General features: G+C 43.5%; 7 protein-coding genes across 8 annotated transcripts; 5 read left to right on the top strand and 2 right to left on the bottom strand.

Moving 5' to 3' along the window:
• Nucleotides 1-10,746: 10,746 nt before the first annotated feature.
• On the top strand, nucleotides 10,747-13,861 carry LOC118780399 (adenosine receptor A1-like). The gene is made up of 3 exons (XM_036532855.1): nucleotides 10,747-11,105; nucleotides 12,749-13,415; nucleotides 13,847-13,861. Exons 1-3 carry the CDS (start codon nucleotides 10,747-10,749, stop codon nucleotides 13,859-13,861), a joined length of 1,041 nt encoding a protein of 346 aa, XP_036388748.1.
• A 9,296-nt stretch (nucleotides 13,862-23,157) lies between these two features.
• Nucleotides 23,158-108,770, top strand: LOC118780397 (leucine-rich repeat-containing G-protein coupled receptor 6). The gene is made up of 20 exons (XM_036532852.1): nucleotides 23,158-23,408; nucleotides 23,692-23,848; nucleotides 28,614-28,795; nucleotides 62,950-63,021; nucleotides 80,452-80,523; nucleotides 83,428-83,499; nucleotides 90,143-90,358; nucleotides 91,161-91,232; nucleotides 95,338-95,406; nucleotides 95,958-96,029; nucleotides 96,314-96,385; nucleotides 97,219-97,287; nucleotides 98,850-98,921; nucleotides 99,680-99,745; nucleotides 100,081-100,152; nucleotides 101,155-101,226; nucleotides 101,724-101,849; nucleotides 103,401-103,555; nucleotides 106,120-106,200; nucleotides 106,305-108,770. The coding sequence occupies exons 1-20, from the start codon at nucleotides 23,158-23,160 to the stop codon at nucleotides 107,528-107,530; spliced, it is 3,246 nt and encodes a 1,081-aa protein (XP_036388745.1). The 3' UTR covers nucleotides 107,531-108,770.
• Nucleotides 108,771-110,395: 1,625 nt separating this feature from the next.
• Nucleotides 110,396-113,244, bottom strand: ube2t (ubiquitin-conjugating enzyme E2T (putative)). Its single transcript, XM_036532844.1, has 6 exons — nucleotides 113,136-113,244; nucleotides 112,923-112,992; nucleotides 112,540-112,645; nucleotides 112,265-112,363; nucleotides 111,542-111,625; nucleotides 110,396-110,521 (listed from the first exon to the last, which is right to left on the bottom strand). The coding sequence occupies exons 1-6, from the start codon at nucleotides 113,242-113,244 to the stop codon at nucleotides 110,396-110,398; spliced, it is 594 nt and encodes a 197-aa protein (XP_036388737.1).
• Nucleotides 113,245-114,144: 900 nt separating this feature from the next.
• zgc:194242 (uncharacterized protein LOC100005854 homolog) lies at nucleotides 114,145-116,277 on the bottom strand. Its single transcript, XM_036534325.1, has 3 exons — nucleotides 116,148-116,277; nucleotides 115,120-115,572; nucleotides 114,145-114,663 (listed from the first exon to the last, which is right to left on the bottom strand). Exons 2-3 carry the CDS (start codon nucleotides 115,553-115,555, stop codon nucleotides 114,467-114,469), a joined length of 633 nt encoding a protein of 210 aa, XP_036390218.1. The 5' UTR covers nucleotides 115,556-115,572; nucleotides 116,148-116,277; the 3' UTR covers nucleotides 114,145-114,466.
• Nucleotides 116,278-120,039: 3,762 nt separating this feature from the next.
• Nucleotides 120,040-129,838, top strand: etv7 (ETS variant transcription factor 7). 2 transcript variants are annotated; one of them, XM_036534149.1, is made up of 9 exons: nucleotides 120,040-120,380; nucleotides 121,086-121,206; nucleotides 121,606-121,770; nucleotides 123,171-123,296; nucleotides 126,448-126,603; nucleotides 126,835-127,050; nucleotides 128,124-128,266; nucleotides 128,618-128,718; nucleotides 129,429-129,838. In XM_036534149.1, exons 1-9 carry the CDS (start codon nucleotides 120,345-120,347, stop codon nucleotides 129,610-129,612), a joined length of 1,248 nt encoding a protein of 415 aa, XP_036390042.1. In that variant the 5' UTR covers nucleotides 120,040-120,344; the 3' UTR covers nucleotides 129,613-129,838. The 2 variants fall into 2 exon arrangements, with proteins under 2 accessions (XP_036390042.1, XP_036390041.1); XM_036534148.1 differs by having other exon boundaries at nucleotides 121,083-121,206.
• A 2,853-nt stretch (nucleotides 129,839-132,691) lies between these two features.
• Nucleotides 132,692-134,431, top strand: LOC118781007 (60S acidic ribosomal protein P2-like). The gene is made up of 5 exons (XM_036533839.1): nucleotides 132,692-132,750; nucleotides 133,548-133,671; nucleotides 133,820-133,868; nucleotides 134,024-134,119; nucleotides 134,312-134,431. The coding sequence occupies exons 2-5, from the start codon at nucleotides 133,549-133,551 to the stop codon at nucleotides 134,386-134,388; spliced, it is 345 nt and encodes a 114-aa protein (XP_036389732.1). The 5' UTR covers nucleotides 132,692-132,750; nucleotide 133,548; the 3' UTR covers nucleotides 134,389-134,431.
• Nucleotides 134,432-136,263: 1,832 nt separating this feature from the next.
• On the top strand, nucleotides 136,264-143,459 carry LOC118780393 (1-acylglycerol-3-phosphate O-acyltransferase Pnpla3). The gene is made up of 9 exons (XM_036532843.1): nucleotides 136,264-136,474; nucleotides 136,714-136,946; nucleotides 137,603-137,668; nucleotides 137,935-138,144; nucleotides 140,694-140,772; nucleotides 141,129-141,365; nucleotides 142,045-142,177; nucleotides 142,557-142,679; nucleotides 143,060-143,459. The coding sequence occupies exons 1-9, from the start codon at nucleotides 136,264-136,266 to the stop codon at nucleotides 143,439-143,441; spliced, it is 1,674 nt and encodes a 557-aa protein (XP_036388736.1). The 3' UTR covers nucleotides 143,442-143,459.
• Nucleotides 143,460-143,827: the final 368 nt, after the last annotated feature.

The raw sequence follows: 143,827 nt of genomic DNA, 5'->3' as shown, positions 1-143,827 counted from the left end.
GCTGAAACAATGGTGTTTTTACTGTCTGAGCCAGCAGGGAACCCGGGAGTGAGGTCTAATATTAGCTCAGGGTTGCTTCTTCTTCAGTTTGAATTGACAGACAGACATGTAATCAGTAATTTGTTCCTCATCCTCTGCTTATATATAAGCAATGTTAATTGTTATAATGCAGTGTTATAGTTTAAATCAAGTGAGACCCAAAGAAAAATGGCCTCACCCCATTTACAGTGTATTTGGGATTACAATCTCTTGGGAATAAATAGGTGCTTCTGGATTGTTTGTGCTGTGTCTGTGCAGACCGACTTGAGAGTTTCAGATATCTGGCAAGGTGCCAGAATCACTGGTAATTAAAAGCTTGTCATAAATGACAATACAGTTACCAGTGCAAAGCCCGATGGCAGCTGGGACAATATTACTCAGTGATTTGAACTACTGTCGCTGATAAGACACCATCTGGAACATGGTACAGTTTATCACTGCTCTGTACAAAGCCTGCCCTTCTACACTCACCCCCCAACAGGTTTGCTTATCAAACAGTCAGCATATCAGCAATTGTTTTCTCGATAAATATGCTTCTATCTATTCTTATAAAGAGCCATTCTTTTTCTTTTTTTTTTTGATGAGCGACCCGATGTTGTCATCCCAGGACACCAGTTCTGTGACAGCGTAAATAAAACTTCCCTGAAAACGCTGCAGAGGCTTCTGTGAATTCTCACCGGCTCCCGTGACCCTGCTTTGACTATCCGCAGAGCTTCCATTGTTCTTGTCACGCTCACAGAAAGGTAGAGCGTGTATGCTGAGGTGATGTCCCTCAATCAAAAAGCACGTTGTACCTTTGTATGTTTTTTTTTAATGATTAACCATTTATTTATTTATTTATTATTTATTTCTGAGAGTTTTTTAATCTTAGTTTGCATACTGCTATTGTACTGTCCTGTTTTTCTTGTTTTTTAATTTTTAATTTTTTTTTTATTTCCAGAGCTATGGCTTTGAATGCCGTGTGGAACACTGCCGTTGTGCCTCGGAGGTTAGCATCCCGGGAGTGGCTCTGCTGTTGTGCCCTCGTGGGTATTTGGTGATTTACAGGCTGGGAAGGACATTACCGTTGTGCCCTTCAGCCAGTTGGCTCAACTGAACCGATTCAGTGAATATCCTGATGCTTAATGGCTGATGAGTAAGATGTGTACTTTGTGTGTGCTGTATTAAAGTATCTGCTATGCAAATCATTGCAAATAGTTCAATTTTTTGACAGAAACTAACCTTACATAAATAAATAAACAAATAAACACCACTTTAGCAAAGATTCATTATCACTATGAAAGCAATGAAGCCTGTGCGCATTAACCTGTCTCCTAAGTTCACCTGTTGAATATGTGAAGGCATTTTTGTCACTCATCTAGGTGATACATGCCGTTGTTGTAGCTAGCAACAGTTGCTATCCAGTCAGTCACTGTGATGATTTTCAATAAAAGATTAGTGTTTTCAGACAAAAGCCCCATAGGACTGTCGCTGTGCATTTAATGGCCCTGTGCCAGTAAAGCAAGCCCCCAGGCATAACCGTTCCTCCATAATCACTGCCTGATGACTGGATTTGGCATCTGCTTGCTGAACATATTGAAGTGAACAGTATTGTCTGACAGGCTTAAAATCTACATGGTATCACAGAAAAAAGCACTTACATTGCATTCCTTTTGGCAAATGTCTATCCTTTCCTTAAAAATTAAATAAAAGAAAAAAGATCTCACTGATAACTGAAACCAGCTTGGTATTGTGCCTCTCCAATCCATGTCATCACCATTCGTATTAAAGTGTTTCATTTTTGGAAGACATTCTTGTTCAAGTGATTCTTATTGTAATGTGACTATTAAAACATGTTTGAAATTGCTTGTAAAGGAAACAGTTCTTTGTTGATTGTTTTGACAGTTTTTAGAGTCTCTCTTGGAAAAGGACTGGACTAACTTGTTTGGAAAAACCCAGCAATACTGCATTTAAAATTCTGGCAGTTTGCATTCCAGTTAACTGCACCTGTGGTGCCTGATACAGGAGAGGGACAGATTTCATCACAGAGATAGATCAGATAAAAGCAGGACCTGATAAATTGGCTTCGACAAGCCTGCGGAAATAGATTATTCATGAAAACCTTAACACATGCCATATTGTTTCCTCCTATCATGCCTTTATATGATCCGGTTATCCATCACAAGAATTACAAATATCACATGACATGGGTACACTTGAAAGGGTTTTCAGATGGATTTATTGATGGTTAATGATGATATCAGTCACAATTTCAAGTGAACAATCCTGGCCATGGTGTTGCCATGTGTTCTTCCCCATATCTCCTTGCTGATTTTTTTGTTTGACTTTTTTTGCAGATTGTGATGACAATCATAATTTGGAATCGCCACGCACAGCACCCTTCGTGCGGCCTTTGACACTGATGGAAGCATAGAGGAAAACCGGAATTTTCAGGCTCTGGGGGGCTGGCGTAGCTCTGTGTATGGTCATATGACCGCCCCCCTGCCCAGGTGTGAGGGTTTTACAGTTTGAAGGAATCCCCCCTTGTTCAATGAACACTGACCACAAGCAAATTAGATAAACACAGGGATCGAGAAAGGGGATTCCCCGAGCCCTGTGAAACACAATGGCAAATTCACCAGCGGACTGCGAGGCCACTGGCAAACAGGTCAATCAACCTTAATCCCATACTTATTATTTTATGGAGGGTGTTTTTGGATTTAGATTTTATCGAATGCAGATACGGTCACACTCCATTGTGTAGGACGAATGCTTACGGGAAGAGGGATATTGGAGGAAGAGGCTGGGACTACTGCTATATTCAAGATGACATTCATGCCAAGCCACATTTATGAAATTATAAGCATGTTGCCATCAATTCAATGGAGCTTTTAAAGAAACCATCCCAGAGGCATTCTGTGACTGCTGCTATTGTTACAGAGGGCTAATTAGCATGCTAGAACAGAATACTGGTGCCGTTTCAGTATTGAGATGTTTGGGATATAATTTATCAATTTCTTATCAGTGAAACAGCACCAGAGTAGTGTATTTGAAGCGTTTATGAAAAAAGAGTAACTTCAATGTGCTCAGGTGTCTCAGATCGATGTCTTCGTATTATAAGGTGACCCACAGAATATACAGCATTTGCTTTTGCTTTTAAGGAAAAATGCATAAGGAAAAAAGAAAGAAAGAAAGAAAAAAGGATGTTTCTGGAAAACAGAGTATATAAGACTGGAAATGGGTGTTTAGTTTAAAGTTAATGAAACTTTAATTCCTTTAATGAAAGACTAGTGAAGAGACAGCTTTCCCTTGGTGATGATTAAAATTGTTAAATGCTGTGCTCCAAAAACTGTTCATGTATGTTTTAACCGGTTTGCATTTTTAAATGTCTGTGTTAAAGAAGGATCCTTTTTTAAAGACCAATTCAACAACAATGTCCAATAACAGATCTGATCTCACCAGTCTCATACTTGAAACAGGTTAATTGCAATTGAATTTGTTTAATTATAAGTGTGTGTGTGTGTAAATTGTCTAAGCCAGCTGGTTCATTGGCCCCACCTGCCTAGTTAAAAACAGGTGTGTAACTGCTGTTGGAGGGTTACCCTTTTGAGAGAAGTTAGTGTGACTGTGTGCTCTGCCTGGCTCATATGTTTTCTAACATTTCTATCCTTTTTTCTATGAGAAGCATCAGCCAGCTCCTTTGCAAGTCTCCAGTACAACTTTTAAATGCATGCCTTATGTTAAAAAGGTTTAAAACAATGAATTATTTTCTACAGTATTCTTTCAGAAAAGCATGCTTTTTGGAGGCCTCACCAGGCCTCGGAGCTTTCGAGAGGGAAGTTCTCCAGAGAGCTGGAAAGATGCACACTTGTCTTATTGTTCTTTTTGCACGGCCCATGGAAAACCACCTCAATGGGCTTTGACCTCCTGAGCAGAGGAGGAGTCCAGCATAAAAAACAAACACATCCTATGAGAAAGCAGACCACACAGGGTGTCCTGTGATATTGGCTAAGCTGTTCTGAGGTGATGTGAAATTTAGGCACTTTTTCCAATTAAACTGTATGTACTCTCTGTAGTTATATTTGAAGGCATTTTTTTCCAAAAAAGATCATTGCCATTTCCATTTGCACAATATCCCCTTTGTGAATATTTGTTAAAGTGCATGATTCACAAAAGGAAGGAGCCACCCTTCAGTGATTTTCTGTATCTTGAATCCTAACATCTCGCATTTAGTTGTTCGGGCTGTTGTTAATACAACCTCTCAGTGAGGCTTTGTAATGATTTCCTTGCAGATCCCCATCGATCCAGCTCATTCGGAGCTGGCCGCTGTTAATTGGTAGCGCTTTCACCCTTACAAGCCTGACAGCCGGAATAGAGACATCCGGATCATTACACAGCATGAAACCGATAACCGCTGTGATGTACGTGGCTTCTCCAAGTTAAATACTCCTGCTCCCCGGGAAGCCTTCTTGCTGCCCTGTTAAACCTGCTGTTTGCAACTGCTCTGAGAGCCAGATATTCAGTGGAAGGCATGCCCACTTTCCAGAGCAGGGAGGCTCCTCCATGATCCTTGGTTGGGGGCATGATTCCAGGAAACTGGTGTGCGACCAGAGCAAACAAATCTATTTAGCCAAAGAAAAGATTGGGTGACGTTTTTGCAAAGCGGGGGATCGCGACAGTGCACACTCTGAGAGCCGTTACTGATATAACAACATGCCCAAATTCTCAAGAGCCTGGACGCTGCTGCAGACTCAGTAGAAACCCGGCACAGGGTGAAATAACTGCCAGATGTCATAGTGTAACTGACAGTCAGGGGGGTCGATTCAGAGATGTCCATCCACTTTGTTTACAACATATCCGGGCTTTGTGCCATAGGAGTGAGGAGGCAAGGCAATTTTTCCATGAAATTTTCAACCTCTGTGTCAGTTCCCATTCTTCCACTTGTTTGTATTTTACATCTGCGGTCCGGGACAGCTCCTCTGGCGAATGGTTGGGCTTTAAGGACCCGGTTAATTGATTTATAATCCATGGCCCATAAAGTGACGAGCTCTGGGAATGGCGTAGATAAAAATCCCAGAAGGAAAACTCCAGTAAAATTTGTGTCCCACGGGACCAGTGCGTTCGTCAACGTACATGGGTCCATAAACGTCTTTTTGGGCAAACAAATGTTTTATCTCCCTCACATAAAACTGAATACGTACATAAATCATTTGTTTTCCCTGCAAAAGGAGATAAGATGCAAAAAGCCCCCAAATTAGGAGCATATTCTGCATAGGACTGTTTTTCATTTATATGGGGAGCTTGCAAACATGAGTCACGGCATTTTAACCATGGAATTGTAACCACTGGCTTGGCTTTGTCATGGAGGGCGATGTATTTTTCTTTTCTTTTCTTTGGAGGGTCACTCCTTCCTTGTGCAGCTGTTTTGTTGAGGTCAGGGAGTTATACACAAAGCCTCATTCTTAATAAGCCACCCACACATTGGTCATCACAGTACAGCTCGTATATGTTTTAGATGCTGAGCTCAGCGAACACTTAACATTCTCTCAATATGACAGTCACAAAGTCATAATGATGTGATGTGCTGGACTGGGCCATTGTCCTTGGTATTAAAACAAGGTGTTAATGTGCAGGTAGGTGTGCACTCCATCACACTTTTGAAGAAGTTGTGCTTAGAAGTGGGTGGATATGACACGTAAATAATTCAGCTAGTGACCATAACACCAAATGACCAAACAAGTATTTCCACATATGAGCATTTTGTATCCCTATAGCTGAGCTCAATCACAGTGAAAAATAATCAAGCAAGACAATCTTTGGAAAAACAGCTGTTGCTTAGATATTTACAGATTTCACTTTGGGAGCATGCGTGGGCACAAGGTCACATGTGGAAATTACCTTAGTATGGCAAGCAGTCAAGTATTTACTAAAGGAACACATAGATTACTTTCTCCATGGAGACTTTTGCACAGTAAAATAATACCTGGATTTGCAAAAGGTCAATACCCAGGGTAGCACCTGACCCTTGTGATGTCACAGGGGGATGAACAACTGCAGTAGTGGGTGGTTATACCACTGATGCACCTGCAGACAATCAGCACTCGCCAAATGGATTCCTAACCCCTCAAGCATGCCTGTGTGTTTATACATGATACTCAAAAAGCATTGCAAGTCAACCATAAAGTACTACAATTTTCACAGGTCTAAAACATTTTGTTTTAAAATGTTCAAAACAAATGCTCATTTTTTATTATGCAATACTGTAAGCTTATGTGTTTGATCTTAAAAGTGCTTAAAATGTCTGAGCACAGTGTAATCACTGACTAGCCTTAAATGATCTTGTTCGATAGAAGATTTTATAGCATACACACCTTAAAATTTGAGAGAAATTTAAATAATGGGTTTTAAATGACAAGTGAAAAAAGCAAATTACTTTCCCTAAGTTTTGGTGAAATTTAACAACAAGTTTATTTGAAAAGTGAAAAAAAACAAACAAACATACAAGAGAAAAGATCCTGTGAAACAAGAGCTGTCTTTGCTAGTGAATCTTGCAGTAGCGGCAGTGGCAGCCATACTGTTCTTTTCTTTACCCACAAAAGGAACGGTCTCTCCTGTCCTGGTTGCTCTTTGTTTAAGCATGAGAGAAGAAACCTGAGGAAGATTCTCCCTGTTTGAGCATATTGCCTGCCTGCAAGGTGCAAACGGTGCATCCCCTCTCTCTCTCAGAGCACTGCCAGCTCTCACAATAGCAGCAGAGGAGTGCCTCCGGTGGTGATACTTCAGGAAATATTCAGTTACGCTGGCATGGCAACGTGAGAGGTGTCCCATTTGCACTGCCTGGAAGCAGAGTCAAAAACTGGAGGGAGCACGGTATCAATGAGGGCCACTCTTCCTTCCACGCCAGACCTGTGAAAAACGTTACTTTACCATCACTCCTGTTTCCCACTTGTCTTCCTCTTCCCCGACTCCAGCATTTGGTGAACAAGCTGTTTAGAATCTGTCTTCCAGGAAGTCTTTCAAGAAAAAAGTCGTCTCTTTGAGGATGCTGCAGTATATTTGTTCATTAGTTCGCTAGGACTGAGTGTGACAGTCATGGCCTAACTTGGCATTTTTTCACAATATCCTATTACAAAACCCACCCCAGAACAGCAGCCTCTGATAAACCACTGGGGATGTGTGTCTTAGGCCACTTCTGCTTCCTATAAATAAGTTAAAAATGGAGCAAAGAGTTTTGCTCTCCATTGTTTTGTAAACAGATCCCAAAGAAGAAATGCATTTATGATTCATCCACCATATTTCTTCATTTTACGTTTCATAGTATACTGTGACGCTGTGCCATCCTTGGCTACAGATGCCAGTGGTAATGACAGAATAACACCATATTAAATGCTGCCATAAAGTATGTTTGATTTTTAAGTTCACAATGGATTGTTCTGTTGGGAGGTATTTCATGTTGCCTGTTACTGCGAATGTATCAGAGGCATACTCAAAGGTGATCTAATAACTAACTTCCTTAAGAACTGTAAGTGATTTTGTGCTTGTTTTTACAGGCATGCTGAAATCCTTGCTGTGCAAATACAAATACAAATACCATAAATACCATCTATTGTCCAAATCATGAAAAACACAGTCTATCATCTTCTTGTCTTTAGCTACCAGTATGTAGCTTTTGTTTGTCACTAACTTGTTTATCCTAACATGTGGGTGACTGAAAAAAATGTGATAACCCACACAAGACAGATAAAGATGAAGTGAGTCTTGTTCACAATTGGTTTCACAGTTTCAGCTCTTGACATGTGCTAAATGTTATTAATCAAAAATAAAAAACTATCATTGACTGAATAATTTGAAATTGCACAGTGTCTCATTTTAAAGACGGTCCTCAGCCATGTAACCATTGTAGTCAGTGTGTAACCAGTGAGACTCCATCCACTGGCCTTAGAAACAATATGCAGCATAGTCCATCCATGCCTGTACCCTCAGACCAAAAAATGGATTCCAGTTCTGGTTATGCCTTGCTATTTCAACAGCCATTTATGAACAGAGGATGAGTCAAAATTCATGTTTAATACAACATGGTGTCTTCACCATGGTGATTTCAGATGGATGAGCACTGTTGTGAATTTCAGGGTATTTGGATGTCACACATGGCTGCAGCTTTGCTGTACCACATGGCAGTGGAGAGAGACACCTAATAGCACACCTACACTAAGTCAATTCATGACTCATCAACTTCCAAAGAAAGAAGGTGGAAAATAAAACGGCTTTTCTTATATTTATGGCCAAAGACTGAAATGCTCTCTGTTCCCATTATGGAATGGAGAGTATAACTGGCATTGCTGCATGAATGCATCCTTTGCTGTTGCAAAAGTGAAGGAATTAGAAGAGGAAGAACAGACACTTTAAGGGAAGTGAGAGGATTCTGGTCAGATTTTGCAACATTGAGCCCTCTGTTACAAAGACAAAGAGTTGTAGTGTGACTCTTGTCATCACGGTTGTGGAAAGTTGTGGAGTGGAACATCAACAACCTTATCTCCCCGTTCACAAAACTCCCTGTTAGAAACATATTGCTTTGGAAATGTCTTTCCGAACAGATTGTTTAATTAATTAGTGCTTCTAATAAAACTCAGAAAAGTATCTTGCTAGATCGGTCATTTTCATTTGATTGGTGTGTTAGATCTAGATTTTGTCAGAATTGCATTATTTCCTTGTGTTTATTTCCATATACGCAGCTAAAACTGACTAGTTAATCCCCAGTGCTACAGCTCAAAGGAAAATTTTCAACGAGGGCCAGAAAAATCACAACATCGTCTGTGTCGCAATTTCAATCAGTTTGTTTCCCTTTTCCTGCCATTTCAACACCACTGTATTTTGCCCGTTCCTCAATCAAACAAAAAGTGTCTATTTATCTTTTTTTTTGGTCATTTTTGTAGTGTGATACAACATGCTCAAGTGCTCATCAGTCAAACAGCTGCACTGCAGTGTGAGAGCCCAACAGCTATTCTGGAGCGGCACTATACAGTCCCAAGGTGTTGTACTGTATGACATTTACATTTACGTTTATTCATTTAGCAGACGCTTTTAACCAAGGCAACTTACAAGTGAGGTAGAGTACTACACTAGGCTTTCAGCACCTCCTGACCCTTGTCAAAGACCTATATGTCATTCCAATCATCCTCTGCCAAGGTGCTGACGTCCTCGGGGATATCTAAGGAAGCCATCATCTGACTATTCTTATTCACTTGAGCATGCCCAGGTACCACAAGACTCGCCTCCGTCACATTATCGCCCACATAACTTCCCTGTTTTCAAGGGTGAGCCACCAAAGACGGAAATTTGGCGGCAATCGACAGTGCGGCTCACCAACTGCACAGCAGCTCTCCAAACCAACCATGTGAAGTGTCTGTCACTCCCTCAACATGTGACAAGGGGCACGAGTCTTTTTTTATGACAGTTTGACCATGAGGCTGAGAACTGCTGGAATTAGGAAGCTGAGAAAGCACCTCTTTTTCTCCCTGAATGAGATCAGAGGAGCACACTCGTGGCTGGAGTGGTGCTCTGTACTCTCCTGGAAGCATGAGTTTAGCAATAACTAAAATGTTCACCAACTGCCACCAGCTGGCTAATAGCAAATGCTACTATCTTTTGGATTGCACCATACTCAGAATTCCATCTTGTCACAAAACGAAGAGCCACCTTGAATCAGCCACTATCTTCATAGCCATTGGGGGTCTGCAGGCTTTGTCACAACTGGCAGCAAACTGACTTCCATACAATTTGCATGATGCCTCTGGAGGCCAGCTGTTCCCTCCGAATTTGCACAACTCTGTAAGGATATTCACTGCCATGGGCTCCGCTATGAAGCAATAGAATCTAGCCAAATTTGCAGGCAGAAGAGAGAGACAGCTAGCTATTTCATAACAACAATTTATAGAGCACAAACTGGGCCGAGTCAACATGAAACCACATCAGCTCTCCTAACGCCAGTACTCTGCACCGCTGCTTGAAGACCGCATATTGTCAGATAACTCATTCACCACACAGATTGAAATCATGTTGCTAACAGTTGCTTCCTGCTGTCACATGAAATGTGCTGATGTACAAACATGTACAACTATCTCTTTACATACATGAGCAGGAAAAGCCTTTGAAAATTTCTTTCAAAAGCTACCTAACCACAATCATGCAGTCTTGCTGTGCTTTTTGATGTCAGAAAAGACCTAATTCAAATCAAATAATTATTTTGATCATGTGAAAATATATTATGGAAATATTCCTGAACGTATGTTGAGATTAATTCAATCTAGGGAATAAACTGACACCAAGGTACCTCTCAAAGCTACTAAACCTACTAGACCTGACCACTTCAGTCTTGGTAATGACAATCAGATTGTGAACCTTTCTCAGATTGTGAAGCCCTTTCCCTTCTCCTGCTGAGAACCAGCGAAGGCACCGGAGGAGGGGGTTCAGATGGATCAGGACTCTAATTGGTGTGTTTGCAGTAATCTGGGGCGGTGGGGGCACCACGGGGAGCTCAGTGACTCAGTGTGATCACAACAGAGGGAGGGAGACTGAGGGTCTGAGGGAGACTGAGGGAGGGAGAGGGAGATGCAGAGGGAAGGAGGAGAGGAGGGGAGAGGATGGAGTAAGAGAGAGGAAAAGGAGGTTTAAAGCTGAGAGTGGGCCAGGGGGAGGGTGGATCTCAGGACTGACCAAGGGCCTCTCCAAATGCCACCTGTGCCGTGGACGCTCGTGGCCCGGGCACACATGGATGCGGTGTACGTCTCGGTGGAGGTGGTCATCGGGCTGGCCTCGGTGCTGGGCAATGTCCCGGTGGTGCTGCTGCTTGCCTTCAACCGGGCCTGGCGGGAGACCACCTTCTGCTTCGTGGCTTCGCTGGCGCTGGCCGACGTCGCCGTGGGGACGCTCGTCATCCCGCTGAGCGTGCTGGTCAACCTGGGCGTGAGGACGCCGTTCCACGCCTGCCTCTTCCTCTCCTGCCTGCTCCTCGTCATCACTCAGAGCTCCATCCTCTCACTGCTGGCCATCGCCGTCGACCGCTACCTGCGGGTCAAGGTCCCCACCAGGTGAGTCCGGGCTCGGGTTGGGTTGGCACCTCCACTGCTGCCTCTATGTTATCACTCCTATTGGCTTTACTTTGTCATGCCCCCTGATCGAAAATTCAAAAGCCCCTCAATACTTCCTTCCATAGCATTGTGGTCACATAAGCTGTACTCAAGAAATCATCAGTACAAATCTAACGTCATTTTCAATCAGTGGGATTCCAAGGGAAGCAGTTTTAGATGGAGGTGGAGCAAAGTGGTTATTTGTGCTCTGATAAAAACTATGATCTTTGATGTAAATAATCATTCCTCAATTTATTTCTCATTTATTCTCATTTCCCTCTTTTTCAGTGTTTTTTCATGAATTTTGAATTCATATTTCATTAATTGTACTTATTTTCCTATCCTAAAAATTCATGCAGTGGTCAAAATATGCCAGTGGTGTCAGCCCAGTTAGCACTGCTGCTCCCCTCCACTGCTGTTTCTCTTTGTCCACCTGCTGGAGAACAGTGCAGTCTGACTCATTTTAATGCAAATCAACGGGCTGGACAGCCAAGCAAATTAAAATGATGAGAAAGTTTGTGTACGTTACACTGAGTCATTTTTGGTGTTTCAAGTTAGTTGTTAAGAATTAATGAGAGGGAAACGTCAATGTCTCATTTACTTTCAGTGTCAGTTCAGCTGGACTTCAGACAGAAAGAGTCATGACTGTATAATGCAACAATTCATGGCTTTCTGACAAACACCAATGAAAACATTTCACAAGATGCGCTCATTTCTGTATGGATTCTCCACTGTGTATCCAGGTGCAAGTCATATTAGATTTTTTTGCTTATGTCAGCCCTTACAGAGCTACTTCCAGTTATACTGAAATATCTAATGAAAGTCTGCTAACTGAAACCATGGGTTTATTCAGCTTCATGAGAGTCATGCTGGGAAAAGAAAAGATTACATTTGCATACATACATGACAAATGACTGTCACAGTACCTCAGCTGTCAAACTTATTACATACAATTCAAACAAGACTGACATTTTCGTCAAAGACGTCCGCGGACATATGATCTGTTCACACAAATATTTCCTTTCTGTAATGTTTTCAGGTCAGACTCTGTTGTTGGCCTTCAAAAACAGCTGCACAACCAAGACAGCAGACAAATTTGTACAAGTTCTTACACTTGAAAGGATTTTTCTGACAAAACAAAAAAATCTGACTGACAAAAAAATCAAGCACATATGCTGCTCTAAAAGATCTCGGGGTTATGTTCAAATTTTCAATCAATTCAGCAACAAACTTTCTAATCCATCAGTTCCTTTCTTCTCTGTTTATTTCATGTAAATATGGAAACTGGCTGGTTAAAAACAGAAACAAGTGAACCGAGACCCAATTATGGTGCAGACTGACTCACATTTTGGTGAAGTTTGTTTGCAGAGAAACACTGCATTTTTGAACACGGTTGTGGATTGTCCATACATATTGTAAAATATCTGGAGAGATTTCTGAGATTTTTTCTTTTTTTTTCAGTTCTTAATAAAATCAAATTTAAAATGAAAGTCTTCACCAGTTCAGCTAATACCAGTATAATCCCTATGAACAACACAGAGGAAATGGTTTAAGAGTACCCCAGTTTACATACTCTGTCTTGCCTACTTTCACCTGTCCCTCAGGTACGGTGTCATCATGACACAACAGCGGGCGTGGGCGGTGGTGTGTGTGTGCTGGCTGCTCTCCATCCTCACCGGCATGGTGCCCATGCTAGGCTGGCATGGTCAGGACCCGCAAGGCAACCTCAGTGCGGGCAGCATTGTGTGTGAGTTCTCGGCTGTCATGCGACTGGACTTCATGGTCTACTTCAACTTCTTCGGCTGCGTGGTGGCGCCGCTCGCCGTCATGATCAGTTTGTACACCGAGATCTTCCGCGTCATCCGCTGCCGCCTCGGCCGGCGCGCCAAGACCGCCGGCGATGCCGGGAAGTACTACCGCCGGGAGCTGAGGCTGGCGAAGTCGCTAGCCCTGGTGGTGCTCCTCTTTGCCCTCTGCTGGCTGCCCCTGCACATTACGAACTGCGTCATCCTCTTCTGTCCTGGGTGCGAGGTGCCCAAGAGGGCCAGGTATGTTGGCATTTTCATGTCGCACGTCAACTCTGCCGTCAACCCCCTGGTGTATGCCTTCCGCATCGAACGCGTCCGCGCCATGCTCGCCCAGACACTGCGCCAGTTCTGGGGGAGACCGAAGAGCGCCCGCCCGACCGCCCACCTCGCCCTGAGCACCCCGGGCGGAAAGCAGCATGTTTATTTCCTTAATATCATCAACGGCCTCAAACAAGTGCAACCGGTATGTTCTGGACAGTTATCAAACCAGCAACCACATGGTGTATGCCCCCACTAAAAACACAACCAGCTGATGCATATGCCCAGTGTTCCACCACACTGAACACTGATCGACTTAGTGTAACTCTATTGCGGGATGTCAGCCTCTGCAGGAGAGTCACACACTCAGAACCATGGTACTAATTCTCAGCATCATCACCAGCTGGTACCAGGACCTGACAGGTTGAATGTGCTATAATCATCCGTACTAAATCACTGAGGCCTGTTAGCCTTGGAGGGGCACTAAAAACAACACTTTGCTGAAGCGTGCGCTCAAGTCAGTCACCGCACATGTGGTTATGTTACATTGCCCCCTACATCACACTTTGGGTAGAGACCAACACTGACCAAGACAAGTGTAACCCACAAACCCATGTCTCATGTTCATGTCTCCAGCAAGATAAATTTTGATGGCGCCTTTGTAATTGAAATATGGAAAAACACAGCAAAATTTTGTTGCTTGTTTCTGAAACTTCCCCTTCGTACAGTCACTGCAGCATGATCACTGTGACCCTTGTTCAGAATGTTCTAGTTGACCAAATAGTTTACAGTGAATTGGTCATGTATTATATTTATCACAACATTCATAGATTTGACCCTTACTCTAGCAATGGAGGTAATAAAATATGGAGGGTAAACTATATGTACTGGTCACAAATCAAAAACAAGTGATAAATCACATATACTGTCATTGATGCTTGGAATGCTTGATTCCATTGATTGATTGGTGTACTGACACAAAGGAGAGATAGCATGGATTAGCACGGATGCACACAATTGTAAAAGTCATTCATTAGACAAAACTGGAGACAGGCCTGCTGGGCTGCTCAATGAAGCCTCTAAAACTGGAAAATATGGATCGGTTTTATTTGTATCTATTCTGTCCCCATTTCTCTCATCTGCAAACTGTCAATCCTTGGATTCATGCACACTTTTAGCAGCCTGTTAAAAACTTTCCTCTGGCATGCAATTCATCTCATCAACCACCATATTGTCTGTAATCTACACATTAATGGTGTAGAAGAGGGGGTTGGAGGACACATCCTCCATACACAACCACACACTTTTTGCAAACAGGGCTCAATATCAGATGGCACGGCAGCGCCGTTCTCAGGGTTATTTTTATCAATTTGCAGCATTCTGCTTTCCCATGGGTGTAATGACTAATTTAGTCTGACTTTAAAAGTACACATCACTTCCTTTTGGATAGAGTGTGGCCCGCAGCACACTGAGGCGATGTGTACCTTTACAATCAGCCTAAATTGGTCAGCAAACCCACGGGAATGAAAATTTGTGCGCAATGGATAAAAATAACTTCGAGAACAGTGTTGCAGCACAATCCAAAGTCAAAGTGTACTTTATTGTCATTCCAACCATACAACAAGTAATGTACAGCAGAACGAAATTGTGTTTCTCCGAGCCCAATGCTCAATGTGCAAGGTAAGTACAGGCACAAGTAAGACAACAACATAAAGCTGGTACTAGCAGGACAACATCGGGTGGACATAATATACACCACAGACAGACAAGATAACATATCAGCATGTAAGACAATCTAAGCTAAATATACACAAAAACTATACAAGAACTGTACAAAAACTATACAAAAAAATGCACATAGTTTTCACAATTGCACTAAGTTTCCACAGTGGGTATATTGCACATACTTTACACTGTGAGTGTATTGCTCAATGTAACATTGATGTAAACAGGCACCAGTGGATGGTTAAAGAGTGCTCAGTGGTGAAGGCACTGAATTGTTGCTCAAAAATAGCAGCATAGGGAATAAGGGCATATGTGATTCAGTCAGTCTGTGCGCATGTATGGGCAGTCCAACAGCCAGCATGTCTGTGTATTGTTAATGTGAGTTGAGTATTCTGATGGCCTGTGGGAAGAAGCTATTTCTGAGTCTGGCAGTCTTGCACCGCATGCTACGGTAGCATTTGCCAGAGGGCAGAAAGGTGAACAGTCAATGGGCGGGGTGGGTGGAGTCTCTGATTATTTTGGTGGCTCTGCTAAGGCAGCATGACAGATGTAGTTCCTGTATAGACGGGAGGGAGGTCCTGATGATTTTCTCTGCTGTCTTCACCACTCTCTGGAGGGACTTCTGGTCTGCGGCCGTGCAGCTGCTATACCAGACTGAGAGGCTGCTGGTCAGAATGCTCTCGATTATGCCTCTGTAGAAAGTTGTGAGGACGGGGGGGGGTTTGCTCTCCTCATCTGCCTTAGGAAGTGCAGGCGCTGCTGAGCCCTCTTGACCAGGGAGGTGGCATTAGTGGTCCATGAAAAGTCCTCAGTAATGTGCACCCCCAGACTCCACAGTGCTGCCATTGATTATGAGTGGGTTATGAACCATATGCTTCCTCCTGAAGTGATCTCTTTAGTCTTGTTGACATTCAGTGACAGGCTGTTGTTGTCACACCAGACGATGAGCTGGTTAACTTCCTCTCTGTAGGCCGATTCGTCATTGATGAGGCCCACCACTGTTGTCGTGGGTCATCAGGGTGAACAACAGCGGGCTCACGACACAGCCACAGGGACCCCAGTGTTCAGGACGATGGTCTCAGAGGTTTTGTTCCCGACTCGTACTGTCTGGGGTTTGTCAGTGAGGAAGTCCAATATCCAGTTGCACAGTGGGGTGTTGATGCCTAGTGGGCCAAGTTTTCTCAACAAGTGCTGGGGGATGACTGTGTTAAAGGCGGAGCTGAAGTCAATGAAGAGCATCCTCACATAACTGTTCTTGTTCTCCAAATGTGCCAGGCTCAGGTGAAGTGCTGCTTCTATGGTGTCATCAGTGGAGCAGTTAGGGTGGTATGTAAACTGGAGTGGGTCGAGTGCTGCTGGGATTCTGGATGTGATGTGGTCCTTGACCAGCCTTTCAAAGCACTTCATCATGATGGGAGTGAGTACTATCAGGCAGTAGTTATTGAGTGTTGATGCTGGTGACTTCTTTGGCAGTGGTGTGATAGTAGTGGCCTTGAAGCACGGGGGTACTATGGCTTGGCTCAGGGAGATGTTATAGATGTCCGTGAGGACATCTGTCAGTTAGTCCGCACATTCCCTGAGTACACACCCTGGTATGTTGTCAGGACCTGCAGCTTTCCGTGGGTTGACCCTATGTAGGGTCCTCTGGACATCAGCTGGGTCAAGGCAGAGTACTGCATCATCCGGGCTGGGGGAAGGGGTTTCATTGTTGTTGTGTTGTTCTTTTCCTCAAACCGGCTGAAGTAGGTGTTAATTGTATTGAGGGTGACAACACCGACTTGTTAAGTGTATTGAGGAAGTCGGTGTTGTCTGTAGCAGGCACGTAGCAGGCTATATAAATGTAAACCACTTCTACGTTTTTAAGAAAGATTATGATTAAACTGAGATTTCTTCCATATGAGCTAGCCAGGTAGCATTAGTGCTTTTATATTAACAGGACAGATCGTTGCTGTTAACACGACAGTTCCTTGCTCACTAGACTTACTATCGATTTTAAACAAAAAAAAGGCAAGTCCTGATGGTTAAAATGCGAGCGAGTTCATTTTGACTGCCTAGCAAGGGTACATTACAATGCGTTATTCTCATTTAGCAGACACTCTTACCCAGAGCGATGTACACAGTGGAGCTAATAAAGTGGTGCGAAAAGTTGCACAAACAGGCTACCACTAACCGGACATGAACAAGTGTCAGGGCCAAACATGGTGGTGAGGTCACAAATGTGTGCCTAGATTGGCATGTAAGTGCAGAGCAATATGTATATTATACATATATATACTTATATATAATATATATATACTTATACTATACACTTATATATAATATATAATATATAAATATTTAAGGACCATACCATTCAAAATATGACCCAAATGCATAGCACGCATGCAAGTAAACCTCCACATATCCAATTACATAAAACTCTGAAGTGCACTTCCAAATAGATCATTGCACATAAGAGGGTCAAAATATAAAATACAAATGAGGTACGGCAGAATTGCTGTGGCACTCAAAATCTGAACCTGCAACTTAACGTCACATATCCATTCCCCTCCCCACTATGCCCCATTACTGTACTACTCAGCCAGACTAGCTGAGTTAAAGAAGTGAGACTAGTGCCATGAGATCGATAACTCAGTCACTCAAGGTAACCTCTTGTAGCATCAAAATAAAAGCTACTTTCTTTACTCTATTCAATTTAGGTTGCAATCACGTGACCTGTCTCAAATTGATAGCTTTAACATTAGGATTACATTGCACTCATATTTCTTCGCTAGGCATATTCTCTTATCCAGAGCAACTTACAAAAAGTGCATTCGTTGGCTTTGGCTTGCAGCCATATAAGTACTGCATCATACTGTAATATGTAGTGCTATTGTGGCAAGCATTGCCACAATTTGCACTGTCATTACATACATACATATACAGTACTATTATTGTCATTTTCAGTCATCAAGCTTGTATCACCACAAGCTCCAGCTGCCATAAACAAACACTAAAAGTAACACTGACATGGCAAATAGTGCATGACTTCAGTTAATTTGGCGTTCAGATTCAGTTTTATTGCTCCCTTGTTATTTGAATGTTCCTTCCTACTGGACGTATTGATGGCACCACCAAGTGGCCAAATGATACACTAGCAGCATTGCAGTGATTATTGAATCCAGTATTTCTCATACAGTGATCCCACGTACTGCACAGGACTTGGTTTGATTTACGCTTTGAGTAACTGCCATCATCATAGAAATGAAGAACATGCAGGTGGCAAATATCCTTAACCAGCATTTTGGCATTTGGAATGCTCAATGCTTTTCCCCCATTTTATCCCACTTTGGAATGCCAGATTTGTTTAGTAACTGCCACCTTGCTGCATTTTGAAGGAGAGCTCCGAGTTACACATGCTCTCCCCAAAAAAGTGTGATGTCACTGCCCCACATGCTGAAATCCCAATGCCAAGCTCCTGCTTCAGACACAGCTCCACCAAGGCAAGCCTGTGAGCCCCTAATTTACCAGCGGGGGGTCACTGAAGAGCAACAGGATGGACAAGACCCTGGCCAGCCTAGTCACCCCTATGTCCTTAGCAGAACAAAGCCAGTTGGTTCTGTACCTGTGGGCTCCTGGTCATCATTGACTGACGACAAGACTGGGATTGAGCCACTCAGGAGTCATGTTAATCTTTGCAAAGTCATTGTAGTCATCATATACAACAAAGGTATTCTCATTGTTTATGTGTCTGGTCGAGTGTAAAGATTTGATTCTTCATTTTACTACTTACGTTAAAGTACTTAAAATACAGCTTCTACGTCAAACCATGCACTTATTTTTCTAAAAAGCTATATTACCTTCATTTGAATTGATTTATATCATAGACCTCCACAATTGCTAAAAACTGACCATCTGCTATATCAAGTGGTTTGATAACTGCCTCTACTATTTCGCCATGTCTTGAGATGGATTTCTATGTTGTCACCTCTTCAAAATAGACCACAGTAATACTAACCTCTTTTAGGAGTGACAAGACTACCTCCCAGTCTCTCTAAATCATGTCAGTGTGTACTGGCCTGAAAATCTATTGTGGTTTTAGAAATATATCTCAGATTCAAAGTTATTTGCTAGTGTCATAAAGGAATATACACCTGCTGCCAGAATATTTAGTGATGCAATGGAAGACATTTGCCAATATAAACTTGGATTGGTATGTTGCCAGTGTCGATGTAGTTCATCCTTGCGATGGCTTACATGAGCATCTCTGCTAGTACTACTGAATGGAGCTGTAAATGTAATGGACCCATGTAACACTTAGTTTTGCAGTCAGTCAGTGTATGTAGTTTCTTGATTTGTTTAGTTTCTTCATTATCTCCAGGCTCGACATTCAGTGGGTAAACCAACCCATTACCTGTACTCTGTCACCTAACTAATGAGGGGACACAGTGCTCATGCAACAGTCAGATTCACTCAAGTGTACCTTTGGCAGTATTGAATGATCAGTTTATATATACATTTACATAAATCATATAATTTATTCAATTAAAATCCACAATGGTTTCTTTTCAGAAAAGACAGCTGCACCAAAAATAGATTTCCTTTGGTGCTTTATGTGAGCCACCTGTCAACTATTTTACATCTGCATTGTTTAGTGGATATTTGTATTTATTTACTGAGGTTACATACATGCATACATACATACATAATTCTAACTTACATACATTGTCCAAGAGCACAACAGAGGTGCCCCAGCAGGGAATACATCCAGCAACCTCTGGGTTTCAAGCCCTCCTCCTTAACGCTACACCACATTGCTGCACCACTTGTGGGGTGGCAGTTTAAGACATTCTGGCTGAACGCAGAGACTGAAATCATTAAAGCACACAGAATACCAACACTTGAATATACAACACACTAAATGTACAATTAAATTGCAAAGAGTTTCTTTAAGTTTGCACCAATTAAACTGAAAATGGGAACTGGGTTTGAACAACATCTCATTAAGATGTTACACAAGTTAGTATATATATTTTGCTTGCAATTACAACATGCTCTTAGGCTGTATTACTGTGTGACTGTTTCGTTTTGTAATCAGAAGTCTAGGGTGCTTCGGTATGGAGTAAATATAGGACCTCTCTTCCTTCCTTGGGCGTTGTGTCGGGGAACTAATTCTCTTAACAGGGACGGGATATTGAAGAAGCACCTGGAATTTCAGGCAGCATCCACATCCAGAGTCATTTCAGCGGAAAAATGCACCATAATCATCACCCTTTGGGTTTAAATGTTCCTGGAACGCTTCAGGAGGTCAGTGAACACGTGGCGTCAGGACAACCGACCAAGCTGGTCTGTATCAGCCAAAGATCCGTGTGTTTGTAGGGCCTGCAGCCTTTTACATTCTCCAGCTACACAGAGAGAAAAACGATAAAAAGTTGGGGGTACAAACAGCTACTTGTTTGCAGTAAAGCACAAGCTGTCTGTTATTTTGCCAAATGAACACTGTACAGGGCAGGGGTCAGAACTGGAGAGTTCTCCGCTGTAATGGGCCTGCAGTGTTGATTGACTGAGCCATTTAGCTTATATGTAAATATTTGGTTTGAGGTCAGAACCACTTCCCTCTGACTTCAGGTCTGTGGTTGAGTAAGTGTGACACATTGATTTGCGTTGCTCGTTCCGCTTGACTGGATCTCATTTTTTGGCTTAATTGTGACTTCTACCACAAGTGGAATGCACTGGAAATATATCAGATTTGATTGCTCAAGAGGGCACTTTAGGGTAATTGGAGTGATACTTGGAAGGCAAATATATTTGTTATGGAGAAGAAACTGTTGAATGAAGCCCCTGAGTGGAGTGTAAAGGTCAAAGAAGGTCAACGGGGTCAAAAACATGTAGATGGGCCCAGTTTCATATGAAAAAGAATTGATAGTCTTCATTTTATCAGGTGACATACTGAAGACCATTTGGATTTTTAAACTGAAAGCATAATTGCCGTTAGCTTTAGGATTTACGATGAAAATATCTGGCTCACGGTTCAGTCATACCACATAGTGTTTGGTTTGCTTAAGGATTTCATTTTAAATTACTATGTACCTTAAATTACTTTAAAATGAAAAAAGTAGCATTTCCAAGTATCACTCCAATTACCCTAAGGTGCCCTCTTGAGCAATCAAATCTGATATATTTAGGTACTGCTACTCAAACCAAGGTGCAAAGAGCAATGCTGTAGGTAGGACAGACTCATTAAATATCTGTTTTTGTGACCTGAGGTCACGTGCAAGAAAGGAAAGACACAGATCTATCTCTCGCACAAACTTTGGGGGGCCATACCTGCAGAAGGGCACCCAAACAAGCCGGGGGTCCACTGCCTGCTCAATCCCCGGGTGGCATCTCGACCCTGGGAGCTGGCGTGTGTGCTCTGCCACGGAGGACATGTCTGGATAATCTCTGCATTACACACTGCCAGACCGCCGCAAGCCGAGGGCAAATACTTCCAGGGGTCTGGTGCTGCTGAAGCCCCAGTCATGGCGTGGCAGACCGGGCCCTCATTAATAAAAAGAGGCAGCTCCCATGACAGCAGCCACAATACCAGAGAAACACAGCCCAGTGACTTCCATTGGCAGTATGGACACAGGCTGGAGAGAGACAATGTGAAAGCACCATCTTAATTCACGGCTAATTCTGTGCTGTTTGCCACCGTTCCAGGGGTTCACCTCAGTCATCTTTTATGTAATAAAGACAACCACTAGAGGGTGATGTTGTGTCTGTTTTGTAAAGGGTGTTGTAAAATATTAAACTTGTGATGCCAATTTATTTATTACAGTCAGTTTAAATGTCATATTTTTTAGTTAGTTTGTTTTTCCCCATCTTAGAGGAATAAAGCATGGGGACACCATTAATTTATCAGACATAACTGTTTGTGTTTGCCATAGTCCTGTCAGCATATCACACAACCAAGGGAAAGCAGGAAAAAAAATTGTATAGCACAGGACTGCTATTGTTTATACAAATCTGATGAACTGATGAACTTGGGTGTTACTGATAAATTGGTTTGTGTTTTGTGCCTCTGAAAGGTAATGGCCATTTTCACATCAAGAATAGTATTTTCCTTTTCATGTCATCTCTGCGTTTACATCTTTCTACATACATAACATGATGTCATGATGTGGGATACTGGTAGGTCTGAAAAAAATCATTTCTGTGTTCCCTGGAAATAACAAAATCGCAGTTTGTTTTAATGGAACACCATGTTTTCACAATAACAGATAAGATTATTTTTTTGTCCAAGGAGGATAAGCCTATGAGGAGCGGTGCTGACAAAGGCCTCAGGACTACCTTTCTAAAAACCCCTATGAAAGACAAATAAATAAAGCTGAAAATTGAGACCGCCAACACGGCAGTGCTTGTAATTGAGGCAAAAAAAAGGTTGGGTTTCAAAGCAACAGACTGAAACCCAAACTTTTTTTTTTCCGCTCAGACAATGGCGGCTGCCGGGGTGAAGTCTTTTCACCGTAGCTGTCGGTGTTGATAAAATCCTGGCAGCCCGTCTTCTGTTTTCCAGGTCAATCATTTATCAGGGGGTTCTGGTCGACTGAGCAAAAAAGGAGACAGTAAAATATTATCGGCCCCGTGTTAACATTCCACCTGAGTTCTAATCAAGGTTTGCATGCAAGATGCAATCGCGATCCACCTAACTGTTGCGCCCGGGTCCCTGACTACAAAGGCACGCTCGGAGATTCCCAGAGTGCAGTGCTGATTTTGCACTGAGACGTACACAGGGAAAAGGTTCAGAGATGTGAGTTCACCTCTGGGGGAAAACTGATTTTTTTTTCTAGCTCTCTTTCTCTTTCCAAAACACTTTTTCTGTCATGCCATGTTTACCTTTCTTAAAAACCGACCCTGGTATTCAAGTTGATTCCCGTGTCTCTCTCTCAGACACACACACACACACACACGCGCACACGCACACGCACACACACACACACACACACACGCGCACACACACAGACACACACAGACACACGCACTCACACACATGATTCTGTCTCCTGAGCAGTGAAAGGGAATCTGATTCCAGGTAATTGACATCTTATCTTCTTTATTTACAACGCTGTCATTTATCCACTTTTCTCTGCATAATTGGAGCACCCTCGGCAAGGCCCAAAATAGAAGCGGGGAGCGGAGGCATCCTCTCTGCCCCCCCAACTGGTGCCCACAGGCGTGAACTTGTGTGTGCGGTCGTTGGCATGAACATCAGCACTGTCAGGCTCTTCTCAGAACGGAGGGAACGGGAGTGCTCCGCAGAGGAAGAGGGACAAACGCGGTTGTGCGAGACTGCTGCGCACAGCCGGTTTGAGGCCTCCCTCGTATCTCGTTGGGTTCCCATTGAAACTTCGCCCCCACACCACGCCCCGCACCACCCCACCCCCGCTTTCTCGTGCCCCTTTCCACTTTCCATTCAGGCCCCAGCTGGAGGCCTGGAGGGGGAGAAGGGGCCGTAATGACAGCTTGCAGAAAAAAGGCTTTGTTGGCTTTAGGGTGGCTTGACTTGAAAAACACCTATGTGGTTCTAAGCAGGTACTTATTGCTGCTAAATAGCCCTGAGCCCCTTGCACACACCCAGCGGGGTCTCGGCGATTGTTTACCCCGCGCCGGGCTCTGTCGGAGGAAGCCACGGGGTCTTTCTTCCTTTCTCTCTGAGCCCGCCTGAATGGAAGGAGCTCAAATAGCCGGCGGTGTATTGAGTCAGGTGAGTCTCAGGTCTCTTTTGTGTCTTTAAGACTGCCGTTTGCTCGGGCGGTGTGTGCAGTGAGGGCGGGGCACCGGTGGAAGGGGCCGCGCTTTGATCTTGCGCCTCAGAGCCGTCTTTTCATCCCGGAACCTTGTAGCCACGCCGGAGCTGGAAACCCAACACTGGAAAGGATGGCCGCTGAGCAGGTGCCCAGGTTAGTCAATGTGTTTGGTAACAGCGTTCAAGTCCACCTTTGTTCTGGTGCGGCCTTCACATCCTCCGCGGCTCAACCAACCCCCCCAAACCCCCCCAACCCCCCCGGTGCCCTCCCTGACCTGGCCTGGGCCGTTTGGCATGGAGAGTAGCACTCATTCACTCGCTTCCTTTTTCCTCCTCCTCTTTCTCATTCTTTTTTTGAAGAGAAGAGACTGGGCATGCTTCTCATTTAGACTTGTTTTTAGGGGGATCCTGGGGCGAGACAATTTGCGCACAGCACAAATATATAAGCACCCAATTACCATGGGCACCATGCATTGGCTGTGCTCCAGACAGCATATGATTGCTGTGGGGGAGTGGTTTTGTGTGGGGGAACACAACAATGGCTCTACAGAGAGGGACAGGAATTTTAATTAATTAATGAGATACACTGTAGCCCAAGGAGTGGGAAGCCTGCTGAATGGGCAGTCTATCTGAAGCGTGTATGTGTGCTGTACTGTACTGCACGTGGTCCGCATTCTGCCAACTGCACTTGGAGATACACTACTGTACAGTGCACACCACATCTGCCTACAATCACATCTGCAGTCTACAGTCTAAGATAAGGGTGAACCCAGTGCTGACAGTCACAGATAGGCTCTGCAGAAAAACAACACGAGAAGATGAAGATTTAGTGCATCAACATGCCCTTAAATACATGTACAATGTTACGCAAAGAAAGCTGTGATGAATAAAAGTGTAAGCAAAAGAACAAAAAAAAACAAGAGTAGTGGCATCACTGTGGAGTTTGACAGCTATCAGAGTATTAGTTTGCTAATAAATCAGCAATGGTGCCATGCACGATGAGAGTTTTGTGTTGTAAAAATGCTTGAGTTCTATCACTGACACATTGGGGAATTACAGAGTGCAGCACACAGTCTTATATTTCCACTTGTCTTCTTGTTCCTGTAGGGGTAAGACTGAAATCTGGTGAATGTGTGGAGGAGAATGCATTCACATGAGAGACTCGGCAATGAAACGTGCCACTGCTGGTCTCCACAGAGGAGGACTGAGAGGAAAGAGCGAAAGACATAAGAGATGGAGGAGATTAGTGCGTTAGTAGTGGATGTTCCTCAAGGATGGGTGAAATAATGGCCTGCAGATAACAGAAGGCAACGCAGCAACAGGGAACTGAGCATGGGGGAATGGTTAGGGAAGCAGGGAAGGCAGAGAGCAGCTCTGCTGAAAAATATCATGGAAAAAAATCCCTTATTAAATGAGTTCGGTGTGCCCTTGTGTAAAGTTAGATATTAACACTAACAGAATAGCAAAGAGACAAAACACATCACATTTTTTGACGTAAATTTGACTCAGATATGAGTATAGCTTTGATTACTGGTGATGTGCTCTGGAGGTGTGCTGAAAATGCCCTTCCCTGCTTTGTTTCGATGGGCTTAATGCTTACTGTATAGCAACTGAATTGGGATGAAGCCAGCAAAAGCAATACCAGCCTGCTGGGTAGCTAAAATGAGCAGTAAACTGTAGTGATAGCCAATGGAGCGTGTGCACATTCCGCAGACAGCTTTGCCATGTTGCCCACAGGTGGAGGTAAACTATTGGCCAGCCTGGACATGGTGGGAAGGCGCGGCTGCTTACAGTACCTAAGGGCGCACGCAGGTTTGGTAATGGCTCTGCAGCTGAACCAGGATGACTGGGATGAGATGCCTGGTGTCAGTTCCTCAGAGCGGCAGTAGAGACACCCCCGGTTCTGGCTTAATTGAACCCTAACTGTAGCTTCAGCACAATCATCACCCCTTCTCACAGACAGACCCTGTACCCCATTACATTATATAAGTCATGTGCCTCTCAGATGGCATTATCCAGCGCTGCTTAGCTCATGCCATACATTGGCACAGCTGGTTATTTACAGTTAATTTGGGTAGTAATAACAGTATGAGAACAGCAACCCTCCTGGAACTCAAACGTTGGGGTGCAAGACCTGCTGCTTACTACTACAATCCACCACAGTGTGGTATACCTGATCCGTACACACATATATACACCCATGTTATACTGGCGACACTTGTATTTATGCACATGAATGATCAATGAACACATTTCCAGTGAGTCCCCATCCCGACCTCCACCTCCCCCTTCCATTTCCCAAAAAGTGTAATTGTAGTTTCCCTCTACAACTTTCACCTTAAACGATTCATGTCACAAGAAAGTTGTGTCCTCTAGTCAGATGTAATGTACCAAAGAAAAGCATTCACTCTCTGTGCAGCTGCAGAAACTCTAGAGTCTTCTCTAGGCAGGCGTGCCTACAGGAACATGCATCTACAGCGCCCTGTGCTTTAGTATGTACAGAAATATAGGAGGGCATTATGAACTGGCCATTTATGACTGAAGCAAGGGATTTGTGAGGGCAAATGAGGCTTTCCCACAAGCTATATCTTGATTTGAGAGAATGCAGAGTGACATATAATGATGGCCATTATTATGGTGTTGCTGTGGTATTTGGTAACATTTATCACAGTCAGCCCTAGAACAGCACTGTTATAATCATCCCAACTGTATCATCATGACAGCTGCCTACACAGAACATGGCTGCACACATCCTGTGTGGAGACACCACAGTAATTGCTCTCCCTGAATGTGCTGTGATGTGTGGTAAAGTGGCGATCAATGAGTCTAAAGAAAAACATCTCGGAAACTTTGAACTGTCATTTACACCTTCAGTAGTAACTAACTACTGACTGTTCTGATCTTTTATGAGGTTTTTAAATCAACCTATGAAAACTGACTGTTCCAGTGTCGTGAAATGAAGCATGGAAATAAAACACCACAGATGAAGTTCAAAGCAAAAAGGACTTTATAAAAACAAGAACGCTCAAAAACTCATTCATTCACAAAGAACTAGCTGCTCTGCATTGTCAACTGTACATGGCAGGACTGCAGGCGATGCTAATTTATTTTTGTTTTTGAGAGTAAAAATCTTCTGTAATCCATCTACTGTTTCCAGTTTTTTTTTTTTTCTTCTGTCATGAATTTTTACTTTGTGTTCCCAGTTGGTTATCTCCAGCCCTCAGGAGGACACCAGGTCATCTTTCAGCATGCCAAAAATGCTCAAAAATGTTTTAATATGCAAGAGCTTCCACTGGGACAGTCAATAACAGTATGCATCAGTAAGCGGTAGGACCTACATACCTAATATCTTATGAAAGACTTTGTAATCCTCAAAATGAAGTAAAAATCATGTAGGGCCACATAGGTTTCTGAAACAAAACACTTCCCTACATACTGTGAAAATTACAGTAATAAATCTATCGGCAGGGTATCCTTGAGAATCTAAGGCTTGCAACAGAGCAACATGTACTGCCTACTTCATTAAAGGATTCTCAAGTCAGTGCTCCGAAATGCCATTCGAAATGAGACACTTCCAAGAAAAACTTTTTTTGAGAAACCTAATTCAGACACAGCTAATTAAACGTTATTTGTACAAGGTTGAGAACATACACACACTTTTTCTTTCTTCATCAACTTGTCATTAAAGCTGAGATTGTCAGAGAGAGCTGTTTACACTCAGATCCCAGCGCTGAAGAGAGAGGGCTTTAGCTTGCGCGTGTGTGTGGCCACACAATCACGCCGGACTCATTCCCTTCTGTGTTTTTCTAAACTGGAGCTTTGTGGATCCATGTGTACACTGATTTCCAGTTAACCACTGTTGTGGTTAAGGTGTAATGTATTTGTTTGACCAGGGGGTCAAGGTAATCTTCTGGGGAACTCTGGAGGCTGTCACTAGATAATTACCACATGTATTTGGGGCATGACACACAATCAGGCGCAGAAAAAGCAAATAATGAGGACATGCGGAAAGCCGTCAGCTGACTATCAGCTGTGGTGGAGGTGAAGCTCACTTCCCTCCGCGGACGGGGAGTATGTATTGAATTTGTTACTCTCTCTGACAGCAGTAACTGACACCCTGTTTTCCATAGCTTCTCTCCAGGTCAAAATCAAAAGCAACCCTTTCACTGACGAGTGAGAAACAGAATCCCAAGCCTTCGGTCAAGAGAGGAAAGATTCGACTTTACATAAAAACAGAAAAAAAGTAAAGAAAAGAAAAGGAAGAAAGAGAAAGTTTTCTGTAGGCAACCTGTATGGTGTGGTTTGTGAGACAGCAGGGGGGTTGGGGGGGGGGGGGGGTAGTAGGAGGTTTGCGGCGGCTCGCGGCAGGCAAAAGCACCCCACGCTGCTGTGCAACTCCACTGGGGCTTGCCAGAGCTTCTCATCTCTCCGAAATGTGTGCCTCTTCCCCTCTCTGACTGATCACTCCTGCTCCCTGGGGAGAAGCTGGCTCCTCCTACCCCCGCGGATGCGCCGGCCCATCCCTGGCCCAGCCCGGCCAATGGGAGGCCTCCCTCCTCCGGCACACGGGGCTCCCACTGCTATAGGTAAATGCCTCCAAAGTGAGAGGGGGAGAGACAGACTGACAGAGGGAGGGCAAAGAAAGGAGGCTGGTGTGAGAAGGAACGCTTGAAACCCCCCTGACTGACTGACTTGGCTCATGGGAGCTCCCAACTGATAGAGAGATACAGAGAGAGAGAGAGAGAGAGAGAGGCAGAAAGAGAGAGAGAGAGAGAGGGAGAGAGAGAGAGAAACCCATACACACAACACGCGCACTTACTCACTCACTCACTCATTCAACCCGACTCTGTTCCATCTGAGACTGAACTCCAGGGAAGCAGCATGCTTCTGGTAGCGTGTTTGGTGCTCCAGTTTGCCGGCAGCGCCCGGGGGCGCGGGTTGCAGGAGCGTGCCCCCGCACCCCCCGCGGCCCCCACCGCCCTGTGCCCCTCGCCGTGCCAGTGCGAGGAGGACGGCATCCTGCTGCTTGTGGATTGCTCGGAGCTCGGACTGTCGGCGGTGCCCAGCAACCTGAGTCCCCTCACCTCATACCTGTGAGTACAGTGGTCTTCCTTCCCTCCTCTTTCTGCTCTTGCACCTCAGTGGGGGGGTAACACTGATAGGCTTTGAACCTCTAGATTGATGACTGCCTCTCGCTCGGCATTTCACCTGCTCACAAGGGGCTCTCGTGACTTTCCTGATGTTGTGTGTCGTGGAGAAATCTGGGGAAAAAAGATCAATGGACTTTTTTTTTAAAAAAAGTTGTTATAGAGGTGACTATAGTTCATGGCTGTTTACTTTTTCATCTTACATGCTGATTGCTAGTGGGAGCAACCTGTGAGCAATACTAGAAGTGCATGTGACCTGATGAGTTCTTTGATTTCTGTGAATGTGAAATTGAGCATGCCTGAAAAACCCACACAAATTTATACAGAGGGAATGGATGTTAGGATAGTTTGAACATGCATCGGGACTTTTGTATTCAATTTGTATTCAAAACAACTTACTGCATCTGAAAAAAATCCATGATTTAAAAAAAAAAAACAAATAGCAAAACTTTCTATTGTGAGGAGAACTGGCCTCAATCAGTCACAAATGCAAATATGTTCAGAACAGCATTGCCTCAAAGTGACACGTTTATGAACCTCAAAGGAGTAAGTGAGGGGAGCTGTATGCATCATAATGCATCTATGTAATTCCTGCAGTATACCATTCCCAAAACCTAAAGTCAGCTCACAGACCGTTCAGTTTGAATCTGAGATCATTTCTCAGACAAACCAAAGAGTTTAGCAGACACTTTGTTCACACAATGTAGATACTCTTTTGTACAAGCTACTACAGTGTGGCCAGCACTTGCATCACACAGTTTATATACGCTATTAAATGATTGCTGGTGTGAGTCAACTAATGCATCACTATAGTAATGCTGGCTGTAGAATTTGAAGACAGTTGACATTCTGTCTTTCTGTAAACCAAAGTCCAAAAAAGCATAAAATGAGGAAGTGTATTTCTCTTCTTGAATATGAGCAGCACAGCTTCCTCCAACTGATATGAGACATGTACTATACACACATTATTATTATTCTCATTTTTATGGTTCAAATCCATGTAAGGCTACATGAAAGACTCACAAATCATATGTCAGACAAAATTAATAAGCTGAAGGGTATTCAATTACTGTAGAAGCATAAACACTCTTTCACTGAAGATGGTTAAGAATTATTCACCTTCACCTTATATCACCTATAAGGTGATGTTGTGCACAGTAAACCAGTGACACATCTTACAGTACAGCTCCTCCAAACAGCAGCATTTCTCGCTCAGCCCCAGGCAAGCTTACAGCACATTTTCATGCATAAACAAGCTTGGCTGTTATGAACTGACAACTCGGATGAATAGACACTTTTTTCATCACATTGTATGTTCACAGCACTCTATATAGTTGCATAATGGTTTTGCGGTTAGAGCTGGCTGCACCGCTGGGTTTGGCCATTGGTATGCTTTTTTATTTCGTTCATGCCTTTGGAGCATTATATTCTTGCTCCTGTGTCTGGGTTATGTACACAGGTTTGCAATAGTAAGTCCGTGAAAAACTCAAGAGAGGCTACTTAGCCACCATGCCACTGCCAGCAGACCACTGTTGCATTGGGCTGTTGACCAATGCAGCCAGTGCTTGAGTGCAGGGGGCTGAAAAAGGAATGTCCTTGGTGGACTGGAATGAGCAAGGGATCTGATTGGCTGATCACTCAAGGTACCGTGGTGAGTTTGGCTGCTGTCGGGGCATCAGTGCGAAAAGGTGTATTTCACACCGGTGCGCCACTGCTGCCGACAAAAAGCCCCAGGAAGCGTCCGGTTCCCAGCAGACTTGAAGTGTTGGTGTGATGCTGTTCTGGGGTCTGACAGACCGGGGCAGTTTTTATATTCAGGAGGGTTAGCAAGACCGCTCTGGCACCCGGGTGCCATTTTCAGGACCTTGTTGTCAGTGTAGATGTGGTTGGTGCTGGACGTAGCTCACGACAGACATCTCGTAGGTCAGAATGGGGATAAGAGATTCACAGCTTTGAGGTTCTGCATTTAGCTGCAGACATACGTGTAGAGGTACACTATGGAGAGAAGTGAACATGAAGGTCATTCTGCTATATTGGAGAACTGAGCTTCAGTGTGATGGAGCACTGTCTGCATTTTTTAGATATATCATTGACCCATGTCAACTGTTAGACATGCATTTTCAACACCAATAAACAATCAATTTTTCGTGTCAGAAAGTAGCAATTTCCCTGCAGTGTAATGAAAGAAATTAAATGTTTAATTATATATACACATTCTTGGAAGATTCAAACTACTTTTTTAGATAACAGCAACAGATTTCTCAGTGAACAATTGGTTGAATCAAAGTGAGCTTGGAATTTTGGTTCCCCCTGGTTCCAGCTGAATGGTCCTATCATGGCAAACCAAACCTACCCATGGATGCAAAAACTAAGAGTTGCCTTTTGATTTCATTTTTTCATTATTCTTTTAATTTCACATATAAATCCAGAGTGTTGCCTCTTGGATGACATTCATTTAATCGTTGCTTATGCAATGTCACTTTATATCATATTTAAGATTAGTCACTACTGAGCCACGCCTGAGACTGGAATGCATCCATGTCTCTCTACCCGAATGAAATCATCTTATCTTCCTTAAGGTTTGGTCCATTTTAAAAGGTTTTAAAAGGAAAAAATGAAGGAGAGATTCATGCATGGCAGTACAGCAATTTGGAGACAGAACTCACACAGACAGCTCTGAGGAATACAGTGGGAGGTGGCTGTGTGACAGACGATGAAACACTGCCAAAGCGTGGAGCAAGCATCTCTCAGTGACAGGAGGCTGGCAGTTGCAAAACGCTGACACAGGAACGTGAAATTAGCTAATTGAAATTACATGGCTCTCAAACCCAAAGTCTGCCTGCGACAATTAGTTAATGGTACCCGCAGTTTTGTGGGCTGGTCCATGGAGCTGCTGGTCGAACCAAATAAAACAAAGCTGAGCGATCGTGTTGCAGGGAGGAAGGCATCTGATAGTAGTGAGGGCAGGAAGACACCATTGGCTATAATGGAATGCAGCTTTTTTTTTTTTTTTTTTTTTTTTTTGTTAATACAGCAAAAGCGGCCTATTGCTGAAAAGTCCCTGTTGCATAGAATGGGATGGGATTTTTAAAAATGCTTTGTATTTTCCACATTCTGATAGCCAGCATATGCATTGAATAAGTGCATTTTTTTCAAGTACACCTGGGGCTAGTTGTACTGTTTTGTTCCAGTACTACCTGTACTGGAACAAAAACTTTACCTGTACTGTGTCAAAAATGCCTCAATTTTATGGCGATGTGGTAATGTGGTCTTGTGTTATATTACCATTTACCAGAACTGAAATAACATTGAATGCTCAAAGCTAGAAATTCAATAGTTGACTTTATGAAGAGGCATTATACTTTTATCTTTGAACAGCAAGTTGAGTGTGGTTTTGTAATGCTTGTGCAATAAAATACAATGTCATATAGTAAAGGTGAATGAAAACCTGGTGCATATTTTAAGAATTTTTGTTTATTGCCTAAAAGGTTAAGACTGAAAGAATATAGCCCTTTAAACAGCAAGTTAATTGTGGTTCTGTAATGCTTGCGCAATAAAATACAATGTCACCTAGTAAAGGTGAATGAAAACCTGGTGCATATTTTAAGAAATATTTTGCTTATTGCCTAAAAAGTTGAGACTGAAAGTATTTAGCCCTCATGGAAACTACAGCTCTCACGTCACGTGAAAGATTCATCCAGTCAACAGCTGCTTAATTTAGCTACTTTGATTTTGTGGAAGGCGATAAACCGAGCAGAAAGCAAAACAAAATCAGGTGGGAACGCTCCTGCACCGAAAGACCCCCAGCATGTTCCGTACGCCTTTAAAGAGACGCATTCCTCGCTCCTTCAAACGCGCCGACCCCCTCAGCTGACATATGCGCGATCGGCAGATACTCGCAGCGAACCGGTGCGCCGCAGCAGAGCGCCATGTCTTATCTCCCGGGTCCCCCGGGCGCAGAGCCGGTGGGTTGCGACACACATCAGAGAGAGGCGAATTATTGCTGCGATGACAGATTGGGAAAACATGAATAAATATAAGTTTACCGCGGTGCGGCTGACGGTTGCCACGATCTGAGATATTCTCCCCTTTGTGAAGCCAGCCTCTGAGGTATAAAATTAAGCTTGAGTGAGACAGATTAAAATGAGGGGAAAAAAATGAAGTGTGTGTACAGTATGTTGAATGGATTCCTTTTGGCTTGATGTTACGAAGAGATAACAGTATATAACTAGGTGAGGTCATCACTCCTCTCGTCAGGTGTTGGAGCTGTGAAGAGAACAGCGAGAGGCATGGAAAGCCTTAAGGAAAAATGGAACTTCAGAACCCCTGGAATAAGCTGGAATTTGGAACTAATGTAATTCTTGTTGGTGTTCACATGCGATGTAGCTTTAGTGAATAAACAGTCTTTACAGAGTGCTAAACTATACTGGAGATCACCCAGTGGTTGAGATTAGCAATTCAAATGGCACTGTGGGATTGCTTGGATCGGAGGGTTTGTTTTTCCATGTGGCTTCGCTCAGAGTTTTTGGGAGCTGTTTCAATTAAAAGTGACAATATCAGGCCTTGCGGAGAAATGGTTAGAGGGGGTTTGGAGCTGTGGGTTTCAGCTGGGTTAGCCTCACTGCTATTGTATTGTTGTGCAAGGTACTTTGCACGGACCCAGTAAACACCCGATTGTATTGTGGGGCGATACAAGACCAGTATGTCGCCTTGTATGAGGGCCACATATTGATTATGTAAGCAGGGTCTCGGCAAAACCACCAACAAAAACAATCACAGCACTGCATCATAACTCACTCATGGCAGAAAATGCATCCAGTCTCAGACTTTACTAACAGGCACATTATGAAAGGATTCATCTGAGAGACACAGTAAGCTAGATATCAGGGGCAGTCTGTAAATACATTAGCTTGCAGGAGACGCAAAAACTATACATGAGTACACACTAGTTCAAAGAGTTGCCGACTAGAGTGTGGAGACTGTGTGTTAAACAGCTGTGCTGTTAGGTGGAGCTGTTTTGCCATGTATTGCATATTATGGGGAGCGAAACCTGCATGAGAAGGGTGATGTTATCAGACACTTCAGTAGAAGTGTGTTCAGACTGGATGTCTACAAATCACTTCAAGAGAGTGTCAGCCTGCAAACCTGTCCTCCTACTCTCTGCTGTTGTTTCAAAGGCCATTTTCTCCTCACGCCAATTCAGGCCTGCTTTGTCTGGGAATATGACCGCGAAAGCAACATTTTCCACTTTGAGGTAATGGGTTTTTATTATTTCATCTGAGAAAATGACAGAGGCTACCTCATTGTTCCTAATAACACTCACAAAAAAGATACTCTACACTTTGAATTGCTGTCAACTGACTGCTTTTCACTGGAACATGAACAGCCTTTCAATAGCAGTAATTTGGAAGTAAAATAAGCCAATGTGTCGCATGCCTGCTTTTTTCATAACATAATCAAAATTTAATAAAATTTTGGTAGCAAATCTGTTTCTGATCATGTCCTCGAATCCAAGGAAAACATGCATAAATACAAATACGTTAAATAAACGACTGAGAAAAATGACATAGCGCTTCCATGAAAGGAACTCGAAACTTAACACTCCAAATCTGCCCTAATCAAAGCCTTCCCGTAGAAGTGAGATGTAATATTGCCGGATTCCTAGCGCGTGACGGCATTGCTTGAAGAGCCCAGCGCATTAAACAGCGCAATATTAGAGACTGATTATGTCATGTGACAACACACCTGAGAGTGGAAACGCTGTCAGAGCCAAGAATAACATCTCGCTTTCACCTCTGGACGGCCCGGGGTGGGTGAGGGAGGGCCGGATAAGGGGGTGGGGCGGGGGGGGCACCTCGGTTCTGGGGGGATCAGAGCGACTTCCTGTGCTGGCTGTCAGTGCGTCCTCCACAATGGGAACCGGCTGAGCGGGCTTTCGCACCGTCCACAGCCTGGCACCTCCTCTCCTTTTCCCATCTCTCATGCAGCCGAGGAATCAGGGGGCCATTCCGTTTCAACTTCAGAGACCCGAGATGCGGGTTTCCCAAAGATTCCCAGATTCCTAAACGGCTCTTGAAAACAGGGTCACGGTTTTCATGCGGTGTCGAAGGCATGCCTGCACATTCATGACAACATGGGGCGGGAGCCGCGCCTGTGTGATGGAAACATTTATTGTCAGATACCTCTAATTAACAGGCGTCATACCTCTGTGGCTGTGGTAGCCGGGCTCATACCTTAACTGTGACTGAGGCAGACTCCGCACAGCTCAGAGGCATTAATGTAACGGGGACCTCGGGCTCTTGGCTCCTGGGGGAGTGCAGTAATTTTCTAAATAAACACAAATGAACGTTGAGTTAGCGTGTGAATTGCAGGCACATGTTTTTGGTTGCTTTACAGACCCTAGTTCCGCCGCCCGGGGCCAGGAACCTGTTATCGGGGGTTCTTGGAGAGACGCCCATACCTTGTTTTTGAAGATTTTTTTGGTCAGTTGTGTTATCTACTAGAGGAAGGTCATAAATTTAGGCACGGGCCTCACAATCACACAGTTCTGTGCCTCTGGGCATTGGATGGAATATCTTGCCACGATGGACAAACATTCAGTTATCAAGAAATGTTATTAAGGACGATTCTGTGTTTTCCTGGTGTGTCCCTGCTGATTGCACCGGTCATGCCAAGAATTTCATTATGTGTCCATGTGATGAAAACATGTGACTGCTGTGATGTCATAGATATCATCTTGCTGAGAGTTCATGAGAATTTCTTTTTTTTCCCTTGGTTTGCTCTTTGGTTTGGTTCTACCCCCCGTTTTAATAAACACTCACTTTTGTATGCAAAAATATTCATCAGAAAAAAAACCCCACACAAACCAGAAAATGAGTACATGTAGGAAATGAGGAAAAATGAAGAATGCTGTGCCAAAAAATAAATAAAACAGTTGAAAGCAAGAATAAATAAAGTACATCATTCACTCTCATTCTGAATTCTCTTGATAAATCCCAACTTCACTCATCTCTTGTACCTCTTCCTTCATACATTAGCATGATGAAGATGATCTCTGATCATCTTGCTTGAAGTCCTGTGCGCGGGGCTGCTAAAACAGTTGCAACATAACGTGATAAACGATAAAGTTTCTATGCAGTACTGCTCATTTAAGGCTGGACTGACTAACAGGCTATGACTTTTCTTGACTGCGGTGTGCGCTGTCAGCTGGCCCCAAAAACTCCCACCGCCTTTTTCTTAAAGAATCTGAACAACATTAAAAAATAGAGTGATAATGGTTTTATTGATCTTGGCAGAGGGGAACACTTTGAAAGTTTTAAAATATTTTGGAACACTGAGTAAGCTCCCTGTGGGAGTGCTTTTTGGAGAACCATGGCGAATATTGTCGGCGGACTTCAGCTGTTGAGATTTACAGTGGCACTGAAAAATATACACAGCAGGTTGTATAACCAAAAGTGATGGAAAAACATACATTACAGCTGACGTGTTTTACAGAAATTATTACCGGTCTCTGGTTACTCAGTCAGCTGTCCATTACAAAAGACCTGAAATCGCCAAAAAACAATACAAGAAGTTAACAAATATATGAAACATATGTACATATTTGGCAGATACTCGCTTCCTGACCACTACTGGAAAAAAAAAGCACCAAAAATGAGATTCCAAATGTCAATGGGGTATCTGGCACGGTGAGTTTAATAAAATTTTCAGCTGAAACGCTTGACAGTTTATAGAGATAAGCCTGTTTGGTGGGCCAGGGCTTCATTTTAGGTCCTTTACCAAACTAGAAACAGGTGAACATAATGAATCACGTATGCTGGAAAGGGAGCCTGCAAAAACTCTGACACGACAATTAACAGCAACCACAGTTCCCACTCTTCCTGCTCTGGTTTGGTGGCGACGGACAGTTTATCTCATAATGAAGAGATATTCAGATGAATCTGTGTAATCTTCAAATAAGCGTTCACCAGTAGGCTATTTTTTTCAGCATTACTGAATTATGAAAAAAAAAATGTTTGTTCTATTTATCTTCTTGGGATAGGTTCAGTCAACTTCTGTGTCTTTTTTCTTAATTCCCTGAAGAGACAGTTTTTTTTTTTTTTTTTTTTTTAGTGCAGCTTTTATCTTAAGGGAAGTGAAGATCGCAGGTTTTGCGAAACTGGCCGAAAGGTTCCAGATTCCAAAAGTGGTTCAGGAATTCAGCACGCATGTGTGCAATGTGGTATTCGAGTGAAGGAGGAGAGGGAAGACCTCTGATCTACACACACACACACACACACACACACATATATACATATATATATATATATATATATATATATATATATATGTAGCATGTACTTTTAAACAGTTTATGGTGGACCAGGTAATCTAACACTCGTGTATACAGATACGTATACATGAAATATCGTTAACTACAGCTCATTTCATACCAGATATACCAGAAATAACCAAATCAAGCATTGACATATAACTCTTTTGACAAGAGCTGTTTCCTTTACCTCAAGTGGACTTTGAAAACACTGCTTGCAATATTGTGTTATTGCCATTCAACTAATGCAAAAGCACTCATTGAAACAACTGAAAAAATGTTCCATTTTAATTGTTCACATCTACAGATAGGAGCATGTCAGCAAGGGACAGTATTTATACTTGCAATTTTGACGTACATGTGCACAGACACAGACACACACGCGCACATGCACACACACACAGACACACACACACACACACACACACACACACACAAACCTCAGTGCCAAACAAATATAGGAGTAATTGGCCATTTCCTCCTGTTACCTAACAGTGAAACAGGACCAATTAGTGCCTTGAAAAGCCAGATTTAAAATAGTTTGAGTTACTCTAGGATAAATAAACTCCTAGACCTACCGCACACTCCCTCAATTGGGACATCTTTAAATAGGCACAGGGAACAGAGAGGAGACCCTGTGAACAGGCAGTGTTCCCCACGCACTCAGATACAAGGCTGCTGTGCTCCACAAAAATGAACCTTAACACCCCTCCATTTCACCCACAATGCCTTCAACCATTCTGTCGGCGTGGTTCCTGGGTCATTTTTTGGCCTTTGTGTGTGCGTAAAGAAGTCGTTGAATTATTGCTGTTTTTTGTGATATGGACATACGGATATTAATTCAGACTTGCTTTAATGCTGTCAAAAGGTTACTGGCTAAGTCTGGGCACTGCTGAAAATATCTGGAAAGGCCAGCACACAGGAAGGGCTGTGAAGCGCTCCACCCCAAAACGTAGCCATCAGAATCAAAGATTGCCCGTGCCCCTCTCTTTGGTGAAGCTTTGTGTCTCCCTGGACGTATTATGAGTGAGATATCACTGCGGGGGGAGAAGAGCAAGGATCAGTCCCATCCTTGGGAGGACTGACAGCCCATAATTCAGTCCCGGGGCACTTTGACAGTTCATCATGTTTGACTTTGGGGGGGGGGTGGGGGTTCGCATGTGGACCCTTAACCTATGATTAAGTCATTGACTGTATTTCTCTCCCAGGCCTTTGAACATGACAGACTCTGTCAGCCGTATGAAAGGACGCCACACACATACCCCTTTTTAGATATACAGGCCCTGGAGGAGGGGAAAGAGAGGGATCTAAGGGTTTCATTTATCAAGCAATAAATGATTACTATGGAGCAGCCATCGAGCCGCCAATACATTTATTATTGCTTTTTTTGTTCAGACTCACATTTTTTACAGATTTCCCATGATTCCATCACACCACAAGGGCATCATAGCTGAAGTATTACTTTCAGATAACAAAACTGTATGGACTATTTGCAATTACTGTGCATTTCTCCTATTGTATTTTATTTTGCCAAAATAGGTAAAATATGTCTCTTTGGACAAAGCCCTTTCATTGCAGGTTCCTAAATCTCCCTTCCTAGCTAATATTTCTTGTAGCCCTGTCAGCTTTAGTGCCTCAGACCTGAAACAATTCTGTCTACTCTCAAAACATGGAGAGGATATATGAGTCTTGGCAGAAGGGGAAATTATCCACGCCACCGCCTAACTCTGTGGAGAAAAAGAGGGATCGTGTAATGGGGGAGCAGACGAGAGGTCTCAGTTTGACTTTGTCCAGGCCCACAGAGTCCGCCGGGGCTGACCACACCCCTGCAACCCTTGCTGCGGCTGCATAGCTCAGGGGGTCGAACGACCTTGAGCACGAGACCAAACAGAAGCAAAAGCAGCCGATAAGGCTGGGGATTGTCCTGGCTGTCATTGGTCTCGTGTCCCTCCGCTCCACGATGGAGCAGGAAACTGAGGTGGGCTCACCACCGTCTCCGTAATCCCGCCCTCTAGTTTGTATCTCAGCTTCTTGTTGTTGACTGAAGACCGTCTTTTGCGTGCAAGGGTCTCCCTCCACCCGCTCACAGAGGTCAACCGCAGTTACAGTTCAGGGGTCCCGCGCTCCAGAAAGGACCCAAGGCCCAAAGGCCTTTTCACGAGGTGGGTGCTCGAATGTGTGGAATCAGCATTGCGTGAAATGGAGGCAACAGTCCCAAAAGCAGCTGCTCACCACTAAAGTTATGTTGTCTTCGTCAAGCTTTGCATCAACTTGCTGTGAGTCTTCAGGCAGAGGAAGGAACAGAGTTGCTTGTTCCTCTGGAGCTCCAAAGTGCTCTAAACAGTCATTACTAGGTCAGTGATGTGTGAGAGCAGAGAAGAATAAGTACTGCATTGACCCATGAGGCCCAACCAAAGCTCACCCGGCAGAATTCACTTTCAGTCAAGATTTCAAATGCTTATATAGGATGAAATATACCACCACCCCCCTATCCCCTCCAAAAAAAAGCATGAATGGGTATGAATGGGAACCTGTGCTGTTTCCCAAATGTGCTTCCCAGTTCCAAGCCTCCATAAGTTTACAGAAAACACCCTGTGGCTTGTTGGGATGGCTCCACTCCACAGAGTTGGTTGAGTCTTGTCGAGGGAGATCAGAGCGTCCTTGTTGAACAAGCAAACCATAGGAGACATGAGAGGCGGATGCATCTTCAGGCTCACCACAACATCCTCCATCTGCTGAGGAATGAGCAATCCAAACAACCCAGGACACACTCTTATGGCTCCAGTTCCTTCCCATGCCTTCTATATTTACTATATTTACTATATAGTGTATATATACTGTAAAAACCCTCTCGATGTGTGTATAGAACAGTATTCCATGACATTAATAGCTATACATTTAAAATGCAGGGGCATTTTTACATTGGGACATTTTATAAACCTTCACCAAAGAAACAGGTGATATCTATTTGTTTTGATTGTCTAATTTGTTGCAATAGCCAGTTTTTGCTTTTTCACAACACATACAAACACAATACAGTTCCACTTTCCTCCATGAGTTGGTAAACACAACGAGTAAAAGTCGTTACAAATTCTTGCCTGTTCAAACAGCCAAAACCTCACCGACTGTCAGCAAAATGCTTTGCAGATGATTTGTGGCATGTGTCCGTAAACACTCTTTGGCAAACATGCTTTTTTACAGCCCACCTACGCATGTACGCTCAGGCGGGGTGAGTCGCAGAAACCCATCGCGAGATAGCGCAACAGAGACGAAACATGTTACAGATGATGGAAAACAAATTTGGCACTATGTGTATAAAATATAGATGAAGGATGGCATGCATAACCACATCATACATGTGCTGAATTTACTAACTTTTATCAGCTCCAGAAATCGAGGAGGATCGTGTCTTCCACTGATGTGGGACGGTGGAGCAGAAAACCTGTTGAGTGATCAGGCGAAGAAAACATGCAGATAAAAGATCAGTATTTCAGCTGCAGCACAACAAACAAGCCTGGGACCCTCCCCACAGTACCGTGCTGCTGGTGTGGGAGGCTCTTAGTGAGGCACTTTGCACCTTTTTGTGCAGAGGGAAGGGTATTGCCAAACTTTGGTAAAACCTGTTGCTTTTTATTGCCGTTCCCCACTGGGGACGCGTCAGAATTTATTGCAATAATCTTTACTCTAGGCAACACATTAAATAGCTCTTGTCCTTTGAAAAGCTTTAAGAGACATTCCCTTTGATACTTGATTAGAGAGGAGATAGGGAGGAGGCTGGAATTCTCAGCTCACGGCGTGTGTGTGGATGTCAACAATCTTTTTTTTTCTTTTTTCTTTCATCGAGCTCTTTTAGACAAGCACATTGCAGGGGAGTAATCTCTCTTTCCCTGTGAGTGGGAGGCAAGGGGACCTGCTAACTGTTGTGCTTGATTTCGTATCACATGTATATCTCGTTGCCAGGGAGCTGATGGAAACCTAAAGAGAGAAAAGTAACAGGTTTCTTTTGCTTCCTACACCTGATTATCCATCCATTAACATGTCTCTGTTATGAGACCATATAATTTTGCAGCTATACATCAGGGATACTAGACATTCAAGTGAAGGACACATCTGGGTGTTGGCTGTATCAGTTTCACAATTAAGGGATCTCACGCTTAAGTCCATAGGTGTGTTTGAATACACTTATCAGTGTTGCTTACCATCTTCTGGAAATGGGACCATAGTTGGAACATGTTTTTTGGCGCAAATGTTAAGACCAAAAAGCTGCCATTGACAGGGGAATAAAGAAGGTCAAGTTGGGTGTAATGAGGGTAATTAACCAAGGTGGTGCACCTGTTAAAAATACACTCACCCTTTGCAGCGAAAAGGGAGCTGAATAGACACATAGCCATAGGTTACATTTATAACAGAATGGTATGTCTGTCCATGCACAGCACCACCTGCAGTTTACAAACCTAAAGGCACATGCCTCTTATTCCACTGTGTCAGGGGGCGAGGTGGACGATGAGGGCGGGACTCCAGGAGGCTGTCAATCCCTGTCCGCTCGCATTTTTTACAGAAAAGTGTCGGCAGCTCTCACAGCAAGTTACAGAAAGCAAATGTGTTTATTCAGCAGCAGCTTGTTTAGGGGCAGTTATTTAAAACACATTTACAAAATGGCAGAACTAAACAACAGTTTCATGTGCTGTGTCTCAAGGGGGTCAGTTTGTTTAGGAAACATGCTGAGCAAAAGCAGACACAGATCACGATTAACCTAACACACGTTAGTGCATTGCTAATGTATATCTCATGCGCTAAAGGCCGCCTCTGAGATTACTAAGCACTGAACTTGTGATTTCTCTCCATATCTTTTCATCAGAGCTTTCAAAAAAAAATTTCCTCAGCCTGTTGCTACCTTAGTTTAGCACTGAACACTACAAAACTTACTTTCTTTATTACTTATCTGTGCCTACACTTTGCAATGCTTCCATGCAATCCAGCCTGCACATGTGGTATCCACTCAAAATGGAAACACACTGAACCACTGCAGACATTATCCAGGATGTTCAACAGTAGTTGAGAAAACGCACATGCGCCTGCACTTCTGCACGCGAACGCATTTGAGAAGCTCTTTGGAAGAGAGCAGAATGGAAATCTCCAGCTCGGCTCACGCTGCCATTCAGCTGCTCTTGCTGGCAAGCCGGGCAGGTAGGGCCCATGCCGCCAGCTTTGAAAACCCCAGCGGATGGGGAGATTCCCCAGCGCGATGTGTCTCCTCAGCCGAATTTGGCAGGCAGGGACCGGGCCGGAGGGTGGGGTGGGGATTCGGAGCGAACGGGAATCATCACTCCATACCCTGTCAGCTTTCCACGGGGGTTCAAAGGGCGGCCACAGCACGCTCGGCGAGGTCATCCGCCATTACGGAGAGCCCGCGCTTACCGTCCCTCTCCGGCTGTCACCGCACTTCTGAGGCCTGTGGCCCCGTCTGTCATCCCAGGGACGGAGGAGTCAGGAGTCCCCTTGGTGAGATAGCCCCCCTCAGGTCCCCCTGACGAAAGCTGGCTTGTTTATTATTCAAGACCTTCAAGGCACGGAGGATCCCCCTTCAACGATCTGAAGGAAGAAGTTTCCAAATGCTGATTGGGTGATTATTTTTTCTTTTTTGGTGGGGGCATTCTTTGTGTGTGCACCATATCACCCTATTTTCAGACCTCTGTGGTCTGAAAGAGTAGAGCAGAGTCTAATCTGAGTAGGATTTAGCTTCTGGAAAGCTCACCCGAAAAAAACACTCTTTTGTTTCTTGTTAAGCGGGCTTCATGTGGTAACCGGTGAGAATGCAGTCCCGCAGTCCTGAAACACTGGGAGAGTGAGACTCAACAGTGAACAGCTTTACTGCTTTACGATATACTCTCAGGATGCTCTCAGGCAAGCTGCAGCTGTTAAAAATCTGTGCTCCATATTTTCCTCAAGGTATGGCTAATGAACACATTTAAATATGAATGAGAGGTCGACAGTCACCTGACATATGAGACCCCTAACCACCACTGCAATAACTTTCTCAGAAAACTCAACACACTGCAACATTTAACAGTTATATTAGAAAAACAAAACAGAGGCCTCTTAATCTGTGTTTATACATATTCCATTTTCACTTCCAAGAAAATATCATGGCAAAAGTATTATTATGGTATTAGCTGACACTGTAACTTCCTGGACCATCAAGGCACAATTATTTCCAAAAGCAGTTTTTTTTCTCCTTTCCCACCTACTTGCCTGATATTAACAGGCTACATTATGTGCAACCTGTAGAAATTATATATGTTAGCTCCATCACCCCCCCCCCCCCCCCCCCCCCCCCCCCCCCCCAACCCCCCTGCCTCAGTCCAGGCCTGTTTCAATTTGAGTCCAGTGATCTGGAGCTTGCGGTTAGAAGAAAGGAATCTTAATTATGCCTTAAACCTTCTGGACCTTTCTTTTTCAAATGAGTGCATTGTGTGGTAATTTTTACCATTCGCCAAAACCCCTTATTAAGACCCCCTCCGTTTTGTTTCTTTGTACGTGAGGATTACGCTGGATGGGTGTAATTGCCTCTTCTGGTGTGATCAAACCCCTCTTTCCGCTCGCCACAAGTGTAAGGAAAAAGCACTTCTCCTCACAAGGACAGGGCTCTAAGGGAGAGTCATCTTCAAATGGATGAATAGAAGGCCCGGCTAGGCTGCCATTGACAAAACCCCGCTGTGTTGGTGGGATTTGAAACAGTAGCACTTGTTGTCGCAGGCAGAGGAAGTGCCGTTGACTCGCGGGACGCCCACACTGATGAGGGCTCCAGCGGAGTCTGCCGCCAACTGGCTGGAGGAGGCGGTTTGAACCTGTCTGTGGAGCTGTCGTCCTGTTCTCCCAGACTCCCTCCCCTTCGCTGTAACTGTGGGTGCCTCGTTCCGCCGATCTATCTCTTTGATTTAGCCCACAGGACATCCTCAATCTCACTTCCCTATATGTTGTCGAATGGAAGTGTTCTCAGTCAAGCCTCTGACGTATTTATTTCTACCAGTTGAGCACGGTATGTTCTGGGTCTTCAATCTCCGCAAACTGCGGTGGGACAGCTGTGAAATGTGAATGAGCTGTGACGCTCGCTTGATGTAGAGCCCTGCACTCATATATCAGGTTGAGGCACATTCTAAAAGGACAATTTCTAGAGGCAGGAGAGGTTCGCGATCTCATGCAGGTCCCTCCAGTGGCAAACCCCTCTATTTCCACAGACCCAGTGCTCTTCAGATCCAGATCTGTTCCGATCCAGACCCCCCATTAATTTTTTTTTCTTCAGATAATTATTCTATTGTCAGGCCTCTGGGTCTGCTTTTCCCATAAAGGCAGAGCCCTGGCTTGGAAACCGCAAACTGCTGTCATTACGTGACGCACCACAGTGGTGACGGCTAACAACAGTCGGGCCAGGGGGAAAAAACCGCGACAAGCGAATTAGGAGCTAGGAAAATGAGTGCCTGACTGGCCCACGGACCACCCACCAATTCTCGATCGGAGAGAGAGACCGCAGGCTAAGCCCCTCTGTGCCCCAGCCCAGGAGAGACTGGCTTTTATTTTCAGGCAGAGCTCATGGCACCGACTGTGTGCGGAGCTTAGCGCACTGACGCATCGCTCGTTCAACTCGTTTGCCCTCGCAGTCCGCCGTTCTTCACGTCTCCCCCCGCATCAAAGGGGCCGCCCTGCTGGTTTCGGCGCTACCGTACAAAGCAGAGTAAATAAACGTCTTTTAATTGGTCTCGGTTCCAGTTGGTACCTCTGGTAAGCTCTCGCTGACGCACAGCGTTTGAGCCTGACGGAGCCGTCTGGGTAGTCCCTCAAATATCCTTCAGACGCTTCCCCCTTCTGTAGTGTCTGTCCATGATACGACTGCACGCGCGTCTTTACAGTGTCTCTCCTGGTTTCGGCCTGGGGACACGTGTTTAGATGAAATCGTGCGGAACTTTTTCAAAGTGACCCAACGTCTGTGCTGAGCCATAATTTTTTTCAGTCCGGAAAGCGCCTACATCTTAACTCCTCAAAGCAATCCTGGTCCCTCTGCGTGTCTTTCCTCAATGTCTCGGTGGTTTGTCTGTTATGTCAGCGTGGCGATGGTTATCAGCGATGACCTGAGCCAGGACACATCACAAACACGTCTGGGTCTGGTCCTGGGAATAATCTCTGAGCAGCGTGTATATGTGCATGCATGTGTGTGCGTGGGTGTGTGTGTGTGTGTGTGTGTATGTGTGTGTGCGTGTGTGTGTCTGTGTGTCTGTGAGTGTGTGTGTGTGTGTGTGTATGTGTGTGTGTGTGGGTGTACATGTATGTGTGTGTATGTTTGCATGTTTTGTGACTGGAGTTCTGTATCAGTCGTGTCATCGGGCTCCAGGCTCCAGACTTCTACCCCCCGGCAGCCCCTCTGTCTCTTGTAAGACCCTCTCCAAGGAAAGCGGGGGTGGGGGCTGCTGAAATCAGGCACCCTGCACACAAAGGCCAGCCCTGCAATCTGAGCGACATGCATCCCCTTTAACTCCCGCCAACCCAGAGTCACCTTAATCAATCACAAACACATTCAATGTTGGATGTGATTACTGTGGCTTGCAGCGGGAGGGGTCGAGCCGGGGCAGAGCGCACTGAGAGAAAGGCGTGCACTGAAATCACCTGGACGCCAGGGCTGGAGGAGACGCACACTTTGCGACCCAATGAGCAGCCCTTTTTCTGATTGAAGCAGGCTGCTATTCATAGCAGCTCATCAGCCTCTGGAGGCCGGCCAGGAATCTGTTGTCAGAGATCGGGGCTGAGTGAAAGATACCTGTAATTACCCGTGAGCCAGCTCAGTAGGCTGTCCCAGTCTATCAGGGCAGAGTGAGGCCGGCTCTCTCCCAGGCTCCACGTGAAGGGCCGTATGCAGCGGGGGGCTCCAGGATACCGAAGCCCCTGCCAGTGCTCTATCTCTGTCTCTCTCCCTAATCACCACAGAATTCAACTGAAACACAATATTAATAGAACGCTATTGATATGCCCCAGGGCTTTGGAATCAAGCTGAATGTTTTTTTTTGTGTTTGTTTTTATGATCAAATTGTTAATCTGTGTTGACTGGGTTTTTTTAAAATTTTTCTGATGTGATGAGATCAATCTATTTTCATGTCACACCATCTCATTTAAACCTCAGGAAAACCGTAATTTCAATTTAAATTAGGCTGGAAAATCCTGTTATACTACGCTGTCTACATTAATCATCCCTAAGTCTGCCATGATATGCTGCTTCCAAATCCAGTTTATCTAAGGCCTCTCTTTATTGGCTAAACAGTATGTCTTTGAGCGGGCTAAATCCAAACCATAAGCCGGTGGTTGTAACTTAGAAGCTATTTGAATTCTAATATGAATATCCATAAATGACAAATAGACTAATAAAAAATTGTTCTCTGAGACGTTAAATGCTATAAAAATATGGACAAGCTGACGTCCCGTCACCAGAACCCTTTCATCACGGCTGCTGGCGCATCTTAAGTCACTGATGGCACCCATTTAATATGACACAGTAATAGCAGGACTTGGACTCCAGAAGCTGTTTTGACACGGACCGCCACCATACATCAGTCTACTGTGTAACATTAGCCATGTACCCCTGGTGGAGAAGCAGAACTGAATTAGAACTGAAAGGCTTGTTCCACAGAGGTGTCCAAGCAGCGCAGTGTGGTTCCAAGGATGACAACAGGCACTGCCGCTGGAGGGGCAAACCAACGCATGGCATTGGCTCTACCTGCTCTGCCAGCAGTCAGACGGCAACAGAATTAACTGCACCAGTGATCAGATCACTCACTTCACCAAGCACCAGAAAAAAGTACTTTCAATTATTACATCCCATCCTGCCAGCCTGACTGGCACTTCTGTGGCAGTTCCATCTAAATGTTTGTCTCCCCTTCTAGAGGTCACTATAAACAATTACATTCTGTTCTGAGTATGTATGTGTCAAGAAGCCAGTATCATAGCGTGGTGTTAGACAGATTAAAGTTTTGAGGTTTCCCAGCCAATATCTTCCCTGCATGAAACCACACAACACTGCCTCTCTCTTGCTCTCTGTCCAGATTGTACTCACAGAATGAAGGGAGTTAGCTTATTATTATTTTATTTTACAATAATAGTTATGCATAATACATTCAGACATAGACCTGAATGGGCAGATATCTAACATTGTTCTCTCTATTCCACGGAAGATAGATTAAAGCAGTAACTGTATATTTAATGACACTTAATTAAATGCTACAGACTGTTCCTTATTGGGGAGGGGGGGGGGTTGTATTTAAAAATTGGCAATTCTACTGTATGGCAAATACATACTTTCAAAATACTACAGTAATGACAATGCATACCCTGCTATTCCAAAATGCCCTGGCTTTCAGGTTCTCTTTGCAGCAGGCTCCTTCATGAAAGCTATACCCTAAAAAAAAATAGTTTGAAACACACATCCGTGCAACTTATGAATACATTTGAAAATATTGAGAGAGATACTTTAACTTTTAAAACACAGCATGTATATTCAGAGCCCCTTCTATGTCACATCCACGATGGACTGCATTTTTAAGGGAACATGTTTCAGAGGCTGAATTGGGAAGTAGAAATTCAAGACTGGAGTTCCGTTCACCGCCCCAAACCCCCCCCCCACCACCACCACCACCACCACCACCACCCCTCCCATTTTGTTTTGTTCAATTCTCTTCAATGTCTCCTATGCCGAGGCTAACATTGAAAGGCAATCCACTGCCTTTGTACTGGTGCTTCAATGAGTCACTTGGCAGTTGGGAGGGGATGCAACAGGAGAGACTACCTCTCTTTGCACAATTCCTCTCAGCCGCCCCATCCCCACCCCTCACCCCTGAATAGATAAGTTAACATAAGTTGTTTCCACAAGGGAGTAATAATGGCATATTCATCCTAGGAGGGGAGTTGTGGGATGTCTCGCACCACGCCCCTCTGCCAAAAACGCGACGCTCCGGGACAGACGCTTGGTAGCGGCGGGTATAGAGCTAACAATAACATTACCCGGGGACGGGGTGGGAAAACAAAGGGGGCAGTGTGCAGCCGAGCGGTGAGGAGCAGCGATACTTCCTGCGGCTGTCACAGGGGAAGAATGGGAACGCCGAGATCAATGTCACGCACTGCGCGGTACACCGCAGCGGTTCAGGTGCTTGTCCCTGTCAGGATCCCAGGGGCCAAATGATGGGAATGAAGCGATTATTATCTGTCTGGGCACGGCCCTGGACGTGTCCGGTCTGCGCTCGCGCGGGTGAGCAGGCTGCGGTTGACCCCTCGGGGCGGATTGTCCTTACGCAAGAGCCTCTCTGCTTTGTGTGCAAATTGTTACTCGGAGCAAGAATCGCTGTTCCACAGCCAAAGCTGTTTCTGAACCTCCTCCACAGCTAAGTCCACAGCACAGGCCTCATCTGTGAAAATGGTACCTTCTTTGACGGAATGTGGGGCAAAAGATGCTAAAGACACCTGTATCCGAGACATTTTGCTGCACAGTTACTGTATCACATTTGACTCTTACTAACTTTTTTCCTGCAGGGGGTGGCCCAAAATTGCTGTGTATTAAATGTTATGTGCACTAGAAAAATTACATTGCATTATTGTCAGTTAGCAATCTTAGCCAGTGCGATTTACATAGATTACAATTTTTACATGTTGTCCATTTATAGAGCTGGACATTTACTGAAGTAATTCTGGGTAAAGTACCTTGACCAAGGGTACAGCAGTAGTGCCCCAGAGGGGAATTGAACCAGTAGCCTTTTGGTCATAAGCCCTGTGCCTTACCACTATGCCACACTGCTGGCCCAATGAATGGATTTAAATTGTTTCATCTGTTCGGAGCACAAGCTTCACATTAGCAAATGCTGAGATTCAGACACATCCAGAGACGGTGAAGGCCATGTGACATGCCAGCAGGGGAGGCACCAGTTGGTGGGGTGACCAGGTTCCACTTTGTGTGAGAGGGGGGCAGCGCGTTGGGGGACGCCTCTGGGTCGAGGGATGCATGTGCGCATTGCACAGATTCCTCGTCGTCCCTGGGAATCCAAGGCCCCAGCCGGCCAGCGTCCCCTCCTCTCCCAGGAACGCCACAATGGGGGCATTGTGCACACGCGGCCGTGCCAAATTGTCTTCAAACAAATCGTGTTTGGCAAAGTGAGTCCCATTAGTACAGCGGGATTAGCAGGAAGATGAGGGCCAAGCCCGTTTTCCTTTCGCCGCGGACGAAGGGTTAACGACAGAGTAATTGCAGTGGCGGACAGCCGACAATGTCGCTACCTCGGGAACCCTCTCACGGGGCCCTTGGGAAATATTCGGATTTCCACTGAATAAAGGGGGGGGCATGCATCACACAGACACTGACCTGCCACTCCAGTCTGGGACTGGGTGGAGCTCAATGTTCAGCACGGGTCTGACATTAGACAGGGAGGCCAAAGATTACCCAGAGAGAGGAGGCCCACACCGGTGTTTCACAGATTCTCAGACACTGAGGTTTGAGAAGCTCTCCTGCTTGCTTAGCGTGAAATCCCACTGCTTTGTTTGAGATTGTAGAGGGTTTATCCTCCTCTGAGCCATCAAAAGGTATTAGTCAATAAGATCGCATCTGGGCACGTTGGGAAGAACAGCCCTCTGCTCAGATTGTTTGAACTTCGGCAGAAATCTTTCCATTGCATTCTTCACAAAACGTTTTTCCCCACAGACAGAGCTTGCAATCCAGCAAGCAGAAAAGGCATGCGCTTAATGCTTCAAATAGGTGCTGCTGACAATCCTTTCTACCTTAGGCACTGATGTTAGAACATCGCTGCTTTGAATACCGGCTTCTGTTGGATACTTTATTCATGATAATGTGGTCTAGTTTCAAGTTGTCTACTTAGCTGAGCACCACAGGCCAAACTATTGACTTGGAGTGATTAGCCTCATGAAAGCACATTAAGAAAAATCAAATAAGTTGAATAGAAAATTGCTCAGTCAGACTGTAATTATCATTGGCAGAGAGAGCGATGTTTGATTAAAGACAAATACTGTCCACATGCATGCTCTTCAGTCTATTTTTATACCTTTCATCCAACTTTTACCTAAGCTTTTATCTAAAAACGGTAACTTGCATCGTGAATTACAACTTTGCACCTGTGTAATTATTGCCTAGTACCTTTTGAAACTCTTCCCTCTAACATTATAACATATACCTTAGCATTTTTTTTTAGTGGTGCAAGTGTTTGTGTCTCCCTAAAAGCAAATAGAATGTTTCATTTGTACAGAATAGCCCTCTTATTCAGCCAGCTCTGACTGAGCGGGATACCATGCCACGTGTACCCCATTTTTTGGGGGGGGGTTGCATTTATAGGTACGGCGAAAGTGTGCCAAAAGGGGTCATCGAGCGTGGTTAGCATCGGGCGCTGAGCGGGTCTCCCTGGTCCGCCGTCAGCCTCAGATCTCCAGCCAAGCGTGGCATATAGAGCTGTCTAATGTGCTGCCTGGCAGTGCACAAGCTCCCCTGGCAGGCAGGTGATAAATAGCTGCGCGTTAATGATACTTAATGCCTCCTCGAAATCCCTGCAGTAGCATCAAAGACGTTAAAGAGCCCGGCGATAATGGCGCTCTGTGGAGGGATTAGGTGGCAGAGAAAGGAGTTTGGATGGGATGCAGAGAGCGGGGATCAGCCAGTGATCACAGCGACACTTAGCGCTGACAAAGGGGCAGGACGTGGAGGAATGCGCTCGCGGGGGAGGGGGGGGGGGAGGTCTAGCCCCCCAAATAGACTCATTAATCTAGACAGATAACTTCCATCTCTCCACCCCCCCCCCCCCCCCCCCCCCCCCCCATGCACTTGCTGTGCTTCAGAGGGGAGTAATGGTCTGAATCGGTCTGGATCCACAGTCAATCCAACATTTGATGTTACACTCGGACTGAGGCACAGCTCCTCAGCCCTTCTATGTCCAGGAAACAGAGACTGTCATCATAGAGGAAAAGGAGAATCAGAAAGTTCTGGGGCCATATGCAGCGCAGACGTATCCAGCAACAGTGGAAGCAAAAATCTGGAATTTTTTACAAGGATGGCACGTTGCCACGGAACGCTCCTTGTAGATCAGTAATTGAAGTTTAAACCCCCGGAATCGAATGGCAGGAAATATGTTTTGTGTATCATTCTAAAACATAAATCCAGATGACAAGGACACCGATAGCCACAGTCTGCGTTGTTTGTGAGGTCTGTCAACTAAACACAAAATCCTTGATGATGGGAATACCGTACCATCAGGCATCAGTTTGGATTTCAGGTATCTCGCGTCTTGAGTTGCGCCAGTTCCGTAATGCATCTGAACTTCCATCGTTATATGGCTCCCTGTCCTGCCATAACCCGATCAAATCGCCTTCGAGTGAACACTGAGGCGGATATTGACAGACACAGTAGTAACTCACTTTTCCTTGGGCGAAGCCCTTGATTTAGGGCAGAGTCGCACAGGAGCAGCAAGCACATATGACTCTATTACTGCTCGGAAAAAAGTCAACGGAGCAGCTATGATTCCGCTGATTTACTCATAACAGTTTCTGCCAGAAGGTTTTAGATCTAAAAAAAGTCTCTCAGACCCGGAGACAGAAAGATTACATGGAGCCCTGTGTATAATTAACACTCCGGTAAGCCTCGGGATATCTCCAGTATAGTTTGGGCTGCCTTGAAGACTGTTATGCTATCAACAAAGCAAGGTCATTACTGATGATTTCACACAGTGACTGGCATTGTTAATCCAGTTTCATTTTTGTTGGCACAATTTGACTTTTCCAAAGAGCAACCATAATATATAAATGACTTACGGTAAATCATTCTGCGCAGTGGCACATTACTGCTGCGGAAGCTAAGGCTTAGAGGTGAGACTTTCACAACTCTCAAGACTCCATTTTCCCATCACCTTCAGTGTGTGACTATGTATAGTAATCATATTTCTTATCATCCCAAAGTGTATGTGTGAATGCACTGTTCATTAAACCTTTTTGTTTTTGTAACTTCTGAGCTGTTTGAACAACTTGGTAACTGACCCTTTATCATACAGATTATTTCATATTTGGTTATGGACTGTAAATCTGAATGTCATCAACAAGTTAAGATTTGACATTCTGTTGAACATGTGGATATGTACGTGTCTAAATGTCTTCCCACCCATGCCAGGAGACTGTGCATTGTACAGCTACTGAGTGAACTGTGATTCCTCTATGGCCACATGGTCTTGTCAGAGAAGCACAAAGCACTGCAGAATGACACAGAGAGAAGGGCTCCCTGGCTCCTGGCTATGTCCCGCTCCACTTCCTGTGTGGACTGTCAAAGTGTATGACCTCTGACCCCTTTCCCCTAGTCCCCACCATGGCGTCTTTGTCCCTGACTTGATTGAGGCTGGCAGGGGGGACAATGGCCATTTTCTGGGAGGGGGAGGTTGGTCTCTGGGACAGGGGCATAAAGCCGGCCCTTGTGGCAGTCCACCCCACCTCTGAACTGAGCGAGTGGGTGACTCATTCACCTCACAGGCCTAAACGGCGGGCCGACCATGGCTTGTGTGTGGGTTGGTTTCCACCAGCCACACACAGCTGTCTCCACTGGAATTTGCATACCTCCATCCTGGGACATTGAGTTCCCTCGGATGATTACGTATGTGTGCGCCCCCCGAGCTGCATTTCCTCACGGCTCGTATTTACATTCCACACCAAGACGTGCGCTCCGCTCAACACGCGTGCTGCTCAGCAGCCCAGTGTGGCGCGGAAAGGATCAACAGCTACATGCCACCCCCTCAGCCAGGCCCAGTCAAGGAACACAGGTGCTGACCGCTTCCTCGGAAGGGGGAAGACCTGAGAAACCGATGACGATCATGCTTTGGCCCAACAATCACATCAGAACGTCTCATGATGTCTTTTTTGTGTGAAGGAATTCAACTGAAATTCAGGAAATGCGTCAAGTGCAAATCTGGATGTAGGCCAGAGCTCCCGTCTCTTCAGATGCTTTAGCGGACACACCTGATCACCTGATCATGGGGCCATTATACTGAGGAGCCCCAGATATGTGACCTCTCCGGTACGGATGGAAAGTCAAACGATATCTCTTCAACACCCAGAGTGAAAGCGCTTTCCCATACAGCAACCGCAGATGAAACACTTAATTTGCCGGGCCAGACATTCAGCCTGCCTCTTCTTTCTTTCAGAAGCCATTATACAAGGAGCACAATAAAAAGGAGGCAAAACAAAATGCAGGCAACTCAGGTCTTTCCTGTCTTTTCTGGGAGGTTTTTTTCTTCAGGTGAAAGAGTGTTCCGTCCTCTTTGTAAGCCAAAGAAAAGGGGGCCACTTTGGGCCACAAAGGCGTAATATCAGGCTCAGGAAGTTTGACAGTACGTAAAAGAAAAACATGTCTTTTTAAAAAAGAGGAGAGGAAAAGGAGCATTGTGTCCTCCTTCCTGTGTCATTGTGTGCCTGTGTGAGGCGAATGCTAAACCAGACGGTCTTTTCAGAAGTGGCAGAACAGCAAACATTCTTTCTTTTTTTTTTTTGACTTAATATTTAAAACGTAGCTTTTTCTGGGCCTTCTGATTCACATTTAAACTGCCAGGATACATCTCCTTTCAAGACGGCATTAACTCTTCCCCTGATCAAAAGCTTACAGCGTGCTCTCATCTTTTTCCAATTAGCTTTGAACTATGGATGGCAAAATGCACAATATTTGCAGAATTATTTTCATAGTATGTATCGTCTTTTGTTAGTGCTGATCTTGTCAGAAAGTCAGTTTAAAAGGTTCTTTACCTTCAAATGTCTCTCAAATTCTATGGCATGAAATACATCAGGAAAAACTGAAAAGGAAGAAAAAAAGTTTTTGAAATGTCTTATATAATATCTCCAAAAGGGCCTTCCGTCTGTTTTAGTCATGTCTCTTCTATGAATCTGAGGTATTTATTTTCCCCTTTTTGCCTGTAGATTAGCTTGCTTCCTTTCCAAAATGAAGATGTCTCCTTTACTGAAGCATCTCCCTTGGTAATTTGCTGGCCTGTCCGTTCAGAGGAAGAACTCGGGCTACTGACAGAGGAAGATATTTATCCTTCAATAACGTGCTCTATGAGGCAAAACCACAAAAGTCAAATATAGAATAGGCAAAAAAGAAGTAGAGCATAAAATATTTAATATTTTTGTTGTTTGACCGGCATTCCTTTCAGTAACTGTAAAGGATATGGATGATGCATAGGTAGATTGGGGGGGGGCTAGTCATTAAATGAGTGTACACCAATAGAAAATGACAGAAACAGAGAAAGAGAGACAGATAGAAAGTGAGAAAGAATGGGCGATAGAAAGAGAAAAAGCCCTGTTTTCCTTTCTAAATTTCTGGGTGAATCGAATCTTTTCGTTGTGACTGAGAGACTACAGAGGACGGGGATGGGCGGGGTGCTGTTGGGCGGGGTGCTGTTGGGGGGGTGGGATGCATGGCAGTCGGTTGTAATCTCAGGACCCTGAAATGATTCCTGCACTTTGAAGATGATGGCAGCACCTGAGGACAATCAGCTTGTCTTGTGGCTTTTGGCAGTGGCTCAGGATTCACAACCCCGTGTAATGTTTATCCAAACATGTCAGGTTTAAAGGTCTGGAGAGTGATGGAGGGGAGAGAAGGGGGGGGGGGGGCACGGGCCCTGAACTCCTCTCTCTAGCCTGCTGGTTCTTGGAGGACGACCAGCTGAATGGGACCGCTGATCCGGCAGATGACCGCGGGTCAGGGGGAGAGAGAGACAGAGCGAGAGAGAGAAAGAGAGAGCAGTCGCCCCAGAGTGTTTCTTGGGAAACAGTACAGTTGGGTCGGGCTTTCTTTTTAAGAGTCCGCTCTGAGCACCGTGAGAGGTTCCGAGCCCCCCTCCCCACGATTCATCTTGGCCCTCCGGTTCAAATGGAGCGGCAACAGCTCCAGCACGTGTGCTGACATGTTTCGGGTCATAAAACAACAGGGACGAAACCTTTTTATATTAACATATCAAACAAAGCCCTCAGCGACTTTCTGGCTGTAGCTTTACACATCCCTTGATTGTGATTTATGCCCTTTTACATAAATATATTTGAAAGATTAAAATAAGCTGGAGAGCTTTACTACATTGAGACTAAGCAGTACTTGTTGTTGCTCTATTTTATCAGTATGTCTATGCTTAACCAATCAATATCAATATTTATTTTGACAATATTTATGTGTCAGGAATGCAAACTCTTCCCTCCTTTTTAAATCTTTTTTTTTGGTATTCATCTTTTCCTTTGTTGGAGTGGCAGACACACTCAGCCATTCTCTTCGTTCTCCAAGGTGGTCTTCCCCCTCTTTGAAGAACACCCTCTTCATGTCCCCCTGACCTCCTGTGAGCTGTGTGTGTGTACCCACCGCAGAGAACAGGAAGTGGGGTGACACAAGTGTCAAAGCTGTGAATGTGCGCTTGTGGCATTTCATCTTCGAACCTTGACCTCCCCTTCCCAAGACTGTATAATGTGGGAGGTACAAAATATTTCAATAAATCTGTTTTTTTTCCCGCCAGTTACATCCATGGCAACCAGGATATCAAGAGAAACAGCAACAAAGTGTGTTGATGCAGTCTGATCTCCTATTAGACTATTCATGTTTTAAATGCACTGGAATGGATGAGAGGGGCAGAAGAATGGATGTTGTAATGGAAAGCAGGGTTCTCAGTGATAAGAAACTGCTGCTTCCTTTGTGGCACACACACCATTAAGTCTGCTCCGAGAGGATGATGAATTACAAAACAAAGCTGAAGCTGGCCACCCAACTCTCATTCAATCAAAACCTTGGGTCCCTCACCACAGAAACCAGACCAGCCCCTCAAAACAGGATCCTAATCTCCACGGCTTCACCCCACAAACAGTTTCGCTGTCTTTGTTCTCCCCCAGGACTTGTTTGCCTTTGAGCGTGATTTAGCATTGTAGGAATCTGTTATGCGGTCGCAAAACAAACACCTTCCTTTGAGGGCCGTGGTTTCCTGTTACAGTAAATGTTATGGAGCTATCACCCAAGTCAGGATCCAAAACAGCTGTCCGTTGTGATTTTGGTTGAGTGAAATCAGGGAAGAAATCCATGCTCAATTCTGTGCTTAGCCACAGGGTATGCAAATCAGGTTGGGAAATTCAGCCAGCACTTCCATTATTTTTACCCCAGCTCAATCATCACTGGAAGGACCTGTGCATAAACCCCATGGTAATTAATATTTCTCAGAAATCCATTTCAATTCCAACCTGTTCTGTCCCTGGATGTCTCCCACGCTGTTATTGATTAAAGTTAGCTTTGAGTCATTTTAATGGAGTTTGGCGCGTTTCCTTGAGCTATGAATATCTCCCTGAAGCATGTGAGGAAACCACCAGTAGTCCTCAAAGCGTACAGGGCCTTGTTTGCTTCATTAGATCCGTGTAAAAGTGCTTGCTCTAAGCTCCATAAACGGGGCCAGACCAACGTGAGGGCCTGTGAGATCAGCCACAGCTCTGTGTTGGGTTGCGCGGGCGAACTGTGCCATATTCTTTGTGTTATCACATTGTTCCTCGGCCGCACTGGTTAGAGCATTCTCCTGAGTTCAATTTGAGGGTATTTTTATGTCCTCTGTTGTTTACTAATTCAGATGACAGTGTACCGCCTGTAACAATCTGCTTATAGTTAAATATAAAAAAAAGAAAATACTTTTAAAAATCTGGGAAACAGAGGAAAGGGTATATGCGAAATGGCACTTAACATGTTCCTCGATCCATTTTAAACGGAACAGTAATTCTATGGTATTAGCCATCGAAATGTGCAGCAGGCAGTTTCGTGACATGGCTTCTGAGAGCGACCACTGCATTGCTCAACGATATTTCACGAAGACCACGGAACTAATATGCATTCAGTATTGTATGGGTCTTTTTAGCATGAATGCAAGCCCTGGGCGAAGCTCGTCTTCAGGCCAGTGCTTCATGGGGACGTTGTTGACCACAGCAGAGCCGGGCTCTCATGTGTGACTAATGGAGGGAAATCGTGAGCAGTGTCATAGTAAATCAGATACCTCAGTACAGATCCCAGCAATAAACATACAGTCGTATCATGATTTTAAAACTTACACACTTACATCTGGGACCTGGAAAGAGTAAACTAACACTGTATCTGATGGCACTGTGTATCTACAACTAAATGTTGGAACATGAGGACTTTTAACCCTGTTTTGAGTGATACATTAGAGCTGCCTGTAAAAGAAAAAGTTGCAGAAATGTAATGGAGTCATCATTGATTTTTAAAACTGGCTTCCATGGATTCTGTACCAGACTTGCTTGTTTTGCAAGCTTTTTATGCATGAGTTTGGTGAGATTGGCTGAGATCTAGAGGATAGGTTGTTGTGTCAAACAAAACAATAATGTATGTATGGATATGGTAATATGACAAATAATTAATGATGTGTTAACATTTAGGACCTGGATTTAGGATGCATATTGCAAGTGTCACTCAGCAAGCATGCAAAGGGCATATTATTACCGATCAAACTAGGGTAAACACTCGGTGTGATGCCTTTCTGCATATCATATTCACCACAGGAGGCCTGACATTTGTTTACGCCACCCTCCTCCTTCTCCTCTCTGCCCTGTATGATATCCGTCTTGCTAATGGTTTCTGGCACAAGCCTTCCACGTGTTCCCACCCAATTTCAAACCCAGGCCCCCAGAGGCTATGAGTTTTTTCCTTTCTCTCTTTCTTTCGAGAGGTGGGGTGGGGGGGGGGGGGGGGTTGAGGTTCCAGCTTTGATGATGAAACAGCAGCAGGAGATTAAAGCATACCTTTGCCGGGAATCATCGGAAGGACGAGGCCCTTGACATCCACTTCAAAGATTTCAACGTTGCGCGGCCTCCACTGTGCCCTTGCCTCAACTTGAACAGCAGAGGAGTCTGGTCACGTCGCTCTCCCTGGATCTCCTCAGTATGGATCTTGCACTTTTGTCTTTGTGCCATGTTTAGTTCCCCCCCAACTGAATTATGAGCAACACAGTTACTAAAGATGTTTGCTTAAGGATGAGTCAGAATCAAACTGGATTTAATCACTTACTTACATCTTTTTTTTTTTCCTGTCGTGTCTGATGGGCAAAGGCCCGGACCCGTCACAGCAAAATCAACGTAATCATTTATTGCCAGCGACCTAGAAAACTACTTCAGTTGTTTTATTTAGAAATAGCTCTACCAACTAATTTAAGTAAACAATAAGGATTTTGCATGGTTTTTGTGTTACGCCAATGCTTTAGCAGATGTACGTACAATAGAATTTTTCACAGATGTTTCCATTGATGTCATCCAGGGGCTTAAGGGGCTGAGATCAATAAAATATCCCTCATGACCGGTAATCATTGTGTGCATGCTACACAGCCATGGGTCGTTCTGATGTATAGGGTGTCCTCTTTCATAGCTGACCACATTGCTCAGCTTGAGGTGAGAGGGATCCACTGCTACTTGTTGCTTAATGCCACTGGAGCAGACCAACAAACAGGTGCTGATACATACTGCACAAGCGACATTTGGTGAAAAACCAGCTATAACAGTTAGCCCAAGTATCATAAAGTCTACTAAACCTACACTTGCCCCTCATGACCAAGGAGATGTTTTTTCAATGACTTCACCCTGGGTTATGCAATTCTTCTCCCCTGACAATGTCTGTCTTCACTATTGCTGTTGACCAGATATGCACTCTATTTGGCAGGTTGCAGATGTTGCAAGCATGAGTCACAAAAAAACACACGATGTCGAAGGACACGTGTCCATGACGACATCACACCCGCCCCAAGATAATCCTTTGAAGGCAGTTATCACCACACACGTGGGAACCGAGAGGAAAGGTTGCACAGCCTTGCCTGCGTTTTGGACACAGAGGCGAAACAGCTGGGGCGGATTGCGAACATTTCCCCGGCACATGTGAATGATCTCTTCTTCCATGTCACCGGACAGTTCCCCACAAATGTTGTTTACTAAAACATCGCAGAGGGATCGGAAAAGAAGAGTCACTGAGTCACTGACCATACCAGAGGGAGGGGTATGATTCACAGGGGTCGAGGGGTGCTCCTTTCTCGTTTGACAATTGTCACTGCCGCAGACACTGGGAGACTCCAAGACTTTGAATGAGGAAGAGGCAATTCGCAGAATAAAATGTCAAAACCGCAGACCCTGGTTATTGCCAGCAATACCAGCCTCATAGCCAGACATTCCCATGGTCTTAAAGCTAAACGTAACTTGCACATTTGATCGAGAGTCAAATGTAAAGGAAAGTCTCCACATCTGCCCTCTGTTTAACTAGAATACAATCAAATAGCTGATTATCTTAATGGCAGAACAAAGCAGTCAGAAGACAGCACACATGCCACATAGCAAATAAAGGCATTATATATAGTCACTTTTATGAAGACATGGCCTGTTTTCCCACTATAACCATTAAGAAGCACTGCAACCCCCCCTACACCACATCACAGAAACTGGGTCCTGTGACACACTACTTCACTGCTTTCTTTTTATTTTATAACACAAAATACTGGATGTCATCATACAGCATCGCCATGCAAATGTGGCTTTCATTAATCATAATTACTCTCCTGCAGAAAACCAGCATGTTACTGAGGGGGAAAAAACAACTTTAATTCCATATTTCATCTGAAGGGCTGTCAACAAAATGTTCAAAATTACTATAATGAACACCCAAATTGAGCTCAAAAACATTTTAGAAAAGAACCAATACCGGTTAATTATTACAGCCCAGCACTGAACTCTCAGCCTTCCGGTTCACAATGATTCACTTGCATGCAATGTTTCTTGTGCAGTATGTCCCAGGTCACTCCATCATATTTTCATTTAGTCATACACAAAGCCAGCATACCACATGGCACTTCTTCAAGTTCCGCTTCCACAGTGAACATACCTCAGAATCCTAAACTAATAATCAGCCCCATCAGCTTTTTTTTTCTTTTATTGGTTGCCGCTCGTATTTTGGTACGCAGGCGGGGCCAAAGGGACACAGATGCAGGTGCAAAGTCTGGCCTTGACTTGCTGTGACTCACTACTGAGAACTGGGTCAGGGCTGCGCCCCAAAACTGACAGCGCTGTGGTGGGCTGCACTCCACGCGTAGAGCTGCGCTCCAGGATAAGTGAGAAGCTCGGTGGATGGCGAGCAGGGAGAGTCCTGTTGAGTTTCAGGTGAATTACCCTTAACAGCTCACCCGTAGGCTGGGAAACCTCACCTCCATAATATTGACACACAGAGCTTCCCGGAGCTGTGAGAGCTTTCATTAGCTACGACTTCTACCGCAGACTCCGCTATGCATGAGATATGCCATTACAGAAACAGTATGCCGCAGCAGACATCCGCTGAGGGTTACTGAGCCCATTCTGTGCGAGGCCAAGAAGAACCTCATTCTTTCAGAGGGCAAATAAATTCAATACCCGTACCTGTTTTGTTTAATTTGGTCGGTGAGCATTCTTAAAATAATCTCTGCAGTTCAGAAGTTTGTGTCCTCTAAGCTCCCTGCCGCTGGGGCAGGGAAAACAGCACAGGTCAGATCAATTCATTCCTGTGTCTCCTCACCATAAAGTTTTCCATTGCTCCACCACAGCAAATTAGCATTCAGCCCGTCATGTTAGACAGCCTGACAAAACAAATAAATAGCAACGCGTCAAAGTCCGAGTCGCTGCTCTCACAAGTGAATATTTTCCAAGATTTCCGTTTACTTTTTCGAGCCTGGTGGTCTTATTTTATGAGCAATTACCCTCTTGTCTGGAACGTGGCTTCAGTGAATGCAACAGGAAGATAAATGAAATAATTTTGCATTTCCATTTTGTTTACGAGGGACAATGACCTTAAAATCTCCAGCAGCCGTGACATCTGAATCAAAGCAGACTCTGGTTCGGTTTCTTTTTTTCTTTTCCTTTTCAGAGGAGAAAGCTGCATTAATCTGATGTTTTTCTAATCTGTTTGAATGTTTTTACAGTTGTCACAGCCATCATGTAACTGAATTAGCGTTCAAAGAGAGGCTCTATTCAGGGAATGGCTTTCACCTGGCCTCTTGATCTTGGAACACTGTAAGATAGGTTCCATTGATTTAGGACAACCACACTTTCAATCAAGCCTTTTTCTAGTAGTCGACGTGCAGGCACACACATGCACTCATTGCAAAGGACATTTTTCACTTAGTACTCTAGTTTTTTGGAATGAAGCTCTACTGTACATAGAGAATCCTTATTTGAACAGGGAATGCTTGGTAGATAGTATGTTTGCACATTTCTGAAAATCTTAATCCCAGTTTCAACATCAGGTGTACGGTTATTAGAGGTGTCCAGTAAGATATGGGAGGGTGGTGTGCGGTGTTAGGATTTCCTGCCTAAAATTTCAAATAAACTGTACAATATATGGACACACATGGTCCACACTTCTTGAATGAGGCAATATGAATGATAAAAAAAGACTCAACTATATCAAAACATTATAATGTTTTGTTGGGAACCGATCCCTCTTTCCCAACGGCTATCAGCTCCAAAAATATTGATATGCTTTCAAAATTACACATTCATAGACTAAACCAACTTTATCCATTGGAGAAAAATGCACACTCAAACTATGGCACTAAAAGCTGGAAATGACATTGGTATTGAGCCATGATAGCGAGGAAAATCTGTAGAAATCCAGGCTGCAAGAGGCGAGCATCACTTTCTTATCCCTCGAAAGAGGCAAACAAAGTACGTTTGGGGAAACGGAAGGAGAAATCATGAGGGCGTTTAGGAAAACATCTGGAGTGGAGGCCCCTCAGAAGAGAGGGAACCAGGAGGAAATTACAGCTGCCGCACAATGATTCAGTGCGGAAAGTCTTCTCTCGGTTCCTCTCTGATGGATGGTAAAAAATGCAGGTGTGGAGTGTCTTTGATATCAGAAACCACATGTTTCATTTAAAGAGGTCTTGGATTGTCAACGAGGAGACCTGCTTTATATAGCGGCGGTTCCGATCGGGAGGCGCAGGGATCGCACGGATTGCAGCGCGTGGATTGGAGCAGTGCTTGCCAGCTGCTTTAATCAGGCCGGCGATGACGCTGGCGCGGGAGATAGCGCAGGGCTGCAACCTCTCAGGGTGTCGGCCCTCGTCACTGCAGAACACCCAACAACGAGGAGGCACAGAGGGCCTCTCCAGCAGCCCCCTTCCTCCTTGGTTTCCCTAATTTCACCCCATCTCCGCCTCCCCCTTCCCTGTGCCGAGCCTTAATTAAAAGGGAAATAAAACAGTGATAAAAAGGCAATGCCACGTTGGGATACATTAATTATACCAGCATTCCTCGGCTCTGGGCTTTAGCCGGATGGCTTGCACCGCTGTGATTCCGGTTGAAATGTGAGAATTTCTGCATGAATGGCATATAATTACTGTATAAATATAATTAATATTGTGATTTTTGTTTTGTAAAAAATGTACCAAAAAAAACCTTCTGCCCGCCACCCAGAGAATGTGTGCACAGTTCAGATGTTTCTCAGTCCTATTCCATGTGTTATTAACCAGGAGTTGGGCAAGCTCAAGTGCTTCAGTTCCTGCTTCCAGAAGTTTCCCTGATGTTTGCCTTACAAATCACTGGGCCCAGGGGTGAAGACTATCAGACTCCTCACCTCTGCACCGCATCATTCCAGGGGGGTCCTGCTCCCTTTCTTCAGCCTAGCTGAGCAGGACACGTTTGACAGTGCTGTCACTTCCGGTTATCACTGAACTTTACCTTCTTTCTGTCTTCTTCACAGGGACCTCAGCATGAACAACATCAGCGAGCTCCAGCCCAGTGCCTTTCACAACCTTCACTTCCTGGGAGAGCTGTGAGTACAATACAACAAACTGCACACAAAAAGAGAATACAAAAACAAAATGTAGCTTCAATGTGTATTTGTTAAAAAACAAAAGAAATAATGATGAAAATACAAGATAATAATAATAATAGTAATAATAATAAAAAAAAAATAATAATAATAATATAATAAATATCATCGTCATCATCATCATCATCATGAATATTGTTTCAGTAACATCTTAGTTTTCTTGAAGTGCCTTTTAAATGGCATTAAACAGCGCTACAGATTGCAGGTGCTGTGATGCACCCCATAAGAATCATAGGAACTGTGTGTGGGTGCTTGGGGTCACCTTGTGAACAGAGGGTCTGGGGAAATGCGCAGTCTTTCCCGTTGGACCTGCTGCTCTGCACTGTGCTGGTCCCGGGCAACGGCACGTGCCCGTTCATGGCTGAGTTTGACAGCGGTCCCCCTGTGAGCCTTATCGCAGCAAGCTTTGTCTAAGCGGTGGTGCGGGAGCAGGGGCTGCTTGGCAGAGAGACACTGGCGTCCAAATCAGAGCTGGAGCTGACAAGAGGAGTGGCTCTGCAGAAACTCGTATACAGCATGGTGCTATTTATAGCGGGCGGTGGAGGGGTTACCAGAGCCCGTTTCTTGTACCAACCAAAGAGTAGAAACAATGGAAAGAGCAGAGGGTCCAAAACCCATGCCCAGACCACCAGACATAATTTCACTCTGCTTTAGTAGGATGGAAAAGTGGAAGCTTTGTCCCTATTGTGCCAATTAGAAATATACGGCACACACCTGCTTTTCAGACTTCAGCTTTCACTCCCCAGGGTGATGCGTCATCCCTCAGGGGAAGGAAATGAATGAACGCTCTAGAAATGCTGAAACACAACCTGAGGTTAAATCCAAGCAAAGCGACTTTACATTCATCCAACCAGGCAGGTCAGCGGAGAACAGGTCCTCTTTCACAGCAGCAACTTGATACGCGAAATAAAGAAGTTGAGCGTTAGACTATCAAATCAAAACAGAGCAAAAGAGGTGCTAATCCAGGTAATATCAGGGCACCAGGAGTGAAACGGCAAAATGCTGACTGCAAGAAGGGTGAGGTAGAGTTTTTTGTTTTTTTTTGGGGGGGGGGCGGGGGGGGACTCCCAGTAAAAGGATGAAGAATGAAGGCGATCAAAGACGTTCTCGCTGACTCTGACACTTTTAACAGCAGAGTGAGGGTGTGAAGTGAAACAGCCACGTCAACCGAGTCGGCCCACACAAGGTGCCTGATTCCTAATTTTGAGGGAGACTAAGGTGACGCGCTGTCTGTACGGCGGTCTCAGGTTATGCACGTGTGTGTGTGTGTGTGTGTGTGTGTGTGTGTGTGTCTGTGTAAAGGACCTGGCAGTGAAGGGGGTTCCAATCTCGCCTGGCCTCTGGGGTTCCCCAAAGGGGCAATTTGTTCAGGTGAAACCCAGCTTAACTTGGCCGAAGGGAGCGCGCGGAGTATCGAGTGTTAAATTGAAAGCACCTGGACGCCAGCGTTCTCTGAGTGACAGGAATACTACGGAACAGATGGGACTCGCGTTGCGGAAAAAAAGAGGACGAGGACGAATATTTCAAACGGCTCGCGGATTTGAAAGACCTTGGCACTGTCACTGGGGGCTGTGAATCCAGCACACATGTGAGCCATAGTCGGCCAAGGCCAAGGCGAAGGGGAAATGTAATATTCTCTGAGAATCAATATTTATTGTACCTTTGACAAGGGAAACTGCTTTGTCTTTTGTTCTAATCAAAACAACTTCCCCATACACCTCTACCCTTCCTCTGTTCCTGTCAGCACCAGCAAAGCACTATATTTAAGCACAAGGCACTTATGCTCACTTTATTGCTTTGAAAAGAATGTAGGTGCAATGAAGCACCTTTGGAAATACGCGCTCAGAACCAAAATGCCAGAACGCTAGAACCGGGATGCTTAGAACACACTAATCTCGCCCTTCTGATGGGTGGGATCAGAATGCAACCAAATTGAGGTCCAATCCGAAAGTCATGTGATTGACATCATATTCAACAAAAAAAAAAAAAAAAAGGCGCAGAGAAAAAAAAAATTTCCATTACCCACACTGATTGTTTCATGGATGATGAATGGCTCTATTACTCTTTTCTGTCAATTTGGCCAGGTACTGGAGTCAGGACATACGCAATATATTCCATGATGATTTCCTGGCCAGGGGAGCACTCTCAAACCATGATTTAGAAAATTCCAAAGACAATATTTTGATACACCCCAAAGCTTCACGCAGTGAGCAGCATAACTGCAGGATGCAGGATTGTCTGAATCAATAATTGTCATTACAGTTGTTTAGCAGACGCTGTTGTCCGGAGTGAATAACAAAGCTTATTATTTTTTATATATTATCCATTTACTCATCTGGATATTTACTGAGGCAAGTCAGGTTAAGTACCCTCCCCAAGAGTCCAGCAGCAGTACTGAGAAAGTAAACCTGCAATCTCTGGGCCCTGTCCCTTACCCCTATACCAGAGTTTAAATTTTAAGCAATTTATGTAGAATGTCCAGCCAATCAATCATGTTTTCAAGATGACAATGGTGATCCATTAAGCATCTACTTAGTCTTGGAAATAAAAATTCAATTTTAAACTACTTGAATGACTTGCTATAAAATTTAGAATGATGTATGTTCAGATCCTTTTATTGCATTTTTGGGCTTTTTGCAGACCTTTTTGCAGTTGTCTTATTCCTCCATCTGAACATTGACAATTTGGAGGGTGAATTCCTACGGAAAGACTGGGAACCAATATGTATTTCCAGAAATATGCAGAAGAATAAAAAATTACAATAACAGGCACTGATAAGAGCATAAGGAGAGAAGAGGGAAAGTATTCTGTTTGGTGGAATGAAAAACTCATTAAAACTTCCAAGAAAAAGTGCCTTTGAAAATACACATTAAGGAAATATAAACCCCCCGTTTTTAACTTTGGAGTGAGAAATAGGACAGGCATGCCACTAGGACATTTCTCTACAAAGTTGAGAAAATAAAGCTTGGAACTGTTATTGAAGAGAATAAGCCATGTCTTTTCCAGTAACAACCTGACTGACTGGATTACCAGAAGTCCAGAAGGAATACAAAGCATTGGTGTGTCCTGAGGCTAGAACCCAGATCCTCCTTTCTTGCCTCTGGTTGCACTGTCTTGACCTCTGGGAAAACCTGAATTTACTGTGTCCCAGTGGCGTCATTAGGTCCGATCATGCGGGGCTATAGCCCTGAATATTTTAAACCTAGCCCCGAATATTTTTGCCCTGAAAAAGGAGGTGTTTATAGCAAAACAACAGACTGTGTAACGGAGTAGAACTTGACTTGCAGCGTCCGAAGTTGTGATAATATTTATTTTGAAGGGATGCCGATCTCCCTTCAAAAAAAAAAAAAAAGACAAGCCCCAGGCAAACTTGACTTAGCCCCTGATCTTTTCAATAGCTAGAAACACCCCTTTTCTGAGAAAAATAGGTGGAATGGAAGGTGAAATCATAATCTTTTTTGTAAATTATTAAATAATTGTTAATGAGAATGCCCTCTAGTTCTCTGAAACGGATCCTTATGGAGCAGGTCCAAACTTGAAACCATTTTAACCAGAGCGGATGAGGAGAAGAAAAGATGCTTTATGAAAGCACACCTGATATAATTAACTAAATAGGACATGAAAGCCAAAAAAGCTTTTTTTTTCACTAGTATCTGCTCTCTCCTCGGTATATTGTCAGACTCCACATCAATTACAGCATTTGCCATTTCCCCCTATATATTGATACGTACAGTAGTGTATAGTGCTTTGATTTTGCGTACTTTGGATTTGACTTTATAAACTGTTATTTTTTATTTTTGCTTTACTTTCTATTGGCAGTATTGCTTAATCTGATTAGGGAGTTAAAGGATTTGGTGTGCTGTGTGTCTGATTTCATAACACGTTCATGACGAATAACGAACTTCAGCATGCCGTTTCTACAGCATAAACTTTGTGTGGAAAAATTAATGGACTGCCCATCGCTAGGCCATTTGCGTGCTCTATCCATCAGACTGATAGACTGGAAACCTGGAGACCTGGGAAAAGACTCATGTGATACATTTCATCCGAAGGCGCTGTGAGTAATTAGCCTGGGATCGTTTATTAGTAACGCTCACGGAATCTGGAAAACGGGGAGATGCTGTGCTTCCAGGTCCTGGACAAGCCCCCAGGCTAAGCTGCTAGTCCTCCATGAAACAACACACTTTGCTGTTGGCGATATGAGGCTTCGCTTGGCCCCAGAGCACTATGAAACAAATATTTTTATTTTATTCATGGTATGTTACTCTATTGAAGAATGTCAAAAGTGTAGTTCCTGTCTTCCTTTCTTTTGAAAAGGAATGTGGATTGCACAGGTAACGCAATCGGAGCAGATGGTGAGATGACTGGGAGGAGTTTCAGGGGAACGCTATCGAGTGACCTGGGGCTCGTCCTCTAGAGAGGCACCGGCACCGCTCAGCCACCCAAGTTCTGAATGGAGCCCTTGGGTAACATCCAGGAACCTTCCCAGCTCCCTTGTGTGGATTTCAATAAACCCCTCATGCAAGGGAAAGTTATGAAGTGCAGGCAGTTTGTCTGTGGGGCAGTACAAAGAAAACACCAAGGAATAACGGCTAAGCAAATCACCCGTTATCTGGAAAAACCTCTCGATAACTCAGCACCTCGACCGGCTTTCATCTGGCAGTTCTGCCTTTGTCCTGGACTTGTAAATTTCCATTTTCACTGGGGTTACCGATCCGCATCTACTGTGCGCACTCCACAACTCTTCGGACAGAAGATAAAGCGTGCTGCACGCTGGCAGTGTACAGTATGCACGTGGGTAAACGTGGCAGCTCTGGCTCCACACGTTTCTGCTGTTGCGCTATGCGCCACTGGCTTTCGCTTGCTGCTCCCAGCGCGTACGGCACGGTCAGCGGAAGACGGACGTCCTCTAAACGATACGCGCTGTCTAACGGTGAGATATGCCGTCCGCAGAGGCAGGAGGCTGATGGGGAGAATGCTAATAGCTCTCAGCTGGAATCACAGCGCGTTGGGCCCTCCATGATAAGATAAACAGAAGCAGCTGAGATCTCCCCCTGTTGATTTATTGTTCCAAGCCGATGTTCGGGCTATTAGGGGGGCTGAGGGTGCCGCTTTTTCGGCGGGCCCTCGGACACAGCGGTAATCGCCGATGGGAGTTAATGGGCAGTGCATTGCCCCATTTGAGAATGCTTACCTCCGCGGTTTCGAAGGCCATTAATCAGCCCGCCATGACAGCTGCGGACCCGCTCCAGCTCGAGTTTCGTCGTTTCACATGAATTACGGGGCCTTGTTTGTTTTGCTAATAGTGATTCTCGCTGCGTGGGAACGGCTTGCACATTCTCGCACACGGCATAGGGGCCTAATTGAAGGCAATGGCTTTTTGCTCTCGCCCTAGATGCGGCCAGCTATCTCTGTGTCCTCGTCTGCCTCGACGTAACCCTCAGCTATGCTAGGAGTCAGCAGGATCTATATAGGTCAGTGACTGGGCTATTCCAGTGGAGAGGCCATGCAGTTGTATGCATCTGAAGGACTCCAGTCGACAGAATCTGTGCGGTTGCAGACGTTCTATGTAGCATGTTTGGAGTGAAAGGTCAGAGCATGGGACTGAAACTTCAGGCAGTGGGACATTATTTGTCTTGCACATCACTTACCTCATGACAGATATGACGTCAAAAAGTCCTTCCCAGGAAAAAAGAAACAGGCCTAAAGAAAACCCTCACGAACCGCCGCCGCTGGTTTGTGATCTTTTCAGCCTGAATCTCAGCGAAATGACCGAGCTGCGCATCCGCTGACTCGTGATTAATAAAAGCTTTGAGACCCGAGCAAAGCTGTGTGTTCAGTAAAACCCCTCCGTTTGCTGTTTTCACAGCAGATGCCTGAGGAAAGAAAAAAAAGTGTGATTTCTTCTTTTCTTTTTAGGCCGGTTGATAGCAGGGATGAAAGAGGCTAGAACGTCAGATGAGGAAAAGGGCCCAGCTGCGTTTTAATGTCTGCTCTGGGCCACTTCAAGCATACCGGTTTATTATTATCGTCCAAAAACAAAACGCAGCACTCAGGTCTCCTGTGAATCCCGCCTTGGATAAGAAAGGAGATTTTTTTTTTTTAACTAGCTCCACTGCACACTTTCATATTGTAACATTTTATGTACAGTATTTGTTTCTTTGTAACATCTCCAAAAAGGATATGACTGCCATAAAGAGGGTTTTATGGTACAGCGACTTTCACCATTTTGAAAGGAAAAAAAAAACAAGACTCGTTCCAAAAGGGAAAAATAAAATCCTAAATCTCTATACCTTTTGCTAGCCTTCTGATCCACTATATATTTCCAGCTCGTAAAGTCGACCCATGTGCTTTGTCTGATTTGGTTGTTTAAATCACGTACGTGTGATTATGAGCACTAGTGAACCTGACACCTCTGTTGACACATCAGTGCGTATGGGCTTTTAAAGACTTGCATTTGTCAAATGCATCCTTCCCAAATGAATCATACATTTTCTTTTTTTTCTTCGGGGGAGTAGAGAAATCGGGCCATAAACAAAATGAAAATAAAAAACTCCCTGCAGATTCCCCTCATTTCAGCTCCAGCTTCCAGTTAAAAGTAAATAAGAAAGGAGTATAACAAATTAGTGCGATCTTCGGCGAGTTTACAAAAACAAACCACCGTGAAGCAACACAAACCAAGGCACCGTTGGCCATGTGTGGAAATCAGGTCTGTTTCAAAGTTTAGGTGTAAATCACATTTGTGTATTTCAACTAAATTCACGTTTACATTTTCACCATGCAAAAAAACATAAGTGGCAAGAAACCATTAGAAATGCATGGATAACAATTTCAACAACTGGATGGGTGCTGTTGCCAGTGATATAATTCTACGCAGGCATATGCCGCTAAAATAAACGCCAAAAAAGAAATTTTGCCAGTCTTTATTCAATGTTCAATATTGTATCCTATACTGCATATAGACACATAAACATACAACATAAACATACAATATAATAGTGTTTTTCATCAAACACCAGTAAAACACTTCCATAAGCTGCCACCAATAAATAAAGTGATTATGATTGACGAATCTTGTGCGCAGCGCTATACATTGAATGAGAACGACCTCCATTCATGTATCACTGACTGCAATATCATTGTGAAGCTGGATTTAGGCAAACACACTTCTGGCTGAGAAGTCCTGTTGATTTCCTGGTCTGCTGCTTCCCCAGGTCTGACTTTTGCTTTATTTTTGTTTCCTTTTACCCCTAATTATGCAATGTAGTGTTTATTTGGCTACGGGAAGACCTTAAATCCTCCCATTTCACCTCCTCCTGGGGGAAGGGGGGGAGGGCCTGGCAGACAGAAGCCTTTCAATCACACCAGTCGTTTCACTGGGTACTCGTTGTGTAAACACAGCCCGGGTCCCAGGAGCGGGAAAAAAAGCAGAAAAAATGTCAATATGTCCCGTATTCTTCAACACAGCGTTAGGCTGTAGACACAGCGGGACGGTGCCAAGGTTGTCTGGGGGAAAACAGACTCATACAGAAAATGTTGATGGCGTTTAAATTTCCACATTCGACTCTGGTACACGACCAAACAGACCATGTGTGACAAAGTCATCTCTGCTGCAGGACCACAACGTCCTTACGGCGCCTCGCCGCCACGGAGGCCAGCTCCATTGGTTAAGATAAATGCATTGATGAACGAACCAGCTAATGCGTGACTTAACAGCACAGCATGCAAAACATGTTTATGATTTAAACAACAACCAGCAAACAAAGCTGGATGAATACAATTGTGCGCAGACACACTATGTACATGGATGAGTGAGAGGACGTGCTGTAATGGTACACTGCAGAACAGCTGCCGTGACGAATGAGAATGAGCAGGAGGTGGTCCGGAGGTGCCTCTGTCTGCATTCAGACCAGGGCAGGTGGGCAGTCCTGACCTACCACAGTGCCATGAGAGCGGAGCTCTGCTGAATGTTGCCGTTAAAGAAGGAGCCCTGTTGTGGTGTAACAGCGCGGGGCGTATGGAATGAATTAGGCCGCCAAGGCTGCTGTTGCCATTAGCTACGCAGGCCCCTGCTTGGTAATTTGTAACATGTCGTGTTTCATGAGATGGTCCTTAGATCAGCTGTGGAACCACACGGCACATATAACAGGGACAACGGGAGAAAAGGCAGGCTACATGGCGAGGAGCTGATTTAAAACCTGTCAATTACGAGTCGAGGCTTCAGTGGGGAAGCTATTGAGTGTTTTTTTTTTAAGTGACAGGAAAACGATCAGTCATCCGGAGTGTAAATATCTCAATGAGCCAGAGCGACACCAAACCAGTCTATTGTAACTTAAAATTTACAAGAGGGATGGGTCGCGCTAGTGCTCTTTCTTCTTTCCACATTGACTGTCTGATCCTTGGTGCTGATGCACAGCATTACGCTGTGAAAATTTAATATGAGTGTTCACACAGCAAATACAAGCAAACATTTTGCACATCATTCGCTGATTCTCTCAAATAGGATATCAGTGACTTACTGTGACAGACCAGACAAGTATATTTATATGTCATGTGAATAGTACACACACTTTCATTTGTGACTTGTTTATTAACTTGAATCAATTTTCACCACAAAAGGAAAGGACGTCATTCAGTTTACTGCATCTTTAACGAAGGTGGACAACTGTTATAATGGCCTGCTTCCAGCATTAGCATGTGAATGTCTTCCATGATGAGGGTGAGGAAGGGGGAGTTTCAGTGTGAAAATGCCTGGGTTTATCTCCACTGGAAATATAAAATAGCATGTGACATTGGACTATAAACATGAGAAAAAGGAAGAGAGAATTCCTTAATGCACAGTGACAGGATAACACACAGCAGCAAGTAGGAGAAAAAACAAAAACCCGTGCGAGAACAGCATGATCCCTTGCATACCATTCAGAACAGAGTGGGGGGGGGGCGGGAATAAAGCTCAAAGTGGATAAGGTGCAGCGCTCTGATCTAATGTCTTAGAGGGATTCCTAACGACTCCCCGATTCCCCGGGCGCTGCCGGGATGACACAGTGCATGCTGGATGATTTCATCTCTGAGAAAATTCTTGGCTGTGAACGACTCTCCCCCCCTCCCCGATCTGGTTATCTGTGGTCGCACTATTTGCGTCAGTCATTCCGGCGTACTGCGGGCGATAAGGGGGTGCCAGGATGCCTGCGCCCATGCTGGGCTTGGGTCGGGATCATGAGAACTCCGCCGCTGCGCTTTGTAAGGCCTCCCTGTGGGCCCAGGAAGATTTACACCAAGGGCCGGCGTGTTCCTCAGTGCGGCGTGTCTGTAAATCGGAGAATTCCAGTTGTGGCGTCCAACAGATAACGTGAAAGATGCTCCACGAGCACAAGAAGCGTGTGCATTAAAATCATTGCACATCCGCTCAATGGAGACAAGATTTCTAAAGCCGTGTGCGAAAAAAAAACCCTCCTGCGATGTAGAAACAACTGGATGTGGTTTGGTCGTGACGAGCCGCGCCGTTTGGATGAACCACATCACTCGCGTTCTGTCATTGGGGCCTGCAGAGGGTACGTCAGTCTGTAAGCATCTGCGCTAATCATGATTAATCGGTGTGTCCTCCGCGATGCAAGTGAATCGTGGAGGGCCGTTGCTTTTCAAAAGCACATCAAACACAACATGACATCGAAAAATAATAACAGTGCGTGTTTGTGCAAGAGCACCAACCAGAGGGACGAAGCACGCTTTGGCAGCATGATAAAGAGTTACAGGTTTGGCTCTTGCCAAGCGCAGCCCGCTAACATCGAAATCCCACGTTTATATCATGTCCTGCATGTTTGTTCCCACCCCCCAACTCCCCTCCCATGAGATGTTCCACACCACATCACACACACGGAGCAACTCGCATGTCTCGGCATTAATCACGCCGGGGCAACAGACTGCGCCTCCTCCACTTTTCCACAAACCCGTCTCCTCTGAGCGACCCATTACTGGAGAGCAGAGTTAAGACCACCTCCAGGAGACAGTGCTCCAAGCGGCGTTTTCATTTCGGACTTACAGCTGGTTACCTTTGATGTGTGGTCCAAGCGGACCGCTGCGACGGCACTGCCTTCAGCTAAGCATTGTGGGCCAGGCTCTGTCCGCTTTCACAACAATACATGCTGAGTCTTTCAGTGGGCCTCACAGGCCTTTGGACAAGAAAAACGCAGTGGAAACCGCACTTGTGTAACCCATTAATTATATTGGCAGTGTCAGGATGCACACCCGCACAATCACCCCTAAATCATCAAAGATCCACGCAAATCTATGCATGCCGCCTCGCCTTCCCCCCGAGGAGGTTCCTGCTCTCGTGTTCGCATCAGAACGGTGTCAATATCTTGCCGTGTCATGCCTCGGATCACAGAGATCTCAGCCGATAAATCTGCCGGACCCGGACCCACGGCAGGCACGCAGAAGGGCTCTGACGACCTTTAATTAAACAGCTCTTTAATGGCACTAAACATTGTAATGTATCTTGATAACGGAGGCTGAGGTAGGCTGGGCTGTCTTACCTGTCCGGATGTGGCACTGATGAAAGTCAATCCTACATAAGGTCTCTGAGCTGTACGAGGCAGCCTGCTAAACTAGCACCCATTTCAAAGGTATCACTAATTTCTTAGCTCTCTGTATTAAAGCCTGAATCCAGTTTCAACTAGGAGTTAAAAAAACAACCTGTGCCATTAATGTCTTGCTCTTGGCCAGCTCTAACATCACAGACAAAGTTCAAAAGGAATAACTGAAAATGTAGCATTTTGAAAAGACCTGAAAGACTTGAAAGATCTGTTTCTTACTTTTACATGACAGAAAACTCCATTAAAATAATTAAGATCATTTGAAATTTAAATCCACCTTAAATGTGAATTAAAATTTAAAAATCCTAGCTAAAACAAAACTACTATGAAATGTTTCATCTGAATCATTTTCATATGTATCATATATTAGACTAGATTAGATAGATTAGAGTCACTTGTAAAAGAGTCACTTGTATTAGAGTCACTTATAAAAGCAGACGAATCACTGCTTCATGTGTACCTTTTATGGATCCATTCGCAAAGCTGAAAGTTGGCATGAAAATAAAATAAAAAAAAATTTAATACCAGTTTTTCTAAGCATGATGTTGTTGGGGACCTCAGAGCTCCAGTGCTGTAGCTTTATGTTCAGAAGTGAAGGATTCCTTAGGTAATTGTACAGCACTTGTTTTTGCAAAGCAGAAATAAAGATTGGGCTTACTTCTACAGCAAAGCAGGATGGAGAAGAAAGAATGCATTGTATACTTTATTTAAATCAGGGAGTTCTGGAACTTACAAACTAAATGCTCCATGCGGATTAAATTAGCCCTTAGAAAGTAATACCTGGCCTTTGGCATGTTGCTACAGACTCCTGTACCTTTGCTTGGTAATTCAGCACAGCCTATTTTCAGAAACAGGATATTCACATTGTTTCAATATCTGAGTCACCTTCACTATGGATCTGAAAGTATGACAGTGAGTCAGTATGGCGGAGGAGTGAATTGTCAGTTTAGACTGAGTGCTGATAGTATAGGACTATAATAGGACTAACAGTACAGTACAGTGCTTCACAATAGTGCATATTTTGTTATGATTATTAATAAAGCAGTGCTTCACGGTAGCGTTTACTTTGCATTTTGGCTGAACAGACTTTAACAGATGTCTCTCAAGTCCCGCACAACTGTTCTGAAGAGGAGACAGCAACCAAGCCCGCATCAATAGTTATCTGGTGACCTCCACCCTGCCCCTCACTCCCCACCCGCACCCACACCCGCATTTGATGACTATAAATTACCCCGTGCCTTCGCAGTGGGGTTAATGCAAAGCAACGTCGAGCCAAATGGAAATCTGAAGTATGACACCGGCGTGACAGAAGTGTGGGTTTATTGGCAGCGGGAGGAGTGCGAACCATTGGCCGTGCATGCGAAGGAATCCCCGCCTCGCGGTTACCGATAGGGGCCGACACGAAATCCACACCTGCCTGTGCTCCACAGATAACTCTTACTTCTGAGGTTGCTTTCATCATGGCAACCATCTCAGATAAATGCCCGGCCTGGCTTTTCGGGATGAGAGGGCCGGCGGTGGAAGACACAGTGGGTCAACAGTACCCGCCCCCCTGCCCCCTCGCACCCCTGTTTGATTTTATCCACCACATTGTTGATCCTCTCTTTTTTCGCTAAGAGAAAACATGTGTTGCAATCAGCCGCTGTTTACTCACCTTGTTTTACCCCCCCCCGGACACTTGCCTATTGCCACTGAGGTCTGCTATCCTTACCTAGACTCCAACCTATTGTCCCCACATTTGCACCATGTCCCCTATCCCCTCCCCACCAACCCCCTCAACCTTTACACCTATTTCCAACACACTGATCCACACTGTTTTTGTGTGTGTGTGTGTGTGTGTGTGTGTGTGTGTGTGTGTGTGTGTGTGTGTGTGTGCGTGCGTGTTCCACTGCTCTGAACACATTTTTTTTCCCTCAGTGCAAAATGCAATGAGGTCTATTAAGTAACTGGACATAGTGCTGGAAAAAGAAAGCGAGATTGGAATTATTCAAAATATTTATTTCACGCAGATCCAGAAACAAGTGAGTCGGAATCCGAAGCCTGGAAAATGATCAATTTAATAAATTGCCAAGGTCAGTCCTTTCCAAAATAGTACAATTAAAGGTTAGGTGGGGGGTCACAGATAAACAGAACTATTCAAGGGAAAGACTTCTCTTTCTTTCTCTGGCGGTTCCATGGAGAAGCATGATATTCATGTGCGCACTGGAAACGTGTGACATTCAGGCCAGGGTGAGAGACGTGACATATAGTCTGGTGGTGCATTTTTTCTTTATTCTTTTTTTTCTTAAGTCAAACTTAATTTCAATGATAAATGTGGACCTTGAAAAGCAAGTGCCATTAGACCAGCCTAATAGGACCCCTAGTTTCTCCACAAGGGTAAGCACAATTTAAACTTGTCATTAAAGCTATTTTCTGCAGCAGGTCAATCTGCTGGGTCACAGATGACCTAAAAGTATCCATCCAGATGTCTTCTCTTGTTAGTGTAAGCACACAATGGATTTCAAAGTTCAATCACGCAATTTTACTTGCAATCCTACTGTATTACATTTTGTCTGACCTTAAAGTGGCTGATCACGTAGTTCGTTTAAATATTTGCCAACTTATTATTGAGTACTGGAAACTATTCATATCTGTCTTCTCATTCCTGGTTTGCTTTAACACATCTGATTATTCTTAGAACTGCATATGATTGCCTTCCAGAAGTACCATGCCAGTCTGTAATCATGACTGGCATTTTATTTATTTATTTAAAAAAAAAACTTCTATTCTATTCCATCATAACACAGAGGCAGTTATTCTTAGAGAAGTAATGGATTTTGGGACAGTATATTTAAACTGTTATAACAGGGTTTATGCTTTAACTGTATAAACCACTTTCAGATCATGAAATGCACCAGATTAAAGAACAAATTGCATGAGAAAGAATATGACATTACATTAATAATAAGACATCTATTTGGGCCTGCATGCATTAAAATGAATATGGGGAGGGAAAATAAAAAAACTCTCATGCTGCCGAGTGTTCTCTGCTCTGCAGATAAACAGATAAAGTGGGGAATTATAGGGATTGTACAAGCTGCTCACAAGCCATGCCTGTAAAGGACGCTTTATTTTTCTTTCCTCCCTGTGCTGTTCTCCTCTGATACAGCTCTAATTATTCTCCACAAACAAACTCAGATTAAAAAAAAATGTATGATTAAAATGTACGGTATGTTGGCTCCCAATGATGCAGTTAATAAAACAAAGATGGCTGGAGCAGCAGGTCTTAATGCTAACCAGCCCTGGTCTTTTGATGCATGAACACGAGCAGCCTGGTTCCCGGTACCCCTCCCGAAAGAGAGAGAGATGGCTTGACGGACAGCCCACAGAGGTGCCTCTGAACCCCCCTCTGGGGGAAGGCCTAATTCGGGAACCTGGATCTGTGCAGGTCCGACCAGTATTCACGGCACAGTAAGGATGATGTGGAGGTACCCAGCTTTCAACAGCACTGATAAACACAAGCTCATTTCAGGAATGTGAAAGTGTGTAAATGTTAGTAATAATGGTCACGCATTTCCCACTGCAATCGCGATCCAGCCGAGTGAGTGACTGAGTGAGTGATGGGAGCATGCAGACAAGGAGTAGCCCTCCATAGGATTTTTTGGGTCAAGTGAGCCCCAGTATCGATGAGTGACATCTTGCTAAGGAGCCAGAGCAGACAGAGGCCATCACGATGGGTTGCCATAACACTTCATAAATGCTCACTTCTGATCCTGTGAGACGTCACTATCCATTAGATAACTGAAATGCTTCTGAAAGAAATGATTCTGAACATATTCTCATCCAGTTTTTATCATAATATCTACATCTGCTACAAATATGTCTTTCCTTTCATAAATGCACCAAAAGGCATTTAAAACAATTTTGCTCATAACACAAATTTTGTATTTGGCACAGACACAGCTTCCTTCAACACACCTTCAAAATTGAGACCAATTAATGTGTCAGTTTTAAGAAGCAACAATTGCTGTATGCAGGGAAGCATTTGTTATAAGTCACTTCAAACAATCCTGTGGAATTTGTGCTTTTGATAAAATATTCTGGAAAATCAAATCCATCAAGCTGTTCCTTTTCTTCAACCGCCAAAATGATGTATTTTGTGCTTTGAAATGGATGCCATTGGTTCTACAGTGTTCTAATTCCTAAAATTCACTGTTCAGACCATTTAAAGACCATCAAATGAAATTACAGCATTTTGAAAAGTGGGCAAAGGAAAAGAAAATAGAATTTGAAGTGGAAATTACAATTGCTAATATAAAGTCTTTCAAGCCAACATGGGTTGCAAAACAAATGGTTTGAGATACCTCCTTTTAAGATTCACATCCACGCAAGTCACTTTTATTAATGTCAAGTCTCCTGAAATCTCTGAAAATTATATTCAAATGTGCCCTGGCCACAATTTGTTTGCATATGCCTGTAATAGAAATAGGCATTTATGAGTAATACTGAAGGCATGCATTTTGTTTTATTTGACCATACATGTTCAATACTACACTGAGTTGAGTGCAAACAGCTTATTTAAGGAGTTGCACAGATAATGCCAGTGTCTATATCTGTATAGTGGAATGTGTGATCTAGACACAGCAGTACTGACATTGCATGCACTGTGAAACATTGGACATCTTGTACAAATAGGAGGATGTTCAATGTGTCATGTAACCTTGCTAAAACTGATAGCCAAGTAAAAATGCTAATGCATACAAGGGGATACTGAGGGTGAGATGATATTTAAATTGCAATTTAAAGTAAACACCTTTATAGAGGAGGGAATCTCCAGAAAAATCCCAAGAGAAATAAGGGTTTATGTCATTTGGGCATCAAGTTGCTCATCTAGTTTCCATTTCAGGCACCCAGTTGCTAGAAATATGACTAAATCTTTGAAAAAGGCAGTTGCCACACAAGGGCTGGGACACAGTCCAATGACCTCCCTGTGCGATTTATTTGATACCCATGTCAAAGTGTCACGCTATTATTTTTGTGGGGTGAACCGCTAAAGCACCACGGCCTCCAAATTTCACACCTCCGAAAAACCTTTTTCCCCCCTTTCCTTCTTTCTTTTTTCACAAAACAAAAAGTTAACAACAGCCAGGGCCCACGCTGTTCTGTCAGACACATAGTCTATGAATTGTGGTCTGGCATGCTCTGGGAGTGTCGTGCGCTTCAACTCCTTACTTCATGCCCGCTCCTAGCTCCACGCTAGAGCACCACTGGCTCTTCTGAGCGGTCGTCACTGCATTGCCTGATGAGCCAGGCACATTTCACCGGTGCTGTGTGCCTCTTTGTGACAAGGTTGGTTTACTTTGGCCAGAGATGTCATATCCATCACTTCACCCCCCCCCCCCCCCCCCCCCCCCCCAACATGACGACAGACCTAAATAAAAGGCCTCAATATACAAACCTTCCTGTTTTCACAGAGGAATTGTATGGCAAATGTGAATTACGTGCTCACATGCAAAAGTGGTGACTTCAAGAGAAATGTGCTCATTGTGTGTGAAATATGGGTGGTCCTCACTGGGAGAGGCCATATTTGTGTTTAGACTGCTATTCCAGAACATCGGCCAAAGAGGTGTTTGGACAGCGCCAGCCCTACAAATAGATACAAATGGTTATTAGGCGATTTGTTTGATAAACAAATTGATTAGCGAAAATGGGTGATTTAACAGCTGCTAGATATTTGGTTTCTCTCTCTCCTCCAAAAATGGCCGCCTCAGAAGTTTGCTGCCAGAGGTGCTCAGAGAGATGCAAGGCTTGGCTGCCATGCAAAACTTTTGAACAATTCCTAAACAGTTTTATTACAACAGGGCAACAGTGTTAACCACAATGCACTGGCTTTGGTTTTTGCACTCTATCAAAAATCCTGGGTCTCACGTCCATTCCTAGAACCTGAAAAAAGATAAGAAAGGATCCTGTGGTCTTGACAATTAGAGGTGAACTGTGCCAGTAACATGCCTGTAGCCTGCTGTCAATCTAAATTTTTTGTCGATTCCGGCTTGCATGCGACTGTTCTGTTCTAGGGTGTGTGGGTATGTGCAAAGCTGGGAAAGTTTTGTTTTTCCTCCAGGGATAAAAGTATAGGCTTAGTGCATCTCAGGGGTTTCACCAGCAACCAAAAAATGAGAAACCCTGGAAAACAAAAGATGTAAATGAACATTCATCGGTTCTCTAAAGGAGTTATCTGTCATCGCCTTCTGACCGAGCAACAAGCAGGACAGAATATAAACTGATTCATAACTACTCACACCAGCTGGATCGTCAGATCAGACTCACGCTGTTTGAGCTTAATCCTAAAAACTGAACATTTTTAATACTCTGGCCAATTTATTTATTTTTTCCAATTACTCATTTAATGGTTGAAAATAAAGAAAACAACCCACCCTATTAGACATCTTTTACAGGGTCCCACATGGCCCTACTGTCAGCAGAACATATTTGGCTGCAGGGTAACAGCAGACATGGCCGCACACCAATGTGGTCACAGGGAATGGGGCAGACTGACTTTGAGGGCGGGGGTCGGGGGGGGGAGGGCGTGGAAAGAGAGAGAGAGAGAGAAAGCTAAAACTCCAGCTGCAAAAGAGCTTGAGCCAGCAGACTTCTCCAGGTCCCCGCAGAGACACGGAGCGTTCCCACCTCGGCTTTTCAAAAGCGCGGGCCCGCATGAATCTGCCAGAGGGACCCTCTGCAGAAGCCATCAGGAGAGAGTCAACCTGACTGTGTGTCTCTCTTTCTCTCTCTCCTACAGGCGGCTATCTGGCAACCACCTGCGAGACATCCCTGGGCAGGTCTTCACAGGCCTCTACAACCTCAAAGTCCTGTAAGTAAGCCGTCTTCCGCTCTCCACGCATGGGACATCAACTGTTGCTTCAGAGCAGGTCGTTCATGTACACCCTTAGCTTCAGGCTGGGTGCATCCACGCAGATGGCCTACATTAGTCCACATGAACTGTGGTGCTTTTGTAAATACATGGTTGCCATGCCTCATTGAAATGATTACCCCCCCCCACACACACACACACACACACACACACACTCTCCTCCTCCCTCCAGCCCCCAAAAAAGTATAACTATCCAATTTTCCACATATGGACCTACTGTGTGTAATTTATACCTGTAGCCTTAAACTAATGAAAGAAACCACTGTTTTTTTAGTGTTATTATGTGCTTATGAGTGAAAGAGACAGAGGCAGGGCAGTGTCTTCACATGATTCATAAGCCAGTATGTGGCACAGGAGTTTCCTCTCCCGCTTTAAGGAAAGCCCTATAATACAGCCCTGCTGGAGTGCTGTCAGAGCCTGCTGGAGCTCAGCCAATTGGGAACGGTGGGAGGGTGGGGTTTCAAATACAAGGCTTCCCAGGTGAACTCCAAACAAATACTTCCTCTAAAAAAAACCAACTGGATAAAAAATCCTTCCCTTTGTTTGAAGTTGACAAAATACGTCTTGTTTAAAAAGCGGAGTCCAACGGTAGCGCCGTGCAGGAGAGGGTGTATCAGGTGCGCCCCTGCCTGTCTCCTGTACTGCGCCTGGACGTGGGGACACCCGATCCCTGCTATCTCTCCCCTCAGACTCCAGGGGAAAGGGGTGGCAGGACTCCATTACCCTCTCTCTACTCACTTCGCTGAGCCTGTTAGTTGACCCACACGGGGGGAATCACAGTCACAAACAGGTGAAAGATCACTTCATTACCCCAAAGCCTGCCTTAAACAAAACTGCAACAAACTTAAAGAAAGCAGGGTAACTCCCTGCAGCCCTGATAGCTGTTAACTGGCCAAAACACAGAAAGCAAGGGTCATTTCTCAGGATGGAGCCGGTTCATAGCAGTAATATGCAAGGATGACATGTTAAGGAGAGCAGGTCTGTGTTCATACTGTGGGGACAAATGTAGCCATTAATGACTTCCACACCAAACAAGTGTCAACCGTCTTCACTTAGTTTGTACTGTGCTTCTTCTCCCGCAATGTTGCAGTGGTTTAACTGCATGATTCAATCCCCATCAGCTGTTTATTCTGCAATAAACTTTCACTGCTGAACTTTCACTGTTGCTAAAAGCAAAAGAGATGGCAGGTCAGGAAAGGGTGGGGGGGGGGGGTTGGGGGGTAAAACAGTTTGTTTCTCAAATCACCGTCATTCCCTCTGTGGAATGCTTTAACGTTTTAAATCTAATTTTCTTCCTGGTATAATGTATTCTTCATCGTTGTCAAAGAATCAAATCAACTTCTGGCCTTGTTTGGGGTTACCGCAAGGTCCCAGGCGCACTGTCAGGCTGCAGTTTGACGCAGTAATGGGGGGATGATTAAAAGGCACCCCTCTGCTAACAGCCATCTCAGCCTTTAATCTTCGATTCTAAACGAAAAAACAACATCAGACTTTTCAACAAACTTTGAAAATCCTGACCTTTTTTTTTGCCCGGCAAAAAAAGTGGTCCCCTGATATTTTCATCTCAGAAATCTAATTTAGGAAGCAACACTGGACTGCTTAGTATTTCTGTTATGCTGCGTCTTAAAGTACCAATGTTTGCTGGGCTTGGTTTTCAGAGACCTTTGTCGTGAAGTTCAAGTTCGCCATGCCTGCAGTGGCACCATGATTCCCTGATAAAGACGCTCCCGCCACAACGGCATGCTTAAACTGACAAAATGCTGCAGACTTCCCTCTGAGCGCTCAAATTTCAGGGGTTTCAGTTTTGATTGGCCTGCGATAAAGCTGTCTGCCGTGCAAATTGGACCCCGTCATCTATGACTGCGACGTCTCACGTTGTAATTATTTGCATTGTTCAGAAAAAGCCAGGCTTTATTGTGTACACTCCCCCTCCCAACCCCTTCCGTCTCTGCAGGCATGACATCACCGGCCCACCCAAGGAGCTCCTCTCCCTCTGTCTCATTCTCTCCATCCATTTCCTTCATGCGCATATTTCCTTCCCTTCATCTTTGTCTGCCCTGTGAGGCCAAGTCCACACGCTGGACACAAAACGATAACTCTTGGCCTGATTGAAGTCGAGGACAAACAGAAAAAAAAGTTTATTAGGCTTTCATTCCCGCTATGTAAACAACAAGTGTCTCCAAGATTGTTCCATCAAATGAGGCACATAGGAGCCTGCCTTGCCCACATTCCTTGCGCGCAGGCGCGTCAATTTTTTAATTAATGCTCTGTTGGAATCGGTGTGGAGTGCGCTGCGTTGTGGGAGGAAACTGCTCCCCTGGCGAAACGTATTTGGAGCCCCAAGCAACGTGTGCGGATCAGAAATAGTCCGGGAAGAGAGGGTGCTAATTGCGCAATGGCAGGGATCAGTCTCTGTCAGCTGAACAGCCGTAGAGGAGGGCCGAGCAAGTCTGGAATTCTACTGCTCCCTCTCCAAGCATTCCTGATATGCTTGCCTTTCCACTAGGACTTTTCCATGACGTTATTGGTCATGTCTTTTTTCATTCATCAAGGATGATTTGCACCTAAAATGAATGCGATCAGTGGAGATCAGAAGACACACGGGCAGCACTTGTTCCTCTGCCTCGTTTCTTCCCGCTAACGTTTGGACTGGCCGGTTCATCTTCAGATCCTCAATGGAGCAGCACTAAGCTGCTCTTAAAAATATTAAACTGGTTGACCTTCACCTAACTAACCCCTAGAATTAACAGCACAGCCACATCTGCAGCAACTAATTGCATTGGTAGTTTGAGAGTTGGCATAAATTGATGTAACGGCCATGCCATTGTGATTTCTCTCTTTCAGGATGCTGCAGAACAACCAGATTGAGCGCTTGCCTAGTGAGGCCCCGTGGGACTTGCCAAACCTGCTCTCGCTGTGAGTAAAAACTGTCGCCATGCACTTGTGCACTGATCTCGACTCAGTTGTGTCCTCGTGCAGAAGCTTGCCCAGTAAAGCTCCATGGGACTTCTACTGGTACTATGAGTAACAACTGAGGCAGAACACTCATACACTGATTCCAGTTCAGCTGTGTCCTTACATAGACCCCAAGCCGGGCTGTGCAAGCCTATATCTGAGAGCACATACTGACACAGGATGTTTTCCCAATCCGACAGAGCATGGTAGTTTGAAGCATGGGTTATGTTACAGAGCTGACCATAGCAAAATAAGCGTAAAAACACAAATGAACATTGAGAGTCGTCTCTATATAGTAACCCAGTCATAAGAGACTGGCTGCAGATGGACAGGAAGAAAGCTGAGACTAATTTCATACCAACAGTTGCACTGTGGGAAAACTGAGCGACCATTCAGTTTTAGGTGGGGTGAGTTTGCTTTCAAAGGAAGAGAGTTGTGGGTTTCATTATTCATTATTCACCAACAACACTAAAGACAAAATAAAAACAATCTTGAGCCACACACCTTACATCTGATGATTCAGCAAGCCAACTGCTTTAATCTGCTCACTGGAGAAAGAAGTGAGAGACAGAGAGTGAGAGAGATCTGGTGTAAATGAACTGTTGTATGCACAGCTTGCTTAAAAAAAAAAAAAACATATACAACACAATGGACGACCAAAAAAACAAGCCCACAACCATGAAAGTGAGCTGCGAATACACAATAACTGAGTAACACAATCACAGCTGAGTAACACAATAACTTGTTTAGCACTCCGATATCAAATCTAATAATACAGGGGATGGATAGGATTGCCTATTACTGTAATCCGCCAATGAGGTAACTCTTGGCAGACCTCTTCGACAAAGCCGGGACAGGAAAGCCGGGTTATTTATACGCCTATCAGGGCCATTAAGACCTTTATTAACCTGCTTCCACAGGGGAGGATCGGGTTCAGGATTTATGGTGCGGCGGGCCATAGTAAAACAGGTGTTACATGACCACGCGAGTGCCAAGCGCACCGTCTGGTTGAGATCTCTGCTCTCTGCACAGAGGCTTCCAGCTGAAGCTTCTGCAGCACCCCAGATGTTCTGAGCCGCAGACGGAGGATCGGAAAGCTGCTGCGACCCTCCAAAATCCACACCGTCACCGTCATTCCCTAATAGCAATGAGACAGCAACATCCTAAATTCAGTCTGCTCAGTCTGCCGTACCGCGACACCTCCCTCCTCCCAGCACCCATCTGTTCCAAACATGAGAGGCAGTCAGACAATCAACAGGCAGCCGTTCCAACTTTCCCCTTTTATAAGGGAAGTCGGACTTTTTTTTCCTTTTCCTTTATTTGTTGTTCAAAGTTCTTACAAGGAAAAAGCTTTGCTGCCTTTAATATTGATTACTGAACTTTGCGGTTCAAGCGCCTCTACATATCTGAGGGTGGTGCTGGGCTGAGGAAAGGGTGGAAAGACTGCATCTGGAAGCCATGAAGCGGATAAGAGATGCTGTGGTCCTGAGAGCGCGGCCTTCCTCAATGAGCTGTGAAAGGACCAATTTTCCGTCCGTTTGTCTTATGTCTTCCAGCACCCCCCACTCTTACTCTTGGTCATTCCACAATCTGTCCACTGCCACTTCTCAGCTGTTTTCCCTGTGAAAGGTCAAGGGACTGAACGCCGTTGGTTTGTCTCTGGCCTGCTCATACATCACACGGTCAGGGTCTCCACTCAGCTCAAGTCTTCCAGATTACTCCAGTCTTCTCTGCCTACTACTAGCATTAATACCAACACTACAGCCTCATTCTCCATACACAGCAGCCCAGTGTAAATCTGTCCAGTCATTTCCTTTACCTCCTTGAGGATGTTTTCATTACATTTAGGGTGTACAGATTTAATTTGTTTGCCACCAACATAGTTTTCCAGACAAAATAAAACCTGTTACACCCACAGACCCTGCCACTCTCTGTAGCCAGACCTGCCGAACTGGCCGCAAGCCATCCAAGTTATGCTCCTTTTCAAAGCAGTGAAACTAAGATGGTGATTCAGCTAGATGTTTTATGGCTCCTTTTAATGCAAGAGTTAAAGGCGTTCGAGAATCACAAAAACATACAATTTGATCTAATGATAAACTGAAGACACATAAATTACCTCAGCGCTTCAGAAAGCCTCAAGTCTCCTGGCGCCTGATATCACACACGAAAAAGCAGAGGTGGAAACAGACACTTTAACTGCGCTGGCAGATGGGTAAGGGACTATCAGCCAATGACAGAGCAGCAGATACAGGGTGGAATTGGCCAAATCTTGTGGTGACCTGTAGGTTGAGTCGAAAGTGACCTTCAGACTCTTCATGCCACTCCCAGCATGCATTTCAGCAGACAATGCCTCTTTGAGCCTGCATTCAGTTCATTTCCTCCAATGGTTTTGTTGGAGGGAGGATGCGTGGCAAACTGTCAGTTATGTACAGACTAGACAGCTGATGTTTTGCAGTCTTATATAACTGCAGAGTTATAGAACTGGCCCTGATATGTTGCCCCACAATCTTTTTATTGGGGAGAGAGAACATCCGACAGGTTTGGACATTAAAATGACTCTTGCCAAGGATTCATCATTAATCATAATTGTGACTTTAAGAATCTAAGGCTGAGTTTCAGGAGCTGTCTATTTTCAGAGAAAAGATTTAAATTGTAAGGCTCTTAACAAACAAGCACAGTACTGAGCATACTGTTGGTTCTTACACAACTTTATTCTGGAGGAATGAATATGAAGCCAGATCATTAAACGTGTGGGCATATATACACAGTTAAAATAAAGTGAGTATTCAGTGTTTATTCCATATATATGGATAGGACATAAAATAGGATTTGAGAGTTTGGTTTGGGAATAGAGTCTTAAAAACTCAGCAGATTCTTAAGAACTGCTGATGTACGTACTTAAAAAATTGTATTAAAGGAATAGAATTTTTTACCGGACACGGAGCCTTTGATGTGAGCGAGGAAATAGCTTTTTTATTGGATTCCCTGGAACACATACCTTCTATGTGTACAAGAAGCCTGGCGGATTAACCCAAAGGCATGATATTTCTTCTCCAGCACACGCAATACAAACCCCAACCGGGGTGATGTGCGCGTCTTTGATCCGGCTGTGTTTTTGAAGAAGTGAAAGATACTGTCACGGGATGGCTGAGGCAAGGCTGGAGACAGCACTCTGGCAGGTAGCGAGAGGGTGTACTTAATCACGGCTCTTCTGAAGGGCAAGGATGGGACAAAATACATTTTTTCCACAGCGCTAATGAGGATGGATGCGCACCCTGTGCAGGGCCATGCACAAACATCCCTTTCACATATGTTCACAATGAAATCTCATAACCTCTCTTCACCCACCAGGCTTATCAATTGATCAGTGTCTGTGCTGATCTTATAAAGGACTGCAAGCTCGGTCCAGGTGCTTGATTAAAATAGCCTGATAATCGGGTGGACATTGGTTGGAAAGAGAAAAAATGACTCAAGTGGGACAAAAACCTGTCCTTACCAGGTCTATTATAAACCTCCTTTGAAGGACGTTTTCAAGTAATCAAACCTTTATGGTGTGTTTTAAGTGCAAGGTACGCATAGCACGGCTGATATTCTGTCGATGTTCAGTGGTCTTGACGGATACAGTGATATTAATCTCATTTGAGTTTAATGAACAAAGACGTTCTCTCACAAAGGCCTGTGTGGCCTAGCGGAAGGAAACACTAACTTAACAAGTCAAAATCAGAGCGCTCCTGAATACCTGACAAAACCTGGGAATCAGATACAGCGCTCTGAGAGGAAGATCTTTTTTCTTCTTCACTGAACTGTAATTACGATACACAGCGGTGATACCAGAGGGGGCTAAAAGCCATGCCTGATTATTCTCCACCAGTGTTTATTTTCCCAAGCAGAGATTGTTTATGCTGGAGGACCTCCGTTGCTCGAGATTAGTGTGCGAAATCTGTTAGTATCTCTATTGTGTTTTAACAGTTTAAAGGTGGCAGAGTGGGATCTGGTGTTGTTAATATGGAATTGAATAGGTTCATGTTCCCTCATTGCCCACACAAGCCCATAGTTAAGAAGAAACATGTGTTATTATGAAAGAGTTTGCCTGGATACTTCTGTCCTTTTTCTTTAGGCTTTTTTTGTCATTGGAAAAAGCCATAACAAGTTGTGAGTGCACACTATTGCTGTTATGTGAGGGCAAAACATGGTTTTAGTTTATCCAGGCTCTGAATCACACTGCAAGGAGAGGCCAGTAGAGAGACCACAATGTATATCAAAAATTTATTACTGAGTAAAACCTCTTCACTTTCAACAATATTCAAAGTGAAGAAAGGTTAAACCTCCTTCAACAGGACCTAATAGCTTACGAGATTAAAAGGTATATACAGGCCAATGGGTGGTGAACTATGGTAGCAGGAACACCAAATAAAACTGAGCAGGTGAATGGTTATTCTGGCCAACAGCTGCAGCCTGGGTCTGTTTGTCATGAATAAAAATAAAACAGGAAAATATGCTCGGTAATAGGAACATTATCATGGATTTGATGTCCACAGCTTCAAAAGAGACACACTTAATATACAGGCGGATAACTTATGAAACCAAGACCATATCCTTTCCAAACTTCCCAGCTCATCCAAGTGGATGCCGTACAACATTGAAGAAATGGAAGCGCCACGTGCTGTTGGAGCAAAGCTTGCACAACAAGCCCTCCTCGCTCCTCTGTCTTTTTAATGTGCGAGCCCCCCCACAAGCTGCAAATAACAAATTACCGAGGGGTTAAAGTTAGAATTCCACCGAAATCTGAGGTTTTTTACACTTTTGTCCGTCGTGACACGTTCATCCATTACTCCGGGCGCAGGGGCTGAAGGGGCATCTGAGAGAGGGGCCGCCTGAGAGAGAAGGAGTGAGAAAGGCCAACGGGAGGAGGGCAGGGAGGAAGTGGTCGCGGCCTCTTCCCAAACGCCCAAGTGCTATCGTACATCACGGTGGGAGGAAGGTCGGCGGGGTCTCGGAGGCGCGCGCCTCAGCTCGGAGGGACACGTTTACGAGATCAGAGACTCTGCTTGTTGACATTAGCGGAACATATATCTCGGTCGTGGAAATGTCAAGGTCTGTTAACAGTGAGCTAAGAGAGAGGAAGGGGGGGGCTCTGCTCTGACCAAAGATTTGTGAGAGAAATCCCTCTTCCTGCTCTTTCAATTATTTCCAGACGCTGCTGATCACCTCGTCCCTTCTTTTATCTTTCTTTTCAGATTTTTTTTTTCCCCGATGGTCAAAAAAAAAGAGCCTGCTGAACTTATTTTTCTTTTTGTTTTTGAAGTCTTTTAAAGATTTCCACTCCACACACATGACTCTCAGCATTCCTTCACTTGCTCATTCTCTGGACCGCATTAAACACGGTTTAAAAAAAAAACAGTAATCCATTAAAACTAAAACCATGAAATTGCCTATCAGCGCAACATTATACAAAATCACAGGAGTGGGTGGCGATGCAACAAGCAGATTGACAAAAAAAGGCCTACATTCTCCACTGGGCCTTAATGTGGCCAGGGCCATTGTGTAGGTCTATAAATATCAAGTGTGGTACTTGCCAACAGTTTGGGGGGGGGGGTAAGGAGGTGGGGCTGGCTCATTCAAAGTTGATTATATCCTTAAAAATATCTTCCCTGAGTCGGCTGTAATTAAAATTCCCTTTCTTGCCGGCACCTTTACATGGCAGAGGGCAGGAAGGCAGAGCAGAACACCTGCAGATATACAAGTGCGGTTTATCTGAAGATCCTCCTCGGAACGCATGCCACCACCCGCCTGCAACATGCCTGATCGGCGCTGCTAAAGATAGTTTAATTAGCACAGGTATAAATCACCCGTGTGCAGGGTTTAGGAAAGTCTGACTGCTCCGAGTATCACAAAGAGGAGAGAAAAAAGTGTGTGTGTGTGTGTGTGTGTGTGTGTGTGGCTGTGTGTGAGTCTGTGTGTGTCTGTGTGTGTGTGGCTAGGGAGAGAGAAGATGCTTAATTGATATAATTACCACGGCACTAATGCCAACATATTTAATCAGCTCACCACAACAGAGGTTCTGTGAAGAATGGGACTTCTCTCCAGTGGTTGCCCTCTTTTCATCCTGTTTTCGTTTTCTCTAATAAGGAATTTCATGCTTGTAAAGGAAAAAAGCAATCCTGTGGCTGTGATGGGGGCCGGCGCTCGCTTCCAGCACTCAAGCTGCTAACGCGTTGGTGGGCCTGCCGCCAAATTTGTTCCAGGACAAAAGGAGAGGGGTGGGGTAGGGGGTCTAGAGGTCTGGGAGAGGTGCAGGGAGCGACAAGTTCACCACTTTCTTTTTTTTTTTTTTTATTTTTGCGATCATTGGTGAACTTCTTCCAGTTGGCTTGGGTCCACTTACAAGTTCTTGCACTTCGACTGTTCTCAAAACTGCAACTAAATTGGAACCTTTGAACCTCGCTGGTGTCGTTCGCCCTGGAGGTTTTCGAGTTTATTGCCATTCATCGGTTCTTAGAAACTGTGAGGCACACCGAGAGGCTCAGGGCCACATGCGGGAAGCGCCAGCGGGAACGACGAGCACCTGCTAATCGCGCCCGTGGGCCGCTCTGCCTCCCTCCAGACGCCTGGACGCCAACCTGATATCCGAGGTCCCCGAGCAGACATTCTCGGGCCTGCACTCGTTGAGGCACCTGTGGCTGGACGACAATGCCCTGACGGAGATCCCTGTGCATGCCCTCAACAACCTGCCCGCCCTGCAGGCCATGACCCTGGCCCTCAACCGCATCAGGCACATCCCCGACGCCGCCTTCCGCAACCTCTCAAGCCTGGTGGTGCTGTGAGTATCACCAGTTGTCATATTTATTTAATGACTTATATTGTTTTATATTATTTATAAATGAAACTACAGATTTTAAGTTCCCAATTATTGCATATAAGCAGTTTGGGACGTTACAGGTCAGTAGATTCACTGATGACAAACTTACATTTACATTTAGTCACTTAACAAATGTTCTTATCCAGGGTAAGTTACAAAGTAAGATTACAAACATTCATTCATAATGAAGCTACAACAGCAATGGTACACACAGACCACTGATGTACATGTATCTGAGCACATATCAATCTATCACACAGTGTTGTAGTAACTACTTCATCTGTAAATACTTAAGCTGTCTACACGTAAGTTGAGGTGGATCCTTAGAAAGTGTTATTTTGCCAAGATAAAGCTTGTGAAATGCCTACATGATTCATAATATCTGATATGCACATTCATAAACATTCTTAACCTTATTACAACTATTCATGACAACCAGCATTACACATTATGACAGATAGCACTTATGTACGGAGTCAGACAGTTTTCATAAGACATTAACATGCTTCAATGATTATGAAATTTAAAATATGATCTAGGCTTGATGGAGGGTGCATTCTGCTTTAAACCAATAAACTTCAAGTAAGGAGTAATACAACAGCCTTTAAAGGTATGATAACTAATTAGGTTGTGATAAAGCTTTTGATTTTACATATCTTACTTTTTTAAGGTTTGTGTATTTATTCATCTCGAGCAGTGAATCAAGGCTGAAAAATGGTCAGCTCCATAATCATATGCTGACGTTATCTTTTTTCACGTCTAGCCATCTTCATAACAACATGATCCAGACGCTGGGGCAGAACTGCTTTGAGGGACTGCAGAGTTTAGAGACCCTGTGAGTATGGCCGCTCTTTGAGGCATCTGAAAATCCTCAAGACTCACGGCGCCTGAGGCTGAAAAGGCTACAGACGTAAAGCGATACTCACTTTGTAGTACGGCCCACACATTACATGCGATTTAAAATATGAGTTACAAATAGGATTTGAGCGGACACACACACACACACACACACACACACACATTTTGCCAGATGAGTACCATGGGTACTGAGACAACATGTGTGTGAAGGTTTGGCCATGTTCAGTACAAGAAAATCAACCATTTCCTCATGCTCCATTCACAGCAGTGCAAAGCTGCCTCTGTGAGGGGCCAACGACCTGCTTCTCGAATGCTTAGCTTGGATGGATAAAGCCAGCAAATCAAACACACGTTCAGTGATGCCATGGACTGTTACTTAGTGTATAATTCCAAAAGGTGGATAGGAAATGGGCTGCTCCACCCACCCATAAACACTTGACACACACACATAAATGGTCTGGCCCTAGGACATTTGGCTGTATACGCACCGGAGGTGCAACACAGAGCATTTGTGCATAATACAACAACACCATTCATACATTCTTTTTATTATCATTTTAGCACAGCATGACAGTAAATGATTAATTTATTATATAAAATACAGCAGAAGGTTAAATATGTACTGGGAAACTGACAAATACCTTACTCCTCTCGTTATTTAATCTTTTCAAATATATTCTTCAGTAAAACCACAAACATCAAATAGACACTGACTGTGTTTTTTTTTTTAGGAATTACCATTTGTTTTCCTTTCAATTTCAGTTATTTAAGGGTCTGTCTTTGTGGGACAACGCTACAGGCATTTTTTTCTACTTTGCTATTTATGCATTTAATTTACATGCCATATTCAAAAATAAAAACTTGTGACCTTCAAACTCTACAGTACATAATGTGCTTAAAATAGCTGTATACTGTACATGTTTCACAGAGCAGGCATGCTGGTTAAATCATCATGAGACAATTGATACCATTTTTGTTAAATATGACCTGGAGTCTATAGACTGTGAAGCTCATCTGAGACAGCTGGGCTGGAGATGACAAAATGCAAGCCTGAACGCAATTGGTTTTGTAGTGTTTGATAACAGCACACTTTACCGACCATTAGAAAGCAATCTCCAGATCCTTGGCATGAAATACTGTGTGAAAAGACACCCTACATTGAAGACAGTTCCCATAAAACTTTCAGAGACCTGGAACACAACGTCAAATCAATTTAAGGGGCAGAGCGCCGAGCCAGAGACCTGGTGGTCTCCTGGAAAGCAAATGTTTGACACCTGCTTTTTTAACGGCCTGCTCAAGTGCAAAGAATGACGTTTTCCAGTTTATGGGGAGTTCTGGCCGTCAGAATTCGCACACCCAACTCCATTCAGAAGCTATTACAAGAAAGAATCAGACCTTGCAGTTAACTGCATAAGAATTCCAGGGAGAAGCACTTTGTTAATTGTGGAACGGAGAATTGTGTCTCACCATACTAATGCTTACAGATGGAAATTTATTATTATTATGATCATATTTATCAGAACTGAACATTACCTACCATTTATCTAACATTGTCTATCAAACATTATAACATATATCTATCAGACCGCAATACAGGGAAAGAGGGAAAGAGAAAAGACCTCTTCCAAAGCATGTTTCTTCATGACTAATTGAGCTAACTCAAAGGGAAGCCTTTTGTTATTTTCCCTTCACTGCAGAAGGTTGACTCACCCATAATAAATGGGTGTGACATCAAAAGAAGAGGCCTAACTAATCCAGTGACAACTGATAAAAGAGTGACAGTGATTCTCCTCTTTTTAAAGCTACAGGACAGTGCCTAATGTAAGCAAGTTGTTAACGTAATATAAACTGATCAACATTACAACTATTACTCCCACCTGCACAAGATTCCTTTTAACTTCTTATACAAAGCCGAGGCCGAACAGCCACGATTTAGAGTAAAAGGGTGCGATTTTAAGGTTCAGATCCTAGCTATCTGGTCCTGACAGCGGGAGGCTGAGTCGGAACTCAAGACAGTGCGATCCCATTCCCGAAAACCGTCTGAAACACGAGGCCGCGCAGTGTATCTGATTACGGCCCTTATGCATGCGGTAATTAAGGCAGAATGTTGGGCTAATCCGCATGAACGCGATCGCTTACGGGTAACCCGAGACGCCAGCCAGGCCGATGCCATCTGCATAATCTGGAGCGCAGGCGCTGCGACGGCCCGCGCTCTGATGATCCCGGCTTGTTTGTGTAAGTAACCAGGCCTATAGTGCGGGCCACGGGGCGGGTTGAGCCATGTTATTGTTGGGCACGTTACCGGGGAGGCTGGAGAGTAGGACCGCTGCCTGATCCAAACAATGATGTCGGTTCAGGAAATTAAAAGCATTATTCTGCTGGACCGTATCAAAGAAACATTTCAAAACACAAGTGCAAAAAAGAGTGATTGATGTTCCAAACATGCGGAGAGCAAAACCAGACATCTCAAAACGGCACGCCTGCCACGTTTGTTTTCCTCCCTCCCTTCCTTTTTTTTTAAAAACCTTACTAAAGTTAAAGTTATTACTGTGTGGTCAGTGAATGTGTCAGGAGGTATGGCACCACTTCCCAAGGAGAACTCTTTGGCACATGAAACCATGACACTGACATGGCGTTAGAAGAGAAAAACATTTCTCTCGCTAGTCCTATTTATGTGGTTTCTGTCACTGATATCATATTTATGAGCTGAAATTGTCATTCTGTCTTACTCTGTCTGCCTGTATACATAAGGTATTGGAACTATTGGGTGTCTCAGAATTGGTGGACTGAGGCACATACAAACCCAAGCACATGACAAGCACACAGTCAGATAACTGGGTGTCGCAGACAAGGGTGAGCTCCTGCTTGACCCTGGGCAAACTCATGCCACTCAGCAAGGGGAGTTCAGGTGCCCATGGCCATTGGTGGGACTAGGAAGTGTGGGAGGGCGGATCAGGTGGCCAGGTGTCCCATCTATACAGAATGTGCAGGAACCCCTGGCTTACCCCTGGAACCCCTGCAAATTAGCCACCAGTGCTAAGCTCTCCTTCGCAAGGAGGAGGAAGACTTTATGAAACGCGCAAGCTTTTAACTCACCTGGGCTCTCGGCCAAGGCAGGTCCCATCTAACTCAACAACTTACTTCAAAAGCGGTGGCTTCACGCCAGAAGCCCTTCTCAAAAAATATAAACATTTAGACTGTTTTGAAAGCTTACACTTAACACTGAAGGATAAGACTTATAATTACGTGGATAATGAGGCACATTCAGAACACTCTATGGAGAAGCCATGGTGACGAGTGGGCAGGCCCACTGAGGTAAGGGGAGACCTGAGGCCAAAACCAGACCCGTTTGCTTTTCTTTCTTTCCCGCCATTTCCATTTTTTTTCTTTTTAATTCCTCTCATTTACAGAGCAAACATTGAACTACAAAAAAAGAAAAGGGTTTGCTAAATTAAAGGATTTTGCTGATAACTGTTCCCTTTAATTTGGAGTGGAATTAAGTTTAAAAGAAATGTTCGAAAGCCACTGAGTAAAACAATGGAATCTTTTGAAAATGCGAAATGCACAACTAAACACGTTCCTGCAGCACCTGTGTAGACAGTTTCACAACCGTGACAACAACACTTGCTTTAGTGCAGCTTCATTCCTTCACTTGACCAAGTTTCCTAGATGGCTATTAAATGCACATTACAGTATAAAGGCCTTGTGAATCAGAGGCTGTCTGATATAAGACCAAAAATATCACACTTCAGTTGTCTTGGTGTCAGACTACAAAAGGCTCCTTCAGTCAAAACCAAACATTTACTAATGCTGGTTTTTTGGAGTCGTGATGTCAAGAAACGGATCTTTTACTAAGTAAAGGAAAATATATTACCAGCTAAGAAAAGCAATTACTAGCACTAACCACATGCATAAACCAAAGAAGGAGAACAAGAACACAAACCCCAGAAAGTGTCAATTATACCCCCAAAAGAAAAACATCATGAAGCATGGACACAGCCAAACACATTGTTTTAATGTACATTCCCAACACGGTCTAGTCAGCTTTTCCAAGCCAATTTTTTTTCTTTTTTTCTACTCAGAGATCTGAACTACAACGACCTACAGGAGTTCCCAGTGGCCATCAGGACACTCGCCAAACTTCAAGAGCTGTGAGTAGCCAGCACACCACCTTTTGGAGAAACCCGGGGGGCTTCATTCGCCGGGTCGTAGAAGCACAGCATACCGCGGGTTTCTCCACGACCACTGACCGATGCCAATGTTATGGTTTTGTTTTCCCTGGTAATCCCATTTAGCGCAGATAATGTGCCGCTCAGATAGAATCTCAGCCAGCCGCAGCAGTGAGCATTTAAAGCCCTCCTTCTCACATGTCCTAAAAGAGTTTTCAGCTTTGCGAGACAGGTGCTGCTCATGACGTGCGCAGAGCCCTCGCTTTACGCAAACAGGGCTTGGAAACTCGACGATGTGCAGCCATCTTTCTAAGCTGCTGCAAGTGAGAAAAGCACTAATGTTTTTTTTTTGTTCTGTAATGCAATTAATAAAGTAATCTGTTGAAACTACAGAGAGGACAAGACTACCTCCTAAATGTTTCAGTCTGCAGCCTGTAAAACACAGAACGCACCTAACAGTTCACGTACAGTGCACCAGAGATGAGGCTGTGTGGTAAGGGTTGACTGATGCGTGACCTGTGGATTCTTGACAGGGGGTTCCACAACAACAACATCAAGGCCATCCCCGAGCGGGCGTTCGTGGGGAACCCTCTGCTGCAGACCATGTGAGTGCTCCTCAGGACCGAGAAGCTCCCCTCCCTAAAACAGTCATGTCCTCCTAGAAACCTCCCTCTGTCCCAGGCAGGCAGACTTGTGAAATTCCAAAGCTCCGCTCCCACCTTGTATCCCTCTAATGGGGGTAATGACCGTGGACGTGGCTATGTAAAAATAACTCCCATTTTTGAAGTCTTCAACTCTCTGTGAAAATCTCAATGGAAAAAAGAACCCATTTATCTTACAGTGGTAAAATGTTGAGACATTGAGCTTTTACTTTCATTTTTCCTTGCAGTCACTTCTATGAGAATCCGATCCAGTTTGTGGGTAAATCTGCCTTCCAGTTCTTACCCAAGCTGCATACACTGTGAGTAACAAGGACCTCACTCTGACCCTGTTGTTTCCACAAGGACGAATTGTGAATATTGCACATTAAAATGACTGCCAATACCTGTTTGTGTGTTGGGGGGGGGGGGGGGGGGGCAACGTGTGGTAGTGGTTTCTGTGAAATCACATAACACAGCTCCTGTCTCCTTTCAGGGCTGCTATCCTGTACTATGTTCTTGTGGTATCAGAAAAAAAAACTTTAAAATCCAAAAGTGAACATCCTTCCAGCACACAGTTTATGAACACACTACATCTCTTTCAAAGCATGACCCTAAAACCCATTTGATGATAACAGTTAATAACTATTAACAATGTGAAATATTTCACTGCTTTCTCTCTCTCTCAATACACACACATCCAAACACACATACACACGAGGAAAAACTCCAGTGATAGATATATGACCTGATGCAGGTCAATGTCAATAACAGAACTTTGCAACATTATCCACGCACAGCGGCCTTGCGCTGATGAAGTGTGCGAGCTTGGTACTTTATAAATCTTTCACTTTACAAGTCCTTAGAAATTATTAATGATCTGCTGAGAACATGAGTTATGCTGAATGAAAGAGCACAGCTTCCAGGCTGCTTGTTCTACACAGAGGAATGGTGTTGTTTTTGGAATGGGCCGGGGAGACCGCTCGCTCTGCAGTTTGGGGGCGAGATGCACGCCGCGAGCGTGAAGCCATTCGCCCCCCGGTTCAGCCAGCAGCTCAACTCTCCCGTCTTTGGCCCTGCGGTCCTTATGTTTACTGCAGCCTAATGCCGCTGTCACACAATGAGCCCACTAATGAGTTCTCACTGCCCGTTTCAGGTCCCTGAATGGAGCGACAGAAATAAGAGAGTTCCCTGATCTCAAAGGGACCACCAGTCTGGAAATTTTGTAAGTTTGCTTCTTTTTTCTCTTCATTAGTGACTTTAACTATACAAACCAATTACAAGGAATTTGGCTCATTTACTTTCATTCTAATACAGTATACAAACATCCCCACATACACCCACACAGACTGCATTCCAATTGGCTGAACAGCCATGGCAGAGACATATTTTGTCAAGTCACTGCAGGTGAATTTGAAATAAGGAAATGACTGTTACCGTTATTTGCAAACTGCACCAATTTCTTTAAAAGCCAATGATGGCCAATCTTTCATTTTTCTGTCAGGCAGACACACAGGCCTTTCAGGCCTTTCTTTTTGGTGGCAAATGTAGCTCCCTCTTGTCACAATCAGTTAGTCTAAGTAGCTGGGTCCATTGTAGCTCAGCTTAACCACGCTCCTCTGTGTACCACTTCTCTGTCGATGAGACATAAGTGGTCTGATACCCACAGTCATCTCCTATTGTCTTCATGTACTCACACAGAATTAGCTTACTAGGTAGTAAACAATATAAAACACATGTGATATAAAATGATAAGTCACAGTTACTTTTAGCAGCTAGCGTCCACAACATCAGTCCACATCATCATAAACATATACAAAATGATCATTTTCTGATAATAGTTTGAATTAGAATTTTACTTTTTTGTGGTAGCTGTGTAGTCATGGTGTTTGAGGTATATATACTATATATCTCTTCTTCCTGGAACAGGTAGCTAGCACCCTGGGGGTGGTTAACCAATCACTTGTATGGATAATCCTGCTCTGACCCTTATATGGCACACCATATGCATATAACAATGGTTAGCAGAGGTAATATGGACGTCCGTGTGCCAGTAGGCATGACTGAAATAAATACCGCACATGCCACAAGGTAGAGAGGAAGAGATCCTGGGAATGCTGCACACAGGAATGTCAAGTGCTTCTAGCATCTAATTGAGCATACGGGAGAAACTGAACTCGTTCTTGAAAGAAACAGTCCCCCTTGGTGTCTTTCTTTTGATTCAGTGATGAGACTGAATATTTATGCACCAAAAGTGTCCCTGCATTATATGCTAGCCTTCTTTACCTATGAAATAAACCAGCCTGGACATTGTTCTTGCTCAGTAAAAACTTTATCCATAATCATCTGCCTTTATATGCATGTCAATTTAACTGTATATCTATATATTATACATTTCATAATATAATTAAACAAGACCCCTTTATCTCAGTCTCTTAATGGGTCTGGTTTAGCTTGCATGCAATTGTTCACATGTCAACCCGATGAACAAAATGGCCTTCAAGCGAAACCAATTGACAGGGAATGTCAAATTAAAACACTGTATAAGCTCTTTGTCAGAGGAAAATGCAAAAAGCGCACCCTGGCAGAGAGGCAGCGGCAGCGCAAACAGTGAGCCTTTCAGAGCTGCTGAGTGCAGGCCAGCGGGCCTCAGAGGGGACACGGTGGCGGTCCGGGCCTGTGCCAGGCTTCCCCAGCGGGGCTCCATCGCGGTGTCTGTCCCTCGCGCTTGCCTTGCCCCGGACAATGGGGCGTCCGGTACTCACGTGTCCGCGTCGTCTTTTTCAGGACCCTGACGAGGGCGGGGCTTACCTCCCTGCCCCGGAGTCTGTGCCAGCAGCTTCCCAGCCTGAGAGTGCTGTGAGTGCCAACCTTGCCCTTAAACTGTGAACACACAACACTGTCTGCTGGGTTTGGAGTGGCCATGCTTCACTCTTACTTAGACCATGACCACCCAACACTGTCACCCAATGATACAGATTACTCATTGACACAGACTACTCTTGAATTCTACTCCTAAAAGTATAAACAGAAAGTATTACAGCTTATATGTTAATGCCACCGACCATATTTAGAAAACTGTTACCCCGCCAGGACATACCGTTTCCTTACGATGCAAACTGTCTTCCAGACAATAGTTGCACAATTTGAATAATTTCAATATTGTTTTGGTGTTCTTACTCATTCTATTATGGTTAGGATTTTTCCAGGGCTTGTGGTTATTGCACTGCACGCTGCTTGGACCATCTTGCATACTTCACAGTGAAAAACACAGAGACGCAGCTCTCGACGAGAAGCTGATCAGTTTCATGTGGAAGACTTGAATTATGGAATCTCAAAAGAAAACGCTCCACTGCATCCTTGCATGAAAGAGAAATATCAGAAATATTTAAAGTATGATTGGTAATTTATGGACTGTGCCAATGGGAATGAACAAAATGCCAGTGTGTCCTCATTGGCATCAAAGTCGACAACAATACGTGGCCTGCGTTTCTTCAGATGCACATCTTTTTATTAAGGACAGAAAGCAAGACTTCTGAATTCACATTCCTTGCCCTAGGAACCAGGCAACCACATGCACCTACAAAGCAGTAATGTCTCCTCTTGGTATTTTACAGTGAACTTTCTCACAACCAGATAGAGGAGCTACCCAGCTTCTACCACTGCCAGCGCCTTCAGGAAATGTGAGTGTGTGTGCTTTTGATTCAGCTTTAACAGAACACTATACTGAGTAAAGCAGTTCTCCTACATGACCTACATGACCAGCCAGCCATCAACAGGCTTCTTATTCTATCCCTAACGCAATGACTGTCAAGATGTCTCTGTGGCAAGCACTTGAACACGAGAGAAATAAGAGAAAGATATTAAATGCATAATTGGCATGAATCAAAATCCATAAAACGATTTACTGCCTGCTGCAGTGCACGTCATAGCATGTTGTGTGTGTCCACGCGCGCTGCAGTTTGCAGTGGCATTTGGAGGGGGGAGCCTCACCTCCTTCTGTTTTGACTGGTTGCAGAGGCCTGCAGCACAACCTGATCCGGGAGATTGAAGCCAGCACGTTCCAGCAGCTCGGCTCCCTGCGTTCCCTGTGAGTAGACCTGCGATACCCCAGCCCTCCCTCGCTCTCGCACACCGCAGCTCTGCCCTGGCGACCCTTGTGGTGTACCTGGCCCCTCCATTCTACGCCAGAGGGAGTCCTTCTCTGACCGCAAGACCACACTTTACTTTCCTGCCATCTCACTATGTTTAATGTCCCTGGTGCAAAAAATGCAAGTGTCATACCTGGCTGTCTGGTTGCATTACATTACATATTTGCTTGGCATGTGCTCTTCTCCAGGGCAACTTACTTCAACCTATACAACCTTACACATTATCCACTTGTACAACTGGGTATTTGCTGAGGAAATTCAGGTTAAACACCTGGCCCAAGGGTGCAACAGCACTGGGACACCTGGGAATCATATCAGCAGCCTTAAGTTAGACACCTGGCTCCTTACCACTAACACACTGCTGCTCTCCTTGGTTCTGTTTACATTTACACATGGTAATCAGGCAGACGTTCTCATCTCAAGAGAAACTTACAGAGCAAAGGTATGTAAGCCTATATAGTAAGGTAACATCAACAAGGGCACATAGATAAATCAGCTGACATCTGCACATGTGTCAAAACATTACACATTGTTATAAATCTAGTGTCATGTTGCAATGCTATGCAATAACCAGCAATGCAGACTAAGTACTACAATAATAAAAATATTTAATATCATAAATTTAAGTACTTACACCAGTCTTGAACCAATTTGTTAAATGAGTCAATACAGAGCAAACTGAGAACAAATAAACTGTAAAAACTCAGCATTATGGCATTATGCAGCTCTATGAATAGTATTACCAGTACAGTCATAGAACCAGTTGGCTGCCCAACAGCCCCGCCTTGTGGTCAACATGAGCAAAACAGATTTAAATATCAACAGCTTCAACTAAGAATGCTCAATACCAGGTAAGATTAGCAAGAAAAAATATTTCAGCAGTGACAGACATAGCTATGTATAATCCACACAATGTTTCATGCTGTCCTCCTCTTTTCCAGAGACCTGAGTTCAAACCGCATTGAAATCATTCACCATGATGCATTTGCTTCTCTGCACTCCCTGGTCAAACTGTAAGCTTGTTTCTTTAGAGTCACTCAATGTCATACATTGTTTTTTTTTTTTTTTCCATAAAGCATCAGATTAAGTTTACATGTCTCAATAGCTTGAAGAACTCTATCCAAGTTTCTGAAACTTTAATTAAACTTCTACTTGCCAAGAGCCTTTAGCTTACACAAACATTAAAATTCCTCGATCCATATTTCTGAGTTTGTGTCATTGTTAAAACACTTTCCTTGGCATTGATTGAGTAGATTTAGTTGTAATTATTTAACAAAAAGTCTCCTCTATGGCCCCTGTGAACTGAACTTACAGCATCATGTCAGGACTGTTATACAGATAACAGTACAGACTCAGGTGGGTTCAATCAAGAGTCTGGCTGTTATAAAAACTTTTTGGAACTTCCTGAAAGATCTGATTGATAGTTGCACCTGGACAACAAAAGAACAGATTACTGGTGGAGGAAGGACCTGTGATTATAAATCCCTGACCATGTCCTTCTGCCTGACAGGGACCTTACGGACAACCTGCTGCACACTCTGCCTCTGGAGGGCCTCAGCGGCCTGACCCACCTCAAACTCAAAGGCAACATGGCGCTGTCTGGGTCCTTCTCAAAGGAGGACTTCCCCAAGATGAGGTAGGACATTAACACCAGAAACACCAGAAACTATGCGCTGCCACTACCATCTGATGCGAGCACAGAAGCAGAAAGCAAAGAACCACAAAAGAGCCAGCCCTCACAGTGAAGCCAAAAATACTGTGTGAAAATTGAGATGACACTGTAAGCCATATGCCTGTGTTGTTGAGTGAAAAATTCCCAGGAACTCCTTTCAGCAAGAAGCACAAACTGCATCATCTTCCTGGTGAAATGGTTACGTTTTGGGGAAAGATCAGACAGAGATTAAACCCCAGTGACATTGCAGTTTGACCAATTGCATTTAAAAACAAAATTATCAATCACAGACTCCATCGATCCCTCCCATGTTCCCTGTTAACAGAATCAGATTGATGTTTTAAGACAAACTGAGTTGGTAACATTTCCTGTCCACTAGGCAACAGTGGATAGCACTTCATTACACAGCAAATAATTATGAAACTTACTGATAGCTGCGCAACACTTACTGTGTTCTAACCTCATTTCCAGTTTTCACTGAGGCTATAATATTTCCGTTACTTTGTTTTCAGCATTCATGTTTTCAGCATTGTCTTGACATCACACTCCTTGCAGGCATAGCAGCAGATCTTATCAAGCTCCACTATGCAAGTTTTTTTTTTTTTAAAAAAAAGATGTCTATAAATACCTTGTCTCCACTGTGATTCACTCAGTGCTCACAGCAATGGAAGCGCTCCAAGCCCAAAGCGCCGTTAGCTGGACCTTGCATGAGCACTGCCTCCAGCATTAGGCTGAACTGACATCCACAGGAGAACCAGCAATTCTGCAAAATGACCAGTGGAAAAACCGTTGCTTCATACATGCAACCCATGGTCACGGTGCCCCACAGCAGAGCTTGACTCAGGCTATTAGCTTCCAAAATCTCACTTTAAAGCTTCCTTATTTTCCCATTACAATTGTTCCTTATGAAGATATATGCTTCACTTCTGACAACGCCCTCAAGTTATTAGTTGTGCCAATAAGATTACAGTTTGGTACTTGCCTGCTGTCAAAGTTATAGAGATCTCTGCACAACAGTTCAACAGAATTGACATTTTTTTGGGTGGTGACGAATCAGCCTCAAACTACAGTAGGATGAGATGTTAAGGATTATCACCAAACTGTCTTCTGCATGTGAGAGCATTTTACATGGCATGAATGTACCTGAATAATACATTAAAATGATTTGCTGACATTATAGTAGCTACATTATGTAACTTCAAGCATTCTGTAATTTTGAAGCGGACTTTGAAGGGGTGTCTGGTTTATTATCAAGCCAAATTTACTTAGCATTACAGGATAAGTTTGTGATAATTCATTTGAACGTCCTGACATTGATCATGCATGGGGTCGAGTCAAAAAAAAAAAAAAAACAACTACAATTGGAGTTCACGCAGAGTCTACAAAACCTGTTTTTAAACAACAACAAAGATAGTGACTGCATGAATTTGAAGGGATTGCTTTAGAGTCTTTCTGTGACTTTCATGAGGTGGTAGCGATGAAGACTCACGGCATGTATGGATGATGTCTTATCAGGGTGATAGAGATGCCATACGCCTACCAGTGCTGCGTGTATGGGGCCTGTAACAACAAAGCGGCCGGCCAATGGGATGCGGAGCACGCAGGGAACGAGGAGGAAGACCTACATAAGAGGAACATCGCCCTGTTCCCCATCCACACCGACACTAATTGTAAGCGTGAGCATTTTTTGGTGCTGTCTTCATAGATCGATATCTGCTTAACCAAGGTAGCATTGCATTGCATTGCGGTGCATTTGCTTAGCAGTTGCTCTTATCCAGATTGACATACGTAGCTTACAGTTTTTGCATGTTATCCATTTACACAGTTGTATATTTACTGAGGAAATTCGAGTTAACTACCTAGCCCATGGGAACAAAAGCAGTGGCCAGGGAGACAACGCAGCCAACTTTACGAATGCTGTTCCCAATATAACTGCTCTGCATTAAGAGCCATTCAAAGACAAGGGATCCATGCAGAAAATTACTACACAGTTACATCAACTGTTGGACTAAATATGTTGCCTAGATACAGCACAAGTTGGAAGATATTGGGACAGCACACCATATTTTCACAAAGAAAGGTACATTAGAACAGATCAGAGTATAGTTTCATTGCAGTCAATGGAGAAAATAATCCAAAGCTGATACGTGAAATTTAAAAATATAGCGACAGAAAAACCTCACAGCTGAGCTCTGGGTTTCAACCCTCAGATGGCAATGTGAGAGAAGCAAATGCTGATGTCTATATGTAATGAAGGCATGCTGTCATTCCTTCATATTGAAAGGGAACTTTGGAACAAGGTAAGAGATTCCACCCTGATTAGGTGTATAAAGATACAGTACTGCCAATACCAATTTGCTTTGATCGTAAACGATGCCTTGCCTCGGGAAAGCCTGGCGACGATTTTTATGGATTTGTTTATGTGAGATCATCCTTCATCTATCCCTCGGATCCCATGATCTATCTCAATATCAATGTGCCATTGTTGATGTCCCAATAAATTCATCACCATGTGTCTGTATCTCAGACCTGCCATTTGCATGATGGGAAGGCATGGCTTCTGTCCCAATCGGGTTTTGACGTGACCACATTATGAAAAACAGCTGCACTTCAGTCGTAACAAAAATAAGATTCAAGGGGTCAAGCACTTTAGTCAACCTTACACACGTGATCTATTAATACCAAGAAAAAAAAACACACAGGTTACAAGCCTGGTTTCTATTTCTGTCTCCTCTACCTGACTTTGTGTCTGTAATTAGCACTGTTAAAACATGTCAGTGTCTTAATTAAACCACAGATACCTGACAGATGAAATAAGCACAAATGTTTGTCTTGCAATATATTCCTCTATGAAATCTGATCAAGTCACACACTTGAAAGGCGCAGGCGATAAAGAGACTAAGTGAAGCTTTTTTTCGATACAATTAAGTCTGTCTGGAGGCAGACCCTCAGACTTGACAAAGGAAAACAAAGAAAGAACTATGATAATAAGGATTAACTGCATGTAAAACAGGTCACATATTCACTTTTTTCAGGCATTCGGTTACTGAGATTTATGCGAAAGACAGATATGCAGCCTTTTCAAAATGATTTCAAGACTACACAGATCTTTAATTGCAAATGTAAAAACCTCAAATCTGCCAAATAAATTAAATGAGCTTGTAGCCAAATGAAAAAACAAACCGTCAAACACTTAAGTCATTCCGCCATGTAATTCTCCTTGGGACATATTTAACTCTGCAACCTCAGAGAAACACATTTCAAATTCCTTGCCAACTCTGTTACACCATTTAAGAACACAACAGGGTTTTTGGGTTTGCAAGAACACGCCGTTCGATGTCCTCCACAGCGCAGTGAAATGCAGTAAAAAAGCTGTGGCTCTTCTTCTTCAAACATCCAACGCAGCAAAGGTGAACAAGCGTGTTGCCTTCTCCGTCCACATCACACCATGTGTCTCCCATTAGAGCTTATTGAAGTCTTTCTTCATTCACTCCGTTGGCAATATCTCTCACCGGAGGCTGTTTTCAATTTGCTCAGACCATTTTATTTTTTATCAGTTTGTATTTTTTTAGGAGAAGGCCATGCAAGCCGTCTGTGGAAATGGTCTGAACACTATGTCACAAGGAGTTTGGCCACTCAGCCTCTTGTTTCCGTGCTTTGGTGGAGGTGTGCACCTCTTAATTCAACAGGAGGATAATAATTCTTCAGGTTAAAAAAAGGCTTATGCTAGGTTCTTGGTACTCCTCTTCCCAGAAGGACTGTAACAAATGTATGTGAAAAAAACATAAAAGCTAGTTTCTAAGAACTTTAGGGAAATGAAAAGCTTTAGTCAAAACCAGGTGCGGTGCTACCAGACGTCAGTACAGATTGTGTAGGTTGCCATTCTGCTCCCATGCCAAGGCTTCACCCAAATCAATCTGACATGCATAGGTTCAAATAAGGATTTCAACAGAATGTATGCTGTTCTATCACTGCGACAAACAAGATCGAAACCAAAAAGGCCTTGCTCAAAGCAGCCTGGAAGTAACACCTGGAAGAAATATGCATTTTCCGTGATTAACGTAAATCAGCCACCCGTTCTGCGTCACTGAAAAATACTGTGCAATGTCATATTTCTCAATACATCTGACAAGATGAACTCAAGAGATAAACTTTCCTTTAAGCATTTGCCAGATGAAACATTAAGGAATTTTTTATAAGTGGTTGAAGTCATAATTCTGGACTTCTGATGCAGATGACCTGGACATGGAGGAGTTCCAGTTGGAGGCCGAAGATTCCAAACTACAAACAAGTATCCTATGTTCACCAACCCCAGGTAAACCTTGTCTATAGATCACAAAGGTCTAAATTTCCCCCAAAATAAACCTGCATCCTTTGATGTTTAAACAAGCGGCTCTCTGATGTTCTTTCTATCTACAGGTCCTTTCAAACCATGTGACTACATGTTCGACAGCTGGGTGGTACGCCTGGGCGTGTGGGCCATCGTTCTGGTCTCCCTTGTGGGCAACAGCTTGCTGATAATCACCGTCTTCACCTCGCCCAGCTACCTGTCCCCGGTCAAGTTTGTCATTGGCTCCATCGGTGGGGCCAACCTCCTAACGGGCCTCTGCACGGGCACTTTGGCTCTGGTCGACGCCCTGACATTTGGGGAGTTCTCCCAGCATGGCGCTCGCTGGGAGACGGGTCCGGGCTGCCAGGCGACCGGGTTCCTCTCCGTCTTCGCCTCAGAGGCGTCCATCCTCTTCCTCACTCTGGCAGCGGTGCAGTGCAGCATCTCGGTGTCCTGCGTCCGAGCCTACGGCAAGTCCCCTTCCTTTAGCAGCGTGAAGGCAGCGGCCCTCTGCTGCGTGGCCCTCTCTCTGGCGGTGGGCGCTCTGCCTCTTTTTGGAGTTGGCGAGTACGGCTCCTCGCCCCTCTGCCTCCCTTCTCCCTTGCCGGAAGGGCAGCCCTCGACCCTGGGCTTCATGGTGGCCCTCATCATGATGAACACCCTCTGCTTCCTGGTGATTACCGGCACGTACATCAAGCTGTACTGGGACCTGATGAAGGGGGAGTTTGACAGCATCTGGGACTGCGCCATGATCAAGCATGTGGCCTGGCTCATTTTCACCAACTGCCTGCTCTACTGCCCCGTGGCCTTCCTCACCTTCTCCTCCCTGCTCAGCCTCTTCCCCATCGGCGAGGAAGTCATCAAGTCGGTCCTGCTGGTCTTGCTGCCCCTCCCGGCCAGCCTCAACCCCTTGCTCTACCTCCTCTTCAACCCCCACTTCAAGGAAGACCTCCGCCTGCTCTGGAGGAAGTCCCGGTCCGCCCAGGAGGAAACCCTCGACTCCTTCGTCTCGGAGGAGACCGAGAAGAGCTCCTACGACTCCACGCAGGCGCTGGTGTCCTTCTCCGACATGGACATGCTCTTCGAGAGCACGGCCCTGCCCAGGCTGGAGCCTCTCCGTTACTCCACCTCCCCCTCTGTCCCTCTCATCCCCTGCCAGCAGCAAGCCTCCCCCAGGAAAGAAAGCATGCTAGCGTGTAGCCCTAGCACCTGTCTCAAGGACGAAGAACTTTTGAAAAGCAATGACCAGAACAGAAGCAGCAGCCCCTTCCCCTCTGTAGGCTACCTTTCATCTTCCCTCTCATCTCATTTATAAATGACTGCTTGCCTCAGATCCAGAACAAAAAAAACAGCCAATGGCAACGGGGAACACTCCAGGGAACGCTACAAAACTGGGCTTCAGCCTCAAGATAGCGGAAATAATGGAACACATCTCAGACTGTGGAACGATATTTAATAGACCTGGGATGATCCCTGCAGCATTTTGCAGTGTATTTTCAAATGACAGGCATTGTAGGAAAAATACATTATCCAAGAGAAACAAACACTTTTGTACTAAAGGATGACAATCTTGGATTTCAATGTTTTATGTATATAAATTAGATGTTTTTATACAGAGACCATGTCATTATATGCTTTTGTAAAGATTATAGAAGTACATGTATAGGCTTACTTTAATGACAACAAACAAAACTGGGAGATATGTTCTTCGCAAAGGCTGATATACATATCAGGAAAGGCTTCATTTCCACATTAAATTTCTTCTAAATTAGTTGTCTCCCAATATAAATATCTGTTTTCCATTGAGATTACAGCCATCCACCCATTGCTACAAAGACTGTGCTTACATACAGTGATTTATTTGTGAATTTTATTTATTTTGTTCCATTAAATTTCTGTACCTGGTGAAACAATATTATTCAATATATTCCCATAACAGGCCATATATACTTTTGACAAAGCATAAACATGTGAGAAGTAACTCTTCTGCTGGATCTTAATCAGAACATAGGGTTCCACCGAGAAACAACATAGTTGTGCAGCAAATCACATAAAATACCATAACATTTCTAGCACTATGAAAATAGTCACCCCATGGCCACCTGCATTTTTGTGTAATTCTGAACCCAGTGGCGCTGACAATGTCTTGAAAAGGAAGGTGGAATAACATTGACAAGAACAAAGTCTTTCTGCATTGTAATATTCACATATTAGGCTAAGATATTTTCCTTTACTCTTTTAAAATAATACTACTTTTAATTTCTACTTTTATTTGCGCAATGATAACCCAACAATTTCCAAGAATTTCATTACTACAAATCAATCAGAATTATTGATTAGATCAGATCACAACTACACCTACTCATCTGATGGACATACAAGACATATACAATACAAAGCATACAAGCCTTGTGAAAAAAAATCAATTCTACAGCACCAAAAATGTTATGTATGTAGCTTAGAAATGGGACATTTTTCTTTGTTTTTCAGTTTTGTAAAGTAGGCTAGGTGTTGTATATACAGTGTAACTACCTCTTAAGTAGCATGCTATTATCCCTTTGTAACCCAATATGTTGTCAGTTTTCTTTTTATATAAAAATATATAATTTTTTATATTGAAAAATAAAGCGCTTAGTTGTACAAAACAGATTTATTATTTTTGGATGTACATATTGTCAAACCTTTGTAAACAATTTATAAAAGTATGACAAATAAAATATTAGTTTAATATGATTAAAAACAAGTTTTTTAGGCATCTTCCTGGTTAGCTGATGGACTTGTGCTTGTGATTATTGAAACGCTGTATCTGATAATAAAATGAAGCACTTGAGACTCTTGCATTTTCAAGGCTTACACAGCCGAGACTTTACTCAAGGTTGTCTAAACTTCTGAACAGTGATCCTCTCAAGCAATAGCATATATCCACATTCCTGCATATAAAAGTATCCAACCAAACATTTTTTTTACTTCCACAACAGACAAGACATGCAGGTAATCAGCATGTTTAAAAAAAAATAAATAAATAAATAAATAATGCTAGATAAGAACAGTAATTTTTGCAAGCATCCGTAACTGGTTAAAACCTGTCATGTGAATCAAGGTACCCGAACATGCACATTAATAACAGGTAGAAGGAGTTGTGGGTGAATGATATTGCAGAGTGTCTGTCACAAAGCCAAGCACACTAGTGGGAAACATGGCTCAATCTTGTTAATGTCTTGACAGTGAGAGGGCAGTATTACAAAATCCTAGACATCCCATTTTCCTTATTGAAAACTTGAGGCGGTACAACCAATAGTGGTCTACCATCGTCTAACATGCCCAGCACACACTCATGTCATGTTTCCCTGTTCATGGATTAACAGCATGGCACAGCTTCTTAAATCTTCCCCTGACCAAAGTAAAGGGTGTGTGGGAAACGAATACATATATAATTGGTAATGTTTACCCTGTCAATAACCACTTTTAATGAAGAGTGTTGGGATCTCATCTTTTACTAAATGTATTTTCCAAAGGTCAATGTGGAAATACCTGAGCAAAATGTTTGCCCAGTTTTGGTAAACCTTTTGATAGCATCCAACCAAAACATGAGTAGCTAAATATGTCACAAAGGCTGATAACCAATATCTACACTTATCTCAACTTTAAATGCTTGTAGTGGATGAAAGGACAGTACGCTGATTTAAACCAAGACTGCAGACCCCGTCTCTGTACTGATGAGAGATGTTGAAAGAAGTAATTTACTTCTACAATATGGAACCATAAAACACACATCAAATGATGAGAAACATCTTTGGAAGTTGCTCTTTCTTGTTCTCTGAGACTTCATTGCTGTTTCTAATCAAAACCTTGGAAGTATCAAAAACTGTTTCAAATGGTCAAACAAGAGAACAATGTTATACTTAGTGAATTTGAAAGTGATATATAAGCCAGTACTAAGTACAGAAATTGAGATATAGGCATAAATATAACAGTGATGACAAAAAACAAATGAAGAAAAGTTCAAATAAATTTTAATACTGTATATTTAAAACAAGCAAAAAAAGTACATGTGAAAGTAGAGTAGACCTAACAAATCACAATAGATTATAGAATATATTTCTACAATAAAAATATAGAGAAATTACGATGGGACATTACAAAATCATAACAGTCAAAATAACAAAATAAGCAGCTTGAGTCAGAAGCAAGCCTTTTTTGAATCGTCCTGCCGCTCTTCTGAATTGTGTGCTTCCCTTTTGCGGCACATTGGCAGTGCTTTCTCCAGCTTGTCTTCAGCTATGTTTTCCTTAGTCTCTTCAAAGCCCTTCAGAGAAGACAGAGGAACACTGAATATCCCACAACTGACACCACTGACCAAAAGTCATCTGAAAGCAGAATGGAGCAGAATCTGGTTTTCTGTGACCTCTGAAGTAACTGGATAGCCATCGTAACAAATGCAAAGTAACTAGCTAGCAAAGCCAGGAACATTTCACAAACAAGATCCCTTTAAGATCAGTTTCAACAACCAATGCTCACTACTACTACTACTACTAGCTCAAAGCTACCCTTTTGAGTAGCTAATAAGTTAACCAGTTATTAACTAGCTGAATAGTTAACAAGTATCCACAAAAATGCATGAAAATGCACTTTTAAGCACATGCACTTTGTCCCTGCCACTCCTGGTCTCCTGTTTCTTTGCAGAACTAGTCATATGAATATAACTTCTCTTCACATTGAACTAATGTAATTAATTTACACATAAGAAAAACCCCAAAAGCATTCAAGATAAAGCATTATGCATTTCACAGCCTAATGTTTTGTAAATTTATGACTCATGATTAAATTAATTTTGGAAAGCTATGGAAGTTCTCAAAAGATAACTGAATATCTATTATTTTAACTATCACATTAATGTTTGTGCTGTGTGGCAATAACTGTAAACCTATTTGACTGATGCACACATCCAGGGTAACATGCAGAATTTTAGAAAGAAGGTTGTGATCAGACTGGAGTACATTCTGAAAGTGTGAATGTCTGGTTATTGTGGCAGAAACCCTACCAACAGAAAACAGTTCAGAGAAAAAGCAAATAGTACCCAGCAAAACCTTAAATTTGTTGTGGGCTTGCATGTACATTTTCAAAAACAAAAAAAAATAAAATTAAAAAACAAGAGTGGGCCTAAAGACTAAATTTTGGAGACCCTTGACTAAACAATTCATAATAATGGACACACAATGCCCTCTTGTGGTAGAAGAAACCATTTCATAAATGCTTCTATATCAATTTATTTTATTTGAAACAGATCACTTGTGAATACAGCCTATATCACTCTTTGACAACTTACCTTGTTCCGCTGAATGGCATGCTTCTCAGTCCACCTCTTTGCCTTCTCCAGGTACACCTGCTTGTTATACTTGTATTCAAAGGACTGAGGGAATAAGCATTTAAAGTCAGTGGCTACTCAAAACATGGTTTCATATGAGCTTGCCCCAGATTCCCATTTATAAGGCAGAGCACACAGTAATAACTACCAGTGCTTCTAAACCTCATTACTCTGTTGTTAATATTTAAAGGTGTAGAACTTTTAGTGGAAACTCTGGATAAAGATTTAGATGTAGGAGGTAGATACAGGATATAGAACTGCAAATGCAAGTTTGAATCAATAGCCTTAGGCAGCATCTATAGAGCATTGGTCCTGGAATGGAAAAATGCACAGAAAATCCTATGATAGCAAAAATGCAGTAGTCTTCACACAAAAATCCGCCAGCAGAATCAGGTTCGATACTGCACATTTAGCATTGCTTCAAAGTGTCTACGACTGTGATCCCAGGTTTACTAGGCATACCATATCTAGACTCCAGGTCAGGTGCTTGAACTAACTGAACATTTAACAAAACACGTAATTTTTTTAACCTCCATGTTCTCCTACTTGACATGTAGCAACAAATTACCCATACCTCCAAATATAATTAACTTTATTATATGCTAGCAGTGGCGTTTGTAGCTGTCAAAGACTTAATTTGACTGCCACAGAGTAGAGATATACTGACTGCTGACAGGAACTCACAATGTCAGCCATGAGGGGGTCATCTGGGTTGGGCTCGGCCATGAGCAACTGGATGGAGGTGAGCACGGTGGAGATGTTCAGTGAAGGCCTCCAGGCTCCCTGCAGAAGTGAAGAGCACTCAGTTTGTGAAGGTCACTTCCACGTTGCTTCAGCCATTATGAACAAGACGGCATGTTAGTGAACACTAAGTGTGGGGGAAAGAAGGAGTGTACAGTCATGTGTACAGGCAGTAACTGGTGCAGGAGATACAGCATTTTCTTTTGATGCAGTAATACCTTGGGTGGCAGTTTAAGAGCGTCAAGGCAAATGCGGCCAGTACTGTCAATATTAGGATGGTATATCGGTGTCAGGAAACACATTTTTGGTGGCTCAAATGGATACCTATGGAAAAATGACATCTTTTAACACGTTCAAAAAACACTTCAAGACCACATTGTATACAAGCTGAAATTGTGGAACAAGATGTGAACAATTATATCAGGCAGTAGCTCTTTTGAAAATTAAAAACTACAAAGCCTGGTTTGAGATTTACACAAAGATAGATACATTCATCTCATTTATTCAGTGAGGTTAGCTGGCTAAGATTAGCAAGTTACCCTATTTTCTTGTTAGACAGTTAAAATATGAGGCCCATTTTCTGCAATGTACTCAACCTCACCTTTCAGGAATCTTTATCTCCAGTGAAAAGAGACCACCTTCATAGGGTGTATTCTCACCCCCAACAATTTCTGGAAAAAAAAAATGCCGCAGACGCAGTGAAATGCATCAGAAATGCATTTGGCCAGAAAGCCAAGTGTGTTTCTTTAGGCGTGTGACATGTTAAAAAATAGGCAACAATAAAAAAAAGTCTCAAAGTGCTCCATTCACTTACGGGCTCTTAGGTCATCAATTTGACCCTCGGTCTGCCAGCACGAGATTCCCGGTGGCGGCTCCGTGCTCAGCATCTGCAGCTCACGCTTCAGTCGGCTATTTCTCTGCATTTTGAATTTAAACCTGAAACAAGCCCAGTTTGATAACATTACATGCGTTGACAACGAAGTTTGCGAAGCTCGTCTACGAATACCGGCTGCACTGTCATAATAACATCGATCGTCTGATAATTTTGCATGGTGTCTAGTTAGCAAGGCAAAATTGCTAGATCGGAAGGTAACACTAACTAGTTGGATAAAACTTGCTATGACGTAGAAAACGTTAGTTGACGCTAATCAGTTTAGCTCAAATTGGGCTCGTTCTACAGTAGCAAGCTGGCTAACCAGTTACTGTCAATCAAATCATTTGTATTTAGCCAAAAGTGAACTTTGGAAACAGATATTTTAAAACATACCTTAAATGTTCAAGTAATGCAGAAATGGGCAGCCTTGTAACAACTGGTCAGACCTAGAAGAAAAACACCGCGCACTACGTTTGATTCTCCCTCTTCTTTCACATTTATGTTGACGTCAGACCGCCTCTGTCGACATGCATCCTGGATGCTGTAGTCATATACAATAAAAGGTCTGCTAAGCTGCTAAGCAGATAAACCTATGTTTAGATTTGCTTACCAAGCGATCATATATAGGCTTACATTTTTAAATGTTGTCCATTGCTACAACTAAATATTTAGTGAAGCAATTCAGGTTAAGTACCTTGCCAGAGAGTACAATACCAGCGCCCCACCAGGGAATCAAAATAACTTTTCAGTTACCCTGCTCTTTACCATTACACCACATCTCTACACATATTTTGATTTTTAGATCAGATAAGCAAATTAGGGACTGTTTAGAAAAATGGAGTTGTGCTTGTTGGTTAATATGTGATATTTACATTTAAAAAGCAATTAAGAACTTCATGTAAATCCTCTTACATGACCAAAAGGACAAAAATACACAAAGCCATGAAAATATTTGTGTGCTTTTATTTGTTTTACAAAGACAATGGCATCAAAGAGGGGATTTTCGATAATAAAAATAAACTTTACAAATTCCAAATAGACTTTGATTTATTTTATAATTGCTACACTTATGAATCTTTACAGGTACAACAAAGACTACCACGTAACATTTACATGTAATACTCTGTGATGTCATACATGTTTGTACTGATTGCTGTTTCAGAAAGCATAACCATTCATCAAGCTGCAGAATCACATGACCAATGAATATATCCTTGAATGCTAAGCCCATCTTTTACTGTTTACTGCCATTCTGGACAGTCTGTCATCATTCACTTCGATGCAGTGGCGAAAATGGCTTGAAAAGTTGTTCCTTTGTCTGCCTTGTCCTCCAAGCGAATGTCTGTGAATCCAGTGGCTAGGAGGGCTTCAATGAAGGCCTCAGGACGCCAATTCTCTCCTGGCATGACCCCCTTGGATGCTAGGTAGGCCACTCGGTGAAGTGTGAGGGTTGTCACCATAAGACCTCCTGCCAGCAGAATAAAACAAAACTATGGAGCATCTAAAATTAAAAAATCCAATTGTGTTGAATATAAAAAGAAAGTTTTAAAAAGTTTAAAAAAGACAAAAAATGAAGAACACAGGCACAATTTCTTTTTTTTCCAGAATGATGAGGAAATGATGTCCTTTTGGTGATCAATGCACACAAAAAGGTTACAGCTTTAACTTGCAAAATCAGCTTCCCCACAATTAAGTAGGTTTATGGCAACCCAGAGCATTTATATGCACAGTTAGATGTTTTAAGTATTTATGCTCACAAATTGAGAACTGAATGTTAAACATGGAGACAGTGGGCATGTCTGCTGAAAAAGCAGAAGAAATTCAAACATCGCTCTTGCTAGGCTCTTCAGATTCTGTTCTGCCAGCACACAAGCTCTGATAAGCTTTCACACTATGACTGTTGATCTGAAGCCAAGAAACCTACCTGGTTTCATCACCCTGTGTATTTCTGATGTCCCTGCTCGCAGTTCAGGCCAGAAGTAGTAGCAGTTGCAATGGAAGACCTTGTCCACGCTGCCATCGGGCAAAGGCATGGCCACCACATTGCCGTGATGGAGGGTCACTTTCCCGCTGGAAATGTGGTCCTTCATCCTCTTGCTGGCTACCTTGTACATATACTCTGAATAGTCCACCCCAATCAGCTTCCCCCTGGGGCCGGAAATGAGGGGGGCAGCTGCCTCCAGCCCAAGGCCCGGCCCATACCCCACCTCCAGGACAGTGTCATCCGGCTGGATTGCACACAGCCTCACAGCATTCTCCTCCAGCACCTTGTTGCGCCAGAAGATGAGCTTGCTTACCATCCATCCAGCTACAGAGTTAGTGGGGCGACCCAGCTGTTGGCCTAAACTGTTGGCCAGCATTACTGCTACAGATAAACCTGAAATATGACAGGATGCACATTATACACTAGGGAAACGTTATCACAATTTAATTCCAGCAATGCAATAGCTATGACCACAAAACAAAGATGATATTGGAAAGTAGCCAGCTAAGTAGGGAGTTGAAACAAAGCTTTGCTGAATATAAAACATTTCGTGTTGGTAGTTTATTGTCATAGGCCTATGTGTATCTTTAAGGAGAAATATTATTTAATTGCAAGTACAAGGCGAATAATTCCATCTGTTGACACAAATCGCACATTTTCATATGATCCGAATCAAGAAGAAAGTTTTAAACGTTAAATCATACGGAGGTCTTCACTTGGCAGAGAAACTGCGGTTCTTTCAACTTATCAATATTGACATATTCTGCAGGCGTTTCTCAGACACACGGGTTTCCAGAGCGGACAGCTAAGCAAACTATAAATGAAATTAATTAAAGTAAACACTCAGATTTAAGAAACACTCCACAGAGTTTACATGCGACTGTCGGATAGCGCCAGACAGGAGGTAACGAGGTCAGTACCCTTCAGTATTCTGGAAAGACCGTAAAGAACAGAAAAAAGACACTCACTGGTCACACCCAGATACGTCTTTCAAAAACCAATAACAACGCTGTTTAGCTGCAGTTGTAGCGGTTTTCAAGTGTCGTTTTGTTCAACATTGTCCAGCAAGGATCAACTTTCCTTTATGAAACGGGTTCAAAGAACTAAATCGTAAGACCCGCCTACACGTTTTCGCCATCCAATGTCTTAAATTCCCACACGGAAGCATTTGATTTGACCCTGCCATTTTAGATTTGTCCAGAAGATGTCACTATGTAAACCTAATTTTAACAAGCGGGGGACATAATTTGACTTGGGAAAGCAGAGAGTCACCCAATAAAACTCAGTCAGTCAGTAAAAGAAAACCAATGAATCTGTAGTTGTGACGTGTATGGCTACTGGGCGTATAAGAATTGCGTCACTGTAAAGCAATGAAATCGTCCCTGTACAGATAGCCACCTTCAATGAGCATGTGAAATATGAAATGAGTATATTTAAGCACTGGAATAGCATTCACAAAGTTGTCAAATCTAATAAACTTATTTTCGTCATGTGTACTGTTTTTGTGGTAAATCAAACAGAAAATACCACATCAGTCACTTCAGGTCATGTCTTTCAACAATCTGATTTACACTGAACCTCTTTATTATGAGGGGCACAAAATGTCACTTACTGTATTACAGAGCTATGTTTCATTCACACTCACTTTCACTTTATCTTTTACCATCAATTAGCCATGAACAGCAGTCAAACGCATGAGAATGCACTATGACTCTACATTTTTACAGGCGTAATTTGGTTTAGTATTGATGCAAAGTTCTGGCATTTAGTTCCTGTGATCATGGAGGCAGTTTTATAATAGAGTCCTGACATCTGGTGGAGCATTTATTTGTAGTCCCATCTGTAGTCTCACCAGCTATCTGCAAGCGTTTGCCTTCTTTATCATCTTTATCCTTATTCACTGTGACGTCAGAATGACGTAAGCTTTAAAAAAGGATGTATTTGGTTCAAAATTAGCTAAAACCAAATTTCAGAGAGTATTCAATATAGAGAGAAGTAATTGCAAGCCAGCATGTGTGTATTATTATTATTATCATTATTATTATTATTATTATTATTATTATTATTATTATTATTATTATTATTGTTGTTGTTGTAGTGGAAGTTGTAGTTGTAGTAGTGGTTTTGTTTTGTTTTTTGTTGTTTGTTTTTTTTTGTTTTTTTTTTTGCATTTCATGTGTATTGAATGTGTATTACTTGAAAAAAGAAGTGGTTTCCAACAGCATACCTGTTACTTGGCTAACATTTTTAAGTGTTGTCCATCGCTACAGCTAAATGTTTAATGGAGCCATTCAAGTTACCTTGCCAGTGAGTACAATAGCAGTGTGGAAATGTGGTCCTTCATCCTCTTGCTGGCCACCTTGTACATATACTCTGTACAGTCCACTCCAATCAGCTTCCCCCTGGGGCCGAAAACGAGGGGAGCAGCTGCCTCCAGCCCAAGGCCCAGCCCATACCCCACCTCCAGGACAGTGTCATCCGGCTGGATTGTGCACAGCCTCACAGCATTCTCCTCCAGCATCATGTTGTGCCAGCTGGTAGCCTTTTTTACTATCCATCCGGCCACAGACTTAGTGGGGCGACCCAGCTGTTGGCCTATTTTTGTGGTCAACATTACTGCCACAGATAAACCTGAAATATGACAAGATGCACATTACACACCACGGAAGGTATCCTGATTTCATTGCAGTAATGCTATAGCTACGATCACTGACCTTGCCACAAAACAAAGATGACATTGGGAAAGTAATTAGCTAAGTACAGAGTTGAAAGAAAGCTTTGCCAAATATAAAACATTTTATGTTGGCAGTGTATCATCATAAGTTAAGGAGAAGTATGATATTACTGCAAGTGCAAAGTGAATAATTTCATTTGTTGACACAAATCGCACATTTTCAGATGATCCGAATCAAACAGCAAGTCTTAATTGTTAAATGATTCAGAGGTCTTCACTCGGCGGAGAAACTGCTGTAATTTTTAACTTATCAATATTGACATATTCTGGGAGTTAAGTACCTGCATTTCTCAGAGACACAGGTTATCTTAATAGACAGGTATGCAAAGCAATAAATTAAATAAATTAAAGTAAAAACTCAAGTGAGCTGCAACGAGGTCAGTACCCTTCAGTATCCTGGAAAGACCGTCAAGAACAGAAAAAAATACACTCAATGGTCAAACCTGGCTACATCTACAAAAACCAACAACAATGCTGTTATAGTTGGAGTTGTAGTGGTTTTCAAGTGCCATTTTGTTCTAAATTTTCCTCCAAGCATCAGCTCTCCTTTATCTAATTGGGGTTTGCCAAGTCCAAAGATCGAGGTTGCAAGACCCGCCTACACGAGTTTGCCATCCAATGTCTTAATATTCCTTCACTGAAGAAGAACTTGACCCTGCCATTTTAGATTTGTCCAGAAGATGTCACAATGTAAACTTAATTTAATAAAATAATTGAGAACCTGAGAGAGCAGAGGATCACCCACAAAACTCAGTCTGTAAAAGTCTGCTAATGAATCTATAGTTGTGATATTTATGGCTGCTGAGCGTGTAAGAATTGTACAGATAGCCACCTTCAATGGGCAAGTGACATTTGAGTGCAAGTGAATTGAGCATATTTAAGTACTCTGGAATAGCATTAACATATTGTCAAATATAATAAACTTATTATCATCATAATGTAATGTGATAAATCAGACAGAAAATACCACATCATTCACTTCAGGTCACCTTCAACAATCTGGTTTACACTGAAATGCTGAAATGAATTGTTTCATTCACACTCACTTTCACTTTGTTTTTTATCATCAATTAGCTATAAAGAGCAATCAAGCACATGAGAATGCACCATGGCTCTACATTTTTAAAGGCTTAATTTGGTTTAGTATTGATGCAACATTCTGGCATTTAGTTTCTGTGATCATGCAGGCGGTTTTGTAATAGAGTCCTGACACACTTCTGGTTGTGCATTTATCTGCTCATCCATAGACTCACCAACTACCTTCAAGCTTTTAGCCTTCTTTACTTTATCATCTTTAACCTTATTTATGTTGGTGGTGGAGTGATGCAAGCTTTTAAAAAATGATGTATTTGGGTGAAAATCAGAACTTTTATTTTATCAGAGAACATCAGAACTTTTATTCGCCAAGTACAAATATACAAGGATACAAGGAATGTCTCTTGGTGCAGGTGTCGACATTGAAAACATAAATGCAGACAAAACTATACAATACAAAACAATACAATAAATACAATAGAATACAATACCATTAAAGAAACTTTGCAATGCCTTTGGTTATGTACATTTGTGCAATAATTTTGCAGTTTTACAGTTCCATTGTGAGATCTGTGGGATGGACAATTAAAGTGCAAGTGTGCAACTGGAAAGGGGGCGGATATGGGATGTAATATTTGAGAGTATTACAGCCTGGGGAAGGAAGCTGTTCAGGTGATGTGTAGTCCTAGTCTTTATGGATCCTTATAAGATACATGAGCTATTGGATTATGAGCTATAATCCAATTTCAAAGAGTATTCCAATTTTCCGTGGGAAACAAAAAAATCTAGAGTATTATTATTATTATTATTATTATTATTATTATTAAAATGTTATTTTTGTTGTAGTAATACTACTAGTAGTAGCAGCAGTTATTTTTATTTATGTGTTTCATGTGTATTCAAGTGCATTACTTTAAAAGAGAAGTGGTTTCCAACGGCATAGCTGTTACTGCACATTCATATCAATGCATATTGATTTCCATGTACTAAGGTGTTTATCCCTTTAATTAGTGCATTTTACACGTGCTTATATATGTGAATCATTTTTATTTTCTAACGTGACAGTCTAATGAGTTGACCTTGGTGTCTTATGCAGCTCCGTTTCGCTTTTCGTCTCCGACACACACTTCTCGCTGCATTAACACACCCCCACGCACATACAATAAGCAGATCCGGTCCCTTTCGTTTTCATTTCCCGGAAGGATACTTAAAATATTTCAAGCGATCCTGAAAGTAATCAAATTGTCGTCTCCATTTCGATTTCATATCGCGGCCCCCACAGCAAAGACGAATTGGTAAACTGTGACGTGGAAACTTCTTGGGGATTCAAAACTGGCCAAGTGCAAATTACCAGGATTTGGGAAAAGTGTTATTCTCCCATCTCAGGTAAAGGAACATGACTGACGGCTCCTCACTGCCACCTTTGATCAAGGTAAGTTCAGTTAAATGAACCAGGAAACGCGAAGCCTGTTCACAAAGTTGCTGCATTCGCTTTTAAACAACGACTGTAATGTTTATTGTATATATTTATACTTGGGCAAACTGATATTTGTCCGGTTAAAACTGACATGGACGTTAAAGGAATATTAAAGTAAAACCGAAATTTCCCACTGAACGTAAGGAGGCACGTCTCTTGGAAGTCTCGTTTGTCATTTCAAGCGGCTCTATGTTTTAAAAACAAAAAATGAATAAACAATCCCACCATTGCTAACCAAAGCGGGAGAGAGGTAGCTTACATTGCTTTCGCTTTTAATATGAAAACAATAACGTTACAGTACGTTACAGAAGGAGTTATTGGCGGCAGAGCAGAAGTGACATGAGACAGATTAAACATTTACTTTTCGACGCCAATTTTATTTTAAAACACATTTAACTGAACATTTAAAGCATTTAATAGGCTAAATAAAATAGCAAATATAACGTGTTTGTTGAATGTTCAGTAACTCGTTCATTTTTATTTTGTTTAACTATTGCGTTATAAAATGGAGCAAATGACAGCAATGAATTGCACATAATGACAGTTAAAACGAAAACATAAGTTGATTGATTGATGTTGAAGTTTAGTCATATGTTTAACGAAACTGGTACGATTGTCTAAGGTTAATTCTGTGTATTCTTTCCTATGTGGCTTTAGCAGGAGTCCGGGGGGAGAAGCAGTCCTCCCGCTTGTTCCCCGGTGCTGATGGTCCCTCGCAGCCCCGTGGCCTCATTGTACCCCGGCTCGCATGACGAGCTCTGCAAGTTGCCTGGAAGACTGCGTGCGTATCTTTAGCGTGACTTTGACGTTTTGTATGGTGTGGTTATGCATATATGTATGTATGTATATATATATATATATATATATATATGGGAGATATCATATTTGGTGGATATTTACTGAAGTAATATAGGTTAACCACCTTCCTTGCTCAAGGCTACCACAGCAGTGCCCTAACCAGCAGCCTTGGGGTTAGTAAATCTTACCACAACAGTATATGTCTGCCATACAGGGGCCAACACTTTTATTTCAGAACGGGGTTGGAAAACTCTGCCATGGACCGATACATGTACCCATTCATATTACTTATATTTTGTTTCCCTAAAAAAAAAAAACAATTGGTGATAATCCCATGTCCATACGTCCATTGGGATTGATTGTACTGTGCGTGTCCCTTCAGGTATCAACCCCTCGCTGTGGGGGAAGGATGACGTTAGCCATTGGCTGCGCTGGGCACAGAAGGAGTACTCCCTGCGCAGGACGGACCAGTCCAAGTTCGAGATGAATGGCAAAGCGCTCTGCCTCCTGACCAAGGAGGACTTCCGCCTCCGCTGCCCCAGCTCGGGTGAGAGGGGGAATCTGGGCGTGATGGGGGGGAGGGGAGAAAAGGGAAATTCAGCACAATGACAGTGGAAGAGAGGGTGAACATGAAGCATGGATGGGTTTACATGACAACAACACGGAGGATCCACAGATATGCACCTGTTTGTGTTTGCAGTGAGTAGAACAATGTTTGCTCAAAAAGACAGAAAGAATGCAGAAATAGTCTTTCCTCATATGCACTGTATATTCCAAAGACCAAGACCAAATGAGGAATCAGGGTTAAAGTTGATGATGTTTCGGCTTCCCAGCATTTCCCAAGACATTTGTATAAGCACCTCCCATTAAAATTCACAAATAACAGAAGAAATCTGGGAACCAGCAACGTTGACAATACCATGACAAATTTAACCCAGTTTCCTCATTTGATTGTAGGGTTTGGAATATTTAGCACATGTATAAAATGTTTTATTTTTTTTACAATGTGACTGTATATCATTTTGAATAAACGTTAACACTGTTGTGAACACACAGAACTGTGTTTGAGCACACTGTGGAACCGTACCTTTTTACTTCTTGAACAAGACAGGGGAGTCACAACAAGGAAATTACCTTAAGGATTTCTTGAAGTTACAAAGGACAACAAAGAATTTCTAAGGCTGTATATCAAAAAGGTGACTTGTGATTCATGATCCAAAGCTGAAGCGTGGAATGGTGGTGGATTTAGGCAAGCAATCACCTTCCATTCCACTAAACACACCCCAGAGCTCAAGGCTCACAATAGCACCTCTTAATGCCATCCTCCTGGCACATGAATCATGGGTTTCCATTCCCAAACACTTTTAAATATATTCATGGTAATACATTCAAAGAGTGATTACATAGTCAAGTTTAGAGGTCATAGTATTGTTCAGTATATTGAAGCGCAAGTTGTCATGTGCTTTATATCAACCCTTCAAAACAAATTTGGGTTTTCTGTTACATCACTTACAGTCTGCATTACTAATGTCTGTGTGCCAGCTGAAACCGAATGCAGACTTGTGCAGAACAACAGCTCATGGGAAACAGATATGCTTTGCATTTTAGTTCCTCAAAATTTGGGAAATGGAAATCATGCAAGAAAAACAATATTTGCATACTGATAAACAGCTTCTAAAATAAGTGATTTTGCTAATAATACCAGATGTTGATCATAACACTGTCCATTTATCCATTGCATATAAGCAAGCCATTGTAAGTAAGTGATCGTTACCCAGCTGTATGCCCTTCATACAGCTGGGTAATTATTGACATGATTCAGGTTAAGCACGTTGCTCAAGCATACAGGGGCACTGACCCACACCCCCCTGTATCAAATCTGCAAGCTTACCACACTTCCGTCATACTCAGACACACCTCACCAGGAAGCCATTCCTGTTTTTGCAGGCGATGTCCTGTACGAGCTACTGCAGCACGTCAAACAGCAGAGGAGGGCGATGGTGTGCAGCTCTCTGCCCAAACCCCTGGACAGACAGAGCGTCCATGCACCCCAGAACCGAGAGACCAATGGAGGTACAGGTGACATGCCAAGACTCTACCTGGCCCTCTCCAGCCCATGTCATTGAGCTTGCTCTAGATGACCACAGTGTGACAGTTTTACTACGGCGTACAAGTTATTTAATACACTTAGAACATAATGATCCAGTTGGTGCTTTCTGGAACAGGCTAATAAGCAGAGAGATGTTATTCAATGAACAGCCTGTTTGTAAAACTGTTTGCTGTCCGTTACAAACATTATGTTACAAGACTTACTACCAATAAATGAAAAGCTATAAGCTATAAAATCATCGGGATCCTCACTAATCAATCTTTAATGAACTTCAGGCCCTAATTGTTTATGTGTTTAAATAGTGGCTGTGAACTTACGCTGCAAAAGGAAGAAAGGAAGTTAAGGCAGTTCTTTCTGTCAAAGTCATTTTCCAGGCTTACAGTTATTGTAAGCCTGTGCCATTAAAAATGTGAGCACTTCCTGGTGCGCTGTCTCCTGAGAGTCAGCTGAGGTCACAGAGGAAACATCCAGACCTGTATCTGCTTGTAACTGACGAGTGCAGCACTCCAGAGAAGCAAATTAACTTTATACCTCTCAGTGAAATCTGAGACGGGGCCCACCACAAGGGCTTACAGTCTTGTTTTATATCGGTTAAAAAAAGAATGCTGATACAAAGCTGATGTTTTTAGTCTAATGTTTAGTGTAATGTCAGTAGCTTAATTTGTAACAGCTGATTTATTGTTGTGTGAAAGTGCCTGTATCTAGTGTGTAATCATACTGTTCATTCCATGAACAATCATCATGATTTCCTCTTATCCAGAGCAACTCACATCAGTTACAGTTTTTACAATGTTATCCATTTATAGAGCTGGACATTTTACTGAGGCAATTCTGGGTTAAGTACCTGGCCCAAGGGTACAGCAGCAGTGCTCCTGCAGGGAATTGAACCAGCAGCCTTTCAGTTATGAGTCCTGCTCCTTACCGCTATACTACACTGCCGCCCCAATTTTGTTTATTGTATAACATTGTCTCATATATAACCTAAACAAAGCTAAAAAGCATTAGATCCATGCACAGACACACACACACATACATGCTCATAGTCACATACATGCTTGCTCACACATACAGTGCAGACATACACGCACACACACAGGCACACATGCACACATATGCATGTCGGTATGTACACACACACACATACACAGACATATACATGCACAGCACACACCCACACACATACACACACATTGCACACATACATACACACACTGCACACACCCACAAGCACACACAGACACACGCAAGCGTGCACACACACACACACACACACACACACACACACACACACACACACACACACACAGACCTACAGATAAGTATCAGTGCAGTTTTATGGCTAGGTGCTTTCCAGGCTCGGTGTTAGGTAGAGAAACCTGTGCCAACAGGTGTGGCTGGTTAGAGCTGGTTCAGCTGCTCCTGGCAGGGGAGATGCAGGGGAAAGGCCTGCCAGGACTGCTCACAGTGCTGCAGTTAGCCGCATTTTGTTGTAGATGTCAAACCAGTAAAGCAAGGCATAATGTGGCCCCAGCATGAGAGAGCAACATATAGCAACTTCTAAGAAAGTCGGATGTGTCACCGAATATATTTACATTTCCATTTATTTATTTAGCAGACGCTTTATCCAAAGCGACTTACAAAAGTGCATACAGTAAGTATAGCAACAGTACAGGGACAGGATGTGTACAGCTCCACAATGAGAGCTCTCAGCTCTCAGCTGAGAGCAAGGTCTGTTTGAGGACACAGTACTAACAGATTTGTACAACTGCAGCGTATAGGGCAACTAATACGATACACCTTCAAACAGCAAACTTATACAACTTCAAACGCCGCAATGAGCGTCAGGGTAAAGGCGGCAACAAGGAACAATTTAAAAAGCACAGCAATTTACGACAGCACTAATTGGGGGGGGGGGGCAGCAATTGTGTGCTGGGTCAGTCCAGGTAGAGTCTGAAGAGGTGCGTCTTCAGGCCCCGTCTGAAGGAATGGGGTGAAGGAGCTGTCTGTAGCAGGACAGGGAGTTCATTCCACCACTGGGGAGCGATGTAGGTGAAACGCCGATGTCTGGCAGAATGAGCACCTCCTGCCTTGACCATGCAAGGAGCGAGGCGTCCAGTTGCTGCTGAGTGCAGGGGTCAGGCTGGTGTGTAGGGCTGGATGAGTTCTTGGAGGTAGGTAGGGGCTGTCCTGTTGATTGCAGAGAAGGCGAGGGTCAGGGTCTTGAATCTGATCCTGGCAGCGACAGGAAGCCAGTGGAGGGATTTAAGCAGGGGAGTAACATGGGAGAATTTGGGGAGGTTGAAGATTAGTCGGGCAGCTGCGTTCTGGATGAGCTGCAGAGGCTGGGTGGTGCAGGCTGGGAGGCCTGCGAGAAGAGCGTTGCAGTAGTCCAGTCGAGGGAGAACTGTGGCCTGGATAAGGAGCTGTTGTCAGGAACGGACAAATCCTCCTGATGTTGTGGAGGAGGAATCGGCAGGCCCGTGACGTGCAAGCAATGTACTCCTTGAAGTCCAGGTTGCTGTCGAGGATGACGCCCAAGCTCTTTGCTGACTGAGAGGATGGTATTGTGGTGCCATCGACGGTGATGGAGAGGTCATGCAGGGGGGAAGGGCCGGCTGGGATGAAGAGCAGTTCTATCTGCTATGTAAGGTTACAAAAATCCTGAATCATTTACAGTGTTTATTTGCTTAACAGGTATGCTAGAGAGTACAATGGCTCACTTTGGAACCAGATTTGCAAACTTTGTCCCATAGTCCGAGCACCTTGCCACCCTGCACTGCAACCCTATCCGCCACTGTCACTGCCTAATTTGAAAGGTCACGTACATTAATGTTATTTAAAAGAATTACATGTCATTGAATATTAGAAAGTAAGGTGAAAAGTTCCCCGTCAATGTGGTTGTTGTTAAAATAAAAACCTTTCAGTAGATGTTAAACAGCAGTAACAACAGTGACATGGATAATTATGATGGTAACACCAATAAGAATAAACACTGAACAATCAATAGTCTCATATATAGGAGTTATTATATGTAATCATATATGTCTCTCTCTCGCTCTCTCTCTCTCTCTCTCTCTCCTTCTTTCTCTCCCCTTACCCCCCTTTCTCTCACAGGACAGGCAGTGCCCTGTGGACAACCCTACCGGTCAGTTCCTGTGTGCCAGGTGAATGCTCACCCTGGTAGCATGGCGCCCCACAGTGAACCCTACCCAGACCAGAGGGAACACCCCTCACCTCATTTTGCCTTCTCCCTGCCACAGATCCATTTAGGTCAGTTTCAAACTCAAGCATGTCGCAGTGTGCATTTCCCCAGTCTTATAACAGTATTTTTTTGTGAATATGGTCACAGCATTAAAAAAAACAGTGTTAAATAGGCATTGTAAAGCCTGGTGAGTTATTGCCCTCCAGGATCAGAAATGCTGAAACCATACACTTAATTTCCTGAGTTTCCTCTCTTGTTGCTCTCGTTGCAAAAACCCGGCATTTCGTTTGGCATCGCAGATTTCCAGAGAAATCCCGCCCAGCCACTGGCAGAACCGCCGCAGCACTCGACTCCCATCCTGCTCTCGCAGCACATCACCAGCCAGTCCGGCCAGGGCATGCCCATGCCCGCAGCCCTCCGCTGCAAAGACGAGCCGCTCAACCTCTCCAACAGGGTGGAGAGCCCCAGCTCAATGAGCATCCCCCAGACCAACGAAGCCAACGGCAAGATCGCAGGTAATGTCGATCTCCCCCTGCTCGAAGTTTGACAGTCGGGCAACAGCGGCAATGGGGGACGAACGTGTCAGTGGATCTCTTGCTCTTTGGCTCGAGTGGGTACTGGGGCTGTGTACCACAAATTTGTTGTGTCATGATTGTGAAATAATAGTACATATTTTCATTTTCATGATCTTGTCTTGTGAAGTATGGTGATATGATGGGGATCACATGACTGTAGAAACCCACTGAATCTATGAGGATTAGAGATGGGACTAAGCAACTTCACAAACCTCACAAATAAGTGGTGCTACCATTAGTTATCCATGTCTTATTGATTTAAACAAATTATATTTGTTTTGCTATGACCAGCAATGTCTTCCCATTGGTTCACATGAGAGATTGACAGCAAATTGTAGCTCCACCTACATGTTTTATGAGTCCCCTTGGGTCACATCTGGAAATTAGATAGGGGTTTTCATTTAGTCTACATTTTATTCATTTCACACATTTTATAGCCTGAATTGTCATACTTAGAAATTTAAAGTTTTGAATAAGCCGAACGACATTTTAAAATATAATGACCATAAGGGCAGGAGATAGTAATTAGCAATGTTTCATGTTTCTGCTAACATCTGTTAACAAGCAAGTTCCTACAGCAATGTGACAGATCTAAGAGATTTTGAAAGAGGTGAAATAGTTGGTGCCTGAATTGCAGACGCATGAGTCACAGAAACAAAATCATTTCATATGTCAAGGGGAACAGTGCCGAAAACCATGACGGTATATGGGAAATAAGGAAAAACTGCTTCAGGAAAGAGGAACAGAGGGCGCAATACACCCACTCACAGACACAAACACACACACACACACACACACACACACACACATGCACACACACACACACACACACACACACACACACACACACACACACACACACACACACACACACACACATACAGTATATGTATATGTGATAAATTAAATTATATATTCACATTGAGGATTGAGATTGAAATATGACACTATGAGTCAGTCCAACTGTAAATGGAAACCCAGGATAAACGGACGGGCCATTCCTCCCTCTACAGACTGCCGCCTGCTGTGGGACTACGTGTACCAGCTGCTATCCGACCAGCGCTATGAGCCCTTCATCCGTTGGGAGGACCCGCAGTCCATGGTTTTCCGGGTAGTGGACCCAAATGGCTTAGCCCGGCTTTGGGGGAACCACAAGGTAAGGACTTTCCAGACCAGGACTGAATGAAATTTCATCTCTAGGTTCTGAACCAGGTATATGACTAAATAGCTAAGTTTGTTTAATTAAACAAAGGGTAGCTGGGTAATTACAGAAAATTACAGAAAGGTGTAACAGAAAAGTTAGCGACCTTGGTACAGAGAACAGTGGATGCAGTGGAACATCTAGTTCATTCATAGGCATCTTCTGTTTCTTTCATTGGTCCCATTAGGAGGACTTCATGTTGGAAATCATTGTCTAGCCCTTTTGTTCCACATCTTTGTATCTTTGTGCCAAACTGTCTGTCCCAAATGAAAATAAACAGACAGTGTTGTAACTCCTTGCTCACAGAACAGAGTCAACATGACCTATGAGAAAATGTCCCGGGCACTCAGACACTACTACAAGCTCAACATCATCAAGAAAGAGCCAGGGCAGAAACTGCTTTTCCGGTGAGTTGGTAATAGATACATGTGTGCTGTGTTCTCAGCCCTTTCAAAGGGACATAAGAATCAAAACTTGTTCATAAAATTATATCTTGTCTCAAAACTAAAAAAAAACTCTCAAAACTCCAGATTAAAAGATTGGTCAACGTATCACAGGCTAATGAAATAATCAGCCATGACATAAATAAATGGTGAATACAGTTTCACATCTTTTTCATCTGTTGTCCAAAAGGTTTTTTCAACACTATGAAACACTTTTAAGCACTGACATGTCTTTCAGTGGAATCCACAATAAGTACAATGTCATCTGGTCACAGCCTAAATTGAGGTGATTAGGTTGCATTAATTAATTGTTGGCACATCTGAAGTGAGAGACCATTTGTAAACAATGGAAATTTTCTAAGGTGTGACAAACAGAAAAACATCACTGTAAACTAATCTATCACTTAAGCATCAGCTCCATCTGTGCTTCACCATTCCTACACAAACTACAAAAGAGAAACTCAGTAACAAAAATAGGACAGAAGCTCTGCCAACCATAACAATACTAAAAATGTCATGCTGTTGATCAAGGTTGAAGGCCGCTAGAATGCAAAGGTGATTAGATCTGTTATCTCCAAAACGGCCGTCTGTCCAGTGAATGTGCTGCGCTCTGGCACAGTGACAGGACCTCGTCTGTCAACCATTTGTTCAGTTCATTATTTCCTCTGTTGCAGGTTTCTGAAGACTCCTGAGGAGATACTGCAGAGCAGAGCCGACCGCCCGGACCACGCCGAATCTCCAGAGCATCCCCTGTCACCCGACTACAGAGAGGAGGGCCTTGAGGTGTCCCCCGAATCCAGCTCCAACCCATCCTCCCCAGCTGGACTGATCGCCCCGCTCACCCCTCCGCCCCTTTGAACCTACGAGGAGGATGCCTCTGCTTAGGCCATGGCCTGGCTGTAGGAGAATCCTAGAGGAATGATGAGACACATGCATAGGCCTCTTCTTAAGGCAAGGAATTTACAGAATGGGTGATAGAGGGGCATGGGTTTGTACTGGAGTAGAGGGCTGGTGACAAAACCTTGGACAAAGATAATGATCCACCCATTGACTCCTTGGACACTTGCAACATTGATGACACTAAACCAAATCTAATTAAATATACATTTGATGCTGTGATGCAGCTGATCAAAACAAAAGCAAAACCTATGACTAAAACTGCAGTCTGAAATATTTTTTTTAAAAAAAAATATTTTTTCAACACATTTTTCAAACTTTTTCTAAAATGTTTCATAATTTTCAATACTCTGCAAGTAACTAACCAGTTGCTGATTAGCCATGGTTGTAACAGTTGACAAACTGTGAGGGTTTTTTTTTGCTTCCTTTTCATGATGCAAACCAATAACTCCTTTGAAGAGAAAACATCAGCCAAGCTGCTTACTCGCTTGTGTGGCCTAGGACAGTCTTATTTTCCTTTGTTTTTAGCAAGAAATTACTGATCACTATGCAAAAATACAGATTGTGTGATAATCATCAGTTGTAATCTTCTGTTTACAAGTGCCCAAGTCATGACTGCAATCCAGCAGTGTCCTGTTTCATAGCTTTGCTGTCCAAATAATAACCCAATAATAAAATCAATATAGCATCATTGATATCAAACTAAAGATATCAAACATGGGATATACAGTATAAATCCTTGACATAGTTAATGTACAGTATACATAACTTTGAGTGATTTCTCTTGTTTCTCTGTAAATATTGAGTGTCCTCATAAACTGAGCCTGTTGTTTTTTTCTAACTTTTGTATAAAAGAAAAAGAAAAAGTGTGACCGATATGAATAAATACGGTGAAATGAGTTTAACAATTTTTTAAAATTGTGTATGTAGTGTCTCAACACAAAAATGACAATTTGCATTGTGTACGGACTAACATTTATGAATGGTGCAATCATTCAATGTGCTATTTTGACAAATATACACATTTTTAGGGAATTTTGTAGCAGCATTTATATACTGCTTTTGGGATGAGGGGAATTAACACATCACTGGGATCATTGTTTACACCCTTTTCTATTCGTTTTACAGTGGCATATTAACTTGTGTTGTGATGACATTACTATACTGTTCCTCATTGTGGTTTCCTTCATCGTTTTGCAATACAATACCCCGCAGTGTCACCTGACCCACTGGGGAATTCCTGCCGGGCTGCCAGATCTGACAGCCACTCTCAGAATCATCACTCATGCACCTAACCCCTGTGCCTTTCTCCAACCTGCCACAGGTTCACTCTGCGGAGGGTGGGGCCCCGGTCACAGTATGAGAAATACCACAGAGCCTTCATTCACTTTTGTAGAAGCGATCGCACATTGCGTCTGTGTTCAGTCAGAAACAATCGTTACGCCATTCTAACTGTACAACTGCACCATTGAAGGGGGAACTGAAACTGAAAAAGGCATGCTGAGCAACTGTTTCAGGAACACCGCTCTCTGTAGCCCGATATAGGAAGAGCGAGTTACTGACTGCCTGCACCTCACCCATGGGAAAATAGCCAATTAATGTGGAGGTACAGTATCAAGAGGCATACTAGACATAACTGGTCCCGTAGAGAAAGGACATTGTTTAGTCAAGTAACCCTCCTCACATCAAAGCAGGATGTCACTGATGAGAAAACAAAAAAATAAAGAACTTCTAAGACTCGGAACACCACTTATTAAGATGAATTTGTCTGGAGGGACTTCATCACCATAGTTCATACATAGAAACTGAGCAGATGTCTCTATCTAATTGGTATTTATTAAATATCATCCATGTATACAACTGGATGAAGAAATTAGGGTTAAGTGTCCTTTTCAAGGGTACTAAAGCAATCCTCACCTAGGAATTGTACCATTAGCCTTTACCAGCACCTGCTCCCTGCCACTACACCTCATGGTTCTATTATCACCCTGACTACTGGAGCTGTGCATGAAGAGATGGTCTTAAAGGACTCAGTGATGGTGAAAGCTGGGAAGCAGGGGAGATTTAGGTGCAGGTGGTGTGTGTTCAGGTGGTGAATGTGTGTGTGTGTGTGTGTAGGGGGGGGGGGGGGGGGTTCTCAAAGAGAGGGTGTTTTATCTCATGTCCTCATCCTCTCACTCTTGGTGCTTCTAGATATCTACAAGATGTGGCACATGAGGATCCAGTCTAAACCACACAGGAGAAAGGGGAGGGGCTGTTCCCATTGCCACACCCTCAACTTTGACTGAACATCATTGCTTCCCTCTTTGAAGATTCAGATCCTAAAACAGAGGCCACAAATTCTGCAAAAGGAGGAGACAGCATTGTTTTTTTATAAAGTGCAGATTGTCAAAATGAATTGTGACCATGTCAAGTCAAAACACCAGCAGTCATTTTATAGCTGATCCCTATGTTTTCCATGGAATACAACAGTGTTTAAAAAGACTTGGGGTATATGAAATGATGTTATATACAATTAAGCATTGCAAAATGATACATTTCAGCATGATGTGCTTCAGCCTTAAACGATCATTACTTATTTTATACCTGAAAAGAAAGGGGTCAGTTGCGCCTTTATATGTATATTTCTTTTTCAAAATTAAAGTTTCGACCACATATGCGAGTTAAGAGAACTAATGAGTGCAAGCCTAGATCTTTGACAGTTGCTCAAAGATGTTAATCAGTAACAGTGACAATGACAGACACTAATGTCGCCCCATTCCCTAGTCTGAGCGTTACTTGTAATCACCTTGGAAACCGTAATCAAGGGAAACTTCACACACCCCTGGCGTCTTTCATTTTTGTACTAGTGCGCATGCTCATATTTTTTATTTCTAAATTATCGACTCATCAACGCAAATTTCAAAATAGTGATAAAAACACAATTATTTATATCTAAAACCGAATCCAAAAATTGTTTTAGATGAAAATATCTATACAAAATATTTTCCTGACCTTTGACATGCGTGTGAGGAACAAAACATGTGACCTGCGCCGCGGTCTTTCTTTCTGCCTGAATCTTGAGCCGTGCCGGCGTTTCGTGTCTTTTACAGGCTTAAAGTGGGTACAATTCCGGACACTATGAATTGATTAAACCGACAAATATCAATACTGTAATGGCGGCTGTAACGATGAAAACACAACCACATATGAAAAAATGTTGAATTAACTATTAAAGCAGCTAGTTGACAATCTAAAACATGCTCCATATTAGCACGTGTTGAGCAGCTTGTTCAGTGGATACCCTAGCAGTGTAGCTAACGTTAGCCGGCTAATGCAAAACATACAACATGGGGCAATTACCGAAACTTTGCCGTCGTTATGTAGTTCATTCGTTTTTAAATTTCAGAATATCACGGTAACTGTTTCGTCTAATGATAATTATTGACTAGCGGCAGAATTGACTGTACAGGGTTGGTAGCTACGTGTGTGCTATTGCACGATCGGCAGTCGCTCGCTAGCTGGCTAGTTGAATGCGAACGTGCCTTGCTTCCAGGCATATATTTGAGCTGCAGATACTTTTGAAGTCAGTAGTATCAAGCAAACGTTTGAGCCGATTTAGCAGATTACCACTATAGTTTTCGCCTTGTCCACGTGTTTTTAGGTTTTCAGTCACAACTTGTACGGCTAATTGAGAGAAGAGCGGTGCGATTTGAATATCCAGTTTTGCTGGGTTAAGTAGAACGATTTATTTGCAGAGTATGTGGAATTACTGAAAATACACAACAAATATATGCATCTGTGTGTATGTATAGACAGTTATCCTGGAGTTTGAGACAGCTAAACGAATGAGATGAGCAGAGGTTTAAGCAAAGTGGAATATGTCACATAGATCTACTTTTTCTTCCTACCTGCAGAATGCGTTACGTGGCTGCTTACCTGCTTGCTGTGCTCGGTGGCAACGCTAGCCCCTCATCCAAGGATATCAAAAGCATCCTTGGCAGCGTTGGAATTGAGGCCAATGACGACTGCCTGAACAAGGTGAGAAAACTGGGTTTACTGTCTAATTATTTGCCCTTTTCATTTGTAAGTTAACATTGATGTCAGTAATGTGCTCATAAAAGTAAAAAGGTGTATAGAAGCTGCAATAAAATGCTTTGTTTTCACCCTGTTGTCTGTGTGCCTATAGGTCATCAGTGAATTAAATGGAAAAGATGTTAATGAAGTCATGAATGGAGGTAAATATTTAGTTTTGTTGATTTTGTCTCCTTTTTACTTATCAAATGCTTTTAATTACAATGTCCACTACAATACAGCAAAGTGGGTGGCCCTGATAATATTTTTCTCTGAAGATGGTTAGATGAAATTGACTCCATATTTGTTTTGTGTGTAGGCCTGTCGAAGTTGGCCTCCGTGCCAGCAGGTGGTGCTGTAGCTGCTCCCTCAGCTGCAGGAGCTGCAGGTGCAGCGGCTGGGGAAGCTCCTGCCGGTAAGTAATACATTTTTATTCAATCATTCATCTTCCGTCATACTTAACTGTTGAATTGGATCCTTATCTGCCAGTTAAATCCTGTACTTAACTTCAGTTATATGATGTAGCAGGCAGGTACGAACATAAGCCTCAAATGCAATCCCTCAGCTCTTTAGAAATGTGAAACTGATTCCATTTTGTGATCTGCAGCAGAAGAAAAGAAGGAAGAGAAGAAAGAGGAGTCTGAAGAATCTGATGATGACATGGGCTTTGGCCTCTTTGATTAATTTACTGAATTTGAGGAAAGAATCAATAAAAATGGTAAAAAATATGGAAACAGTGTGGCATTTCTTTAAGAGCTCTTAGTAAGTTCACAAAAAACAGTTTCTATGTTCTGTTTTGCCAACACTTCTATGGTCTAAGATTGCAAAGTCAGGCAAAGAGAGTTGCTTCTAACCTCACCAATTTAGAACTGACTGTGTTCTGACTAGGCTTTTCAAGGATTTTTCTTAGTATAGTACTGCAGGCAGCTCACTTGAGAACCATATTTTTCATCTGGTGGGAAAGTTTTTCTTTGCATGTAATACTACTATACATACTTTGGACCCATATACAGTTGGAGACAAGGCATACGTTTTCTAAAGTCATAAAGTCGATTGAGAAACATTCTGTTTGAACAGTGTGACAATACTGCAAGTATGGTATGACTTGTAGTACAATTTTTATAATATTGTAGCTGTTTCATTGAAACTATTATGGTGACAGGTGTTTGTGGGAGCCAAGCCTAACTACTCACAGTCTGTCAATTTTCTGAAGACAACTAGCTGGATTTAGTAACACAGACACATGTTGCATGACTTCCAAAACAGTTAGCCAGGAGGCTACCTTTCCTTGTATATCCATCCTTTTTGTAAGTTGTACCAGCTTTTGGCTAATTCTACTGGGTGCACAACAGCTAACTGTTTTGAGCCAAAATGAATTTTCTTCATTTCTATGCAAAAAAAAAAAAAAAAATCTGGTTTGCTGCAGAGATGTTTCTTTAGCAAATGTCCAGGTACTGCTTGCTTAATGTGTTTACTCAAAATTGATAAAGCAGATATCGAGGTTAAATTAAACATTTCTCTTGGACATCAAAACACCAAAGAAGCCCTAAAGAATGGTAATTTCATATAAGGATAGCCATGTCTGTTGTGTACATATACACAATATTAAGTGAGGGTTCCATGTCATCTCAGTGCTTTAACAATCTTTTTTCTACATTCTGTGTTCTTTATTTCTCCCAGCTGAGTGGTTTTACTCATTTCTTTGGGGTGCAGTACCTTGAAATGGGGCCTGCAAAAAATTCACTTCACCAGTAAATGATGTAATACTTTAAAGCATGTATTGTGTAAAATTAAGGTGGGTATTGTGGAGGCTACAGGTCATTGCCTTAGGAAGCATATTTCACAAGAGTGAGAAAAATATGCCTGTTATACCACACTTGGTACAAACACAGACCTGTCTTTGATACCAAATTGGGAGTCTTGCATGGTAAATAGTGCTGAAAGGGGTAACCTCAGGTCATACAGAAGAGAATGAAAGGGAAGATGTGTCACATGTACCAAAAATGAGGCACAATATCAGTTCAATCTGGAACAGACCAGTCAAAATTTGATAAGGGTGGCAAGTCAAATTTGTGAAATTTTGTATGGTAAATTACAGATCAATTAATTCCACACTTTCAGCTTCTCCTTTTGGGTATAAAAGGCGGTGAGGCAAATATCTAGACCTAGTGAGTTCTTCCTGTGCGTAAATCAGGGAAAGGAAAGCTTTTAATTTTCAATTATTTCACTTTGAACCATATTTGTTTTGCCAATTGTTTCATCCCAGGTTTGGTACTTAATTGAAGACTTTGACTGGGCATAAAGTGGAAAATGCTTAACCTTGGCATAAATGAGCACAGACTTAAAGATGTATTGAATCTGATTAGCTGGGACTTTGCTGCCCTACTGGTTTAGCATACTTTAGCTGTGCCTTCCACAGTCAATTGTGTGCATTGACATTTCAGAGAAAAAAAATTTGTTAGCATTAATTTGTTACAGAAGTCGAACATTGGCAAATCTAAACACATAAATAGTGGAACGGGACATTTTCAGTTAGCTGGTTTTCAGAGCACAGTCATCATGTCGCCGAAGTCAGGAACTGGGGCGCTTTCTGGGAAAGCACCGCTTTCCATCTCTTTCTCTGGTTCGGGGTTCCTGGCAGTTTATCAGCTTGGTGTAGCACAGTGTCTTTTGGATGTCGCCCCGGAGGTGCTGCAAGGAGCACCCGAAGTGTATGGAGCGTCTGCTGGGTCCTTGGCAGCCGCTGCAGTTGTGTGTGGAACAAACATGGGTGAGTGTGACCAGCCCTCCGACTTAAGTTAGCAGTTCTGCACCCGTCCATTTTTGCAATTAAATTATTACCGATGTAAACAGCAAGAAATAGCTTTGCCCATGTCCATTTAAGTCTACTTAAATTCATAGGGAGCTGTGAGAAGCAAAGCCTGTTTTAAGTGTACCAATGGCTCATACCTTGCCAATCAGGTAAGAAGAAAGTGTACACGGGTTACATCATTGTCGTGTCTCTGTTAGGTCGTGTGCGAGACGAGATGATAAAATTCGCCAGGGTTTCCAGGGGGCACGTTCTGGGACCGCTGCATCCCTCTGTAGATACTTTTAAGTGGATAGAGCAGGTGCTGCGCCGAATCCTACCGGACAATGCACATCTGCTCGCCAGCGGCCGCCTGCACGTTTCCACAACACGTATTCCTGACGGCAAGAACATTCTGATTTCTCAATTTGAGTCTAAAGAGGATGTGGTCCAGGTAAATGTTCTGTGTCTTTGCGCATTAACTACCTTGTTACTCCTAAACATTTGTGAACAAAATACTCCACTAGTAATTAGTTGAATGGTGAAAATATACACTTGCATTTGGAGTGGCACAGATAGACCCACTGTTATCTCATTAATTGCCTTCTACGGGTTACTGATGGGGTGAAAAACTGGATTGGCGTTGCCATGTTTCTTTCGTGTGTGATGTAAAATAAATGTGGATTACAATTGCTTTGTATGAGCCTTTTGTAACATGTCTCTAGTGTTCTTTCTGACAGACACTAATGTAATGCTTGCTTGTTTTCTTAATGCTCATAGTTTATTAATGATTAATTACAGTTCCCATCATCTTTCATTGGTCTTGAAAGTCTTGACCATTTTGAGGCATTTTATATGTAAGCTGACATGTTTTCTCTGTCTGTTGTATGCGGGAATCAATAATAATGCATTATATTGCTCTTGGTACATATTTTCTTGATAAAACCTGTACATTTTCATCTACAATACACTTTGATTTAAGAATCAACTGCCTATAAGGCTGTCTCTTGAAAACAGTTAGCTACACAGCGTAAGGCTCTCTGAACTGTCAGTAAGCCAGAAAAGACTGCCTACCTCAAGTCTTACTGTAATCATCCTCTCCACTGGAAGGCGCTGTTGTGTAGCTGTTTTGTTCCCATGTACTGTGGCTTGATGCCCCCTAGCTACAAGGGAGTGGTGAGTATGAATTTTCCAAATAAAAATGACCAAATTGTGCAAATAATCTTATGCATATTCCAGGGTCCCATTTAGGGAAAACATACTTTTTGTCACGGCAATGTCTTAAATATTGTTTGTTGTCAGGAGCAAGGTCGATGAATTATCCATGTATAAATATATGAGAGAGGGCCTGGCAGTGATTTAAATGCTCAGGTTAGTGAGCAGCCCCATCATGAGGAGCTGCAGCTGATGGCTGTTTTGTCTGTGACTGTGTCCGCTCGTAGCATTACATAGACGGAGGCTTCACCAGCATCCAGCCGACCCACGATTCCCATCGGACCCTCACCGTGTCCCCATTCGCCGGGGATGTGGACATCTGTCCCCGCGACCAGCTTCCCAACCGCTATGACATTGTCGTGAGCGGTTTCGCCTTCCACCTGACCTCGGTCAACTTCTTCCGCATGATGGACGCCCTTTTCCCTCCCACCAGCCTGGTGAGGGCCCATTTATTCCTCTCAGGGGGTGTAAAGGTCGGAGAGATGGCGCAGGACCACAAAACCGCCCTCCATGACTGGCCCCTGAGGGAACCCGCCCACAGGTCCTGCATTCACAAGCCAACCGCACAATGCACAGTGTTGTTGATTTCCAATGCTGTTACAGTGAATTGCCATGCTCAGTGTGACAGGCTGGTAGATCAAATATTTGCAAATCACAACCTTACCTTACAGCACGTCAGCTGTTACTCCTCCAAGATACTGTGCAAAGAATTGTTTTAAAATGGGGAAATATGCAGTAGTTTGAGATGTGGCCTTGGTTTGTCAGCAGGCTATGGACTGATTTTCCCAGCACCTAACAGCCAGATATGAAGGAATAAAGAAAAAAATGTGGCATTACAGCTACACAAACAGAGATTAAGACTTTGTAGAGTGGGGGACGTTACAGATTGGCGAATGACTAGGGAAAATAAAAAGACATACAGTCAGCTGTGATCAAGTTGTCTGGCAGTGAATACATTTTTATGTACTGTAAGTGCTAGTATTATGGTGAACACACTGTCTAATTGGTAATTTTTTCACAATCAGTTGACTGTCTGCAGACTTCAATTGGCAAATTGAATGGCGATGACTTGGCTAGCAGAACGGCAGTGTTTGGTTGTGTGTCAGAATAGTGTTCTCACACTCAGTATATGCCAGTGCTGCCTGGGCTCCAGTTGTTCTCAGTTACCCCACAGACATGCGGGGAAATGATTTTACACTCAGACTGAATCTAAAATGACATTTCATTTGCAGGATCTCAAGAAGGCATTTGGCAGGGGATACCAGGATGCACTTTCCTTTTTGCAAAAAAGTGGTAAGAATTTAAAATATTAACCTCAGACTTTCTGTTGTTGCCATTTACCTTTGCAAACACAATACATATTTATATTCAGCTGCTTCTGTTGGTGGTGAGCTAGAAAGCTGAAAAAGTTTCACATTTAAGCTAAACAAAACAAAAAAAAAATCACAATTTTCAGTTAATTTCTTTTCTACATTTAGCACAATAAAGAAATGCTGTAATAAGGTTGTGTGTAAACCATGGAAAAGTCAGACGAAAATTCCAGTCCAGACCGCATACATGTCTTCTCAGAAAACAAAGGTCCAACCTAATTATTATAGCTGTCATAGAGAGCTTCCAGAGAAAGAGCTGACAGTATCACTGCCCTTGATCAGGGTGCTGAGATGTTTGGCTGGTACACTGGCTAACAGCTGCTTGAATGGTGCCAGAAAAGATGCCATCTGGGAACACTGACACTCCTCTGCTGGCCTAGCTTGGCACAGGGCAGCTGCCTTTCATTTTCAAACGCTGTGTTTCAAAGCTCCGTACACAGGTAATAGGTAGTTCTCAGGCTGAGTCTGAAAGTGTGAAACCTCATTATGTGGGAGCTCTGATTCTGTCCTTTTTGTGCAAATAGGGAGAGGGAGAGGTTATCAGATACATGACTCAGTTTTATGATTGGCTCTAAAGCTGTTTCCTCTTAAATTGCATTAAAACAATGCAGTGTTATTAAAGGATGTTTTTTTAAGTCATTCATTCAAGGGGAGGTAATCTGAGCTTCTCTCAGATTTTTTTTTTCTGTGAGAGTAGGCCCAGCTTCTGATTTTTGTAAATATTTGCCCTGAGGGTAACCACTTATTGGACTGCAAACATTGTGGCAGCCTACATTATATCAGTTGTACAGACACTGTATCAGCCTGGTTGTAGGTCTCTCACATGGTTCCTGTAGCTCTCTGCCACAACAACCAAAAGCATAAATATAAAGACAGCACACTGTGTGTGCATGTGTCTGTCTAGTGTGTGTTCATGTGGGCGTGGTTTTAATGTGTGCCACAGAGAAATTGACTATGAAAGAGGAAACATGTAAATGCTTTTGTAATCCCCACTCTATTTCTCCATGTCTTTAGCAGTTTTTTTAACAGACCATTTTGAACAGATTTTTTTCCACATTGACCTCCTCTCTGTGGCCCTTAAATGACTACTCTATAATGTGCTCTTAAGTGGTCAGTCTGTGATGTCACACCAAGTGATCATTTGCTTTGGTCAGTAAGGGGAAGGCAATTTGGAACATAGCTTTATTTGTGGTGTGTGCTGGCCAATGCAATACTTTCCCTGGATTTTAATTTTTAAGCGCAAATCCTTAAGTTAAAGTTCCAGTTTGAATTCTTGATAAAAGTAAAACATTCATCAGTTTACATAAAACACCCCTATCTGCTCTGGCTAAAACAAATAAGTTCAGATTGATTGTACATGTGTAAACATGAATTCTGCATTAATGCATACCTTAAATTCAGTATCACACACTGCTGGCATAGTAAGCACACTGCACTTAAAACAAGATGCCCACCTCTGACTGCAGCCAACAGTTGGCCACATTTATTATCGTGTCTGCCAAAAATAACTACACTGTGGAAGTTCACCATGTCAAGGTGGTCTGCGCAAACACCTCACTAGCTCCCAATGCCCACCTGAGAACGATCTTCCGTACGGTTGGGGGTTTTAAGATCAGGCCGACACAAGTTCAGCGCTGGTCCTGTCACTTGGTCACCTATCACCCTCAGGAGAAATGGAGCACACAAAGATCAGAGGCAAGTGGAACCTTTCCCAGAGTGTGTCCTTGAAAGTTATCCCTGTGTTCTTTGGCAGTGGGCAAAAAGACATGATGGTGCAGTTTTCTAAATGCGGTGCTTTGTGAGTGCACTCGTTCAATGAGCAAACGTGTTTCGAATGTGGCTAGACAGTTAGCAGGATTATGTTGTTGTACACAAGTAGCATAAACAGTGAGTGGTTTTCCACAGTGTTGAGGGGGCTGCTGTTTGTGATGTGACTGCCTTTTTTAACAGTAGTTTGTAAACCGGTGAGAGCAGTGCTTTTCCTCGCGGTGACAGCCCCCTGTGCAGTGTGGTTGACACTGATAAACTGTGTTTTGTGCTGACCTTTTCAGATCTTATAGAGTACCGGCCCTTCCCACTGAAAGGCCTGGGCTCTGGCAGTGAGATGGACAGCCAGACCCTGCTGAAAGAGGAAGAGGAGGAGGTGGAGAAGGAGAGAGAGGAGGAGGACAGGGAGAGCCCAGCGATAGCGCAGGAAGAGGGACACAGTCCGCCGGAGAGCTTGCCCTGGAACCTGAGCTCGCTGGAGAAGGCGCTATACCTCAGCCTGCCGGTGTGGGTGCAGACAGGTACACAGCAGGCTGTGGCTGGGCTCCGCCATGTGATGGCACTGTCGAAAAAGTGGGCAAATTTCCACAGCCTCTGCCCTCAATTCACAGCCCACCACATACCCCTCACACCTGAAACTTTGCCAGGCAGTTCTGCCTGCCTGTTTACGGTTTACGGAGGAAAATATCACAGAATTGATGTTACTACCCTAAGCATCTCTGGGTTGTCTCTCACATTACTTTGACAATTAACTTTTATCACTGGCTAATGATGATTAGAATATTTACCTGAAGTTTTACACTCTCTAGCACTACTGCCCCATTTCCAGTGTGGGTAGGTGGTAGGCTGCAGAAAGCATGTTTTAGTCTATTGGTTCATTCTTTCTACCATCAGATAGTGACTTGAAGGTAGAAAACTCAAAACAGTGGTGATTTCATAAATGATCTGTTCATTTAGGTAGGGAATTTATTTACAAGAGTATACCAGGAAAGCACCAGGAACAACAAAGTATGCAATTAATAGTTTGGGCCTGTGTTGTATTTTGTCTGTGTCGTTGTTATTAACAATACTTCTCCAACTTCTATTCTACATTACTGTCAGTGGTGGTTTTGCCGTTGCTTCATCACCTTTCGTAAATTAGGAAGCACTGCATGTATGCTCTGACCTGACATTTACGGGCCTCCTCTGATTTTTTTTTAGCGTTGCTATGCAACCTCATGGCCCAGTTTGGACTGGCAAATGTCCACAGCAAGTTCTTCCCAGCGCGTCTGATATCATACCTGCTCCTGCCCTACACACTGCCTGCCTGTGTCTTCCTCACCTTCAGCTACAGGTCATATACCTGCTGTCCAGCACTACAACTCTGAACCCATGCTAGCAACACTGTAGGAAATGGACAGAAATCAGAGAAGGCTAGTAGTTTATTACACAGTACCCTTTTTCTGGAACAAGTGTGTTTGCTTTGAGCCATTTTAAATTTAGCAGGTGTATTGGACAATCCAGGATACACAGACAACAGTTGTTGGAAATGAAATCTCCATTTAGGATTTCAGTTGATGGCTGACTCAGGAGCTGGTTTTGTCTGATCTGGAGCGGGCTTGAAAATGTAAACCCAGTGTTCATTATAAGGCCGCTAAGGTGTGTGTGTGTGCATGTGTACGTATGTACATGTGCGCACACGTGTGTGTGTCTCTGGGTGTTTCCCCCTGTAGGCTGCTGCTGTGGCTGAGGCATGTTCCAGAAAGGGCCTTCTGGCTGTGGCAGGATGTCCGGCAGCTTCTGCTTTTCTTCACAAACACCACTCTGTCCAGCCTGAAGAAGAATCTGACTGGCAGGTCAGTGCTGCTAGGAGCTTATGACACACTTACCCTCGCTCCGAGGCCAAGGCATACCACTCGATCTGTCTGCCTGTCTGCCTGCCCGCCTACATGTCTGTCTGTCTCTGTCTGTGTGTCTGCCAGCCTTACTCTTCAAGGAGCACAGTACAACACATTTTCCTAAATGTACCGGACCATGTTGGTCCTGTACACTCTTTATTTAAATATTGACACAAGATTATTGTCTACTGATTGATTATTTTGATGTGTAGTTAACAACAGAAGAATTGTTGAAAGGCACTCACAGTTTATAATTCCTTGCCAGAGTGGTTACCTTTGCCTGTGGGAACCTGACACCAGCCCACTGTCCCTGCTGCCTGTCACTTCCCTCTTGCTAGGTTTCTCCCTTCCTTCATCCTGGCACCTGCGCTAGAACTCCTGAGCAAGCACGAGAGTTTGAGAGAGATGCCCGTGGTGTGCCAACGCTCCACCCTGCACATACAGCTCTCCACCTCTGGCTCCACCTCTGGCCCCTCCTCAGACACCCACAGCCACACCTACTCCGAGTCCCTGGCCTTTGCCTTCCTGCTGAACCTGGAGGTGCAGGTGGATGACCAGCCAGATGCCCCCGCCCTCCCGCCCTGCCAACAGCTTCCCAGCACCGAGGGAGAAGAAGATCACCCTGCCACCCCGCACATCTCCTTCCTGGGGGGTGAGAAGGAGGAGGATGGGCCCCAAGACAGGAGCAAGAAGGGTAGATCAGAGGTGTCACTAATTTAAGATTTCCCAGCGCTGGTTTGGTCTGTGCAGAAGTGCAGGACAGGACAGTCTCAAGGAAGTTCCCTTGGTTTCATCCAAATTACCCTAAAAATATCATAACATGCTATCATAACATTTGAAACACCACTGAAACCTAAGCAGCTCTTATAGTGAATGCTCTGAGGCCTGAGACTTCTGGGAAGGTAGCATGCCCAGGAACCAGCCGCTGGTGCTCACACTGCTGCTCTGCCTGCTCTGTCAGTAAGCATGCGGCTGGCTGCAGGTCAGAAGAGTGGAAGAGGGTTACACAAGCCTGCGGTGCCAGTCTGGTCATGTGCTTCAGAGGGGTTTCGCAGAAAGCTGCTCCCAAACCTCACATTTATTTCTTAGAAGAATCTCCCGGAAGG

This window comes from Megalops cyprinoides, chromosome 7 (genome assembly GCF_013368585.1).
Source record: "Megalops cyprinoides isolate fMegCyp1 chromosome 7, fMegCyp1.pri, whole genome shotgun sequence".
In the NCBI taxonomy this organism is placed as follows: Eukaryota; Metazoa; Chordata; class Actinopteri; order Elopiformes; family Megalopidae; genus Megalops; species Megalops cyprinoides.
This window is presented reverse-complemented; position numbering and strand designations above follow the sequence as displayed.

Bases quoted from the DNA above. Each gene is read 5' to 3' on its own strand.
- LOC118780397 (XM_036532852.1), top strand. From the start codon at position 23,158: ATGAACATCAGCACTGTCAGGCTCTTCTCAGAACGGAGGGAACGGGAG. The intron at 28,796-62,949 runs GTGAGTACAGTG...TCTTCTTCACAG, and splicing joins AGTCCCCTCACCTCATACCT to GGACCTCAGCATGAACAACA. The intron at 99,746-100,080 runs GTGAGTGTGTGT...GACTGGTTGCAG, and splicing joins TGCCAGCGCCTTCAGGAAAT to AGGCCTGCAGCACAACCTGA.
- etv7 (XM_036534148.1), top strand. From the start codon at position 120,345: ATGACTGACGGCTCCTCACTGCCACCTTTGATCAAG. The intron at 121,771-123,170 runs GTGAGAGGGGGA...CTGTTTTTGCAG, and splicing joins CCTCCGCTGCCCCAGCTCGG to GCGATGTCCTGTACGAGCTA. The intron at 128,267-128,617 runs GTAAGGACTTTC...CCTTGCTCACAG, and splicing joins GGCTTTGGGGGAACCACAAG to AACAGAGTCAACATGACCTA.
- zgc:194242 (XM_036534325.1), bottom strand. From the start codon at position 115,555: ATGCTGGCCAACAGTTTAGGCCAACAGCTGGGTCGCCCCACTAACTCT. The intron at 114,664-115,119 runs GTAGGTTTCTTG...TTCTGCTGGCAG, and splicing joins ACACAGGGTGATGAAACCAG to GAGGTCTTATGGTGACAACC.
- LOC118781007 (XM_036533839.1), top strand. From the start codon at position 133,549: ATGCGTTACGTGGCTGCTTACCTGCTTGCTGTGCTCGGTGGCAACGCT. The intron at 133,672-133,819 runs GTGAGAAAACTG...GTGTGCCTATAG, and splicing joins ATGACGACTGCCTGAACAAG to GTCATCAGTGAATTAAATGG. The intron at 133,869-134,023 runs GTAAATATTTAG...TTTTGTGTGTAG, and splicing joins TAATGAAGTCATGAATGGAG to GCCTGTCGAAGTTGGCCTCC.
- ube2t (XM_036532844.1), bottom strand. From the start codon at position 113,244: ATGCAGAGAAATAGCCGACTGAAGCGTGAGCTGCAGATGCTGAGCACG. The intron at 112,993-113,135 runs GTAAGTGAATGG...TTTTTTTTCCAG, and splicing joins AATTGATGACCTAAGAGCCC to AAATTGTTGGGGGTGAGAAT. The intron at 111,626-112,264 runs GTGAGTTCCTGT...TTATTCCCTCAG, and splicing joins ACCCCCTCATGGCTGACATT to TCCTTTGAATACAAGTATAA.
- LOC118780393 (XM_036532843.1), top strand. From the start codon at position 136,264: ATGTCGCCGAAGTCAGGAACTGGGGCGCTTTCTGGGAAAGCACCGCTT. The intron at 136,475-136,713 runs GTGAGTGTGACC...TGTCTCTGTTAG, and splicing joins TGTGTGTGGAACAAACATGG to GTCGTGTGCGAGACGAGATG. The intron at 142,680-143,059 runs GTCAGTGCTGCT...CCCTCTTGCTAG, and splicing joins AAGAAGAATCTGACTGGCAG to GTTTCTCCCTTCCTTCATCC.
- LOC118780399 (XM_036532855.1), top strand. From the start codon at position 10,747: ATGCCACCTGTGCCGTGGACGCTCGTGGCCCGGGCACACATGGATGCG. The intron at 11,106-12,748 runs GTGAGTCCGGGC...CCTGTCCCTCAG, and splicing joins CGGGTCAAGGTCCCCACCAG to GTACGGTGTCATCATGACAC.